We start from the raw sequence: 144,179 nt of genomic DNA, 5'->3' as shown, positions 1-144,179 counted from the left end.
TGAGTCAGAGAAGTTGATTAATTTGCTTTCATTTGTTTGTGTTTCAATCATGTTTTTTAACAGCCGGCAGAGTGATTCCTTTCAAGCAGTGTGCCCCACGTGGGCCCCATACCTCCAGAATTGCACTTGGGGCCACAGTGGGAGGAGTAAGAGGCCGGAGGGTGAGGCCAGCTGGCAGCAAGTCATCAGGACTGGGATAGCCAGCAGATTTATATCCCGAGTCTCTACTGACTGGCTGTGGGAGTCCAGCAAGTGGGTAGTGTCTCTGAGCCCCATTGTCCTCATCCGTTTACAAGGGATAACAATAGGACATCTCGTGGGGTTTCAGCGAGGATTAAGACAGAATGCACTCAATGTCTTAGCAAAGTGCCAGGTGCCTAGTGGCTCAGATCTGTCCGCTGCTGGGTCTCTGAGTCACTGAATTAAGAGCTATAAGCCTTACCTTAGCCACTAAGGACTCCTGATCCACAAAAGACTTAGGCCGCTTGTGATGATTTCTGTAGAGGCCTAATTATATACTCTAACACCACAATGGGAAAAGCCTGGGATGTCCAGGATACAAAAATGGCGACCAGCGTGATGCCTCCCTCAAGTTCAGCCCCATGATGGTGTACCCGAGCCCCAGCAGAGCGAACCCTCTGCGTCTTTTCTAGACAGTCGAGAAACTCCCGAGGGAGTAAACAGCGTGTTGTGCAAACACGGCAGAAGGATGGCCGCCTCCTCTTTCCTGATGAGAGTCTGTAACAAGATGGAGTGTGTGAAGGCCCAGGCAAGGGGTCTGGGTCACAGGCCAGCATGTCTTAGGGTCCGGGACAGGGCGGCTGTGAAAGGTCTGTGTCCAGGGCACTTGAGGCTTGCTCAGGTACAACAGCTCTGTCCCAAAGGCCTCGTGTGATGGGGATTCTCCAGAAGGTTTTATTTATACTTTTGTTTCTTTTCTTGCAAATGTTGTGAGGGGAGAGGGAGCTTAGCTTTAACATGAAAACTCGTTTTGTGAATCCATGAAGGGAAAGATTGGAAAGGGTTTGAGAACCGCCTGATAGAGAAGTATATGTTTGAGTAAGAGAAATGGAATTTGGAATTCTCCAAATTTGCCAAACACACAGAGAGGCAACCCAGCTCTCCAAAAGAATGTGCATACATATGTGCATAAGTATATTATAAATCGAACTGTTGTAAAGGATTACAGCATAGAATTTAGAAAAAACAGGGCTGCCCTGGGTGGCTCAGTCGGTTAAGCGTCCGACTTCAGCTCATGTCATGATCTCACGGTCTGTGAGTTCGAGCCCCGCGTCAGGCTCTGTGCTGACAGCTCAGAGCCTGGAACCTGCTTCAGATTCTGTGTCTCCCTCTCTCTCTGCCCCTCCCCTGCCCGTGCTCTGTCTCTCTCTCTCAAAAATAAACATTAAAAAATTTTTTTTAATTTACAAAAAACAATATTCAATAATCTTTATTGTAAATTCCTTACACCTTGAACTTCAACGTGACCTTCTATTTCTTGCAAAATCCATAGTCTTTATAATTTACTAGTCAACAGTGTCACAAAATCAGACTATGAATAAATGCTTGAAGAAAATTTGGGTCAGCAGAGTCGGTCATATCGCTGACAATGAGCCTACTTCAAATGAATGTACAAGTAACACGTGCTGCTTGGCATTTTCATAAGACAGACGTGACACAATGAAGGTGTATATTGGCACTTCACTCGTTGGTCACTCATGGGACCGACCTCTCTGCTGAATCAGATAACAGTTTTCTAATACTGCAAGAGTATTTTCTCGAGTTTTTATACTATTCGCAATGCAAGTACGATACACAACACACTTACGTTTAACTGTATCACTAACATTTTCTCAATCATGTTCTTAAATCAAGACAACAAGCAGAAGAACAGCTCACACTGATTCGTGTGGTGTAAATGCTCCTATCGTGGCCATTTCGGACTACGAAGGTGACGTCACTGAACACAGAGTTGGAAGAAGACACCCGGTCCTGCCATTACGTTGTATTTCTACCCTACAGATGCAATGGATGTAAATGTAAATCATATTAAAGAATACATTTATACATAATAAAAGCAAATATATAATAATAGATGACAAAGATGTAAAATAGCTAGGAAGTACTGCGTTTTGAGTATTTCTTACCTTTGACTACAAAAACAGAATAGAATACATTTTACGTATACCTTAATTTTTTCATGTGACCTTTAGAAAAAAATTTTTTTTAGGTTTCGTTTATTTTGAGGGAGAGACAGTGTGAGCAGGTGAGAGGGAGAGAGAGGGAGAGAAAGAGGGAGAGAGAGGGAATCCCAAGCAGGCTCTGCATTGACAGTACAGCCCGACGCGGGGCTCAAACCCATGAAACCGTGAGATCGTGACCTGAGCCGAAACCAAGAGTCAGTTGCTCAACCGATGGAGCCACCCAGGGGCCAGATCCTTGAAAACCTAGGACTAGCTAGTGGTCCAGGACGAGGGGGCCTCGGCACACACTGCCGGAGGGCGTGGGAAGGCAGGGGAGAAGCCCGAGGGAAAAGGTCCGGCTGGGCAGCTGCTCCCGGGGACAAAGCTGAGACAAAGCTGGGGGGCAGGTGCAGAGAGCGCGCTAAGTGGTGGTGACGGGGGAGGGCTTGGTGAAGGCCATCTTGACCGAGAACAGGAAAACCAAACACAGCGAGCACCAATTTGCCTCACACGGTTGGGCTCGGAGGGATTGCATCCTTGGCATTGCTAACTCCCGCCTGGATGCTTCTCCCCTCTAAGGCCCCAGCCTGAAGCCCGCGCCTCCATGGCCCTCCCCCTCCACATCACTCAGGCCCTGCGCGCGTACCTCTCTGACCCCTAGATTCCCCGGAGACTACAAGCCTCCGGAGGGCAGGCACCGTCTGCTTTCTTGCTTCATCGTTGGTGCCTACGGCACCACGTGGCACCTAGGAGGCGCCCGACCACCTCCGAGTGGAGACGTCAGGTCAAATGGCTAATTCCGGGCTGGTAATGATTCCAGGCCTCGCCTTCCTCAGCCTTATCTCTGGCCCCAGCTTCCTGTTTGGGTTCAGGTTGCAGATTAAAGGTGCAGGTGAGTGGCATGGGCTTATCAACTGGGCAAACTTAGCCGGGTCACCTTTCAGATTAAAGGAACGGCGGGAGGGGTTGTTGGGGCATGAGTCATAGAGGGAACCTCTTGGGCGGGTTTCCTTCATCTCCGAGCAGTTTTGTCCTCTCGTTTACGCATTCATTCGTTCACGCGCGCGGGTTCGTGCACCCTTCCGTCACTGAACAGGCACGCTTTTGACACCGACTCTGTGCCTGGCCCTGATACCCCCTCAGTCATTGACAGCAATATTTGTACATAAGCCTTCCGGAATCAGCCAGACGTGGCGTCCGATTCTGGGTCTTTACCGGGAGCTATGAAAACTCGGGCGTGTCCTTAACCTCCCTGAGCCTCAGCGTCCCTTCTTGGCGAGAAGCGCTAACAACCCGGTTGATCTTGCGGGGCTCTTGAGGGGTCCAAAGGTGACGACATATCTAAAACCGCCAGCTCCGAGTTGGAGGCGGGGGGGGGCAAGTGTGTCGGATCCGAGCACACTCCACACGCCCACCCACCTCCAACGTATCTCTAAATGGTTCGCACACCTCTTTTTCCAAAGCGTTTTTCTCTTCTCGAGCGTTAAGCCGTTTGGGAAGCTTGCACTGGTGTCCTTCAGAGCTTCTCCAGGGGCAGTGCCCGCATCAGCCACCCGGGGAGCCTGTTAACATGCAAATTCCTGGGCTCTGGTGTCGTTTTACAGAATCCGAACCTCCGGAGGCTCAGCAGACAGCCCCGCAAACACGTTCCTGAGGCGAGAGCACCTGCACCGGCTCCTTGCAGCCTCTGAGAAGCCTCTTGGCAGCAATGACAGATGCCCGAGATGGAGACTTGGCTTGTCGAGGAAGTAGAACCGAAAAGCCCGTGTGCTTAGCTAGGAGCCCGGAGGGGAAGGATCGAAGCTATGCAGCGATGGTGGCATGGCCGAGCCGCGGTGGTGACGGAGAGGCCAGATAGCAGTGTCCCCGCTGGGCAGAAGGGAGCAGACACCGCCAGAGTCTGCGGGTGGAAATCCGCCCCACCCTGGAGGTGCCAGTTCCTTCAGCAGTCACAGGGGAGTGTCAGGACCGGCACCGACCCTGCAGGTGGCATCCTGACAATGCCATTCTCCAGGTCTGCCCTGGTTTCGAACGCTGTGCCCTTTCCTAGATTATGTGCCTGGTGACGTGAGTCACTGGTACCACTGACGGAGCACCTCCCGTGAGGCAAAAAGCACCCCCGCCAAAGGCTTGGGGACAGGGCGGAGGCGCCCGGGGTGAGAATCGAGTTCGAGCCCCGGCTCTGGCCCTGGTGAGGAGGGTGGAGTCGGAAAAGCCCTGTGCCTCTGTTTGCTCATCTGTAAAGTGGAGCAAAGCCCACCCCTCGGGACTGCGGCGAGGAATGGGTGAAATAGGTGATGTTTCAAAAGCCTGCCGCGAAGACGGGCGCAGCATAGGCGCTCCGTGAATGTTCCTTGCTCCCCCACCCACTGTTCCAGAACAGGAGCCCAGGCAGCAGCCTGCCCCTCGCCGAGCCAAAGTCCACAGTCTGGGTCGACCCAGGCAGCTCTGGCAGCCACGCAGTCCCGAAGCCACCCACAGAGATGATTTTTTTTGTCTGGCGTTACACTTTGACTGACAGGCCTGCGCTAAACACAGAAGGTTTGCATTTTCAGTGGAATGGGAGGGAGAGACAGGGAGGGCTGAGGCGTCGGGAGGCCTCTGACCCAGAGCTGGTGGCCCACAGACAGGCCCGAGATGTTCACGCGGGGCTGGGAAGTGCCAGGGGCCATGGAGGACAAGGAGGGTTTGTTTAAGACCCAGCTCCTTGGCATTTCACTAGGAACAAATGGGCAAGGCTGCAAAGCACCGAGAGTGGCATTGGCTAAGCAGCGACGTGTGGTTCCACCCCAATCGGGTTCCGGGCAGGGGCCGCTGCTCGCGGTGGGGGGAGCTGCGCTAAAAATCCAGAGAGGGGCTGGCCCGAGGACTGTGGGCTCTCTCCTCCGAGTGGATTCGGTGACTGGGGGCAACGCCCCGGCCGGTCTCCCTCCTCCCCTTCCCCTCCTTTCCCTGGATTCTCATCCCGCTCAGTCCCTTGCGGGCAGGGCCAGGGCCCGACTTTGACTCCAGCAGCAGCAGCAGGGACCGGCACAGGGAGGACAGGAGGGCTCGGCCACCCCGATTTTGCTAAAGGCGCTGGTTCTGAAACAACTTTCAGCTTTGGGTGGCGTTTGCAGGGACTTCTGTGGCTTCACGGCCGCGGGAGCCATGGGCTATGCCGACAGCCAGCGCGGAACCACAGGAGGGGAAGTTAGCCGGGCCCCCCAAAGCCAAGAAGGGCATTTGGCGAGCCGTCCCTCACCTCTCCTCCTGCGTTGGGATTTCAGGAAGGCCTGGAAGAAACCCGTGAATTTGGAAGCAATGGAACCCCAGAGTCACAGGGTGAAACTCACTGGTGAAAATCTGGGTCCCCGATTCTTTCTAGAGTTCAAGGAGCTTAAGGGCGCCTGGGTGGCTCGGTCGGGTAGGCATCTGACTCTTGATTTTGGCTCAGGTCATGATCTCATGATCTCTGTGCTGACTGCGTGGAGACTGCTTGGGATTCTGTCTCTCCCTCTCTCGGCCCCTCCCCTGCTCACACACGTGCGCATACTCTCTTTCTCTTTCAAAATAAATAAATAAACATTAAACAAACAAAAAAAGAATTATAAGAGCTCCTGGGTGGCTCAGTTCGCTAAGCGTCTGATTTCGGCTCAGGTCATGATCCCACGGTTCACGGGTTCAAGCCCCGCGTCAGGCTCTGTGCTGACAGCAAGGAGCCTGCTTGGGATTGTCTCTCTCCCTCTCTCCGCCCCTCCCCTGCTCGCACACATGCGCATACTCTCTTTCTCTCTCAAAATAAATAAATAAACATTAAACAACAAAAAAAAGAATTATAGGGGCTCCTGGGTGGCTCAGTTGGCTAAGCGTCTGACTTCGGCTCCGGTCATGATCTCACGGTTCATGGGTTCAAGCCCCGCGTCGGGCTCTGTGCTGACAGCTCGGAGCCTGGAGCCTGCTTCCAACTCTGTGTCTCCCTCTCTCTCTGCCCCTCCCCCACTCATGCTCTCTCTCTGTCTCTCAAAAAATGAATAAACGTTAAAAATTTTTGGAACAAAAAAAAGAATTATGGGAGCTTAAAGCACACGCCTCCTTATCCTGACTGTGGACCTCCACGAGGTCCACCCAGCCCCCTGCCCTCCTAGCATTAGCCAGCCAATGAACAGGAACCCGTGCAGCCCCTCCCCCACCCACCTGACCCTCCACCCCTCCTCACCACCCACAAGCACATGCTTCCGTGTTAGGACCTATGGTCTAGACGATTCTTGCGTTTCGTCTCACTGATTAGTCATGCCTACTCTCCAAGAATGCCCTACATCAGAGACCCCACTGACCCAAGAGCTTGTCTCCAAATTTCCCCTGCTCTCGACCAGTTCAAGCTCACAGAACGTGACCGTGTCCGTGGAAGTCACCTCTCCCCAGCGCCACACTGGTTTCAGGTCCTGCTGTCCTCCTCATCCTCCGGTGGCGCGTCTGGGGATACAACGCAGAATAACTCGGCAGCCCTGCCCTCAGGGAGTGGAGTCTCGGCAGCGACCCCAAGCATGAGGAGAGGGCAAAGACCCTCTCCTTCCTAAAGCTCCCCAACTCCCCAGGCCTCGCCTCTGCCTCTTCCATTGCCAAAATACTTCACACCTCTCAGGACTCTGTGTGTGGTAGAAGCAAATCGGCAAGGCTCGGGATGTTAGATCCCCGAAGCCTTGGCCAGCTGTCGTTCCCCTGCAGTCCTGGGTTCCCCGGGGGTTGGGTGGGTGGGACCCCCGAGGAGCTAAGTCCTGAGACCCTGCATGGCCCTGAGTCCCGAGGCTCCCTTTCCTCCTGCCTCACGGTGAAGCTTTTCTTGCTCTTTTCTGGCCTTCAGGTCCAGATGGCCGGGGTCTCTATCCACAGAAATCCCAGCAAAGGGGAAAACAGCAGCCCTCAGGGGGCTAAGGCTGGTCTGAGCACACCTGTGTCTACACTACTTGACTCCCAGGCTTGCAGCCCACAGTTCCCCTCACTCTCTCAGCCTTGTTTCCCGGGCTGGGGGACTAGGGGCTCCCCCACTGCCTGGCGCTCAGAGGGTGTGGCCAACACTGTCCTCGGCACTCGTGTCCTCAACTCCCTGCCTAGATGACAAACTCAGCGCCTACCTTTGTCCCATCTCCCCGGCGACACCGAGTACGGAACGCAGTAGGTCCGTGGAATCATCCGACAGCGCCTCCGATATGACTCTGGCTTCTGGCCAGTAGTTCCCAAGCTTCCCACGGACAGGCTTTGCCCCCAGCCTTGTCGTTCAGGTACAAGAGCGTGTCTCCCCTTCTCCAGACCCAGCTCACATCTCCTCTGCTCTAGTCACGTCCCCTACCTTCCCAGGTCCCCAAGCGAAGCTGCAAGGACAGCCATGAGTTCTGATTCAGGAGGTGACCTGTCTTGAGTACTCTTTGCTCCTGGCACTTGGGTGGTGGCTTTGGTCTAATCACACACCCTTTTTAAGAAAACGGTCATTGCTCCCTGCCACAGGCCAGACACGGCTCCGAACAAGCACCCTGTGATTCTCACACTCGCCAGCCCTGTTTTCCCGATGTTACCCACGGGGTCTTTAGGACTGACTTGCCTGCGGTCTCAGGACCAGGAAGGGCGGTGCTGGGGTGTGGACTTGGCTTGCCTGGTCCCAGGGGCGTGGGCCCCCCGGGGGACCACCTGCCGCAGCCTCTCTTGGAGGACGGCCGTGCAGGTTTTGTGGGGATGGCGGGCAGGTAAGCGGGAGGCAGTGCCAGCGGCCAGCCGGCCGTGACCCTGAGAGGGGAGAGGCCGTGATCATCCGTGTTACGGTTGAAGAAACACAGCTAGGTGGGGGCGAGCCCGTCCGGCTGGGGTGTGAGGCTTCGAGGGGTATGCTGCAGACACGGCTTAGCCAGCTTTGATGAAGGTGGCACGGAGGCTAGAAAGGGGTCTACAGATCTTTCTCCAACACACACACACACACACACACACACACACTAGATGAACACATTGCTACCCAGAACCGCGGATAGTAAGAGAGATTTGGGTTGCACAGAGGGGTAAGAAGATCCAGGGAAGAATGGTCTCCTTGAGGCAGAGAAAGCCAAACCCTCCCTCATCCCCTCCTCTGCCAACAATGCCTTCGATTCCCTCTCTTTGCCCAACCTCCTATTCTGCTCAGAACTCTCCTCCTACAGGAAGTCTCCCCTGATTGCCTCCCCCTCTAGGCTGGGTTGGGCGCTGCTCTCTCACAGCGCCTGTGCCCTGCCATCAGGGGAAGGGGTGAGCAGAGCCACGAAGGAGGGAGCAGACTGGGCTTGCAGGTGGTGACAGTCTGTTTTTCTCGGAGCTAAGAGTCCCTACAGGAGCAAGTGGCAGGTGGCCCTGGAGAAGTGGGGTGGCCCCATCCTGGTCTTCTTGGCCACAGATGCTACCATCGCAGGAACTTTGGGGAAAGTGGCGTCTCCCTCATTTCTTCAAATAGCATCTGGACCCGAACGCTCCAGGCGGCTCTTGGGTGCGGAATCATACGTGCAAATTTTGCCACTTCGGGCTGATAACTCCGAGGGCTCAGGAGACAGTCCTGGCAGGGACTGTGCATAGTCAGGGAGCAAAGACAATCTGATAGTGTGGTTTGAATTCCACGTTCCTTGATCCTAAGGCCTTGAAAAAGAAAACATGTTCTGATTTGGCTTGGAGAACAGACGGAAACTTCGGTCTCATCATGGGGAAGCCGTCTCCTCAGCTGGTTCGTGCTGGTGAATCCTGGAGCTGGAACCCAGTCGTCCAAGCTTGAACAGCAGCAGCGACACTGGGGGGGGCAGAGGAAGGGCCTCCTTTCCGCGGTGGCCCGTCCCTGCTCAGAAGGCAGGGGAGAGGCCGGCATGTTCTATCCCGGCACCTGCTTATTGTTCGGCCCATCCTCTCTCCCCTGGCCTACGCAACTCCGCCCTCCTCCGCCCTCCCTCCCCCCCGCCCCCAGTGGATCTCGTGCATTTTTACAAAGCGTATTTCCTTGAGAAACGCGGGCAGAGAAGGGAATTTGTTTAAGTAAGCCATGGAAAGAGGCAGGGAGGTGGAGACATCTTAGACGTGTGGCAAATAATCCCAGTGGCTAACTTTCTTTTTTTCTTTTCTTAAAGTTTATTTATTTATTGGGGGCGGGAAGAGAGGGAGAGAGAGAATCTTAAGCAGGTTCCATGCTCAGCGTGGAGCCCGACGCGGGGCTCGATCCCAGCAACGTGAGATCCTGACCTAAGCTGAGATCAACAGTCAGATGCTTAACTGACTGAGCCAGCCAGGCGCCCCCCAGTGGCTAAACTTTCTAGAGCACTTGACTGTTTTCTGAGCATGTGCAAATGTACGAGGACATCGTGAGTCTCCAGGAGCCAAGTTTACCAAATCTTTAAATCCAACTGCTGACATTTACTAAGCGCTTGGACCTTAGCACAAACCCCGGGAGGTAGGGAAAATGCCAAAAGTTTCCCTACAGCTCAGCTAAAGAGAAGCAAAAATGAATTAGAAAAATAATAATAAAGGAAACTGTAGTTCCCCCGCAGCTCAGCGGCTACACGGGAGTTATCCTCTTAACTGCTCACTACCAGGCCGTGTCTCCCTTCTGTTACAGATGCGGAAAGTGGGCCTAAGAGGAGGGGACCCACTCAAGGCCAGGAGTGGGTCAGTGCGGGCAGGAGACAGCAGAGTTGGGGCCAGAGCAGGGGTCTGATTCTACAGCCTGTGCTTTTTCTCACACTCTCAACGGAAGGAGGCTTCCGGCGTTTGGTCCCGAGGTGGTGGATCCCACTCTGAGCCCCACGGGCTCAGGGAACTTTCTCTACCTGTCCCACGTAAAGGCCCCTTGCTCACCAGCGTTCCCATCCTGCGTGCTTGGGCTGAGATGGCTCTAGGCCGCTTGTTACGGGCTGAGTTGCGCCCCCTCAAATCCCCATGTTGAAGCCCTAACGCTCGGTACTTCAGAATGTAATGTATTTGGCGAAAAGAAGTGATTGCATTAAAATAAGGTATTTAGGGTGGGCCTTACTCCAACAGGACGGTGTCCTAAAGAGAAGAGACTTGGACACCTGGAGTGATACCAGAAATGTGCACGTGCGGAGAATCCCTTGTATGAAGATACAGTGAGAACGTGGCCATTTACAAGCCAAGAAGAAATACACTTCTTGACGCCCTGATTTCAGACTCCCAGGCCTCCAGGACTATGAGAAAATAAATCTGGTGTTTAAACCACTCAGTCTGTGGTATTTTGTTACGGCCGCCCCAGTGAACTAACACAGCTACCCAATCTTTTTTTAAAGTTTATTCGTTTTTGAGGGAGACATAGAGAGAGTGCAAGCAGGGTGGGGGGGCAGAGAGGGATAGAGAGAACCCCAAGCAGGCTCCATGATGTCAGCACAGAGCTCAATGCGGGGCTCGAACTCGTGAAATCGTGAAGTCATGACCTGAGCTGAAATCAAGAGTCAGAGGCTTAACTGACTGAGCCACCCAGGTGCCCCCAGCACCCTAATCGTAAGTTACGAGGCCATATACACCTATTAGAATGACTAAAAAGAGAAAGAAAGAAAGAAAGAAAGAAAGAAAGAAAGAAAGAAAGAAAGGGAGGGAAGGAGGAGAGAAAGAAGGCAGGCAGGCAGGAAGGAAGGGAGGAACGGAGGGAGAGAGGGAGGGAGGAAGAAAGGTAGAGAAGGGAAGGGGGAGGGAGGGAGGGAAAGAAGGAAGAAAAAGCTTCCCTTTGACTGGTGATCCCCTGAGGGAGGGACCGAATCAGGGGTGCTGGGCCCAAAGCCGTGCTCGGTGTTCATCAGGTGGGTGCAGAGTTGAACAGTGTTCATCAATTTTGGCCTTGGTGCACTTGGGCAGGAAGGAAGCCAGCTTCCAGAGCCCCCGGAGTGCTTGCTTTTGCAGGAAAGGTCTTCCCTGAAGACCCCACTCGGCCTCAGTCCAGTTCCTCTGAGCCCGGCAGTGTCACGAAAGGTGTGAGTGGCTCTGGGGCCCGAGCCTTTCCTGTGGTTTCCGTGCAAATGAACAGATGACGAGAGGTAAGCAGATTAGGACTGGCTGGTTGGAGTCATTTCAGCGGGCTCTGGGTGGCAGGGGCTGTGCTGGATGTAAGGTAGGGGCCCTGGGTGATGAGGGCGGGGGAAGGTGGCCTGGTCGAGCTCAATTAAGGAGGTGGTTGGGAGTGTGGACTTTGAAATGCGTTGCCTATGAAACACACCCTCCAGGGCCGGTTGTTGCCATCTCTAGGAATTGGTGAGCCCTGGGAGGGAGTCCTAGCCGCAGGCTGTCAAGCCATCAAAAACACAGAATAAAAAATAACGACAAGCCCCCAGGTGATAGCCAGGCGCTGGCAATCTCCCAGCCCCTCTTAGACAACACGTCATAGACCTAGCTTTTCCCCCCCACCTCACACGGGGGGCTGGCCACACAGGAGTTCGAGAGAGAGCCCTACCCGGAGGGATCAGAGTTTTCTCTGAGGAGTTGGTGAGTGTAGACAAGGTGTAGGGTTGTCCCATCCTTGCGGGGTTTTGCTGTGAGAGAGAAACCTCATCAAAACGTTCGTCAAACTTGAAAGTATTTGGGGGGCCGGGGTGGCTCAGTCGGGCAAGCATCCGACTCTTGATTTTGGCTCAGGTCATACATGAGCTCACGGTTTGTGAGATCGAGCCTCGTGTCGGGCTCTGCGCTAACAGTGTGGAGCCTGTTTGTGATTCTGTCGGCCTCTCTCCCTCTCTCTCAAAAGAAATGAAAAACATTTAAAAAATTTTTGAAAGTATTTTCACACATGCCACCTGGCAGAGTCTCACGACGGATTCATGAGGTGATATTATCATCCTCGCCTCACAGTTGAGACCGAGGCTCAGAAAGGGCTGACCGAGGTTCATGGCTCCACAGTGAACCACCCCTGGGGCACTGGGGTGTGGATGAGACAAAGATGGTCAGAGATAAGAAGCCTCTGGAAACTCTGGCTTTCTTGGGAAGATCAGCCCTGAGCATATGAAAAGGGGAATGCAGAGCAACCGGCTGGAATGAATGGGAGCTGGAAAATAGGAAGGTTCAGGGTGGTGGAAGGGGTCAAGTGCGTTGCAGTCAGGCGGGCTGAGGGAGGCTGGTGGGCATTTCAGGTGGGAACAGGCTGGCTCCCAGGAGAAGGGCTAGTGGCTGATGTCAGTGGAGGGGAGGGGGGTGTTAGAGGTGAAGGGAAGGGGAGGGAGATCCTGCTACAAAGAGGATTGGCTGAGGACAGCTTCCGACGCCCAAGGAAGGAACGAGAGCTATGTTCTGGTGCACTAGGGAGCCACTGAGGATATCTGAAGATATCCCCAACTGGCTTTAGAGCCAGTTGGATAGGGGCTTTAATACCCTGATCTATCACTAGCTGTTTTACCTTCAGCAAGGTGTTTAGCCTCTCTGGTCCTTAGTAGCTTCGTTGACAAAACAGGGATCAACACTTGGAATTAACAGTCTCAGAATTGTCTCTATCAAATGAAATATGATGTAAGACATTCACATTATCTGACACGTCACAGGTCCTCCAAATGGTAAATACTCACTGTTCATCAGAAGGGAAAGTTCATCCGGGCACCTGGGTGGCTCCGTGGGCTTCGACTCAGGTCATGATCTCGCAGTTCGTGAGTTCGAGCCCCGCATCGGGCTCTGAGCTGACAGCTCAGAGAGAGTCTGGAGCCTGCTTCCGATTCTGTCTCCCTCTCTCTCTGTCCCTCCCCCACTCACGCTCTGTCTTTCTCCCTCTCTCAAAAATAAATAAACATTAAAAAAATTTTAAAAAAAAGAAGAGAAAGTTCATCTCTCTGAGCGTCAGATGCCTCATCTCTAGAACAGGAAAAATAATGCCAGCTGTCGAATTTCTCAGAACAAACATCAGGAGACTTTATCACGGAGCACACCATCTTGACAATCCTAGTAACGTCTCCGGAAGGGGAAGCCGGGAGAATAGAGTGACAGGGTTTGAAGTCCAGGGTGATTTTAAGGCAGTTCTGGAAAGACTGGTTGGGACTGGGCAGGATTGATGACATAATAGTTCTTGACTGGGGAGCACAGTGAGGTGAGGGTCTTGGAGTGAGTATCCGTGAGGCACCTGGGTGGTTCAGTGAGTTAAGCATCCGACTTCGGCTCAGGTCACGATCTCACAGTTTGTGAGTTCGAGCCCCGCATCAAGCTCTGTGCTGGCAGTGCGGGGCCTGCTTGGGATTCTCTGCCTCTCTTTCTCTCTCCCTGCCCTTCCCCCACTTGCTCGCTCGCTCTCTCTCTCTCTCAAAAATAAACTTGAAGACAGTATCCATGAGCAAGCCTGTGGTCTGGATCAGAAAATCAGTGTGTAGCCTGCTGCCAGCAGCAAGTATTTTCTGGAACATGCAGCTAATTTAGCATAGTCCAGTTTTTTCTTAGCACAACCCCCAGAAAACATGTTTTGCCCCAGTATTAATTAGCACAGGAACAGTAAAGTATGTTGGTTTCCATAATAGTAATACTTACCTCCTAGGATCGTTTGGAGAAATCAAGGGAAATCGTGTAGAATGTGTGCTTAGCACAACCTCTCCTCAATAACATACTTGTTAATTAGGGGGAGGCGGGAAATAACCAGATTAGAATAGGATAAAGCAATTTTGCCTGGGTGACCGATCCCCGGGCTGGGGGAGGCTTCCAGGATGTGAACTGCCAGTTTTAAAACAAAAACGACTCCCCTTACCCGGCCCCTGGTAACCGCCATTTTATTTTTGTCTACCGAATTTGACTACTATTCCATACTAATGGAATTATATAGTATTTGTCTTTTGGTGACTTAGCATAATGCTTTCAAGTTTTAACAGCGTGTCATGTGCATGTGTCAGAACTTCATTCCTGAGGCGCCTGGGTGGCCCCGTCGGTTAAGCATGAGATTTGGGCTCAGGTCGTGATCTCATGGTTCATGGGCTCGAGTCCCGCATCAGGCTCTGTGCTGACAGCTCGGAGCCTGGAGCCTGCTTCGGATTCTGTGTCTCCCTCTCTCTCTGCCCCTCCCCTGCTTGCGCTCCGTCTCTCCGTCAAAAACAATACATCAACATTACAACATTAAAAAGAAAGAACATTCCTTTTGAAGGCTGGATAATACCCCCTTGGAGGGCTACACCCCTGGTCGTTTGTCCTTTCATCTGTCAGTAGACACTTGGGAGGCCTTCCACTTCTTGGTTCTTAGGAATAATGCTGCCATCAACATGCATCAACACAGGTGTAATTAAAAAAAAAAAAAAACATTTGAAGTGTTACATAATGTTTGTTCACAAGTCAAAGAGTACAACGGGAGGCCCTTAGTGAGTAGAGAGTACGGTTTCCTCAGTAGCAAAGGCTCTATCCTTCAGCAAGCCTTTGCTAGATTCTTGCTTCGGGGCCTTTGCTGAGGACACTAGGGCAGCCCTTTGGAAGCACCCCAACTCCTCTGGGAGACACTGCGTCGGAAAGAAATAAGCCCATAGAGGATCCTGCTGTGGGGAGAGCCTGAGCTCCTAAACCGAGCAGAGTCACCCTTGGCATGACAGGCGGAGCTATACCTCTTTCATTCCTCTCGTCTGTTCAAAGGGAAAACTGAATCTGAGTGAAGAAATGCCCAGAACTGGGGTGAAAAATAAAGCAACTGGTTTCTTTTCCAAAGAAGACATCCAGATGGCCAACAGACACATGAAAAGATGCTCAGCATCACTCATCATCAGGGAAATGCAAATCAAAACCACAATGGGATATTGCCACACACCTGTTAGAATGGCTAATGTCAAAAAGACAAGAAATAACAAGTGCTGGCAAGGATGAGGAGAAAAGGGAGCCCTTGTGCACTGTCGGTGGGGATGTAAATTGGTACAACTATGGAAAATAGGGTGAAGGTTCCTCAAAAAATTAAACAGAGGGCTACCATAGAATCCAGAAATTCCACTTCTGGGTATTGACCCAAAGAAAATGAAAACACTAATTCAAAAAGATATATGCACTCCTATGTTTATCGCAGCATTATTTACAATAGCCAAGATATATATGAAACAATCTAAGTGTCCATTGATGGGTGAATGGATAAAGGAGATATGATACACACACATACACACACACACGCACACACACGCACACACACACAAATAGTATTCAACCATAAAAAAGAGTGAAAATTTTGCCATTTGCAAAGACATGGATGAAACCTGGGGGCATTATGCTACCTGAAATAAGGTAAAGATATATACTGAATGATCTCACTGCACGTGGAATCTAAAAACCAAAGTTAAAAAAAAAATACAAGCTCATAGAAAAAGGGAATAGATTGGTGATTTCCAGAGGTGGGGGTTGGGGGTGGGGGAAATGGGTGAAAAGGGTTAAATGGGTGAAATGGGTGAAAGGGGCCAGTTTTAAAACTAGTAAATCATGAGGATGTGATATACAGCATGGTGACTATAGTTAATAATACAGTATTGGGGCACCTAGGTGGCTCAGTGGGTTCAGCATCCAACTCGACTTCAGCTCAGGTCATGTCTCATGGGTTCATGAAACGGAGCCCCACGTCGGGGAGCGGGGATTCTCTCTTTCCATCTCTCTGTGTCCTTCCCCCATTCTCACATGCACCCATCCGTTCTCTCTCTCAAAATAAATAAACATTAAAAAAATTACAACATTGCATATTTGAAAGTTGCTAATAGAGTAAATCTTGAACGTTTTCATCTCAAGAAAAAAAAACTCTTTATGTGTGGTGACGGATATTAACTGGATTTATTGTGATCGTTTCACAATATATAGATATATCGAATCGTTACGTTCAACCCCTGAAACTAATGTAATGTTGTATGTCAGTTGTACCTCAATTAAAAAAAAAAAAAAGCCACAGGCTTCACAGTTAGACATTTCCCCCATCCCCTTTTCCCCGGATGGAGACCCACATGGCTTACTGGATTTCTCTGCTAAATGCCTGGCTGGCACTGGTGCATGTAATTCTCACCACCGCCCTGTGATGAGTGTATTACTATCCACATTGCAGACCAGGAAATTAAGGTTGGGAGGGGTTAAGGGACTAGCAAAAGGTCCCGCAGCAGAAAGGACAGGAGAGCTGGGATTCCAATTTGGGTCTGTAGGGAGAGAACGGGGGCCTTTCTTCTCAGTCTCCTAAGTGTTGAGCCATCAACCACTGGGTGATCGGGTCTCCAAGATTAATGAGTCACCAGGACTCTTAAAGCATTATCTGAAGGTAAACAAGTCAGTATCATCTCCCGTTTAGGATCTGCGGGTCAGGTCGGTCTACGGTCTGCGAGTGACTTTTCCTCTCTTGGGAGAGAAAGGTGGAAATTCATACCTAATTGAGCCCAAGGCAGGGGCTCAGGTTTCTCCTGGGGCGGCCTTGCTTCCAACCCCCTGGGGGGTCCTGGCCCAGTGCTATTCTCAGTAGGGTCCCCCATCAGCAGGGAAACTAGAACAGATTGACGGGAACTCCAGATGGAGAGAGACGCCCTGGGGGCACTTGGCTTAAGCCAGATCTGAACTGTTTCCCTCAATCCTGCTCCCCAGGCAGGAGGCCCTCTGAAAGGCCCTAACCACACTGATCTTATCTCCTCCTGCAGAACTTTCCCACAGGGAGGTGGGAAAGGTCAGCTGTGTGTCCTGGGAGCCTTGGGGGCAGGCTCAGCCCCCTTCTGCTGCAGAGGGGCTATGACAGAGGTCCCAGAGCCTACACACCTGTACTCCGGGGGCCCCTGTGTCCTTCTAAGAGATACGAGGGAGCTCTAAGTGCGGGGCATTAACATGGTACCTGGCCTACAAGACAGCTGAAAATCATTGTTAGGTTTTGTTTTTTTATAGAATTTTTTTTTAATGTTTGAGAGGGTGGGGGGCAGAGAGAGAGGGAGACAGAGACGCTGAAGCAGGCTGCACACTGCCGGTGCAAAGCCTGACGGGGCTCAAACCCACGAACCACGAGATCATGACCTGAGCTGAAGTCAGACGCTCAACCGGCTGAGCCACCCAGGCGCCCCCATGTCAGGTTTTATCAAGCTCTCGTTTGACAAGGTTTAACATGGGCTCAAACCTGAACATGGGTGCACGACGAGAAACTCCCTCACCCTGAATCAGTAGGTCAGAAATGCCATCTCTTCAGAATTCATGCACCACAGTCACTATTTTTGCCACATCTGCCTTCCACCAAGTGCTGTTGTTTCCATTTTTAAGTCCATTATTTTATCCCTTAGTAATTTTTTTTTAAATGTTTACTTATTTTTGAGACAGAGAGAGACAGAGCATGAACGGGGGAAGGGCAGAGAGAGAGGGAGACACAGAATCGGAAGCAGGCTCCAGGCTCTGAGCCATCAGCACAGAGCCCGACGCGGGGCTCGAACTCACGGACCGCGAGATCGTGACCTGAGCCGAAGTCTGACGCTCAACCGACTGAGCCCCCCAGGCGCCCCGTTAGTAAGTTTTTTTAAAGTATCAACAGAGGTCAGTGGAAAGCCGGTACCAGTACCCATGTACTGTGCATACTCTCTCACCGTATTTTATACGTGTACATATTTTATCACCGCAAAAATCAATACGATGAATACTCGTCAGCAACGAGAATGATCAACCTACATATAAACACAGTAATGCGGATGAATTTCACAAACAGAAAGCTTCAGGAAAGAAGCTGGGCCCCGGGGGATTCCATTTGTATGAATGATGTGAAAAACAGGCAGATCTAACCTATGCTGTTAAGAGGCAGGAGAGTGGGTGGTCGCCCTTTGGGGAGGGAGATAGTGACTGGCAAGGGAGGGGAGGGGCTCCCAGGAGCCCAGAAAATTCTGTTTTGTGAATTCAGCATTATCTGACTGCTGGATTCACAGGTTGCTCATTTTGCGATAGATAATTCGCCCAGTTGCCCAGTTGCACACCACTTAGGGTGCTGAACTTAAACGTTAAAAAGAAAAAGAAAAAAAAAAGATTACAAGAAGTGGAAACACAGTGAACCAGCGAGGGTGCGTATTAACTTCTAGGCATCGGCCATGAGGGTGTAAGGGCCCTGAGCCCGAGGGCCGCGCCCCGTGGTAGGAAGAGGGCACGCGAAGGGCCCAAGAGGAGTCAAAGGCTGCTGCTTTGGTTTGCTCCGAAGGTTTGCAGGAGAACTAGAAAGGACGGGGCTTTCTCCCGGGCACTTGGGGAAAACACAGAAGGAGGCAGCCCACCCCCAGCTCCAGGTAAAAGGCTGCAATGCGGTGGGTCAGGGTGCAAAGCAGGGGCCACTGAGGGTGCGCAGCAGGAGGCGGGTGGAAAGGGGGTGGGTGGGAGGATGGGGGTGTGCGGGGGCAGCAGAAAGCAGAGCTGAAGCCCTGTGCTGAGGGCCAGCGGGGGTGGGGGGAGAGGCTGGAAAGAGCGGGGCGGGGCGGGGCGGGGCGTAGCGGGGCGGGGCGTAGCGGGGCGGGGCGTAGCGGGGCGGGGCGTAGCGGGGCGGGGCGTAGCGGGGCGGGGCGTAGCGGGGCGGGGCGTAGCGGGGCGGGGCGTAGCGGGGCGGGGCGTAGCGGGGCGGGGCGTAGCGGGGCGGGGGGCGGGGCTGCCCAAGGTTGGGGCCTCCCTGCTGCCCCTGGCCTTTCTGAGCGGCCAGCGTCTGTAGTTTTGGGCTGCTTACACACCAGATCTCAAGTGTGGCCTAAAAAGTGGGCTAATGCCTCCACCTTCCCAGGGCTGCGAGGGCCGGTGGAAGGGCCACCTAGGTGCCCCCCACTCGCCTTAGATTCGCAAATGATTGAAACCTCAATAGGCCCCAGGTGCCCACCCTTGGCGTCAGCAGGACGCCCCATTCACTCCGTGGGAGCCGCGGAAGCCACCCCCTCCCCCGCCCAAACGCTGAGCCAGGGCATCCCGGACACCCTCCGCCCCCACTTGGGTCGCCCTCCTGGGGCTGCTTTAGTATTAAGAGTTAATGATTAAATCCGGGGTTCTCCATTAACCCCGCCGCCAGCCTTTGTCCCCAGGCCGCCCAGGAGCCTCCTCCTTTGAAACGCCACATAAAAATGATAGATGCTCTCTTCCTCCCTCCCCGGATCCGCAGGCCCTCTTTCCCTTTAAAGTTTGAGTGGGGCGAGTCCAGCTTAAACACGGAAGCGCGGGGGAGGGAGGGGGACGGGGGGGGGGGGGGGGGGAACCAACGCGCACGGTGGCTGCGGGGACCGGCCTGGAGGGGCGGGGCGGACGCGGGAACCGGGCCAGCCACCAGCGCCCCCCCACCTGCGCTGCGCCAGCTCAGGGCGGGACCTGCCTCTCCGCCAAGGATCACGTTGTTGTGGGCGGTAATGGTAACCTCAACCGCTGGAACGAAGCTTGATCTGCCCACATGGCAACGCGCTGTGATGAGAATTGAATGAGAAACGTGTAGGCACGGCTGGTGAATTCCGAATTCTGCCCCTACACCACCCAGAGCGGGGTCCAGGCCTTAGTGGCACTGGCCACACCCGCGTGCTCCTGAGAAATGCGGCATCTCCGGCGCGCTGAATCGGAATCTGGGCTTCAATTAGATTGCCAAGTGACTCCCGTGCCCACTACAGTCTGCGAAGCCTTGTCCACCTACGTAACCGGTGGTTCTGGTTATAATGGCAACAAAACCGGGTAACGGGCATTGAGTGCTTGTCATGAGTCAGCATCCATCGAAGCACTTTGTGTCATTATTCTGCTTAATCTTTGCAACGGGCGGCTACACCATTTTGTGGATGCCAGAGTTGAGGTTCAGGGAGGGTTGGTGCCTTGTGAAGACACATGTGGTCACATGTGAAGCGATCCGAAGCCCAGGCCGGGACAGTCTGGCAAACAAGCACCCACACAGATACACTTCTAGGTTAGCTTCTGGGTGCATGGGCCACATCGAGTTGGGGACCGTCCTTTGGGATAACCAGAGACCAACTCCTGGTGCCTCTGGGCACACCCAGCTGACACGGGTGAGGCAAAACCACACCTGGCCCCAGAAAGACATGCCCTTTGTGGTACCCACCTGCAGCTTTTGGAGACAGACGGATGAGACATCCCGTCCCCATACTCCAGCTTTTAGGAGGAAATACCAGTGCGAGGCGTAAGCAACTGCCCCTACCCGTGTACCCCAGGTCAGCTGTGGCGCCACGAAAGGGTTAAGCTCGGACTCAGCCACTACATAAATCTGTGTTTATCTGCTGCAAAGTAAGCTATTTAGGTTTCTGATTTACAATCCTCGGTTTTCATAAAAGTCAGTCATTCCCAGTAAAAGAATGTGGGTTAGATTTATAGGATCTGCGTTAGTCTTTAAAGCCCAAAGCTGGTCTATGACTCACTCGCTTTAATGTTTTTGCTCTAGTCCGGAGTATTCATGTGCAAAGAGAAAGATTCAGAACTCTGCCCTAAAAAATAAGACTTTTGGGGGGAACTAATTATAATGGCATCGATTGTACTATGCTTGTAAACTTGCCGTCAGCAGGCCCCCCTGGAGCCTGTTTTCCAAGGGTTTTATTCCATAATAAAATGTGCTCTGGTTTGCAGCTTGGCATATGAGACCTCCAATGGTATGAGCGCATGTTTTTTTTTTCCCTGCCAAATTATTAGAAATAAACAGCCCACCGGTGGAAAGCAGAAAAATTATAAGCAAGGAAAATAAATCTTGGAATGTTTGCATTCGGTGACTTTAATAAAATCGGTCACTTAGCCCAACAGCCCAACTGGCTAAATGGAGCCGGCCTGGTATTTTTATTTTAACTTGAGTTTGTGTTTTGCCAGTGTGAAATGGGGTCAAGGCAAGGCACCATGGAAAAAGGCTTTGATGTCTCCTTGAAAAATATTTTGCACTGTGACTTTACCGTATTTCATGTCCTTCTCCCCCTCCCCCCCCCCCCCGCCCCCGCCCCCAGGCCCAGCTTGATGAACTGCATGTTTAACCCATGGCCATGACGCATGGTGAAATATGGCCATCACCAACAGTCCTCATTCCAGCTCGCTCCCCTCCCCCAATGAAGTCCGAATTCAAGGCAGAATGCTTAATGCAAAATAAAAGTGCTGATCAAAATCAGCAAATATAATTAAAGGGGATGGAGGAAAGTAGCCTTTTCAAATTTCTCCTAAGCAAAGCCAAGGTGAGGGGCCCACGTGCAAGAGGGAAGGAAGGTCCCGGGGACTGGGCAGTTGGCTAGTTCTGTTCCAACTGGGTTAGGAGGGAAGGTTTGCCAGTGCGTCGAGAAGCAGAGAACGACCGGTTAAAAAGGATGACAGAGAGCATTGAGCCCAGAATAAAAGCAAGCCCTCCTTCACCAAATGTGTGAGAGAGAAAGGTGGGCTTATGTTTACTAGAGCTTTCTGTCTCAGCGTGAGCACATTGGAGATCGCGGATGGTCAAGAGACAGACTTAGAAGTATCTGCTGTTAGTCACGGTCAGGAAAAGTTTACTGTGGGCCTGCAAAGCGCAGGCAGAGGCCCCCGGACACACGGATGCATGTTGCCCCTGACTTTTTCCCGGACCAGTGCTGGAGCAGATGATTTGGCAGAGGGTTTCCACCCAAGCAAGCAGAGCACGCAGAACAGTACAGATCGATCATGTGTGGCCCGTCCGTATTTCAGTGCAGCTGGGACAGAAATCCTATTGGGCTGCTTCCTTAATTTGTCTTGACCTTCACCTTAGCGCGGGGGATGATGGTAGGTAGGTCCTTTGGGGCTCTCAAAAGTGAACAAAATATGGTCCTGGCCTGAGTTCAATGGCACAAAGGAGTATACAGAGCACTCCACTATACCACAAAGAAATTGGTAAGGGCAGGAAAGAGAGAGAGAGAATATGTGTGACTCCAGAAACCAGGGAAGGCTTCAGGGAGCAGGTGGTGTTTCTATGGCTCTGGAAGACTCGGTAGGGACTTGATATGTAGAGGTGAGGAGGAAGGATAATCCAGGGAGAAAGAAAAATGAACAACAAAAGTATTTGGAAGTAGGTAGCTTGGCCTGCTTGGAAAGAGGCAGGAGTTCTTTGCGGATGCTTCATGGAACACATGAGGAGTCTAGAGGTTAGGAAAGGGAACCCAGGCCAGGTGTGGACAACCTTGCATGCTCACCGAGGAAACTGGACTAAGTCCTGCAAGTACTGGGGTCTATCCTGACCCGTGGAGTCTGGGGTCAGTGTCCTTATTTGTGGCCCCAGCATAGCCTCTCCCTCCCTCCCTAATACTCTTCACCCTGTAGCTCAGCTTCATATCTGTCTCCCCTCCTGGATCATGAGCCCCCAGAGTCCCGTTCACTGTTCTAATCCCAACATGTAATCGATGGGGATGCCCAACGTGTAATCGATATTTAAGAAATACCAGATGCAGACTGAATGAAATGGACTTCTCATGGTAATGAACTGAATGAAGGCTTATGGCAGGGAAAGGGTGTGGACTTCGGAAAGGCCGGGGAAAGGCCGTGGCCTTCGGCTGTAAGGTAGACTGGAGCTGGGGGAGCCAGGACGCAGAGAGGCGCTGGCATTGGCTGGCAGCTGGGGAGTGTGGTCTGCTGGAGGTAGGAAATGGAAAGGATGGGGAGGTCAGGATGCAGAGAAGTCTGGAAATGATGGAGATGAACAAAGCACAGTGGATGGATGGATGGATGGATGGATGGATGAGTGAATTCAATCAGGGATATGCTACATTTGGAACGTGTTATGCACCCGAATAGAGGATTTGCAGGCATCAGGTAGAAATTTAGCGTAGAAACGTCTGCATGGTGAGCTCCAAGAGAGATAATGCAGAGAAAAAGCCAAGATCAGAGCCCAGGAGGTTGCCTATTTTGGGGGGATGGAACATCAGACACTACATCTGAAGCTCCCTTTTCTGCGACCCCCTCTTCTCTATCTATTTTAGCTGAGATCAGTTTGGATTCACAGTGGGTCAGCCAGTTTCCCTCTGATGTTGTTTTGATCTTAACCCCCCACAAATCGGAGGTCTCTGTAGTAGGTGAAGTGTACCTCCCTCCAGCACACTGGGAAGTAGCCCGGCTGGCAGAAACCTTGAACTGTGTGTCACATTGTGATAAACAGTCCCCGACAATGAACAGCTCCCCGCCGCCCACTCCCTAGGCTCTGTGCCTCAGCTCTTTTGCAATATACCGGCATTATCGGCTGTGAGAGCATCTAAAAGCAGGTGTTTTCTGCTCCCATGGTGGAACTGGTTGAAAGGATCCATGGGTAATGAACAGAGGGGTTGGCCTCCTACCCAAGACACAAGGAAATAGAGATACAGTTGACTAAGGTCAGAAATGACAGTGAGGGAGAAAAATGGGGGCCAGGATGGGGTGAAGGGCAGGAGGTGATGTTATGAACTGAGAAAGATTGGCCTAACTTGAGCCTTGGAGGACAGAGCATATTTCTGGAGATTCTGAGTATATGAATCAGGAGAGAGAGGTGACTGAGAAGATGTTGCCCAAGGAGCCATGCCAGGCTAGAGCCCCACCTGAACAACCAGGCAGGAAGAGCCTGGTGTCCTTGAGGGGTAGAGAGAGAGAGAAGGGAAGGCTGACTGGCTAAGGAATCCCACATGACGTAGAAGACAAGAGCTTCCATTAAGCTGGCCTCTGGGCCGGTGGCGGCCCTCTAACCTTCTGCCCAGGCCACGTCTCTAGCAAAACAGTCTTTCCTCCGGGCAGATTATCTGGAAGAGTGTGAGATCATTTGGTTACTCACCCCTGACCCCAAAGGAGAATACAGAACAGGCTGTCCTCATCTCCCCAGTGGACGTGTCAGAAGTGCCCAGGGTGGCCTCAAATATGTTCCCAACATTAAGAAGTTTCTGCAATCTGTGCTCAAACCAGCTGCTCTGGTCTCCATGCCATGCTCTGGTCAGCAGAGGCTGCTGAGATGAACTGACCCTCCTCTGCAGGGGATTTATTTACATTTCCAGCAGAAGACGTGCTTTTACAGGAAGGATCTCCCAGAAGTAAACAGCAGTCGCTCCCATAATGGGTAGGACCCGCCGAGGTATAAGGTCCAGCCATAGAAGTGATGTCACCTTGGTGGGGTCTCCGGGGTCTGGGGACTTAGTCCTGGCAGGAATCGATGGTGCGTTTAAAGTAATTTTAAAAGGAATTTTTGCACACATACCATAAAACTACCATTTAAACCATTTTAAAGCTATGATTCATTGGTATTTAGTACGTTCGCAGAGTTGTGCAACCATCACCACTATCTAGTTCCAGAACATTTTCATCCCCCCAAAAGGAAATCGTGTATCCATTAAGCAATCATTCTCATTTTCATCTCTGCCCCAGCCCCTGAAAACCACTGATCTGTTTTCTGTCTTATGGATTTGCCTATTCTGGACATTTATTTAGGTGGAGTCATTCAATAACATATGGAAGCTTCTGTCTGGCTTCTTCTACTTAGTGTCCTTCTCCAGGGATCCATCTATGCCACAGCATGTATCCAGACTTCATGCCTTTTTAGTGCCCAATAATATCCCTTGTATAGATATACCTCATTTTATCCGTCCATTTATCCATGGGGGGACATTTGAGTTGCTTCTACCTTTTGGTTACTGTGGATAATGCTACCGGTGAACATTCACACAAGTTTTATTTGCATGTTTTTCATTCTTCTCGGCATAGACCTAGGAATAGAATTGCTGGGTCCTATGGCAAATCTGTGTTTAATTTTTTCAGGAACCACTAAAGCGTTCTGCACAGTGGCTCTTCCATTTGACAGCCCCACCAGCAAGGGATGAGGGTTCCACTCTCTCTCCATCCTCACCCATACTTGGTATTTTTCTTTTGTTTCCATCCTAGTGTGTGTGATGTGGTATCACACCGTGTTTTGATTCACATCAAAGGAGGCGGTAAAGGTGTGAAGCATCGTTTCACGTGCCTGCTGGCCATTTGGGTAGTTTCTTTGGAGATACGCCTACTCAGATCTTTTGCCCATTTATTAATTGGGTCCTTTGTCTTTTTATTATCGCATCCTAACAGCTCTTGGTATATTCTGGATTTTAGGCTCTTATCAGATATCTGATTTGCACACGCTGTCTCTGGCTCCCTGAGTTGTCTTTTCACTTTCCTGAGAGTGTTCTTTGATATGGACCAAAGTTTTTAATTTTGATGAAATCCAACTTATCAATTCTTTTCTTTTGTTGATTGTGCTTTTTTTTGGGGGGGGGATCATATCTAAGAATCTATTGATACATCCAAGGTCATGAAGACTTACCCTTATGTTAGGTTCTAAGAGTTTTATAATTTTAGCAGTTGTATTTATGACTGACAGGAACTTTTTCAAGAGGTGTGTGCAGAGTTAAAGGACACCAACAAGAAATGGTGCAGGACTTTGGGGCGAGGCAGGCAGGGGCGCTGTCACCATTCCTAAGCCTGGGGGCAGAAGAGAGAGAGAGGAACGGGCTGAGTGGAGTTTGCAGCTGCGTGGAGGGGGGAAGGGACTGACTAGCAGGTGCCAGCCCACCACGGGGAAAAACTGGGGGATCTCTGTTTTCTGATCTTTGCTGATGCCTCCATTCATTGATCCCACCAGAAGCGAGAGGACAAGGGGAGGACAAGGGAGTGACTAGATGCGATCCCTACGGGTCAGTCTCCCCGGGGCACTGAACAGCTTAGAGGAAGTGAGGGGTATAAATCTGGGGGTGTGGTCAGCAGGATAATAGCCCCCAAATATCTTCTGGTCCTAATCCTCAGAACCTATGAATACATTGCAGATGTGGTCAAGGATCTTGAGATGGGCAGATTATCCTGGATTATACAGGTTGGCATAATATAATCACAAAAGTCCTTATAAGGGGGAGGCAAGAAAGTCATTGTGAGAGTTTGAAGACGCTACTGCTTTTTAGATGGAGAAGAACACCATGAAACATAGAATGTGGGTGGCCTCTAGAAGCCAAAAAAGGCAAGGAAACAGATTCTCCCCGAGAGCCTCTAGGAAGAACGTGGCCCTGAGGACTCCATAATTTTAACCCGATGAGACCCACTCTGGACTTCTGACCTCTAGAACTGTAAGATAATAAATTTGTGTTGATTTAAGCCGTTTAGTTTATAGTAAGTTCTTATAGCAGTAATAACAAACCAACACAGGAAAGACAGGTGGTGTTCCCCTCTGGGGAGGACCTGAGGTAACCAGTGCTGGAAACACTGCAGGTGACACATTTAGTCTCTCTGGGAAGACCGCATTTCATGAGTCCTGGCCCCTGCTTCCTAGGGGGGGTAGGGGCACCATAAGTGCTCTTGGTGATTGTAGCTCACAGGATTTGCTCAGAAAATAGATGTCCTCTGAGGGATAGAGAATCGGGGGTTCATTATCGGAAATGGGCCTTACACAATCCTGGAAGCTGGTGGAAAATTCGCTGGAAGGCTGTTGCCTCTAGTGTTGAGTCTGACGCTGATTAGAACACCAGGCCGGCAGTGAGGAAGGAAAGCTGACGTGAAGTGCGGGACAGCAGGGGTCCCCAAACCTGTCCCCCATGCAACTTTGACAGCATGAGTCACCTACCACAGGAACTGTGCCCTGAGCCACAGAAGTCACAGGCACCTAGGCCAGGACACGGAGACAGCGAAGGAGGAGATCCAGGGGGCACTGAAGAAGCTGTCCCAGGCCAACAAAGTGCCCCGAACCGACCTTGAAGAGGATAAAATGGCCACGCACCGCTTATGCCCTCCAGATTTCCCACAGAGGTCTCCTGCGGTCAGTCTGAACCTAGGGCTGTACAGGGAAGGGAATTCTGGGAAGCACGGTTCAGCCTAGCTAGGTTAATATGTATGTCATGGACCCCATCTCCGTGACCTCATTTAGTCACCTCGTGACTGTGTCTGTTTTGCCGGCAAGGAAACCAAACCTCGGGATTACCTACCTTTCCAGATCACGCAGCTACTGCAAAGAAGACGCACAAATGGCCAACAAGTGCCTGAGAAGATGCTCAGTGTCATTGTCCTTTAGAGACAGGCAAATCGAAACCATTGAGAGGACTCTTCACACCGAGTAGGATGGTTTTAATAACAATTAAAAAAAAAAAGATGGACAAAACGTGTACTGGGAGAGATGTAGAGAAACTGCACGATTGCTGGGAATGTGAACGGGGGGCTGCCACAATCTGGCAGTTTCTCCGAATGGTGTATGTGGAGAGTTACCACACGACCCAGTGAGTCTACTCCCACGTGCGTAGCCAAGAGATACGTAAGCACGCGTCCGTGCGAAAACGTGGTGTACAAATGTCTTCAGCACCCTTATTCATAACAGCCAAAAAAATGGAAACCACCCAAATGCCCATCAACAAATAAATGGATAAATAAAAGATAGTATGTCCACATGATGGAATATTACTCGGCCATGAAAAAGAATGAGGTCCTGACACACTACAGCACAGATAAACCTTGAAAACGTTAGGCTAAGTGAAAGAACCCAGACACGAATGGCCCTCCGATAGGAAATACCTAGCACAGACAAATCCATAGAGACAGAAGGCAGATTAGCGGCTGCTTAGGGGTCGGGGGTTAAGGGTCAGGAAATGGAGAATGACTGCTAATGGACACAGGTTTGTTTTTTTTTTTTACTTGGGGTAAGAAAAATGTTCTCAGATTGATTGTTATGGTGATTGCACAACTCTGTGAATATACTGAAATCCAATGAATTGTAGGTACAAAGTATACGGGCAAATTAATTGCATGATATGCATATTATATCTCAAGAAAGCTGTTAAAAAAAAAAAATCATGCCACCGGTCAAGGGCAGAGCACAGGTCGGACTTCTGCGTCCCAGAGCTAAACGTGGGCATTAGTCAGCGACGTCTGAGCGAGTGGATGGGTAGAGGGGAAGGAGAAAGAGACACAGAAGCTCAAGGACTGGGTCACGTGTTGGAGGGAGAGGCAGTGGAAGGCACGTCAGAGATGCATCCAAGGGAGGGCACGGCAAAGGGCAAAGGGATGTCAAAGGCGTGTGGCAATTTCTCCGGAGGAGAGAGAGCACAAATACACCCTGGTCGAGTTTGCCACCTGCCTGGGGCTTCCGGGATGTGAACCCACGCGTAAACCTTGAAAGAGAATTTCAGTGAACTTGAGGTAGCCCGTTCTCTGGGCCTTCTTTTTGAAGAACTAATCTGAACAAGCTTGGAAAGCACCCAGCGGTGGTTAAATTTCAATCTTTTTTGTGCTGTCACCTCTTTGTTCCCTTTACCTTCTCCTTGAAGTGGAAATGATTGATGCTTAAGTAACTTGGGCTGTTGAGTAATGTTTATTCAGACTGACGAGGAACAAGATAGGGCTTAAAAATGAGGTGGGCATTTTTCCTTTGAATGGCACAAGTTGAGCCTTTGAAAGTCAAGTGTATTCCCCATTGCGCAGTATAATAAAGAGAGAGGGGCCAGCGGGCAAAAGGTCTCCCGCGGATGATCAACGTCCAGAAGTTAAGTGGAGCTCAAGCAGACTCGCGAAGCCGCTTGTGCCAAAGCCCCGGGTTATAAATGTTGACTGGGGCCTGGATCGTTTTGAGGACACCTTAGGCCTTGCGGTGAGTGCCTTTGACCCAGGAACTGGAGGGCTTTGTAAATAAACTTCCAAGGTTCTGAGGAAAGAAGCAAGTCTTGTTCCTGTATTTCAAACTCTCTGCAGATGATGGCGATCCTACCCCTACCCACCGCCTCAGAGGTAAACAGAGACCAGCCAGAAAACCTGCCCCCAACACCAGCGATGGTGGTGACGGCCTCCGGAAGAGCCGGAACCCCTCCATGTGTGGGCTTCTTCCTGTCCGTTGGCTCCAGTTGGCCCGTAGTAGCAGCCAACGGGGCTCAGACCATTCCAACACACATCCAAAGATTTGGCTTGGCACGCTATTATTTGATCTTAAAATCCAAAAATACACGAGCAAAAGCAGGAAAGAGAGTAATTGCTTGTTTTCGTTTTGCTAGGATAGCCTAACGATTGAATTGGGCATCTTCGGACCTACGGATGAAGACGGAGGGAGGGACCTACGTTCTCCTGGGAAGTGACGGGAAGGTAGAATTTTCTGAGCCCTGGGTGAGGGCTCCATTCATAACAAAACAGCCCTCTCCTTTTCAGGGGTGTGGCGGGCGGAAGGAAGAACTGAGGCCTCCAAGCGTTCTCCCCTGGAGCTTCCAGAAGGAGCGCCACCCTGCAACATCTTGAGTTTAGCCCGAGATGGCCGTGTTGGACTTCTCACCCACAGAACTGTAAGATGGGTTGGTGTTGGGTCAGGCCACGACATTTGTGGTGATTTGCCGCATCATGAATAGAAAACTAATACACGGGTTAAAAGATCAAGGATGTCCGAGTCCTTTGGAAAATGCTCTCTAGATGGAAATCGGAAATGCTCAGAGATCGGGAGGGGTGTGGACGGTGACCGACTTGATATCACATCCCTGCAGGGGAATCTGTCAGACCCACCCACCCGACCTATTTGGGTCCCTCTGTGGGTGGATAAAACTCTCAAAGACCTAGGTGTTCAAAATCTCCCCTCCTGTACCCACCAGGCATGTGCCATCACCCCTGGCAGAGGGGAAGGTCACGGGTCAGAAACAAGGAGCCTGTCCCCTCTCCTCCCGCTCTGGGGACCTTAGCCTCAGCCAGTGGTTCTCAACCCTGTTGCCACATGAAAATCACCTGGCGAAGCTGTAACTCAGAGCTTGGTCTGTGGTGTGGCCCGGCCATCAGCATTTTTGAAACACTCCCCCAGGAGCATCCAATCCGCAGCTAGAGCTGGGAGCGGCTGGCCAAGAGGGGCTACCTCACGGTCTGCGGGAGAGTCGTCTCTCTCATTCACAGGGACGCTGGGCTCCAATTTCTCCCAGCTTCCGCAGCCTGCTCCTCTCAGACGGGCAGGCTCAACCATAAATTTTAATTCAAAACTTTTCCTTTTTCTTATTTTCAAGTGCCCAAGGCCCTAAAAGTGGTGAGAAGCTTCTCTCGTGCTGTGACCTGCAGAAAAGCAGCGTTCCTCTGCAACAAGGTGCGTCCTGTGTCGGCAGCCCCGCCCCCTTGCACACACGCGCAAGCCCCCGTGCACACACACACTCGACTGCTTATTCTTTGCATCCGCGGATACTGTTCTATCCAGTGCGAAGTCAGTGACTTCACTCTGCTAAACTCGTTGTGTGGCGGCTCCTCCTCTGGGGCCAAATGGAAAGAAAATCCAGATAATCGTGGATAATGTGAGCGCTGACAGGTACGGGCGCATGACTCCACCTGTACAGGCCGCCTCCCCGGTGAAACGCACATAACTTGTTGCAGCACGAAGTCCTGCCGCTCTATGGCGGCATGAGCTCACCTGCATTCCCAGGGTGTCATGTGTTTTGACTGGGCGCCTGACGCCGTGTGCCTGGGAGTGACCGAGCCCCCTTTTTCCGGCTGGCCTCCTGCCTGGAGTATTGGAAAACCTAAGCTGCAGCCTCGCTTAGCACCTGGAGAGAATGCGGGGTTTGGCCCCTGCCTTGCCCTGCGTGGCCTGAGCTTGGGAGTGGGAGGGTCCGTCCTCGAGGTCACATTGCCCCCAGGCAGTGGCCACTGTTGGCCCAGAAACCCCTCGGGAAGTCACATGGCTCCGGTGAGCCAGAGAAATCCGATGCGGTGGGTGTGGGGCAGGCCCGAGGTTCTGCGTTTCTAATAAGCTCTCTGGGGATGCTGATACTGCTGACTCCTGGACCACGCCTTGGGTAGCAAGTTCTGGGGGGGCTGGGTTCCAGCTGGCTCTGGGTCTAGGTCCAAACCCAGCTAGAGCTTCTGTGGGAAGATCTCTATTTTATAGGCAGAAAGGTACAAAGAAAGGGAGCCCAAGGGCTCGGTGGAAGGATGCACAGCGGTGTGACCACTCATAGCTGTGGCCAACAGGTCGCCATGATGTTGCTGCCAAGTGGTCAGTGGAGGTGACCCTCCCTTCACCCTCCCCTCCCTTCCAGCCTCCACTCTGCAGCCTGGTCACCAAACACCGTTTCCTTGTTGGCTCCGTCTGTAGCTCCTGTGCACTAGGCGATCCCCTCCCAGTTGCTGGAGTGACATGCAGGGCCCCCCCCCCCCTGAGGTCACAGTCCACCTCTCCGGCCTCAGCCCCTGGCCTGCAGTCCACTCTCTCTCAGGCCCGAGCCCAGGGACACGCCGTCATCCTCGAGCCCCAGCGGCAGTCACCTCCCCTGTGTGGTCTCCCCGCTTTCGGCCAGAATTATTCCCACGTTCTCCAGGCTCTGGGACACTTCGTACGCCCACCCGCTCTGGAGCTTTCCTTGGGGTGCTGCAGCTGTCTCCCCTGCCAGCCTCTGAACACCTCAGAAGTAGCACCCGCCAGGCATATGGCCGGCATGCAGTCAATGCCTGTTTATAAATAGTGCATCTAGTCACTCTGGCTTCCGGCTGTGCGGAGACCTCTTTCCCTCACCAGATAGGGAAGTGCAGCCCGGCTCAGCGCTGGAGAACACACAAAGGGCATTCTCAGTTCAGGGGAGCAAGCAGGGAGGAGAATTCACTGCCCTGAGAGGAAAGGAAATGGGTATAGAGCTCTTTCGGTCACCCCAACACTCCCCCTAAGTCCTCTTTTCCTGAAAGAGAAAGTCCCAAGTCTGCGGCACAGGCCCGGCATACCTGGCAGGTGTGCGGACACCTGTGAGCTCAGAGGATCCCTTGACCATGAGGTGTATCCCCAGAAGCGAGGTCAGACCCTCACCTGTAATATCAAACAGGTTAAACACATCTCTGCCGATACTCGAACATGTATGTACATAAATACCGAAGTAGAGGGATGGTGAATTCTAGACGTGACAGGATGCTTCGTAGGCATTAAATTCAAGATGTATTCATTTCAGCTTTGTATTTCACTCCCTCTCTTTGAAGGAGGGGTGTGGCTTAAACCCTTTCAGAGGGTCTGGGTCCTAAGTCAGCCCCATGCCAAGAGAGCCTCTGCAGACACGCCCGGCTGAGAGGTCCGGGGGGGGGGGGGGGTGGTGGGCAGGGAGGCAACACTATTTTCTTCTGTCGTCTTGGACAGGCATCAGGGCCCAGCTAATGTCTTTTCTGCCTCCAAGCTGGATTCTTCCTCCAAGCTCCCTCCTCTCCGGGAGGGAAGAGAAGGTCTCTTTCGGGTAGAGTAATGTAGTTGAAGCCAGGAATTCGGTGACGGCCACCGGGGAGTCATGAGGACCAAGAAATTCAACTTACGGTGTGCACTTTGCTTTGAGAGGGGCTCTCCGGAAGTGATGGTACAGAGGCTTCTTGGTGTCGCAAAGCCCGAAGCCCTCTCCAGAGGCCTGTGCTGTCCAGGGTGCTCACGCTCAGGGGCCGCCCCTCCCCCACCTCGCCCCAAGGGTAGGAGCCCCTCTAACCCCAGGTGTCTTCGATGCCCGGCCCCTGCCAGACGCCCCAGGAAACACACCTGCAGCCTGCAGCCTCCTGACCTGGGCTGGGCCGGGCAGGTGCATGTTCCTGCAGCCTGCGCCGCTCCACATTCCGCGGTGCCTCACCTCCGGGCTGGCTCAGACAAGCCGCTCCCCCCACCCCCAGCTCCGGATGCCCAGACAGAGGCCTCTCCCTCTCCTCTAGGCTGGGCCTAATTGCAACCTGGATGTGAGCGTCAGGAGGGACCGGGGAGAGCGTGTTAACCAGCCAGGAGGCTCCTGCTCTGAATTCTTTGGCAGTTGGGACTCCTGCACCAAGCGTGAGGCCGAGAATCAGAGACGGTGCAGGGACGGGAGCTAATTAAGCTGTAAACCATCCCCAGAGCCCCAGTGCATTTGTAATTATGCTCTCTGATCTCAGAAGCGCCTCGGGAGCTCTGGGAGAGCTGTGGGGGTGGGGGGGGGGGAACGGGGAGCAGATGATTGAGAAGTTCATCGGGGCTTTTAGAATGGATTTTCACGAAACTGACATTTACACCGTTCTTGGAGAATCTGCTCCCTGAAAAGAACCATAAACCGTGCCTAATTCTGCCACGTGATCTGAGGAGCTCCAACCGGCTGGCCCCAGGGGGTACTGACTTGTTTTATGTAGGTCGGGGGACCCCTGTGTCATATGATTTCGGAAGCCCCCCTCCCTTGCTCCTGCCTGCGGAAATACCCCAGCTAAATGCACTGGTGCTGAAAATCGCGTAGCTCTTTAATTCTGGTGCTTTCAACATGGCCCAAAAAAAAAAAAAAAAAAAAAAAAAAATCCAAACATTGTGCTTGCCTTATTGGAGGCTGTACCTCAGTAGGAAGGGAAGACGGGATCTCATCGCTATATCCCCAACCTATACTTTTTTAAAACAGTCGACAGACCAAAACATGACCTAATATTTAGATCTAATTTTTCAAGTGGGCAAACTGAGGGCCAGAAAGAACCGGGGACTTCACTGTAGGTCACAAAGGCAGAATGTGGCAGAGTAGGACTTGCATCTAAGTCGCTTCGGATCTAACAGACGCTGCAGTTCATAAGAAATGGAGGAAAAAGAAAAAAAAGCTGAGGACTTGTCAAGCGTCCTATTCCAGAGGCCGGTACTGAGCAGGGGTGCCACGCACAAAACTGGAGCCCGAACTGGGTTCGCATTATCACCTTTGGTCATTTCTTGATTTGTCGACTGTTAGAAAAATCCAGGTTGGGGACTGTAGCCTCCCTCCAAAGGATAAATTACAAGCAGAAATGCTCACGCCCGCGAGCTTGCATCTGTTAAGCACATCCCCGTGGGTCGATGGGCCCGGCTGACAATGGACTTGGGTCTGGGCTGAGCACACCCTCTCCCAGAAACCTCGTTCCCCAGACAGTCCCACATAACTAACTAGCGGCAGCTCGTCCGTGCTCAGCCTTTGAAGAAAACCAGATAATACTGGGCTCAACCCAGTTTAGGCCGTGGCCATTTCTTTTAAAAACAGAGGGAGACAGGCAAAATTCCTGCTTGAATCCGTTCACCCTGCCCCTGCGGCCAAGCCCCAGGAATTCTGCCCTGGCCGGGAAGACTCAGGCCTCAGCACTTTTCCGAGCAGTGGGGACTTGGCCCAGAGTCTCCTCCCATGATTCTGGTTCCCAGAGTGGCAGCAAGGCATATCAGCGGGAGCCGGGCCTCCAGAGCCTTCCAAATGTGTGGAACGAAGCTAGGGAATCTTGAGACTTTTTTTCTATTTTTATTACAAATCATAAAATACAAACAACTGCTTTCTTCATAAAATTTTAATAAAAATTTAAGAGTTGAGGAACTCAGCCCGGTGCCTGGCATAGAGTAAGCACCCCCAAAATAGTCATTATAAAAATAATACCTTTCTGGTTATAAGGGTAGCTCTGAATTAGCAAATAAACAAATTTGTAAAACGCCGAGAAGAACAAAGAACATAATTAAATGCATCTATAACCCAAACTCTCAGACATGGCACCTGGTGGATATATATCTATATCCTTCCAGAATTTTTTCTACCCATAAACTCAGTATGTCTATAATATAAACTGGTTATGTCGATCTCACACATCATAAATGGGATATATCTATTCACACAAGTGGGGCCGTGGCCTATGTGTTGTTTGACTGTGTTTTCACTTTACAGCATTTCATGAACTTCTTTTCATGGTAACAGTAGTCGCCTAATTCATTATTCTTCACATCTGCAGGGTATCCTGTTACACCATAACAGCTCTCCGATAAGCATCCTTGCATCCTTCCCCCACCTGCCTGATGATTTTCTCTAGATAATTCCCAGAAGATGAACTCTCAGAGTTAGATTTTAGGGACACGTGGGCCTCCCCTCCAGAATGAGACCCCAGTTTTCTTCCTAACATCTTTTCAGGCGTCACCAATACATCGACACGCGTCCATCCTCGCTATTCATGGATTCCATGTTTGCGACTTCACAAGAATTGTTCCAGAAAGTCTCTACAGAAAATACAATTCAATTGTTTTTTATCTTTTAACTTGCAATACATCTCGTACATTGCAAACACTCTCTAAAGACAGTGCGTGTTGAATGAGTGGGAAAAAAGTCAGAGGTTGTTATACAATTTGGACCCCAGGTCAGGATACTGTATTTTCTTCTTTCTTTCTTTCTTTCTTTCTTTCTTTCTTTCTTTCTTTCTTTCTTTCTTTCTCTCTTCTTTCTTTCTTCTTTCTTTCCTTCTTTCTTTCTTTCTTTCTTCTTTCTTTCTTTCTTCTTTCTTCTCTTTTAACATTTATTTATTTTTGAGAGATAGAGGGACAGAGTGTGAGTAGGGTAGGGGCAGAGAGAGGGAGACACAGAGTCTGAAGCAGGCTCTAGGCTCTGAGCTGTCAGCACAGAGCTTGACGTAGGGCTCGAACTCACAAACTGTGAGATCATGACCGAAGCCAAAGTTGGACGCTTAACTGAGTCATCCAGGTGCCCCAGGACACTGTATTTTCTATTTCTTCTTTTTTTAGCCAGTATCTCTCCCTGTCCTGCCTTTAGCTGGTTCTTAACAGGCACTTCTCTGAGGCACAAGCATCCCTCACAAAAAAGCAAACTCCAGATCTCACCCTTGATCTTTCACCACTCATTAAATCTGAAGGCCACCAATGGCCTTGAAAAAAGTGGTGATGTAGCACGGATAATCATATTTTCCCAACGAAAGAGTGGGAAACAAGGGTGTTTTCTGATTTATAAATCTATTTATGTGGAAGAAGGAAAACATTTGCAGAAGAATAATATTTTGTGACACATGAAGATTATACAGAGTTCAAATTTCAGTGTCCATAAATAATTTTATTGGAACGTAGCCACGCCCATTTGTTACCCATCATCTATGGCAGATTCTGGTATATTACGGCGGAGTGGAGTAGTTGCTACAGAGAAGGGGCAGCTCACAAAGCCTAAAATATTTACTCTCTGGCCCTTACAGGAAAGTTTTCCAACTTCTGGCCTGCAGGTAGGAAAGGATATTTGGTCACAACGTACTTTGAAGTCTATATGTGTGTGCACACAGTCACCAGTGGTGCAAAAACTCTTTGGTTGATTTGCTCTCCAATTACTTGGCCTCAGAACCCTTTTTAATCTTGAAAATCACTGAAGACCTAAAAGAAGTTTGGATTAATGTGGGTTGTATGTGTTAATATTTGCCATATTTGAAAGTAAACCTATGAAACATTAAAAAAATTCATGAACTCACAATAACACCATAACCCCATTACATATTAACATGCCTAACATTTTTATGAACAAACAACTATGTTTTTCAAAACAAAAATGTCTGCTGAGAAGAGTGGCAGAGTTTTTACGTATTGGCAAATCTCTTTAAAATCTGGGTTAAGAGAAGACAGGTAGAGTCTCATCATTGCTTCTGTGTTCACTCCACTGCAATATTACACATAGCCTCTGGAAAACTCCACCGTGAGGGCGAAAAAGACAAATAACATCTTAGCATTACTATGAAAATAGTTTTGACATAGTGGATCCTCGGAATGTTTCCTGGGGAACCCCAGGGGTTCCCAGGCCACACTTTGAGAACTGCTGGTTTAGAAACACAAGGGCATATATATGATAATAGTCGCAGGGTGAAGCCTCTAGGAGAGGACTGACTGACATGGAGCAAAGAGGACCCCTTTGCCCCCGCTTCCAGATAGATAACCAGAGTCTCAGACACGGAAAAGGTTAGGACAACCCATCCTCTTTCCATCCTGCAAAGCTGGGAGACGACCAGCCGCTTACTTGCAGTCCAGCAGCCAAAGCCATGGGAGAAGGAGGGGTGGCTTCAGAGATGGCAGTTCCTCCTCCCCTGGCCCCTCCCTTCCACGAGCCCCCTCTGTCTTCCTTCCCATTCCCTCTCCTTCCTCTACCCTCTCCAGGAGCTGCGGGAAGAGAAGTGAGGTGCAGTGTCACCCTGGGTGGCATTGGGAAGGACCGGGGCAGTTCTCATTTGCATTTCCCACAGACATGTCTGTCCGAGACCCTTCTGTTAGCTGGAGGAATCACTTCCCTGGAGCCTGCACCTCAAATCACTTCCCAGGGCACCCACACCACCCACTGTGCCAGCGCCTTCGACACCCTTTGGGTGCAGCTATTTCCTCTCACGAGGAACACGAGATTCGGTCTCTTCCCGTGCTTGCTTTTGCTTTTCTCCCTTTTAAACTGTTGTCACTCCTCTGTGAAAACAGAATAGTCCCTATACTGAACCTGAGCACAAAAGGGTTCCGAGCACGAAGGTGCGATCTATCACGTGCTTGAAGCATGACCAGCTTCTTCCAATATGGCGGCACTCTGGTAAGAGTATTAGTCTGCATTTCCCGCCCGCTCACGAAGCACCATGGAACTGGTTGGAGCCCTGGAGACACTCGAGACCGCAGGCTGTACACCTTGACACTGCTCTTCCCCTTTCCTTTAATTCTAGAAGCCATGGTTTTAAGTGAGGCACAAGGCTTCCCAGTTTAGAGACAACATCTGCAAGCCTCCCTTGCATCCGGGTGTGGCCACAGGACTAAGTTTTGGTTCATGAGATGCACAGAGTGTGCCCTTTGCCTCTCTTCCTCCTTCCTGCTAGCTGCAGTGAGGCTCTGAAGCAACAGTGGACCATCTCGGGTCGTGGAGTGGAAGCCGCTTTTTGAAGACGGTAGAGCGACAAGTTAGAAGGACCTGTGTCCCTGACACTGGGCAATATGCCAGCCTGGTCTGCCTCACTTCCCAGGGCGCCCATGCCGCCCCCTGCGCCAGCCCCTATGGAAGGAAATAACGATCTTTCTTTTGTTTTAAGCCACCATTTTCTGTGACAGTTCAACACAATCCTAATACAGACATCTAAGAGCCATTACTTGTAATCCTTATGACAACAGTACGACATCACCATTTTCCAACTGAGGCAGATAGAGATTGTATAACTAACCCCAGGCCATATGCTGGATGAGGGAGGAAATGAAAGCCCAGGCAGTCAGAGTTCCAATCTGGTGCTTTAGCAACTCTACTTGGCTCCCCAGTAGTTCACTCAATGACTGGCCTTCTTCCTTTTGGGGTTGGTTTTCCGACTTCCTTCATTTAGTGTTTACAAATATCTGTTACTGTTTGATACTAGCTTCTGGAGTAGAGCCACTGGGTTGCCAGCTACAACATGAAGAAATGATACCTCTAACGATTATATGCTCCACTCTCCTGTGAACTTACAGGTGTATAGGCACATGTGCACACACACACACACACACACATCCAAGCACTACTGAGGATACATACCCATTGCGGGGCAAAAAGCCAGGTGTCCACCTAGCTCATCAGACATTGGCTTTTAGACTCTCTACACACTTATCATGATCCTGAGCCCAGAAATATATCCTGGTCAAGTATAAACTATATTTGCTGTACTTCTATTGTGTCCAAAGGAAACATCCTTTAGAGGCCACTGGCAGTCCCATGCTGATTTTCCCTAAATCAAAAGTTAGGTGGCATTCTTCCCACCAGCAGAGCAGTCTTGTACCCCTGTCCCCATGCCATGCGGTGCTCTGCTTAGAAAGGACCACTCAGCTAACCTTTCATGAGAACGTGGCTAGCTCCCAGTCCTATTCGTTAGGTTAGGCTGTACTACGACAATTAGTTAACCCTAAAAGTTGAACGCCTTAACGTAACAAAGGTTTAGTCTGTTCCCAGTGCGGGGTGGCCAGAGACCAGGAAATATTCAAGGGTGGTGGTACTCCACATAGTCATGTAAAGACCCAGGCTAATGGTGGCCCCCTGCATCCTACAGCTATACTCTCTGGAACATCTGACCTCCACGATTACCATGGAAGGGGAAGAGACCACTTGCATATCCGGCCCCCTCAATTTCATGCTCCAACCCAGAAGTAACAGGCCACTTCCTCTCACAACCCATTGGGCAGAACTAGTCACGTGACCTGACCTCTGTACAACGGGGCTGGAGGAGGGAACACGATAGATACATGAGGCGCTGGAAAGGTCTCTGCCATCCCATGTAAGCATCAACATGTCCACAATCCTGAGTCCTACTAAAAACATATTCTGGGTTCTTTCCTTAGTCTTTGGGGGGCACAGGTGAAACAGGCTAAGCTCCAAATAATGAGACAACGCAGATGCGTAAGGACTTCCATGGGCTTCTCTGCCTTAGTGACAGAACACGTTAGGATTTTACTATCTGATGGTTAAAGAGCAATTGACAAGTGGCGTCTGAGAATTAAAACAGGATACTTCGTGGCCCGAGGAGAGATAAGTCAACTGGTCCATCTGGCTCTGTCTTACAGGCCATGAGGAAGCCTGGAGCACTACCTGTGGTGCTCACCCACTCTTCTACCCACTACGGTCCTCCAGTAAGGATGGGAAGAAATACAGACACAGATTTATGGACTTCGGAAAGAGATAAATCAAGAATATGAAGCAAGAGAAACGTACGTTATTATTTATATCCTGAGTCCTCCAGGACTAAACACATTAGATGTTTTTTTAAGTTTTATTTATTTATTTATTAAAAATTTTTTTTAACGTTTTATTTATTTTTGAGACAGAGAGAGACAGAGCATGAATGGGGGAGGGGCAGAGAGAGAGAGGGAGACACAGAATCGGAAGCAGGCCCCAGGCTCCGAGCCGTCAGTCCAGAGCCCGACGCGGGGCTCGAACTCACGGACCGCGAGATCGTGACCTGAGCCAAAGTCGGCCGCCCAACCGACTGAGCCACCCAGGCGCCCCAAGTTTTATTTATTTTTGAGAGAGAGAGAGAGAGAGACAGAGCGCGAGCAGGGGAGGGGCAGAGAGGGAGACACAGAATCCAAAGCAGGTTCCAGGCTCTGAGCTTTCAGCACAGAACCCGACGCGGGGCTCGAACCCATGAATCAGGAGGTCATGGCATGAGCCAAAGTCAGATGCTTCACTGACTGAGCCACCTAGGCGCCCCAAACACATTAAAGGATATTTAGAGGTCTGAAGAGGAATGGTCAGCTTCTCTTTTTTACGGTTGGCTCACTACCGCTGGTACCTAAGGCCCTAGCTGAACCAGGGGCGGGCTTGTTTTGGCTCTGGATCATGAATCAACCAGATATTTACTTTGACCCTACCATGGGTCTGGTACAATGCCTACTAATATTTTGATGGTTGCAAAAAGAAAGGAGAGTGTGCTACAAGGAATAAGACGGGTTTTGCAGTAAAACATGCCACTTTTGTAATGTGTACAAATAGCCCAGAAGAACTCGCCCTTCACACGAGTCCTTTTAGAAGTTTGCACGCCTACGACTGAGAGCAGGTCATGGTGTCCTCTTTCGGAGCTGTCTTCAGGCCCCGGGGAAGGACGCATATGAAAGCTGACCCCATTACCACTGTAACGTCTCCTTTTCTGGTACTATTGTTATCCAGCAGAGTTATCTACTAGGTAGTTTACTAGAGTCGGCTTTCAATACCTTTTGTGTATCCTCAGAAATCAAATATGTGGCTCAACAGAGGAAGGGTAACCGTGCCAATAGAATATCTAGAAAAATGTGCTGTAGCCTCTGCAGGCAAATCCCTAATCACATTTTAAAACTCCATGGCAGGGGCGCCTGGGTGGCTCAGTCAGTTAAGCATCCGACTCCGGCTCAGGTCACGATCTCACAGTTCGTGAGTTCGAGCCCCACGTCGGGCTCTGTGCTGACGGCTCAGAGCCCGGAGCCTGCTTTGGATTCTGTGTCTCCCTCTCTCTCTGCCCCTCCCCTGCTCATGCTTGCTCGCTCTCGCGCTCTCTCTCTCCCTCTCTCTCAAAAATAAATAAACATTAAAAAATTAATGTTTTAAAACTCTATGGCGAGTTACATTTTCCCAAAAGCAGTATCTCTCATCCCATTTCTCATTCTGTATACCTTTCAAGAGATTTACTCACCCACCAGGAGGTGGAGTCTACTCTCTGTCCCCCTAAAAACCAGATGAGTTTTTGACTCACTTGTAACCAACAGAATGCAGAGACGTGATACTCTCTGACGTCAACGTGAGGCCATAGAAGGCACTTCGGCTCTGCCACGTTGAGTCGAACACCCTCGCGGGAGCCCGGAATCGCCATGTAAGCGCTCGACCATTTCTGTGGTGTCAATAGTCCCAGAATGGCCAACCTCAAGCTACCAAAGTGGTGAATACAGAGTTGAAAAGAGATGCCCACCGCGGGCGTGCTGGCCGTAGAGCTGGAGCAGACCCTGAATCAGGTCAGCTCTGCAGGGCCAACAGGTGCTGCTGAATGGGTTTCATTTTTATTGATTTTTAAAATTTTTTCAAAGTGTATTTATTTCGAGAGAGAGTGCGAGAGAGGGGCAGAGAGAAAGGAAGAGAGAGAGAGAGAGAGAGAGAGAGAGAGAGAATCCCAAGCAGGCTCCATGTTTTCAGTGCAGAGCCAGACGCGGGCTCGAACCCACAAACCGTGAGATCATGACCTGAGCGGAAATCAAGAGTCAGACGCTTACCGGACTGAGCCACGCAGACGCCCCAAACGAGTTTAAAGTTCCTTCCCGTTTATGGGATGGGAGCCAGAACCAGGAAGACTGACATTTGTGGAGCTTTGTTTGCGCTTGCCTCTGGCCAAGATAGAGAATGAGAGTCTCTGGGTTCACGGTGGACAAACAGAACAGAAACCTCTGAGCAGCCCAAATGGACCCCTAAGTGACAGTATCTTTCCCCTGAGACAGAAGAATGTGGTGCCGATCAGATCCCAGGGTAGATATGCAGATGCCGGTGGGGAGTTAGGCCACCCCCTGTTTGGGGTTTTGAAGGCCCTGCCCCCCCTAAGGGGGCTGGGAAAATCCACCCTGAAGGATGTGGCTAGCGAGGAACAAGCTGTGAGGGGGCTGGGCCTGCTTTGTGAGAACACGGCCCCCCACCCCTACCTGGGAAAATACCCACCCCCCCCCGGCCAACACCAGAGTCTGCATGAGGGGGTCAGACGCGGAAGGTCTTGCTATTTTCAACAACTTGTTTTCGATCTTAAATTAATCTCTTGTAGTTTGGGGGAAAAAACACATGAAAGGAGAACATTAACATGGTGCCCGGTCCCCCACTCTCCCCGCTGAACACGCGGCATTGTTTGCATGAATTTGCATTATTGGCTTCGTTTCCATTTTTGATGACCGCTGGGAGACACTTGGCATGATTGTCGACCGTGTGTATTTTTGCCGTTTACGGGTGTTCTTTTTCCTCTTAACACTTGGGTCATGTTTTGCAATAGCCTTTCACGTAAAAGTACAATCCTGTGTGATATTTAGCACACACCTCTGCACTGGGTTAACTGACAGCCACATGAGTTCGTGTTTCTGTGGTCAAACACAATCACCTCCTACTTTTTAACTTCCATCTCAGCTTTTGTATCTCCAAAGTCCCTCCCTCAAGATCCAAAGTGTACCTACGTCTTCCAGGCTTACGTTGTCCTTGCATATAACTCTTGAATGCATGTGGACTTTATTTTGAAATATTGGGAGAGGAGCGCCTGAGTGGCTCAGTCGGTTGGGCGTCCGACTTCGGCTCAGGTCATGATCTCACGGTTCGTGGGTTCGAGCCCCGCATCAGGCTCCGTGCTGAAAACTGGGAGCCCAGAGCCTGCTTTGCATTCTGTGTCTCCCTCTCTCTCTGCCCCTCCCCTGCTCATGCTGTCTCTCTGTCTCTCAAAAACAAACATGAAAAGATTACTCTAATGAAATATGGGGAGAGCTAGGGATCATCTCTCATTTTTTCCACATGGTTGGTCCGAACATCATTTGTGGCGAACCTCCCTTTCCCCACGGATCTTAACTATGTGCTGATTTTTTATCTACAAGTGTCTCTATTCGGGTCTGCGTGTGAGACGCTCTGTTATCCCCATCATCTGCCGATGGTTTGATTCGGCCATTGAAGCTTTAGAATATCTTTGGTTTTCTTCTTTCCCCTCAACAATATAAAACTTTGAAGCATGGGTTCCACCTGCATGTCTATCAGTAAATTATCTTGGGCACGCCGCTGCCACGCTCTGGAATTCTGCCACACCATCTGTAACACGAGGGTTCCAAACTGGACTCCCTTCCAGCTCTAACGCGGTGCAACCGGTTGGAGGCGACTGCATCCAAACCTCGCCGCCTTTGTTTCCCTGAAGCCGGCATCCGTCAGAACGTTCCGCAAGCTCTGAGTTCGGGCATCTTCACATTTTTCCTGAGCCTTCTGACTTTGTGAACAGGCCCTTTCAAGACCCAAGGAGTAAAAGCGCCCCCAAAGCGGGAAGCAGATAAAAAGCAACAGCTATGCCGGAGAAGAAGAAAGTTGCGTGTATGTTTTCTCCCTCTCGCTCGCTCTCATTAGGGTAACTTCTGACCGACTCAAACATTTGTTACACTTTTCCTGGAAACGTACAAGTTTAATTTGGAATACAGTCATGGAGAGAAAATTCTGCTCAGTGCAGAATGTAAAAATATGGTGGCTAATGAGTGGCACTGATTTCACAGGAAATAAGGAAGCAAAATACAGATTTTGGAAGAAAATAAGCAATTTCAAAATGTTTCCATTTGCTCCGAATCCAGCTTCATTGCTTCAAGGGGTAGTTTGGAAATTCTTCGCATGAAAGTGCAGTAAATATTACTGCAGACCGTCCTATTTACTGGCCCGGAAGAAAGGGGTAGAAATGACAGATTTCCTAGAACAACTTCTGGGAAATTTGTGTTGATGGTACTTCTGATTTAAAAAACTTTTTTTAACGTTTATTTATTTTTTCGAGACAAGAGACAGACAGACGCGAACGGGGGAGGGCCAGAGAGGGAGGGAGACACAGAATCCGAAACAGGCTCCGAGCTGTCGGCACAGAGCCGAACGCAGGGCTCGAACTCGCAGACCGTGAGCTCGTGACCTGAGCCGAAGTCGACGCTTCACCGCCTAAGCCACCCAGGCGCCCCCGCCGGTACTTCTGATCTTAAAATGCTTCGCTCTTTCCTCCAGCGAGACTACCCCAAATCCTGCGACAACATGCGACAGACTGGCAAATGCCCGCTTCTTCAGTTACACAAAAAAAGGAAGCTTTTTGTTCTTTGTGTCCGTACTGCTTGGGTGTGAGTGGCTGAGTGTGTGTTGTGTGTGACATAGATTTTGAGATCGTTTCGGGAGATATCACGAAAGAATCTCCTTCCTCCCTGTTAGAAATTCCGATTCTACGCCATTAATTGGCATTTTCAAAACACCAAGCACCAGGTTTGAAGTCTACAAATAAAATACAAGCCCAGATGCTGTGTTTACGCTTGCATGCATTAACACTTCATAAGCAGTTCATTAAACTGATAACACTTTAAACAGTAACACTGGCTCTTTCAGACCCTCTCAGCCTGTAATTGTCCTGAGGCACCAAATGAACCCTTTCGAGGCTGGGAACCACAGGAATTTACATTCTTGACGTGTGTCTCTTAATTATGGACACCCTGGGCCCTGGCTGACTCAGAGAGGGCCGGGCTCAAGCCTGCACGCCCCAGTGACTACACACACAGGGACAGACCCAGAGGACTTGTGTGCCGGGGACACGGCCCAGGGAAACGGGCCTCAGGACCGGTCCCGGCCGCAGGGGCAAGGCTGTCTCACTACTTTCCTGAAACACCTCGGGTTTGCGCTGAGCCTCTCACTAGAAACCAGTTTTCCAAGAACAAATCTCCCTGTTGATAAAGATCTGGGGAATGAACGGTCACCACCCTCTTGAGTTTTCCTTTCCCACTGCCCCAGCACTCACTAGAAGTCAGAGAGCCTGGTGCAGTCTGGGACCCATCCCCCTGGCATAGACTTCTAAGCCCCTGGGGACTGTGTCATCAGAGGGGACATCTTGGCCGCCTTGACGTCCGCGTATCCATGCACGGTACTCTTTCTTGAACAGCGTAAGGGTTAACTGTCCTATTACCACTGTGTGAGCTCTCCGCACGCATTTCACTCAGTTCGACAACCCAGGGAGGCTCTACCTCTTTGGAATGATGACACCGAGGCCACAAAGGGATGATGGTATCAGTCCCCCTTGTACTCAAGCACAGGGCACTCTGCCCAGTAAGCCTTTCCTAGCATTGCCTCCCACATCCTGCCAACTGGTGGGGACCTTATTACCCTCACTTTGCAAAAGAGAAAGGGGAGACAAAGGGGAGGGGGGACTGAACTGGAACTCAAGTCCACCCGGCTCCCACGACCAGGCCAAGGCCTCTACGAGACGGTCCTCTCTGAGGACCTGGGGTGTGCACGGCAACTTAGAGGCTCTCTAAGCCCAGCTCCTGGGGCTTCACCCCCGAGGGCAGTGAGAACCAGGCCCCTCTCGCCCCTCCTGCCAGGCCAGTGCCTGCTGCCCTGAGTTCCCACGCCTCCTACCCCGGGGATGACCTCCAGCCCCACGGAACTGATGGTAACTGATCTGATGAGCAACTGATGGGTAACTGATGCATAACTGACCGGCTGCTGATTAACCTCAGCAGGGGTTTCGGCGAGCACCCTTTCCAGACCCGGAGGTCTACGGGCTTGGCTGCTCAGAGGCGGACACCTAACCGTGAGGCCCTACCCTGGAATCCTTGGTCGGAGTCCGCAGCAAGCACGGGGACCTTGAAGCAAGATGTTCCGCGGCCGGGCGCACAGCGCCATCGCGTGGCCAGAGTGGGTAGCGCAGCTAGAACCTCCCGCTCAAACCTCCAGGACCAGGATGAGTTAGTCGGGCGATTCAGGATAGGGAAGGACCACTTCATCCTTTTGGGAACCTCCCCTAGTCTGCAGCTGTGGGCTCTGGCGGCTTGTGTGGCTGTAACAGCAGGGGGAACGGCCCGGTGGGGTCTTGCTCAGCGGAGACGCTGTGGTCGGTCCCAAAGCCTTCAGTGGGGGGAGCAAGGCACCCCCACCTCTCCTAGTGGGGCAATGGATTTCTTCCTTCTGAAAAAAAGGAGCATGGATAGCAACGGCTCCTGAGAACCTTCTGCTCTTTCAAGGATATGTGGCTCTTCGAAACGGGCAAGGTCGTATTAAGGCCCACACCACTATTCATTCATTCGTTTTACGGTTCATTACGTCAGCCAGCAAAAATGTCGTGAGCACTTCCCATGTGCCAGGACCCAAGGTGCATGCCGATGGTACAAAAGAGGACCCCAGGGTTGGCTTACAATGTGGCGGGCCCTTTACCGGTCAGCGGAGGCCCCTGGGCTCCTTCTCAAAACATTTGAGAACACATAAGGAAAGATACACAGAATCACAAAGCAACCAATTATCCTAAAACACAGTCACCAAAGTATTTTTTTTAATTGTGAAATAGTCGTGTTCTTTGTCAATAGATGATGTAACAAGGTCTACAGACCAGAGTGCTAACGGCCGTCATTTCATATAGTGAAGAGCACAAGTGACATTTCAAGTCAATTGCACCAACTGTAACGTGATGGGAAAATAGCTGTGATTCCCGTTAGTGACAAAGTCACCAGCACTGCTAATACGCTGGGACATGTTGCCTGTATTCATAATTGAAGAAATGTTAAGTTGAAAACAGAGATGTAAATGCTTCCTCATCCGAGTTCCCGGAGCCCCTGGATTTTACCCATGTGCGGCTTTTGGTTAAGAAGCTGGCAGGTGAGCAGATAATAGGTAAACAGGGTGAGTGTGGATGGTGCTGAACGCTTTGCAGGAAATCAAGAGGGGGATTCTGGCCACAAAACTGAGGTGGGGGAGTGGGTGCATGTCACATGCAATGGTCCCGGAAGCCCGGGAGAAGACATCTGTGAAGAGGCTCTTATAGAGACAGGAGATGGCCACCAGGGGGCGCACTTTAACCCATAACCCGCGCATTCTGCAAACTTGACTCTTGCCTGCAGGGCTCGTCTCCAACCTTTGCCCACAGTGCACTGCACCCCCGCCCCCCCAGTTCCTAAAGCCTGGTCATACTCGCACCCCTGCCTGGGCCCTGAAGGCACTTGATTTTGCAACTTTGCCCCCCGGGGCAACCCAGCCGTGAGACAACAGTGATCTGCCCTGTGGAATTGAACCCCTCAGAACTGAACCTTGAAGAAAAAGCTCAGGATCTGAGTTGTATTTGGGAACCAGGCTCCTTAAGGCCTGGAGGTCCCCCGAGCCTTCCGGGTTTGTGATTCCTAAACCCCCTCAGCTCGCGGGTACGGAACCTCTGTTCTCATCCTCGGGGTCCAGGCCAGACGGTGTCTTGGGGAGTGGTTGGTGAGCTTGGGGCCGGGTCAGAGGCGGCCTTTGTAGTTGGTTACGAACCAGTGTGGCAGGCTTGCGGGGTGATGTCAGGGGCTGGCACCAGCAAAGAACAACTTTGTTGACAAGAAGATTAATTAGACAAATGTAGCGCCCATCAGTTACTGCCGCCCCCTCCTCAGGGGTCAACTCTAGTCAAGCCTTTGCTGGAGGTTTTTTCTTCTCTCTCTCTCTCTCTTGTTTTCCGTCTTTTTAAAAGAAAGCTTAATCTTCTAACAAGGCAGCCAAAAAATAATTCAAGGCGTGCCAGAGGAGCAAGTACATACAGGCAGGCTCTGAAGGGAAGGTTCCTGCCAGGCCTTGGGCTGGCCCAGCCTGGGAGCCGACTGGGGCCTCTTCCTCCTACCTGTACAGACCCGACCCCAGGAAGCGTGTTGAGCCCTGAATCCTTCCTCACGAGGGGGGACGCCCTGTTTGTGAGCTCTCTCGGCCTCTCCTCCTCTCTGCCTTTCATGACCGCGTGTCCCCAGAGAGCGGCTCTGGCAGCCAGCCATGCTGGGTCTTGAGGACGCGAGGCTTCTGCCATCTCCACCTCTCCTCGTTTCAAATGCCGTCTTTCTCCAGCGGGCACCCGTCCCATTGTCTCATTACGGGAAGCGACAATGAATCACCGAGTCGTGGTGGCCTCATTCATCATTCCACAAATATTCATCGAACCCGTTAAATGCCAGCATCGCTGGGGAGAGAGGGGTGATCTTGATACATCAGGCCCTCGCCTTGGGGGTGGGGGCCTTATATTCCTGAGAGGGAGATACAGCAATGAGTAAAATACACAAATGAGCTAGTTGCTGCCTGTGGTAAAGGCCAAGAAGGAGCTAAATGACGGGATGCGGTGGAGAGGGCTTGGAGGTGGCAGCCATTTTGGGAAGGGCGCCCTTGAGGAGGTGAAATTGCAGTGGAGGCTCCAGGAGGGAGGGAATCTGGCTGGGGAGAGCTGGTTGTTTTTCAGCCACAGGAGACAAGAGTCTCCTATTTACGCTTTGTCAATCAATACCTGACGGTTGGATGAATGATAAAATATTTCCAAGTTGTGCTTCTCACACTTTTAGCGTACATTTGAATCTTCTGGAAGACTTGTTAAAATTCAGATTTCCAGCCCCACCAATTCAGAAACGGTGGTGTGGGGCCCAGGAAGCTGCACCTCAACGGCCCTCCCCTCCTGTGCACCCCGGCCAGGGAGATGGATGAAGGCTGCCGCAGGTCCCGGCCTGCCCAGAGGCTCTGCTCCCTGCCCAGCCGGTGGCCATGGCACAGCCCACGCCTTCGGCCTGAGCTGCAGTCCCTCCTCGGCCCCCTCCCCTGCTCAGCCCTGGATTGTTGCCATCTCCGTCCCGTCAGGCTCCCTGAGATTCGAGAAAGCCCTTGCACAGCTGTGGGTGCCCCCAAACCAACCAGTGTAGCTTCAGCAGGCCTGTCCCGGGAGCTTTTGATAACCCAGGGCCTTCACTTCCCACCCTGCCCACAGCACCCAGGCCCGGCCCGGGGTGAGGCCCGTGTCCCACTGTTAGCGAGGCCAAGACCCCTGAGCACACCCAAGGCTCATAGCAGATCTGGCCTCTTTAAGGGGCCTCTGAAAGCCTCCTAGGGTGGGGGGCAGAGCTGGATGGACACTCAATTGTCCTGCCCAACTGTCACTGCTCCTAGAGACGCCCTAAAGCCCCCAGAGGGTCCCCAGAGCCTCCTGGGCCCCACATCCATTTTTTTCTCAGAAAGAGCTGAGGATCCCACCTGTGGGAATGAGCTTCGGTAGCAGACGGGAGCCCAGGGCCTGATGAGGACACAGCCACGCTGAGGGGCCCCTGGGAGTGCAGGAGAGAGGCCGGGCCTTTGAGGAGTGGGGCGTGATCACCGCTGAGCACTGGGTCATCCAGGGAGGAGGAGCCCGCATTGCCACCCCTGAGGCTGTCTTGGCCTGAGGCCCCGGGGGGGGGGGGGGGGGTTGCGGCTGGGACCTGCTCTGGAGCCAGGCCCCTGTCTACTGGACAAGGAGCCCCAGGGCCAAGATGGGACCTTCGTCCTGACCTTCCAGAGTTCATCTTGGGTACCTGGCGCCCTGAGCCAACCCCAGGTCTGTGTGGCCCTCTCTCCCTGGGTTCATTCTCCCGTGGGTAACAGAGCCAGGATGTGTGGGTGGTGGGGATGTGGGCACAGACAGGGCTTGGACATGTGGGACGTGCATCTCACACGCGAGACAAAGAGCTGGGGTTGGGCTGAAGCCCAGCTCTCTGCCCTGCATGTTCTGATAGGCAACTCTTGAGAATTCTCTTTTTTTTAATTTTTTAAATGTTTATTCTTTTAAAAAATTTTTTTTTCACATTTATTTATTTTTGACAGAGAGATACAGAGCATGAGTGGGGGAGGGGCAGAGAGAGGGAGAATCCGAAGCAGGCTCCAGGCTCTGAGCTGTCAGCACAGAGCCCGAAGTGGGGCTTGAACTCACGAACCACGAGACCATGACCTGAGCCGAAGTTGGAAGCTTAACCGACTGAGCCACCTGGGGGCCCTTAGATTCCTAAAGTCAAACCTGGCCTTCCAGATGAGGAAGAAGATTCATTTATCAAGGTAGAAGAATAACACATGTCTTACCTAACAGCTTATTTTGACTAATAACCTGTCAGTAATAGGCACAGGGCACTGGGCCTCCACTTTTGCTCTTGTCCTGGGCATCTCAAACGTCAGGGAGCTCAGAGACAGTTGGAGGAAGTTGCCAGAACCAAGGAATGCTCCTCATGGAGGCTGGGTTATTCTGAGAACAGAGACAGGAAACTACCAGTGTTGGTCAGGCCTCTTTTCTTCTCTGCACCCTGGTTTCACCGCAGCGATTCTCCCGGTGTGGCTGGGGAAGACCAGCCTGAGTCTCGTGGGGGCCTGTTTAACACGCAGATTCCAGGGCCACCTGCCCCCCGCCCCCGCCCCCCCCCCCCCCCCCCCACGCCCAGACCTGATGAATGAATGGGGTCTGGTGACTCAAAGTCTCTGGGGATGGGAGAGCCACCGCCCCTCATGGGCCCACACTGGCAGATGCACACTTGGAAAAGGAGCATGGGGCTCTCTGAAGACCAGCCGGAGGGGTCTGATCCCAGACTGGGATCATCTGCTGTCTCGAATAGATGTTTGGGCACCCCCCAGAGACCCGTGACAGGAAGCCGGCCCTCAGGCCACCTGGCCTGGTTCTTTTCTAGGAGGGAATGTAAAACTCACAATGGGATGGAGTGATAGGCCTGTGCGTTATCCTGAGCCTGCCACAACGTGTGGCCCTTTCTCCCTCTCCAGGCCTCAGTTTCCCTGCGTGCAGGACTATAAAGGCAGTTTGATATCATCTGACTTGAATAAATAAACTGCCATGTAAGGCATCAATTTACTGGTCCTAGTCACGAAAGCGAGCACACATAGATTGGGACATTTTTGGTTTCTTTGGCCAATGGCTTTTGGAGGGCTGAGGGGCCAGACAGATCTGATCAAACAGAAGGCACTTCAGAGTTCCGTGGAGGGGATGAGCCGCCCAAATAACGCCATTTCCGGATCTCTGCCGCCCTCTGCTGTCCAGCGCTGGCTAGGACATGCTGACAAGGCAGCCTGGAGCCACATTCCAAGGGGTTCTTGGAAGGGACAGCGGTGTCCTCCAGGGCTGCTGCCTCCCCATCAGCTGGGCAGAGTCCTCTGGCTCACGGAGGCTTCGCAGGTGGTGCCGGGACCAGCAGTGGCTGCAGCACCACCTGGGCACTGGCTAGAAACGCTTTTCAGGGGTCCCCCGAGACCCTGTGTATCAGAAAGTGTGGACGGGACTCAACACTCAGCATTCTGGTAAATTCCTCTGGGTGATTCTGATGTACACGCTAAAGGAGAAGCTTCGCTTCTCTTTGGAAACAGAAGCCCAAAGGAGAAATGGGTGTATATGTATATGTGAATTTATTTATATTTACATGTATTTTGTACCCATATCGTGCATCTTCAAAATTAAAATGAGACATGAAAATGTAGCTTGACTAGTTTGTTTTTATTTCGTATTTGGGTAGCTCAGTGCTGTGAGAACATTAGGATCCCATCACACAGGCGGGCTCAGTCTGAGCTTTTGCAGAGAATGAGACTCCTGGGGGACAAGCATGTAGGAAGTTTTCTCTAATCTGGGTGATGCATGTGCCACTGCAGTGAGTGACGGAGAGCCTCTGCTGCCCAGCAGGATTTCTGGGTCTCAGCAAGACCCATCTGATGGCCGACATCATCAGCGACAGGGATATGGACTTTCAGAGACAGTCCTGATTTGAATGCATTCATTCCCTCGTTTAGTGACTGTTTATTGAGCACTAACCATGGATTCTAAAGACCGAGCCAGCCGTGTGGCATTGATTCCTGCCCTTGTTGACGCAGTCCCATGGGGAAGACCAGAACTAGCGCATAAGAATGAAGTCGCTGAGGGGCGCCTGGGTGGCGCAGTCGGTTGAGCGTCCGACTTCAGCCAGGTCACGATCTCTCGGTCCGTGAGTTCGAGCCCCGCGTCAGGCTCTGGGCTAATGGCTCGGAGCCTGGAGCCTGTTTCCGATTCTGTGTCTCCCTCTCTCTCTGCCCCTCCCCCGTTCATGCTCTGTCTCTCTCTGTCCCAAAAATAAATAAAAAACGTTGAAAAAAAAAAATTTAAAAAAAAAAAAAAAAAAGAATGAAGTCGCTGAAATTAATTGGTCACAGCTATAAGCACTGTGATGGAGACAGTCCGAGGGCGCCGCCTAGTGACAGGGAGAATTATAAGGCAGTGGGATTTTCAGAGGGAGGTGGCCCCAGCGCTGTGAGGGAACCTAGGACACCTCAGCCTCCACCTTTCCCTCTGTGGGCTGCAGGGGGTGCCCCGAGAAAAGACGTCGCAGAGGCTGGGGGTTGGAGGCCTGAATCTTTCTACCCCATCAGAATTAATTATTAGTCATTATGGGACAATTTGTATTGTTTAAAAACTTTAGAAAACGTGGATCATACAGAGAAGGTGAACATTTTATTTATTTTTTTCAATGTTTATTTTTGAGACAGAGACAGAGCATGAACGGGGGAGGGTCAGAGAGGGGGAGACACAGAATCCAAATCAGGCTCCAGGCTCTGAGCTGTCAGCACAGAGCCCGACGTGGGGCCCAAACTCATGACCGTGAGATCATGACCTGAGCCAAAGTCGGTCGCTCAATGGACTGAGCCACCAGGCGCCCTGAGAAGGTGAACATTTTAAACCACCAATGATCCCACCACGCAGACATAACCACTGATAAGAGTTTGTTGTAGAGGCTTTTTTTTAAGTTTATTTATTTATTTTGAGAGAGAGAGTGAGAGAGAGAGAGAGCCAGTGGAGGAGAGCCAGAAAGACAAGAGAATCCTAAGCAGGTTCCACACTGTCAGTGGAGAGCCCACTGCGGGGCTCGATCCCACAAACTGGAATCGTGACCTGAGTCGGATGCTTAACCCACTGAGCCACCCATGTGCCCCAGCTTGACTTTATGTAAACATATGTGATATTACACTGCATTATATTAATTATACTAGCCATCATGCTGTATATTGTTTGGTACTTCACTTTTTTTCTTTTTTTTTTGAGGGAGGAGGAAAGTGTGAGGGGGGAGGGGCAGCGAGAGAGAGGGAGAGAGAGAAAACCCCAAGCAGGCTCCGCACTGTTAGCTCAGAGCCCAACTTGGGGCTCGAACCCCACGAACCGTGAGATCATGACCTGGGCCGAAGTCGGACGCGTAACCAGCTGAGCCACCCAGGCGCCCCAGTAATTCGCTTTTCAAATGGCCAGTGTGGCCTGGCGTTCTTCCTTTCTGCCCTCCGTCCACCTGTGACTACCACGCTGTAGCACGTGGCCAGGCAAGGTGCCTCCAAGGCTCATTTCACTGTGACACCTGTCAGGTCGTCCTCCCACGGCTCCCAAGCATACCCTGAACTGAAGGGGCTTTTCTTACTGAAAAGTCACTTTAAGAAGACGGTGGCCCTGTTCTGGGGCTTTTGTGTGAACGTGATCCTTAACTTTGAGAGGTAACTTTCAGAGATAACGATGCCCCGAGGGCCAGGAGAGCGCAGACTTGGGACCTAGGAGGGCAGAGACCAGGCGAGGAGGGACAGGGAGACGGGGTCACACTGGGAGAACCAGAGCTGCCTGGAGCCTGGGAGGGGAGCCGAGAGGTGGTTTCGGCGTTCAAGGCCCAGTCGCCTCCATGAGGGGCATTTAAGGCGTCATTGGTAATAAGGACGAAAACCTCCTTTCTGCAGGCTGTGCCCGTCATCAGTGAAGCCACGTGCCAGCCCTGCGCCCTGGCCCAGACACGGCCTCCCCCCAAGGCTCTGGTGACAGCAGGGCAGGAGCGAGGAAGGGCCTGCTGGAAGCCACGCGGGAGCATTTGCTGGGGAGCCAGAGCGAGGAAACACAGAAAGGTCTGGGGGCAGGAGGAAACTCAGAAAGCCCGCCTGGGGGTGTGCACCTCACTCCGCGGCCTACCAGCTGCTTGTGGAAATTTGCATGTCGCCAGCAGCAGCCTCCCCGGCCTGGTGAATGCGGGGAGATGCAGATCTCGGGGCAAATTGCTGGATCCGGGCAACGCGGGGCAAGAAGGACACCGCTCGGGGCACCTGATGCCACATCTCATGCTCTTGCCCTGTCCCTGTGATGGGTCTGGAGAACGGGCCGAGAAGGCCGTGGAGGGACGGATGCACCCCTACGGTGGCAAGATGGCCCGTTCTCGGCCATCAGGGCCGCTGGGGTACGGAGGGGCCGTCACAGGCGCATCGGCTCTCAGCCACCGTCACTCCAACGGAGGGATAGGAGACGGATAAGGAAAGTAAGCTCGATCCCGACCGCACAGGGAAATGGCTTGGGGCTCTGGGCACAGCTCACGTGCTCAGGCACCCCCTCGGTCCTCCGGCTGCACGACGCTGTGTGTTCGTGCCTAGTTTTCAATTTGCTCATACACTTCAGGCGACCAGGAAAGAGGCAGAAACACCTCGGGCGCATGCTGGCGGCCCACGTGTGCCCAGGTGGGGCCACAGGTCGTGCAGTGAGACCAAGGTGGTTCTAAGAGTTGAGCGTCTTTGCTTACGAACATAGCGAAACTACAAAATAAAGCACGGTGCTGGTTCTTTCTTGGTTTTATGATTACAAAAGTCAAAAACTGTCGGCACAAGAGTTGATTTTGGCCCGGGGTCGTATTTTGTCTGGCTTGGATTTTTTTTTTTTTTTTTTTTTTAATCAAGCCAACACTTAAAAATTTGGATATTCTATGAAGTGTTTGGCCTTTCAGCTTCTTCTGAAAGATCGGATCTGACGCTCAGGGCTGGGGTTCTTCTGCACCAACAGTCAGCTGGCGTCAGCGGCTGCTACTGATTTTCTTTCCGGAGCCTGCGGCCCCGGCACCCCCCGCACACAGGGTGGGCTTGAGCGCTGCACCCCGTCTGTCTCCCTCGCACTCATGACCGCCCTGCCTGGGCAGCGTTTGACTTTCTGACTTGTTCTAGAGCCTGTGGGTCCCCATCACCCATAAAATAAAAATGTTTTGGTGCCTCTGGACTTCCTCCGTATTAAAATCAAGCAACATAAATCAAGTTGTTCAGGGGCTCTTTGTGCATCTGATTCTAGCCCCTGAGTCAGTGACGCTATACGTTTTCATCTTGCAAATACGACAACCACAAGCAACTCTAGGGAAAAAGTTGTGGATCACAACACTATTGGTCATTTCTGAGCTCCCTGTTAGACACCGTACCTGTCCCTTTGCTCAGGAGCGGAAGGTGAGCATTGACGGAACGGAGGGGAGATCTGACCAGGACGTGGCTTCTTTGCTGAATGAGGAGGAAGGCGCCTTATCTGGCAGTTACGCCCGAGCTCGTGGTGGCCTGCAGCCCAGTCTGTGGAGGCACCAGGGCCACTGGAGTCTTACCGTCTTTTCCAAGAAGTGGCCAAAATGGATTTTTTTCTGTGTTTAAAAGGGGCGACAGAGAGGCTGTGAACCCAAGTGGAGGTTTCAGTGGACAGAGTGGGGGTCCTGAAAGGCTCACTACACTCTAAAAATAAGAGTCAACCAGAAGTAGACTTGCCCCCCCAAGGTTCAAAGCCCAGTTTGGGGTCACCTCATTTCCCAACTGGATTAAGTTCAGGTAATCTGGCTGGCGTGTCTCACCTGACTGCCTGCAAAAAGCAAAAAGTAACCAACCCCCAGAGGAAGACAGCCCCATCCACAGCTCCAAGTTATACCGAAGTTTTTTTATATACAATGTCTGACAATCAAAAATTATCAGGCAGGGGCGCCTGGATGGCCCAGTGGGTTAAGCGTCCAACTCTTGATTTTGGCTCACGTCATGATCTCACGGTTCGTGAGTTTGAGCCCTGTGTCAGGTTCTGCGCTGTCATTGCAGAGCCTGGTTGGGATTCTCTCTCTCTCTCTCTCTGCCCCTCCCCTGCGCTCTCTCTCTCTCTCTCTCTCTCTCTCTCTCCCCCTCCCCTGCTCTCTCTCTCTCTCTCTCAAAATAAGTAAATAAACTTTAAAAAAAACTATCCAAAAATGATCAGGCATATTCAAAGGCGCATCAGTAAGACTGACGACTGGTTCCTCTGTAGAAATAGTGGATGCCGGAAGACGATGGAGTATGTTCAAAGTGTTGACAGAAAATCATCGCCAGGCTAGCCTCCGCGGTAAAAATATCCTTAAAATGATGGAGCTGAGCAATGATTGTTTAAGCTGGGTTATGGGTACACAGAGGTTTATTTCATTGTTTTCTCTACTTCTGGAGGCTTGACATTCTCCAGAAAAGAAATGGAAGCAAAATGAAAGACAATGAAGATAAACAAAAGCTGAGAGACTGCCTTACCATTAGACACATACTAAAGATAATAGTGGAAAGTGTTCTTCAGGCAGAGGGAGAAGGATCCCAGATGGCAGCTGGCAATACAGAAGGAGCGAGAACGATGTGGGCAAGTCTGAATGGATATTGACCACATAAAATAATAATTATGTCGTGAGGAGGTTTGAAATATACATAGAATTAAACTACATGCCAACAATAGCTCACGAGCCGGAAGAGGGATAAACGGAATTAGAATGTTCTAAGGTCCTTTTCACTGTCCGGAAGGTGGTAAAAGCATTAATTTATGTTAGACTTTAATAATGAGTCACGATGAATGCTGTAATCCCCCGGATAATAATGAAATGAGAAGAAGAGAATATATAAGTAACGAGTGGGGAAATGGAATATTAAAGAAATACTAATCCGAAAGAGCAGGGAGGAGGGGGAAATGATATAAAACAAGTAGGGGAAAGGAGAAAACAAAGAGTCAAGATAACAGATTTAAACTGCATTGCATTAAGGAACGGGTGATATGTAAGTGGTCTAACACTCCAACTGAAAGAGTAAATAAAAACCAAAGCCCAGGGCGCCTGGGTGGCTCCGTTAGTTAAGCATTGACTTCGGCTCAGGTCATGATCTCGCAGTTCGTGAGTTCAAGCCCCGCGTCGGGCTCTGTGCTGACAGCTCGGAGCCTGGAGCCTGCTTCGGATTCTGTGTCTCCCTCTCTCTCTGCCCCTCCTCTGCTCATATGCACACGCACGCTCTCTCTCTCTCTCTCATTCTCTCTCTCAAGAATAAATAAATATTTAAAAAAAGAAAAAACCCAACTCCATGGTACTTAGAAGGGATGCCCGGTGTATGTAGAGGCACAGAAGGCTAAACATCAAACAGTACAGGCCCAGGGAAGGAAAAACAACGTAGTTGTGCCAACAGCAAGCCCGGAGGACCGTGAGGCAAGAAGCGGTGAGCGAAGACCCAGTGGCTATGCACCCGACAGCCTGTCATGGCGGTAACCTCACCCTCTAGTGAAACGTGGTTTGTGCCTGTCCCAGACCCTGACTCATCATGAAGAAGCAGGCGTATGGAAACCTGGACATGCCTGGTGCTGAAGAAAATGCCGGAGACGCTGGAGTGGGTGAGACCCGCCCCGCCTTCCCAGGGCCTACGGCCCAGTGGAGGAGACAGACTGAGGAATGGGGTGATACGGGGGAGAGTGGCAGGCCTTGTGGTGAGCTCAGAGGTGTGAGATGGGGCGGGGGGCCCTCGGCTGTCAGGACAGGTAGACGGGCGAGGCAGGAAAGGCGTGTGAGACAGCAAGAGTGACGCCATGATGGCGTCGCACGGTCAGAGGCCACCAGTACGTCAGGCTGGTTGAATGTGTCATCGGGTGCAGGTGGCAGGTGCCGAGTGGCCCTGCCCTGGAGAGGAGAGGTGGCCTGGGCCTGGGTTAGGGAGGACCTTTCATGTCATCTGAAAGTGACCAGTCTGTGGAGAGAGACCTGGTGAAGGGTTCTGGGCTGGAAATCAGCATAGTACACTGATTTACGGGGAAGACGAGAGGGGCAGAGTGTTTTTTTTTTTAAACTCGGAAGAGAAAGCCCTGGCAGGAAAGAAGGAAGGGAGGGACGTCCTCACTGCTGAAATGCAGGAGAGCACAATCAGCTAGCAGCAGGCAGAACACGGAAAGAACCTGTGATCAAATAGGATTCGGAATCCCAAAGTCCATATCCTTTGCCTAGAGGAGCACAACTTGTAGCTGGCATATTGAAGATCCTGAGAAGGTCTGCAATAAAAAGAACTTATTTAACCATATTCATTTTGGCATCTCCCAAACTTATTTCATTCTGATGCTTTTAAAAATGTTTATTAATATTTTGCAGGACATCACAGTTCCAAAAAAACACAGACTGGGACATATTGACCAAAAAAAAAAAAAAAAAAAAAAATCTTGACTCCAGAAGCCTGGAAAGCTAAAACCACAGAGATTCCTACCTCTGGAATCTTCCCTAAGCCACAATCGCGGGTCTGGATGGCTTTGACTGCCAAGCAGACTTTCCCGGGCTGTGGGTTTTGGAATCGCTGGTGCCCGAATCCTTGTGATCAGCAGCGGGCAGCAGAAAAAGCCAGCAACATGTGGCGGGAGCTGCTGTAGACAAGGGGGCGGACGCAGAAGGCAGAGAGCCTGGCCGTGCAGATCTGGTTGAAAACAAAATTTCTAGGTCCAGAGGTGCAACTGAAAGCCATTGCTTTTCTTTTTAGAAAGCAGACGCCGAGAGAAACACGCAAGCTCCAGGCCCTCCGCCAGGAGACTCGAGTCAGAATTCCTACTTTTCTAGGGAGGAGGGTGTGCCGGCCCTGTGACGTGAAGTCCCTGAGGAATTCTGGGTCCTCGGTCTTGGTCGAAGGCAGTGTAGTCGTGTCCTAGGGCCACCGTGACAAGTCACCACACGCTTGGTGGCTGAAAGCAGCAGAATTGTGTTTTCTCACAGTTCTGGAGGCTCCCTGGCTTCTGGTGGCTTCTGGCACTCCCTGGTGTCCCTCCACTGGCAGCTGCGTCTGTCCAGTCTCTTCCCAGGGCCATCGTCTCTGTCTCTCTCTGTGTTTCTGTGTCCTCTCCTCCCCGCCCCTCCCCTCCCAGAGACACCAGTCATGGAGTGATGATCTAATCACCAAGGACTACAAAGACCCTGTTCCCAAAAAAGGATACATTCTGAGGTTCCAGGTAGGCATGAATTTTGGGAGACACCATTGAGCCTCTGCAGGAGGGCTGGCGGTCCCACCAGCAGGCTGTGTGTGTGGCTCGGGCGTGGGAGGATGGCCGCAGGCTCTCTCTCTGCTGGGATCCATTGGGTTCAATCAGTCTGAAGGTCTGGGAGTCCAGGGGCCGGCTGCCCATGCTCCAGGCATGGCAACTACTTTGCAAAGAGCCACGGGCCGCTCACCTCCCAAACGTGGCCCCTCCATTTCCCTCCATCCCAACCGCTCTATTACAATCGAGTTAGCACAGGGGGGCCTGGGGGGCTCAGTCGGTTAAGCGTCTGACTCTTGGTTTCGGCTCAGGTCATATCTTACAGATCGTGTGATCGAGTCCCGTGTGGGGCTCCGTGCTAACGGTGTGGGGACTGCTTGGGATTCTCTCTCCCTCCCTCTGTCTCTCTGCGCCTCCCTGGCTCGCACTGTCTCTGCCGGGTTTGCTAACTGAACCCAGCCTGACCCCGGATGAGGAGTGCGTACAGGATTCCAGCTCAGCTGCGGATGGAACCCTCTAAGATCCCCTCATTCACTCGGCTGGCCCAGTGCACGCAGTGCAGCCTGAGGCAGCAGGCAGCAGACAGGCCTGTGTCTTACATCCCAGCTCTGTCGCTCACTAGTCGGTCACCAAACTGTCCCATTCTGCACCATGCTGGCTTTAGCATCCAAAATCCAGTGTCTCAGAAAATTCCCCACTGGGGAACAGTCCAAGACAGAGGGCCACCCCAGTTGTCCTCAACATCTCTGATTCGTAGTTTGCCCTTCCGTGAAATGGGACGAGACTGTCTACCGTGAAGCCGTAGACTCGGACAGAGCATGGCTTGGCTCGCACGTGCAGGTGGGAACTTGGCTTCCGGAAGCTGAGAGGCAGGGGCTCCCGGGAAGGCGTTCATTCTCCAAAGCCGACCCACCAGGGCTGCCCAGACATTTACCATCCCTGACCCACGTGACCCAATAACGAGACCCAACATTTGCCGTGCCGAGCTCTGTGCCAACAAGGGAAGTGCTGTCACGGTGCTCACTGCGCTGATGATGAAACTGAGGCACGGGAAAGCTAGATTAACGTGTTTAGGGGTCACATGACTGGCTAATGGCAGAGCTGGGATTCAGAGCTGGGGTGGGCTTGGGGGCGAGTGGGGCGGGTGCTGCCGAGAGGGGGCAGGGCAGACCCAGGTGGCGGGTGACAGAGTTCAGGCCGTCCCCCCATTCCCGTAGAAACTGAAATATTGGCTTTTCAGGACAGAGGTGGCCTCTTGGTACCTACAGATTTCAGAAAATACAAAACAATGACACATCATTTTCCTTTCTCGAAAGCGCTTCTGTTTTGTATTCATTGACCAGAGGATGTCGTCAGACTAAACACTCCAGTTAGTCAGTTTTCAGGGAATTGCATTTAATTAAAACACCATGTGCATTTGCTAAAGGACATGAAATGTGATGAGAAAAAGGAGCCCTGCTGCATGTGCCGGGAAACACGGAAAGTTCCGGAATGTGATTACTCCACACCTGCCGGTAACCCTTCTAGAACACTCTGCAGAGTCTAGGGGGCTGCCCGAGGACACGGTCAGGTGGGGAGGCTCTGGAAGGCTGCCCTGAGCCCTCCTGGGGCCCACGGCTCCACAGCTGGGTAGGGCTGCGTCCTCCCTGGGCCAGACCCTTCCTTGGGGACCTAAGTGTGTGTCTGTCCCCCCATCACATGGGCTGTCTCCGCCTGGCACCAGCTTGGACTTCCATGCAGTCCCCTCTCTGGCTTTTCCCAAAAAGCCAATCACATGGAGCATCCAGTGGATTTCCTAATTTTAGATTCGTGAGGTCATGGGGTCAGGGCCGATTGCACAGGCTGTGGCATTTCTGAGAAAAAGCTGTTTCATGTGTCTTCTCCCAGGGCAGCTGGATGACGTCACAGGCAGGGTGACGTGGGCCTGTGGTCACTAGACAAAGGCAGGGTGAGTGGGCCTGCGGTGCCCAGCAGCACGTGAGAGTGATATGGAGTGACGTCTGTCAGCAGCCCACGGCTTGGCCCTGCCCCGAGGCAGGGACTGCTGGAAATGAGCCCTCCAGACCAACTTCCTGTTGCTGCCGTGATGGAAGAGCAGCTCCTGGGCTCATCCCCTCAGGCGTTCGGAACTTCCTGTCCCCCTTGCGGGCTCGCTGGGCACTTGGGCCAGGAAGCCTCTGCATCTGTCCTCTCTGGGATGACGGGTGTGGGGCCCCAGCATACTGTCATGCTCATTAAAGGCTCACTCACCTGAGAAAGAGTGTCGGAGTGAGCGCTTGGAGAAGGGGCAGAATCCCGACAAGGGGTGGCAGTCCCCCGCTCCTGGGCCCTGCTCCTCTGCCTGGTTTCGTCTGGAGCAGGACAGGGCAGGCCAGTCCCGGTCCTGAGTGCCTCGTGCCCAGGAAGGGGGGCAGGGCTCCTACTCAGATGGGCGGAGGCAGATCGCAGACCTCACATGGCCCCTCCTGGTCTGAGGCCCTACGACCCCGGCATGCGGTGCCACTAAGCACAGGATCCTGAGTAGGGGACACAGGGCCGGCACCCAAAGAGCACCGTAGACAGGGAGGAGAAGACACACGCTGTCAGCTCCTGCTAGGACGAAGGAGCACCTCCTTTTCCTCTACCTCCCTGCCAGGCCCCCTGTATTATGCATCCATTCATTCAACATTTATTTATCAATGGTTCTCTATGTGCTAGACCCTCTTCTGGGATCTAGGGACTCAGGAAAGAACAAGAGTAACCCAGCCTTGCCCTCATTGAGCCTGCAATCCAGTGAGCAAGCCGGGTCAAACGCACACAACGCTGGGGTTTCTGGAGATAAATGAAGCAGGTCAGGGAATAGAGAGAGATGGGGTGCTAGTTACAGGACCTGGCTCAGGGTCGGCCTTTCTCATAATGAGGTGATTTGAGTAGAGAGAGGAAGGAGGAGACAGAGAGCCATGCAAATGCCTGGGGAAGACGGCTCTGGGCCAAGGGCACAGCAACCACAAAGGCACAAAAGTGATGAGGTGGGGCCATGATTCCCGACTGGCACGGTCAAGGTCAGAGATGTGGACAGAGAGGTAGGAAGCCAGGGGCTAGATCAGGCAGCGCCTTTTAGAGTCAGGCCCTGGTAAGGACTTTGGATTTCACCCCAAGGGTAGCGGAAGCCCCTGGAGAGATGTGGCCAGGGCTGTAAATGCTGAGAATACGTGTCCAGAGGGTCACTAGCTGCTTTGTGAACAGAAAGCGGGGCTACCGGTGAAGCAGGGAGCCGGCAAGGCTGCTGAGTCCCCCGCCTCCACACCTGAACTTCCTTCTCACGTGCAGTTGGCTGGGTCCCACTACCGCGGTCTGAGGACCCCAGCAGGCTCAGGAGGTCCTGCCCCTTCCTCCTGGCCCGTCTTTCCCTCTGTCCCTGGCTAGTGATGCCCGCAGCGCTCCCTGGGCCCCGACTCCGCCCATCCAGCCTGGGGGACCCGTTCCAGCACTCCTGAAAAATGGAACCAGCTGCTTGTGCTGGTTCCAGGGCCATTTTCACGACCACACCTTTTCCTGTGCTGTTTTACGTGCCTGGGCACTCCCGGCTCGTGCTTGCTGGTCCTAATTCTGCCCACCGTTCAGGGCCGTGCTGATACCACCTCATGGGAGCTTCCAGGGAGTCGGCCTGCTCCCCGTCACCCCTGGGTCCTCTGCACCCGCAGCGCACCGCCCCTGCTCTGTCTTCCGTTGCGGCATCGTGCCCTTTCATGGTCACTCCCCGTGGATTCTGTCCAGCCCCTCCCTGGTGAGGGTGAACTTGCCCTGCTGCCCAGTGCTGCCCTTCACCTCTCTGCCCCCTCCAGCCCAGCCTACCTAGTTTTCCAGAAGTATCCGGTGGTGGCTGTGCCAGTACTCAGAGGGTGGCGGTTCCCATGGGGAGGGACAGGGCAGGGGCAGCAACAGAGGATGGGGACGTAGGAAGAGGCTTTGGAGTCTCAGGCAGACCTGTTGCGTGTGGATTTTCACAACTGCTAGAAGCTGGCAGAGGTTTCTAGAGACGCCTCAAGAGACAGAAGGCAACCCAGCAGGTGCCACATGAAGTTCTTTCCACGAGTTTTCCACAACGCCAGAGTGGGTAAAGGCAGAGCTAAGTCAGGAATCCAGCCTTCCTTCTTTCCGTCTGAATCCCAGCTCCCGCCCAGGCAGCGGGGCTCCGGACGGTGAGGGAAAGCGAGCCACGCCATCCATCCTCAGCGAGGTCAGGCAGCTACACGGCAGAACACGCTGTCCCAAGCTCCACTCCCCCCGTTGCCCCCACATTCAGGTGCTGGGCACGATCACCGAGTGGGTTCAGAGGCAAAGAGGTTCGGCGGAGTTCCTCTGCCGGCCAGAGTGTGGCTCCAGCAGGCCCTCTGAAACGTGTCGGCATTTCTCAAAGCACAAACTTAGATTCTTACCATCACCTGAACTAACCTACTTTGGAGTCTTGCTAGGACATTACCCTCTGGGACGGCTTCCTAGCTGCTTGACAGGACACAGTCCATTGTCCTTGACCTGCTCTTGGCAAAGACCGGCCACTTAAGACGAGAAAGGGCCTGTTGTTCGATTAAATTCCCCACTGACACGCACGCTGGAAGACCGCTAGGAAGCAAACGATCTGTAGAACTGAATGTTGTTGTTGGACAGGTAGTTACCAAGAAAGCTCCCCGTCATTCCCCACAAATCAGCCTGAGAAATCTCATTTCTTGGGCCTCCCTCCCTTCCATAACGTGTCTGTGCAAATTCCGATTTGCCGATTCCCTCCTGAGCTTTTCCACTTGATTATATCGCAGACTCGTCCATTTTCCACTTCTGGTTACTGTCCCACTTCCCGGTTCGTCCACGTGGATGGCAAGCCCTAGCCATCAGTCACTGCGACTCCCCTGACCCAGGACTCTCTCCCCAGGACGATCTTCATAAATGTGTGCACCCTATGAATTCACATCAGCAACAGCAGTACCCACCACTGGCTTAGGACAGAGTATGTTTCATCTTCTACCCTGCCTCAAGTATTCTGGCTAAAAAATGATGGTGAATGTCAAAAGACTAGAGTGAAGTGAGGGTCTTCCTAGGGAAGGACACGTTGGGAGGTATCTGGAGTAAAACTGCGATTTGCTTTGAAATGCTGATAGGTCAGGGCGCCTGGGTGGCTCAGTCAGTTAAGCGGCCTACTTCGGCTCAGGTCATGATCTCGCAGTCCGTAAGTTCGAGCCCTGCATTGGGCTCTGTGCTGATAGCTCGGAGCCTGGAGCCTGTTTCAGATTCTGTGTCTCCTTCTCTCTGACCCTCCCCCATTCATGCTCTCTGTCTCAAAAATAAATAAACGTTAAAAAAAATTTTAAAAATAAAAATAAAAAAAAAATAAAATGCTGATAGGAAACAGCTCTTGGATTTAAACTTTTATATCTACATACGCCTTTAGTCTCAGAATTGTCAGGAGTAAAACTAAGGTCACCCCAGGTGGTACATGTCATATGTAGTTTCCCAGATCCACCACCATGGAGATCTGGGCCCGTAGAGTAGCCAGATGGGAGGGAGCCCAAACAGCTTTCTGTAAAGAGGTTGGTTCTCGTGCACCCGGTCACAGAAAAATCGCAAAGGGCTTCATACTGATCCGTGCCCAACAAGGCAGTAGGACACCTGAAATTTCATCACAAGGAAGCACTTGGGTCCTTGAGTAGGCATGGGCAAACTTTTGCCCATGAAGTGCCAGATATTTAAATATTTTAGGCTTTTCAGGCCATATGGTCTCTGTAGCATCTACCCAACTCCACTGAATGAAAACAGCCACAGACAACAGATGGGCAGGACTGTGTTCCGATAAAACTTTATTTACAAAGCAGGCAGTGAGCAGGCTGGTCTGCAGACCCCTAACCTAGAGGAACAGTTCCAGGGAGAGGCCCTTTCCGGATGACCCTGCCTCCTCCCCCAGCCTCCACCATCAGCCCACTTTCCTGCAGGGTTAAGAATACCGTTAACTGCAAAGAGAAAACTGACCTGAGCTACATTTTGAAGGTAGTGACTGAGGAAGGTCTTTTTGTCCGATCTTAATTCTCCACTATCAGTTGAAGCCCGTCTTTCTGAAGCAGTACATCACAGGGTTTTGAAGAGCCCTCTTCCCTAACTGCACTTGGCTGTGCTAAATATAAATATGGAAGCCAGGAAAGCTAAAAATCAACCCAAATTACCTGAAAAATGCAGAATGTCTTTCCTTCCCTGACATTTAGAACTGTTATCTTATCTGTCTGACTAGGTCTTTATTTCTCAATATCCCTTAAAAAAAAGAAGGGGGCTGCGATGGTGTTTATTTGGCCTTTTCAGGCGAGAGAGCCAAATGCTGAAGGTAAATGCTTCAAAGTGCCAGAAGGGACTCCTGTGAGAGCTTCAGAACCACTGGAAATCCTGAGTGAGACAAAAGTCAGGCTTTCATGGGGTTATTTTCAGTGGGTCCTGCATGGCTGAAAAGCAAACAAACCGAAGGACCCTCTAAGGACAGGAAAGACAGCGGACAATCTGCTCCCCAACGTGTCCTCCAGACCTGCCTGGCTACTTAGCTGCCAGCAGCTCTCAGAAGCGCGTTCCCAAGACTCAGCTTCTTCGCTCCCCTTCTTTTAAAACAGCAACACCTCGGGGACATCCGGGTGGCTCAGTCAGTTAAGCGGCCGACTTCAGCTCAGGTCATGATCTCACGGCTCGTGAGTTCGAGCCCCGCGTCAGGCTCTGTGTTGACAGGTCAGAGCCTGGAGCCTGCTTTGTTCGGATTCTGTGTCTCCCTCTCTCTCTGCCTCTCCTCCGTTCACGTTCTGTCTCTGTCTCTCTCTCAAAAGTAAACATTAAAACAAACAAACAGTAACACCTTCAAGGGTCCTCAATCTCAAGTGCCGTTTCATTTCACTGAGTTCTTTCACTCACAAACCGTCTGGAGTCCACCAAATCAGTTACAAGAATGTGACCCAGAGTCCTGCTGGCTGGAGGCCTCTCCCGGCCGTGCCTCTGCCCTGCAGGACCCCTTCTGCTGCACGGTGACAAGTTCGCGCCTCAGCCTGACGTGGGTCACGTACCGCCACTGAGGAGAACGAGCTATCATGGATGACCACAGAGCCCAGGAGTCCCCGAAACAGGACACCGTCCTCACGAGAGGTGGCGTTTCCGGGCAGTAACCAGCCGGGAGGGGAACTGGTTTCATACCAGCGTCTGTTCTGTGGATTTCTGACCAGGAACGGCAGTGAGGGACGGGAGGCTCGTACAGATGCCACTCCGGTGTCGATTTCAGAAGAGCAAAATGTCCTGCTACCACTTGCAAAGCAATGGACGTACCTGCAGCAAGGCTGCGGGGAGGCCTACAGCATGCCACGGGCGGCAGAACATCAGCCACGGAGCAGGAAGAAGGGTGAGCGGCAGGCAAGGGCTCTGCAGGGGCCAGCCGGGAGGCAGGGGTCACCCAGGGGCCTTCCTCCCGCCTCCGCCAGCCTGGCGGCCGAGGGAAGGGCCAAGGCCCAGACGGTGCTCCTGTGGGCACGGGAAAGGGAGGCGCCTGCAGCCCCGAAGCCACTGTTGCTCTCGTCCCAATTCCGGCTGCGGGTTTCATCCTGGGAAGCCTCCCTCGTAAGGCCCTAGTAACGCCATGCTCCTGAAGATCCTTCGTGAAAAGATAAGCAGAAGTGCAGGCTGCCTATGAAGGTGATTCCTCCTCATCAGCTCTTGACCCTGAACGCGCAGCAGAGGTGAGTGTAGCTAAGGGCCAGCTTCCAGCCCACAGGGTCACCAGGGAAAGGGGAGCCCAGGTTCTGTCTGGAATGGGACTTTCAGGTGGATCTTGACAGACCTGGTCTCCGTCTTGTGAGGAGTAACGACTGCCATTCTACCCAGCTCGACTGTGACAGACCTCGGGCCCTCGCCGTCCCTGATTAACGGGTTCTCCCCGCGCTGCTGTGCCTGGCCGTCCTCTCCTCCATCCCCACAGGCCGGCAGCGCCCCATTACTTAGTCACTGGCCTCGAATCCAAAGCATATTTAATTTTCTTTTTTTTTTTTTTTTTTTTAAATTTTTTTTTTTTTCCAACATTTTTTTTTATTTATTTTTGGGACAGAGAGAGACAGAGCATGAACGGGGGAGGGGCAGAGAGAGAGGGAGACACAGAATCGGAAACAGGCTCCAGGCTCCGAGCCATCAGCCCAGAGCCTGACGCGGGGCTCGAACTCACGGACCGCGAGATCGTGACCTGGCTGAAGTCGGACGCTTAACCGACTGCGCCACCCAGGCGCCCCAAAAGCATATTTAATTTTCAAAATGCCCCACTCTGGAGTACGACTTCTTATTTTTCCTCTTGGCTTAGTAAGGCCAGCATTCTTTTTCCCTTTAGCTAGCTGATGGCCGAATAAACACAATATATGGGGGCAATCATTTAACTAATAATATACAGAGAGTGGTGTTTGCCCATGGCCTTTAGGTATTCAGATGTAACCTGCCTACAGGACAAATGGATGGATCCTGTATTTCCTCTAGAACTTTCAGCCAAACTGCCAGTCTCAGAACAAGCATTCCTTTTGACAGGCCCGTCCTCCCCATGGATTCCAGTTCCTTGTCAGAGGGGCTCAGATTGACCTCTAAGGGCAGAGGCCATGATTCTATCTAAAAACCATATGCGGACATCCAGGAGGGATGACAGGAATGCCACCCCCTCTCCTCACCTCACCGAGAGCTGCACGCCGAGCCCTGCTCCCTCCGGAAATCAGAGCAGATCTGCCCAGGGGGCAAGGGCTTGGTCCAACCCTGCACCACACTCCCAGATTTCCTACTCCAGTTTCTCTGGACTCGGCCCGCAGCCTGGACTCTACAGGGTAAGCATCTGGACTGACGCCCGAGAACCCAGCACAGCCCCTGGCCTCGTGCACCGCAGCTTAGGGAACACAAACGCCTGGCTGTAATCTCTTTTTTATTTATCATTTCTGTAAGTCACAGACAGCAATAATTTACAATTGTCACATCTCACGTATGTCAGTTATTGGACAAACACAAAGACAGAAAATTCAAGCACAGATACTTCAAAAAGGAGGTTAGTGTCATGCATCAGAGAAGGAGTTAAAATTCAAAATACCCAAGATTCCACATCCTAGAATAAAACATAAAGCTTAAAATTTCCCTGTGAGCCTATTAGCCTAAAATTACAAAATTTAGCAACTGCCTAAAGCAGAGAATCAACCGTTCTATGTTCTCAAGGTAAGAAACAAGGAATGCTTTGGTAAAGTCATCTTTACTGTTTAAATATTTCCGCTCTGTCCCTTGAATGACTGTGTATAAACACAGGCACAGCACATATTTGAGAATTAAGTCTCACAAACTTCTCTCACTATTAGATTTTCCAAACATCTTTACATTTAGTCAATGAGAAAAGCAATTCAGTCACTTGAATTTTAAGTTTAAAAAAATTAAAAGTATTTCCAGGGACTCTTAAGGCTGTCTCCAAAAGTATAAAATGTTATATACCCTTTCAAAATCTGAAGCGTTCGCATCTTTTTCTGAGATCAACACGGGACGTGGACGTGGCCCCTGACAACACACATGCTCATTTGCTGCTGTGCACGTGAGCAGCTCCCGGGGACCCTGGCAGGGACGGGGTCCTCCGCAGTCTGGATCGTGACCATGAGCACGGCCAGACCAACCTCCTGCCCCGCCCTGCTTACGAGGTCAGGTTCCCCAGCACACATGGACTTGTCACTCTTCAGTCCGTTCTAGCTTGGGGGATTCCAGCTCCTTCAGTAAATCGCTGCCAGCCGCTCCAGCTTTTGAAGCAAAAAGAACCGCTCCCTGTTTGAAACCGAGGTTCTTCAAACTTCGGGCATAATCTGCATATATAGCAGAGATGAGTTTCTGTAAACCACAGTTAAGGAAAAGAAGGGCAGAAAAGGCTGTGATTATATTCCACCAAGCTCCCATGGGCAGGAAAGAAAGACCAGCTCCGTGGGGGGCTGCTCAGAAGGGACGAGGGTGCCCTCGGGAGGGCGCAGGTGCAGACACCTGCCTGGGGGAGGCGAGGTCTGAGTACAAAGCTATTCCTTCTAAGGAAGATCCAGCTAAATCCTCCTAGACTCCCTCAAAGCCTAACGCAGCCAAAGACTAGAAAAAGAAAGGGAAGATGTAAGTGTACACCCTGTGGCATCTGAAAGGCCCAGAGGTGGGTGGTTTGGGGGCAGATCCAGCTTAGGAGAGAGGTTCTGATGATAAAGCCCGCCCTGAGGCAGGAGCTCTGGCTACCTGGGGCGGGGGGTGGGCGGGAGGAAGGGGGGCGTTCAGACAGCCCTGTTTCATTGCGCTCTGACATTCCAAATGGCCCCTTCCAACTAGAGCCAAGTTCACCAGTGCCTGGAGATAGGATAGTGAATAAGTTCAAGATCAGTTTCATTGTCTGTAAAAAAAAACATACGCTATATATACACAGAAGACCAAGTATCTGGCAGAAATGAGGCCACAATGTAGTAACTCAAGAGGAGGTGTGATGAGAGCAAGCAGGGCTCAGCCAACACGAGCTCAAGCCCAATCTTTTCAAAGAAAAACAAGTGACTCATGTGAGGTGAGAAGTCAAAGTTCCTGCTAATACGTGGGCCACCGTGACTTGCCTGCATGACGCACATCTCTGAAGTGCCATCATGGTATCATGGTTTCCCGTTAGACTGTCGCTTTGGGTAACAGTATCTTTTTTACCTATTCCAGAATATATATTCCCAGGTAAATATACACGTTTTATTCCACGGTGCACTCTTTCCAACAGCACTACTTTAAAGTAGCGCCACGGCTCCTGGACTTGTCCTCAAGTATTTCCTTTAAGTTCAAACAAGCCTTCACAGAATGCGGAGTCCCGTCCCTTTCCAGTCCTTCCTGCCTCCCCGTCCATCTGACAGCTGATGCCAGCGACGCAGCCACCTTCTTCCTGACCCTGCCCTCCCATCCTCCCTCCTTCCTGACTTCGGTGGATCTGAGTACGGACCTTCGAGAAGCCCACTCAGCCACTTGCCTCCCCTCGGCATAATCCACCCAGTGAAGGATATCCGTGTCCTCGGTGACTTGGATCACACCATACTTGAGACAGGCTTCCACAAACAGGGCAGCTCTATCGAAGTATCTCATGCTGCTCAAGAGACCAAAGTGAGTTCAAGCTTTGGGATTTACGGCAGTTGGGGGCAGACCCACCCAAGGGTGTATTTCCGTACAAAGACTTGTTGTGCCCGTTCTCCCTGGAAACCTAAGTGCCAGTAGGTTATACGAGCACCTTCCAATCTCTGGCTCATAGAGGAAAGCAGGGGACAATACTCGTGTCCCCACCCCCAGGCTCTTTTTAATTAACATTTACAAAAACTGTGAGATAGTTGAAATACACACGAATCTACAGAGATAAGACAAGCATCCACATATCCACTGACCAGATTTAACAAGGAATTTTTGGCCATATTTGCCTCAGCCTCCCTTAATTTTAAATGTCCTGGAAGGGATACATATTATTTTCGGATATTATTTTGGGACATCTCCCACCCACAACGCTGACACCCTTCCTGCTGCTCTCTGGCCTTCATTTTAGTTACACTATTCAAAGCTGAATTCTCTGAAGACTTCTTTTGTATTGTTTTACTTTTTTTTTTTCGTTTTATTTATTTATTTTGAGAGAGAAAGCGCATGCATGAGTGGGTGGCGGCAGAGAGAAAGGAGAGACTGAATCCCAAGCAGGCTCCGCTCTGTCAGCACAAAGCCCGACTTGGGACTCGAACCCACGAATCGTGAGATCATGACCTGAGCTGAAATCAGGAGTTGGACGCTTAACGGACTGAGCCACCCAGGCGCCCCTTTTATGTTGTTTTTAAATACACGGTACCTGTTAGGTCTGGCTACTATACTGGCGGGAGCCCAGAGCTCCCAGGCCCACTGAAGACGGGTAAGCATGGACCGTTCCATTCCTGCAGGGGTTCATAAACCTAACCCGTAAGCTTCTCCTTTCACCCCGCACGGCGAGTGCTCCACCCACACCACAGAGCCTCAAAAGAGCACGAAGCAATCAGTCACCCCGACTCGCCACGAAGCACTCTGGGTGTACCTGTGAAGGGTCTCGGCCACGCTGGAGAAGCAGCCCAGGGAGAGGAGGACCAGGAGGGCCTTTGACTTCTGGTTGACTTGTGGAGAGCAAAGGTGGTCCACCCACCTCTTTAAAACATCGGCACACTCTTCGGAATTTAAACGGACCTGAGAAAGAGGCCCACGTGAAAAACAAAGACATCCTGCGCTACGTAGAGAAAACTGTCACGTGATCAAAAGGGGATCTGTTCCTAGGAAGCAAACGCGAGGCCCGGCTCTGCCAGCACGCTGCCCTGACGCTGCCGCTCGCCATCGACAGCGGTGGGAAGCCCAGCCTGAGGAGCGGAGGGCCCAGCAAGGCCCCGGGGCTGGGGGCTGGGCTCGCACCCCGGCGGGGAAAGGGGCCAGCTGCTTTCGCTTAACTGCTACCACAGCGATCCATTTTTCATTAAGAAGCCACGGAATTCATCCTCCTAAATAGGAGCACGGGAGTTGCAAGAAAACATTCGCACGGCAGCTCTGCAGCCAAAAACCACTTCTAAATGACAAGGCCGAACTTTCTATCCCAAACGCTCAACGCACCTCCTGGGGTGACCTACTTTTGCAAGCCAGGCGGCCCGGTTCCACTCGCCGTAAGTCTGCAGGTAGCGGCAGGCGTCCGCGGCCTTGTCGATCAGGCAGAGCAGCTGCACGCCCTCTGGAAGACAGAACGGCAGCCGCCCCGGTGAGCCGGCAGCCCGTCCCCGACAAGCCACCACTGGACCTCATCTGGTCTCACGCATTTTATACCCACTGCAGACGTTCTTCACTCACATTTCAACGCAAAATGCTAACGGAGAGTTTTACAACGTTACCATGCGAGGATGGGGGGGCGGCCAGCGCCAACACAGTGCAGGAAGCAAACGGGGAGAGCGCGGGGCTCCCGCCCTCGCCTCCCCTGTGGCGGCTGGCCCGCTGTCCCGGGAAGCGTTAGCGGTGCCCCTTTCCCACCTAAGACGTGTTCCGGTTCAGATGATCACGAGACACGGTCATCGTATAAAGAGCTAGCGATCACTGCCTATTTTTCTCCAGCATATATCAAAAAGCAAGAACTGCCTTCAGAATCCAATGCTCTGCTGGAAACAGGCCGGATTTTCGGGAACTGACCACCACACCCCCACGGTGTGCCTTACCTGCCAACTTGCCGTTGGCAATCATGTTGGTCGCCACCAGCTTAATGGTGCTCTGGGAGGGGCCTGACGAGGTGACAGTTGTGACCAAGCAGGCTTTCAGTGAGTCACAGTAATAGTGCTGGTTGTCCGCACTTGTCTCCAATAGCAACTGCACAGCTCTGTCTGTCTAATGAGAGAAACCGTTCGTGTAACTATGAGACTGTTTTCTTCCAACAGCATCTTCCCGAATTTATAATCTGGAACACTAAAGTTTACAGCTTAAAGAAGACTTTTATTTTCAAAACTGGCTGGTCAATGCTGTGTTTATGCACAAAAACAACAAAGTCTCCCACTGCTTCTTTGAAATAAAGGCAAAACCACAGTCTGGCTTATGCAAATGCTCAAGAAACTGCTTACTTTAGCTTTGCATCTGTCAATTCTGAGACCCAAAACCAGACCACACCCAAACAGTTAGGTCTCATCGGACATTTATAGAAGTCAACATTCCAAGCTGGTCAACTACAGATTTTTGCTTTCTCACAGGTTTTGTTGGTCTTATTTTGAAAGACAGCCTAAATTTACACGTATACTTTCAGAGGAATACTCTGATCTATCTACCCATTTGTGTGTGTGCGTGTGATCTAACGTAATACTCTGAAATACTAATCAAAGAGCAGCTCCTTGAAACACGAAAGAGTTATAAAAGTTGACGTACCTGACCCAAGAGAAGTAGCTGGTCTGTACATTTCCTTGTATGATCATAAGTTGACCGCTTTACTTCCTGGAGATTAACCCTTTCCAGCTGAAATTTCTAGAGTAGAAAAAAAAAAGAAAGAAAATTGAGCCTGGATTATAAGACTTGAATTAAATTTTACCATACTTAAAAAAGTCATTTTATAAACCCTATTTTGACTTCTGACGTTATTAGATAGTCAACTTCATAGAAATCCAACCATTTAATAAGAATTTGATTAGGAAAATTGTTGACATGAATTCTCATTTGTGTGCAAGTTTGCCCATTTACAGAAACCGGGCGTCAGGTGCAGCTGGGTGAAAGCCCTCTGAAGTACCGAGTACCGAAGTACTCTACTGCAGTGAAAACATTATGAAACCACCTTTTTATACACAACACGGCAAATTCAAGTCAAGTGAAAGAAATATTTGTTATTTATAGAAAATAAAATGAGAGGAATTAAAAAGAGTCTTCTAAGTGAACAATTTTAAGAAAACAAAGGCTTAATAATAAAATTCTAATGTGTACTTAAAGACTCAGTAAGCGTCTACGAGCTTTTCCAGGCCGGAGTCAGGCCTTTTTTAGGCAGGGGTGCCAACGGACACATTTCTGTTACACGATTTCAACTTAGCTGGCACGTTCCTCGAGTTCAAGATAGTCGCAAAGACTAAGTGGTCAAGATGAGGGCGTCACAGAGTTTCACATACGAAACGGAATACCTGGAAATAGGCATTTTCGCAGAGGATGTCATAACATATATCCAGCGGGTTGTTCACTCTGTCCCGAGGGGCGGCCTCTCCAACGGCCGGGCCGCGCGGGGACGAGCTGTGCAGGTAGTGTGCGGCGACGGTCCAGAAGTGCAGCTCCGACTCGTCGCCGTACAGCCTGACAAGGGGGACACCGAAGCCGCGCTGAGCCCACACGGCAGACACGGGTGCGGCCAGGGGCTCCCCCAGTAGCCTGAGGAGCCAGGAGCCTGGCGCCGTCACGTGACAAGCCATCCGGGACACCGGCCTGGGCCGGGCAGGGAGAAAGAGGAAGCAGCGCCGTGTCCAGCCCCGTCACTGGGCCTCCCACAATGCAGGTGCCGGAGCACCCGGCCCCTCCGTGCCCCAACCTCCCGCTGTGCCGCGGGAAGATCGGCGCCGTGGTTCCGAAGCCTGGGCAATGGTTCACCCGGTTTGCCATTAGCACACGTTTTAATCTGGACCGGAGCTTCACATTAAAGAAATTCCTCTGGGAAAACTGGCTAAATAAGGTATGGAAATAGTTGCAATTTATTCTCTGGGGAGTGGACGGAAGGGTATTTTTGTGCAAGTGACAACTCTGTTGTACAGTGAGGAAGTTACAGGTTACTGCTTCTAAATACAATTTTTCAGCGTATTTGAGGACATACCCTTTGTGCCTGATACTTTAAAACATGTATTTTTTAAAAATTTTTTAATGTTTTTTATTTATTTTTGAGAAAGAGAGACAGAGCGCGAGCAGGGGAGGGGCAGAGAGAGAGGGAGACACAGAATCTGAAAGCAGGCTCCAGGCTCCGAGCTGTCAGCACAGAGCCGGACACGGGGCTTGAACTCGTGAACCACGAGATCATGACCTGAGCCAAAGCCGGACGCTTAACCGAGTGAGCCACCCAGGTGCCCCTAAAACATGTATTTTAAAAAGCTGTCCACAGGAGGCAATCTTTTCAGTAGAGAAGGCCTAGATCTCATGTTAAAAATGTAATTGTTTTTCCTATTTGTATTACTTGTTTCAAAGTTAATTGTAAATCAAATCTAAAGGATGAACTGATATGCCGTTTTAAAGTCTGAAAAGGTTTGGTCTTAAATAAAAACCCTTCATAAGACAAATGAGTTAATCTGAAATACTCTTGTCTCTTACACAGAGCGTTTCAGTGTTACCTTGAAACAAGCAGGCATCTCTGCAATAGAGTGAATTCCGGATCGAGCAAGAGTTTCTTTATGTCACTGCAAACAAAAATCCAGACAAAGGCAAGGCAAAATTTTTGAATCAAACAATAAAGGAGATAAATCACTATACTCTTGAAAGGGGAAATACACTCAGTATTGTTAATCTACTTAAAGTTTTGTTATTCCTTAAATTTTTTGTTCTTTTTGAACTAGGTAGTATGCCTAGAAGGAAGTTGCTTTGCCATGACACTGAAGTTACAAATGCTTTAGAAGGCACAGAGTGTGTCTAGGCTTAGAGAACTAGAACCTGTCAACCACCACAAGGGCGTGATCTCTGACTCTGGCTTACACCCTGGCAACAGGTCAACTCATGGTTTTGAAAACAAGAACAGATGTCTAACAATAGGAACAAGGTCACTGTTGATAAAATGATTTGCTAATCATCAGAAACAATATACACTTTAGGAAAGATACATTCAGAAACTGTTCCCAAAAAATACATAAGGAAAAAAAGCCAGGTTTTTGTAAGTTGGTTTTTCTAAAATAGCCATATATAGAATATTCATAAATCAGGGGAGGAGAAGAGGTTCTTTAAATCTTTTCGTGTCCATTGAAACACAAATGTTAACTTTTGGATGCAGAAAACAGTAATTACTTTGAATCTGGCGTCAATAAAACATGGTAAATTTATTACATGTGATAGATTCTAAGATTGCAAAAATGCATCATGTTTTACCAAGAACTCCTGGTGGACCCATACTTTTCCACTTCCTTTGCAATGTTATTCCCAATGCCAATTAGCGGGTACTTCTAAATGCCCTCCCTCCAGGGAGCACATTAGCTTCTCAGAGTTGTACACGCGCAGCACTGGACACAGAGAACTTATTTTAGAAAAGGCAGCTGCCACACAAGAACCACCCTGTGCGTGGCCTCTAGCACGAGGCTTCGCAGGGCACTGCAGGTGGAGGTGGGCGGAGCCACAGAGGTGCTCAAGCCACAGCCTCCACCCTGCCCTGACCTGAGACCACAGCAACCTGATGCTTATAGACTTGGCGAAGGTAGATGTCGTCCTTGTAACTATTGACTAACTATGTTTCTGCAAAACAAAGATCCTCAAGGGAGATAAACCTCTGTGAACAGAACGGTCTCGCCTTGGGGCTACTAATATTTTCTAAACACAACTTACTTTAACTTCAAAAAGCCTAAATTATAATATTTTCCTTCTCCTAGTCTTATCTTTTCAAAAACGTAGCCGGAGTGCTTACTTTGACAATGAATTCAGCTGTTCTTGAAGGAGATTCTTTATTTCTTCATTTTCTGGATAATCACTGTACAGAAAAGATTGTGAGTCAGCTCATGCTCTTACACATGTAATACAACCATGTATTTCTTCACCAGAAAAAAAGTTGTGCCAATAAATACCCTTTGCAATAGCTGGTTTAAAAAGCTGGTTACAGACCAAACAGCAACTACTCAAGAACCTATCAACCACCTTTCGTGACTGCTTTTAGTTTTAGTTAAAACAAACAAACAAAAATGAGTAAAGAAAGTCTCATTGGCTTTCAAGAAACCAGAAAATTTATCAGTTGGCTCTAAAAACAATCATTTTAGATTCACGTTAATAAGGAACCTAGCAATGACTAAAGGAATTTGTTCTTTCTGCTCTGCAAAATGGACATTCATTTCTCCAAGGAGATACTTCTTGGAGAATAGATACCCATCACACTATTTTTTTTTTTTTTTTTATTCCCCTAACCCCTGCCTACCTGTGCACTCGACATGGCAGAAGTCCAATAACACTCGCAGATTTAACTAATAACCATACTACTAGTCACCGTATGTTTTTGCAGTGAGGCAGGCGGGGACATTCATAAAACATACAATACCTCTGCAGTAAGCCCATTCTTGCTGCTTTTAAAATGGATTTGAAGCCTGGCTTCAAATTCCTCTTGGCCTAATTGGCCATCTTCACACTCATCATACATACCACATTCCACATTTGGACCACAACCAGAGAGCTGCTCGTGTACCCAGCCCCCCACACGCCCCCGGAGGGTGGGGACGAGAGGCACATCAGGGATTGTTTCAATGTGTCTGCCTCAGCTTGTCTTTACAGGCTCCCGCTGTACTGATTTTCAGGGTGCCCTTCAACCCCAAGGAAATTAAGAAAGGAAAACAGCAAGTGGTAAAAACTTACACATGAGAAATGTCCAGAGAATACTGTCCGTTCCACGGCTGGTGTAATAAGAAAGCTTTCAAGGCAAGAGAGGCCCTTGGAATAAGGAGATAGGGGCACCACACAGGCTCTAGACAAAAAAATAATAATAATAAAAATTAAAAATAAATAATAATTAATAAATAAAATAATAAAATTTCTTTCAATAAAATTTTGCAGTCCTGCGACGAAGCTTCAGCTACAGCAGTTTACAGAGAAGTCAACAGAGAACAAAGTAGAAATGTGGCAACTGAGAGAGTGTACTCAGTGTAATCACTGCTTAAAGACAAGCAGGCTAGGAGTGGGGAGATTCTCTTCATTCAAATGATTAATATCTCTTTTTCCCCTTTTTAAAAGGTAACTGTCCTTGTATGGTATGAAAACACTGATCTTAAGTGAATAAAAGATTCAATGTAACAAAACTCAACCGACATTAAGAAAGCTCATTATTTTGAAATACTAAAAACAGTACTTACCGGTGTCATCTGATACCATTTGCCATCTTTGCTCTTCTGAGACTATTAGACAACATGGCCCATCAACCTTGAGCCTGTCACTAAAAGCCACCTCTGATCAAAGGCATTTTCAGGTCTCACTTGTAAGAGCAGCCCTTGAACAGAAGGATCATCTTCCTAGACCACGGGCCCTAGCATCCCCTACGGGCAACAGTGGCTTACTTAGCACACAACAGAGATTTGCCTGTTGTTCAGCACGTTCTAGCCTAAAGAAGCAGAAGCCCCAGGGCCCGGTGTCTACACAGCTGTGCGGCAGCTAACTTACACAGCCTGCTGGGTCGGACACTCGAGCGAATACAGTTCTTCGGAACTTCATTTCAACTTTAATGAATTAACCTTAATTAATTTCAACTAACTTAAATTTAAAAACTAATACTTGATTCAGTCATTGGATAACTTTTAAATCTATTAGGAAGAAGATGAATAGCTTCGTGGCCACTTTTTCAGTTGTAAGTTTTATAGAATCTAAAAACAGCTTAAGTATTTCTGCTGAAAATTTGTGCTCTGAATTAAGATAAGTTCTAATGTAAAATACACACTGGATTTTGAAAACTGAGCACTCAAAAATGTGAAATATCTCATCAGTAATTTTTTTTTAAATTTTTTTAACATTTATTTATTTATTTTTTTAATTTTTTTTAATGTTTATTTATTTTTGAGACAGAGAGAAAACAGAGCATGAACAGGGGAGGGGCAGAGAGAGAGGGAGACACAGAATCTGAAACAGGCTCCAGGCTCTGAGCTGTCAGCACAGAGCCTGACGCGGGGCTCGAACCCACAGACCGTGAGATCATGACCTGAGCCGAAGTCAGATGCTCAACCGACGAAGCCACCCAGGTGCCCCTAACATTTATTTATTTTTGAGACAGAGAGAGACAGAGCATGAACAGGGGAGGGGCAGAGAGAGAGGGAGACACAGAATCTGAAACAGGCTCCAGGCTCTGAGCGGTCAGTACAGAGCCCGACGCGGGGCTAGAACTCACGGACCGCGAGATCATGACCTGAGCCGAAGTCCGACGCTTAACCGACCGAGCCACCCAGGCGCCCCCATCAGTAATTTTTAATACTGACTATATGCTGAAAAAATTTTGGATATGCTAGGTTAAATAAAATTTTTATTAAAATTAATTTTATCTGTTTCTTTTTACTTTTGTTAAAGTGGGTACCAGAAAATGTAAACTAACATATGGGGCTCACATTACATTTCTACTAGTACTGCTTTAGAAAACTTCATTCTATGTTGTTAGCTAAGAATTAAATCATAGATATAATATCTTGTGTGGACTTTTCAAAGTCAGAACATGGTCAGAAATATTTCTTTATAAAAATTTTTTAAGTTTATTTTTATTTATTTTGAGAGAGAGATAAAGAGCAAACGGGAGAGGGGCAGCGGGAGAGGGAGACAGAATCCCAAGCAGGCTCCATGCTGTTAGCGTAGAGCCCCACGCGGGGCTCAGATTCACAACTGTGAGATCACAACCTGAGCTGAAGTCAAGAGTCGGACACTTAACCAACTGAGCCACCCAGGAGCCTCTGGTCAGAAATATTTGTAATACTACTTTTTTTCAAACCCAAGAGTTTTAATATTGACTCATTAAAATCACTTAAACTGCAGTCCATATTCAGAGGACCTCTGTTACTTCCTTATCCTGACAGGTATATTCCTTGTCGGAAGCCCAGCATCCATCCAAGGCTCCTGCCTGCACTGGCTTCTCATGTCTCCTGAGTCTCCCCTAATCTAGAACAGTCTTCTCACCTTTTTGTTTTTGGTCTTACACAATGTTTTCATTTTGGAAAAGTCCTGGCCCATTCATTGTCTTAGGAACTGGTCTCCATTGTGATTTGTGTGTTTTCTGAGCCTCAAACTCTGGTCAAACATTTTCGGCAAGAAAAGGATACAAGGGATGTTGCATACTTCCCACCACATTCCATTGGAGGGAGCATGTCAGCTGGCCTCCTGTTAACAATGAATCTGATCATCTAGTTAAGGGGAACTCATGGGCTCTGTCGTAGTCAAGGCACAGTTTCCTCTTTACAATTAGTAGGTAACATGGCGGGTGGGGTGCAGCATGAGGAGATACTGTGAGACCGAATTTCCCATTCCCTTCCACCCAGTGGTCTGACACCCACTGATGACCCTGGCTTGAGCCAACTATACATTAGGAAGGGGAATTGGTGATTTTCTAGTTCCATCATTCTGTTTCCATTTATCAACCAGCATTCTTCTACAAATAGAAGCCTTCTCTTCTTGCCCACACCCGTTCCTCTTTTTCTTTGAATATTACTAGGAAATAACGGATTAAAAAAAAAAATCAATACAGCTGTTATTCTTTGCAATGTTCAGACGGCCCCAGATTTGGTAGCGGAAGCCCCTAAATGCTAGTTTTTACATCTTTATGACAGGTTCTCATTAGTCTTTCAATTCCTTCCTTAGTTTCTGGCAACACACAATGTCCCAGACTCATCTTGTAACTTTCTTGCCTCTGTCCTGGAATAAACTGTCCAAGGAGCCCTGGTTCTTTTTAGTTGGGAAATGGAATTTATAAACCAAATCTGGGTGCAAGGAACGCTCATTGCCATCTAAATGTCATTGCTTCTAGGTGTGAGATCAGTATACAGAACCAGGATATGAGGAAATAAGGAAATAACATTAAAATTAAGGAAATCACATTAAAAAAAGAAAAAAGTCACGAATTTATACTGGTATCTCCAATGCAGATCCACTCCTGGAGGGTTCTTCCTCCGCACCCCCCATTCCGTGTCTGTATCTCCCTTTTCCCTCAATAGGAACCCTGGTTCCCCTAAACTGCATTTACTGGTCTGTTCCAGCTGATAATATACACAAAACAGTTTCAGAATGACTAGTGCCACTGTCAACGAGTGGACTGGTGCCACCACCCAGGGCAAATTCTTTTGCGGCTCTTTGTCCCCAGTATGAACCACTACGGTGCACCGGGAGACTTCTGGCTTTCAGTTATTTGAACTATTCTTACCAATTTGTCATATGGTTTGGTTGAATGGTTTGTGTTCAATTCTAGAGTTTGCTTTTTCTTTCACCCTTGTTTTCATTTTATGGTTGACCTCTGAACAGCATGGGTTTGAACCACACGGGTCCACTTACAGGTGAATTTTTTTCAATAAATACAGCACCATACTGCAAATGTATTTTCTCTCATGAGTTGACAAAATTATGATTTCATGAAAATCTCCTGTGATTTTCTTAATAACATTTTCCTTTCTCTAGCTTACTTTATTATAAGAATACACATATAATACATATAACATACAAAGTATGTGTTAATCGACTGTTTAGGTCATTGGTAAGGATTCTGGCAACAGCAGGCTATCAGGAAAGTTTCTGGGGAGTGAAAAATTATACTTGGATTTTCAACTGCACGAGGGGCTGACAGCCCTAAGCCCCATGCTATTCAAGGGTCACTTGTATTTTCTGAGTACGCACAACATTTACGTGATTCCGAACTTGAAACTATATGATATTAGTCTACTCACTGAAGTCTCACCCATCCCGATTCTCTCCATCTTTCCATCTACCTCCTATGACTCCTTTTACTAATCGTGTTCTTTAGATCTTGGATTATTCTGCGTTGCTGTTATTTCTGTAAAATAAGCAAGTGCAGAAGCAGACCGCACACACCGTTACCCTGGCACTGCTCACCTACCCATCCCCTATCACTCCACATCAGTTCACAGAGACAGCCCTCATTCTAGTTTACTGCTAGACTATCCCATTGTGCACATATTCCCAAATTTATTCTCTCCAGAATTTTGCTACGGTCACATGTATGGATGGACATGTCCGGGTAAATCGTTAGTAGTGGAACCGCTGAGTAAAAAGGTAAATATACGTGCGCTTTTGTGAACTACTGCCCAATCCCCCCCTCCGGGGAGTGCTCCGTGAGTACTGCACGAGTTACTGGTTTCCTCAGATCTGCAAGGGCATGTTTTCAAGCTCTCAATTTTTATTGATCTGACAGTTGAGAAGCAGATTCTTAGTGTAATTTTAATCTGTATGTTTCTTATTAGGAATAAAGTTGAGCATCTTTTCATATATTTAAGGGCCATTGGTATATATATATTTTCTTCTCTGTGGGTAGTCTATTAAGGACTTGGAAATAACTTCTAGAAATACCTTCTCCCAGGTTATCATTTGTATTTTGCTTTGCTGATAGTTTCTGTTGCTATGAAGTTTTTAAAATTTTTCCATTCGGTAAAATCTATCTTGTACACCCAGGTTATTAAGAGAGGAATGTACCTGGTAAGAGTGAGACTCACCTACATACCTACAGAACCATTAAAACCAGCACCGGAAGAGACGAGCGTGGGTTAACTTATTAGCACACTCTCTCTCTACTCACCCTTACTAGACAACCACGTAATCCTCCAGCTCTCAAGTCGGCCCCTGCCACTTTCAGACGGTAGTGGCTGCTGGCAGTAGGTTACAAAATGTTTGGAAATAGTCCATGTGAGGACACAAAGACTTAACGGTACAAATTAAGCTTGGAAACAGAGGAAGTTTCCAGGTTAAGTGGTAGTTTCTTAATCAATGGACAATGAAAAGACACAAGAGAATATTCTTAAAAAGCAGCACTCCACAGTTTTTACATAATGTGAGCAAGACAACCTTTACCAAGCCAGGGCAAACGGAGGGAAACGTCTGATTTTTAAAAACAAATGTGTCATTTCTCCGAAACGAAACATTGCTGATGGCATCCCAATGGGGGTGAAAAAATTGCAAGTGAACTCCATTCCCTCCTACCTTTCTTCTCAAGGGCAAAGATCAGCCATGAGAACACAACAGGTGACCATCTCGCAGCTAGAGAAAGTCAGCTACAAGAGCTCGTTCACGTCTAGAAATGACAGTGTAGAATGAAAAGGCGGCTCGCGGCACAGATACTCTCCCTCACACGTTCTGCTTGGTCTGGGCTACAGCTATCGGGGTGTCAAACAGAACCACGCCCAGACTCTTGGCTGCCTGTGTGACAGCGGTGCAGAAAACACTGAAGAGCTGAGAAGAAAAGCAGGAGGAAGATCGCTCCCCCGCCAAGCGGAGGTGGCAAATGGCAAGGCGCGCAGGCGGTCTGGGAAGGAGAGGACGCTGCCCTGGTGACTTTTTCACTATGACGCAATGAGGGGGGGAAGAAGGGACACAAGAAACACTACTGACATTTTGGGCGGGACCATTCTTCATCGTCCAGACTGTTCCATGCACTGCATGCTGTTCAGTAACCCCAGACCTCCCCCCTGCCCCCGCAAGTCGTGACACATTTCCAAATACCCCAAAAGAAAACCACTGGAAATGACTGGAAAGCAGAGGCAGACGAAGAGGCAGGGTTTGGGCATAAATCTGACTGCAGAAAGCCTCCTTCTGTGTGCTCCCTCGGGGAAAAGCGTGTCGTCCAGCAGTGGCCCGAGCAGCCGGGAGGAACTGGACTATGGTCTCTAACACCACGCCGACGCCTTTCAGGGTGTGTGGAAACTGCATCCAACTGGAATGTCATTAAACAAGTCCCACACTCTTGGATTCCTTCTTGACGCCGCTAAAAAAAAGTCTTATGATTTTTTTTTTTTTTTAATGCCATTTTATGACCCTGATAAATAAGGCAGCAAAGGTTCTCCAACTCAAAAACAGGGCCCCTCGTCTTCTATGTTTGTCAGACCTTCTCGCTTATTGAGGCGGGGAGGGCTGAGACAAATGTAAACGGGGGGAGAGGGGGAGAGGACTTTCTAAGCTGTTCTAAGAAAACCGACAAACCTGAACCAGTAGGATATTCTCTACTTGTTATTAAGGAGAATTAAAGAAAATTTATTAAGTATATCACTGCATATGACCTAAAATGATTTTTCATCCCATATTAAGAAGCCCAAACTGTCTAATTCCCCAGAATAAGAATATATTAAACATAATTTTCCCAGACCATATCAGCATGTATCTGGAGGTAAACACAGAGACCTCTTCTTGCTAACTCCATATTTACACTGCCACCAGTTTTGATTCTTTAATGGGTATCGAATGTTGTCTAAAGGTCAATATTGACCTTTCCCCATTAGTATTTTAAAGACTTTCCCTTTCTGGCTGAGGGTACATCACTAGAGATTGGATAGGAATGATTTAACGATGGGCTCCGATTCTGTAGTCACTTTAATTTAAGAAAGAGCTACCTTGGCTCTGGTAGACTCGAATTTTAAATTAATTGTGACTGAAAAGTTTTCAAACATTTGGATTATACTAGCGCACCTCTTTAACCTACAACTAGTAACTAAATTAGAAAGAAAACCATCTTGAAGTTCCCTCGATTTCCGCAAGAACTTGAGGTGTGTTACGGAAGGAAGGAGGGGATGGCCGCCCCTCTGCGGAGCTGGCAAACGTCTCAAGGACAGATGCGGGCATGCAATCCTCAACCCCTGGCTTCAGCAGGTGGCCATCACAGTCACACAGGAGGAAGCGACGGTACCAAATCCACTGGCAGGGGTGGGGAAGCGACAAAAACAAAGCACACCTAACAGAACTTCGAGGGAGCCCGGCCAGCATCCGCAGCACGCTGGGAGCACCTCAAGCAGGAACGCAAGGTCCAAGGGCAGGTTTCAAAACACTGTCTCTGAATGTGCCAAAGACTGACCTTCCAGAGGTACAGACAGTTCCCAGAGCTGCCAGTTCTAGGCTGAAACTCAGCAAGTGACCAAACAAGTCTCTTAGGAAATGTTCTACAGATCAGCAGCCTGGAGTGCACACCGCAGGGATGCCTGGAGAATACTTAATGCAGGAAGTTTCCTGCTTCGCTCCAATTAGGATCAGAAGGTCTGTCTCCCTCCAAAAGCACATTCCAAGGATGAACGCTGTATTTCATTGGACACAAGCTGCCTTTCAAACCGACAATCCCACTCTTTTTTCAAAGTCACAGAGGTTATAGTTACTAAAATATTCTTCATTCTGATAAAAACAATCTAAAAATAGGTATGATAGAGCAATCATCTAATTTTATTTTGACTGGCCATTTAACCTATCTTAAGATAGGTATCAAAATTCATGACAGAACACTGTCTGTCCTTACCAAAGTACCTTTTCTATGATACATGCTCGCCCCTTTCTTTTCTAACATGGTTTGTTTTCTCCCTTCCTTTCTTTCTTTCTTCCTTCCTTCCTTCCTTCTTTCTCCCTTCCCTCCTCCCTCCCTCCCATCTATCTATCTATCTATCTATCTATCTTTCTTTCTTTCTTTCTCTCTCTCTCTCTCTCTCTCTCTCCCTCCCTCCCTCCCTCTCTCTGTCTCTCTCTGCCCAACATGGGCTCCAACTTGTGAGATTAAGAGTCACATGTTCTACCTACTGAGCCAGCCAGGCGACCCCAGTAATATATGCTTGCAAAAGAGATCAAGCTCATTAGGAAAAAGCCAGCAGCACCTAACCACTAGATTCACCTCCTCTGATGAGTTCTCCTGAATTCTAAGTGTATCATTTTTACGTAGACATCTTTGATCTTTTGACAAAGCACTCTGCAAAGGGTCAAAGAAGGGGCACTTGCCAAACCAGAGGCGGAGAATGACTGGCATCTGCAGTTACAGAGTCCAGCGCACTCAAGCTTGAAGTTAATATATTTCCTTAAACTCAGATGGTTAGAAAGCAAGACCGAAATGAAACACAGGCAGCTCTGTGTTTGGAAGAGAGCAGCCTGGACAAAATAAAGACAGGTGTCACACACACACTTTCACTGGCGTCCCATACCGGTTAACTCTTGTTCATCCATTCTGAAACACGTGGACTTCATAGACATCTCCAGGACTCGGATACACCCGTCATCTGATGCCAAGATCACTTTATCTGAAGTACACCAGTCCACATCCAATATCCGAAAGGTCACGTTTCTTCCGCTTCTTAAACTGCTCACCATCTGAACCTACAAGAGTGAATTTGGTTGTCATTTTCAGAAAGAAAAGGAAGATGTTCATCACAGACGGTGCCTGTGGCAAAGACCAGCGCGAGTTAAAACCGAACAGTCTTTGGCAATCTCCTTTCCACATGCAGGTTGCATTTTAAAGATTCCAAAGACAGTGATACCATTAAAAGCGAGAAAATGGTTTTGAGAAGCTTGCTCGACCCATTACACAGGCTTCATTTCTACATCAGAAGGAGGGAGAAGAATACAGCTCCTGTACACAGCTTGGTTGGAGGGCCCCTCCCGGGGCTGAGCCCACCTCTTTTGTGTCCCACACTTCCGCACCGTCGCTGTACATTGCTATTAGTTTTTGGTTTCCTTTACCAGGGGCAAAACGAATCTTCCTCACCCAGCTGCGGTGTGTAGGTATTCCTCTGAGGACACACAAAAACAAAATGCCAGTATGAAGCAGGGTAAGATCTCGTCACCAGAAACTATGTCCAATGACTCTTTCTAGGTCTGTTTTTGACAAGGTCTGGTGACGCGAGAACCACTTTGCTTTCTGGGACAGGGGTCCCATCCGACGGAAAGGGTCTGCCTTTTCACAACAACTGGAATAATGTCTCAGCAAGCACTTCTGCCTGCACACTAAATGTCTCCGACGAATGACCCAGAGCTTGGCTCAAGGCCCTTCCTCCCAAGTTCAGTGACAAGAGACCCAAGGGTGCAAGCGACACCGGGTCATGTTTAAGGATCCTACTTACCATGTCACAAGCCTCCGAAGGAAATGTAACAAGAAGCTACTTTTTTTTTTTTAATCAAGTAATATTGCATTCTTAAATCATACCTGGATACTCTGCCTTTCAAGTCCCAAAAATTTAAATTTCCATCCATATCTCCAAGAACTAATGTGTCACCTTTCCAAGCGATGCAGGTAATACTACCCATACTTCCCTAGAAAACAACAGCAACAAATACACATGGTTTTCACTACTTAAGAGCCATCAAAACAGAGAAATGTTTTTACCTAATGTGATAAAATAATACAGGTATTTTAATTAAAACTTCACTATAAACGGTTTTGCTTTAGTATGAATGCCATCAAATACTAACAGACTTCGGACACTAAAAGTGCCACCCACCTAGTTCATCAATTTCAACGATGAAGAAACAGGAGATTTCAATTTGACAGACATTAAGTTATCCGAACTAAATTTATAGAGAAAAGATATCTTTTAAGGAAGAAATACCTCATAGAAAGCAAATTAAAAGAAATAAAGAGAAGGAAGAAAACCTTTTCCAGAGAGCTCTTGTCTCCAACTTATCATTCACTGCAAAAGGATAAACCAATCTATTCCACAGGAAACTACTCAAAGCTGTTTCAGAACGGATTGTGCAGTTTTTCTACTGAAAAGGGGACCCAGAGTTTCACGGTTACCTTCAGGAATAATGAAGGTAAAAAGACACTGTAGATTACAGGCGTCTGCACAATCTGAATTCACAGAAAGCTTTGCAAAGAAGGTACACATGGAAACTCAAATATAAGAAGGTAACACTATTGTAGTAACTCCCAGGCGGGGGAGAAAGGAGCCTACTGCTCTAACAGACGCACAGAGGCAGTGTGACAGAGACCCTAGGAGTCCTAGCTGCCTGGGCTTGGATCTGAGCTTTATCACTCAAATCTGTTGTGTGCTTTGGGGCGCATTCACTTAATCTTCCTGCCTCTTGGATTTATTATGGATCAAGTAGGTTAAGCTCATGCAACTTGAGGAGTTCCTATTACTATTAATGAATTTCTACAGGAAAGGGCTCAAAACAATGACCGCTACACAGCAGTCAATACATGCTACTATTAAACCATATTATTGCTTATTTATTTCTCCACTTATTAAATCTGCTTTTACAGCTATAAAACAAAATAAAAATAAAAATCCACATGCTTAGTTCTCATGCTATCCATAGTAGGAAGTAGAAAGCTCAAGGTTTGCCAAATTGACTATTAATAGACTGGCCCACACGTCAAATACTGCATAAATCCTAGTGGTAGTCAAGAAATAAAAGAAAAAGACTGGATTAAAAATGAATTATTTTAGGGGCGCCTGGGTGAATCAGTCGGTTAGGCATCCAGCTCTTGATCTCAGCTCAGGTCTTGATCTCAGGGTCGTGAGTTCAAGCCCTGCATTAGACTCCATACTGGGCATGGAGCGTACTTTAAAAAAAAAAAAGTATTTCAAAGAATTCAATAATAAAAAACTTAGAAAGGTATGTTAAATAAACAGAATTCTATATAGTATGAAGCAACACTCCAAGGTCTTATTAAACAATTTTTAATTAAGAATTTGCCTTTAGGGGCACCTGGGTATCTTAGTTGATTAAGTGTCTAACTCCTGATTTCAGCTTCAGGTCGTGATCTCACGGTTCATGAATTTGAACCCCACATCGGGCTCCACGGTAGCAGTGTAGAGCCTGCTTGGGATTCTCTCTCTCTCCCTCTCTCTCTCTCTCTCTCTGCCTCTCCCCCATGCTGTCTCTCAAAAATAAATAACTTAAAAAAAAAAAAAGAATTTGCCTTTACTCTTTAGTTTTAAAAACTTTCACATTTTATAACTTTACTTCCTAAACTCTAAAAATTAAAACGTAAAAGTTTAAAATTTAAGCTCTGAAATCAAATTAGAATTATAAGTGAAGATATTAATACAACCATATAATTAAACAATCCAGATCTTTCTACCTAAGAGTTTGTTGGTGGGATACGAGCCACATGGAATACCAAGGTGCTTTCAGAGGATGCGGCATAAAGCTGCTTTGTGGCTCCAAATAATCCTGAGAGAACTAAATGTAAGATTAAAACTCAACAGAGTATTATTAGTTGACACTGTTATGTTCCTGTATATAAAATATGATGTTCCAAAGATCAGAAGTAAGGCTGGCCACAAAGCAGGGACACTCATTCTCTCCCACTGTTCCAGTTTTGTGAATAAAGGCAATCAACTACAGACACTCCAGAATTTAAAATACGCCAAACTTTCCTTTTCTTTTTACCGTCTGTATATACACTATAGTTCTGGGGCCAACTCAAAGCAAATGTTTAATACTTCACATTTGGGAGGAAGGTAATAAATATTGGATTAAGACAAGCAAACAAAACCCTGCCTAAATTCTATATTAGTCCCTAGAAAATATTTAAATTCCAGAGAATAAAAATGATGAGCCAATTCCTCGTGTATTATTGAGAAGATGCTCAAATCCCTTTCCCTAACTGCTCTAACCTGCTCTAAACTACATACTCATTTCACCGGAGGCTGGTCATTCCATGAGAAAGTGGCAGATGGAGACTCGCTATAGCCTTACTTTAGACCTCCACAAAAGGAGACAGAATCTTACAAGTCCTGAGGCACAATTATCATGCTGAAAGGAATACTTTTAAGAGGGAAACTTGGGTCTAATGTCCAAAAGTTTTCAACTTTTTCTGGGGTAAGGAGGAACTGGCATCTCAATTACTGGATCGTTTCTATATCCTCATCGCAAGCGTGGAGCAGATTAGCAGCAGACGGAACTGCCTGCGAGTGGCTCTAGAAGCGCTGAGATGGGGCTTCTCTGGGCTTCCGGAGGAGGAACCTTCTATTTTCTAAGACAGCAGACAGATTCCACGGGACGGCCACAGGGCACTGCAAGTCTTCCGTCTGCACCCCTTAGTGGTCTTTCATTCTATACGCTTAAAGTAAGTTACCTTTCTGTTAGGACTACCAAATATCAATCTTTCACACTCTCATTACCACCTCCATCCTTTCAAACTAGTGACAATTGGAAAAAGGTCAAAATAGGCATTACTAAGTCTCAGGTATGACCTGTTCTATAGAACAGTAAAAATGAAACTGGTTTGAAAAGTACTTTCACATGTTAGTTTCCATTTCTAGGAGAGAAGGTTGTTTGGCCTCAACTCTTCTGTTGTTTACAAGGAAGATGTGGCAGCAGCCTCTAAGAGGTCCCACTAACCCGGCCTTGAGGACTCATGTCCCTTGGCAGTCACCTCCCACGAGGAACAGGACTGCCCCGTGAACCAACAGCACACTGAGGAAATGATGGAGTGTGATCGCCCAAGGTCCTAAACACTGCAGCTTTCTCCGTGTTCTCTCTTGGATCACTCGCTCTGGAGGAAGGCACTCGACCCTCTGGAGAGGGCCACGTGAGGAGGAACAGAGGCCACTCGTCAACAGCCTGCATTATTTTGCAATGGCCCTGCGAGTTAGCCATCTGGAAATGGACCTTGCACCCTGGCCGCCATCCTGACTACAACCCATGAGACTCCGAGTCACCTGCAAAATACGAGGGCTGGCATTCAACTAAAACATTACATTGTTAGACAACAATTTTAAATGAATAGATGTATTTTATGCCATCGTCTCATCCCTCCACTTAAGCATTATAATAGTATTAGTTAACAAAAACATCTTCTTAATCTCTTCATTAAGAACAACCTCTGAGATGCACGCGGACATGAACTGTGAACTACAGAACCTCTGGGGATCTCACAAGGTCATAGAAGGATACACATAACTTAGTGAATATTAATACCATTGCACTTACAACCTGATTACTATTACCCCAAAATAATGCTAGACTGTAAGTCAAATCCTTCAGGGTAATGCCTGAAATGGAAAGAGGAGAGACACTGGAGTCAGACGACAGACCTGAGTTTAGAACTGCCATGTTGCTAAGCTGGGTAATGTTGGGAAGGTCACTTGTTCTCCCTCAGTTTTGTCACAGATAAAATGGAAATGATTCCTCATGGATTATTAAAGAGATAAAAAGTAAGTAACACGTAGTAAGTATTTACGCTAAGTAGTTACAATGTTATTCTCTAGCAGTATGGGACAAGTTTATTATCAATGATAGTATCTCCTTAAATAGTGAAGTTTATTATTTACATTAAACTTTCTGAAATAGTTTCACAACTTAACTATGGCTTCCCTGGATATGGAATCAACAGAATCTTTGATCAGAACTCTCAATGAAGATTTAACCAGGAGTTGGACTCACATCCGGTGGAATCCGAGCACTGTCTTTCACGGAGTTTCCTTCAACCGTGAGATGATAGACTTGGCCGTCATTATCAGTAAACACAAAATGTTCTCGGGCAGAGATGTTCTGGCTGAGTTCAGATTTACTTTCTGCCTCCTGCAACAAGCTTTGGAATAGACAGAAGATAAAGGTATTTCTTTTCCCTAGAGTGACAGTTAATTAACTTGCCCAAAATATAGATGCATTAACAAGAGGTCCAAAACGATCTCAAAGAAACAAACAAATCACAAGAAACAAAAAAACAAAACAAAAGGCTGAAACGGATCTTTGCCCAGCTACTAATATAGAAAACACAAATTAGGGGCGCCTGGGTAGCTCCTGATTTCAGCTCAGGTCATGATCCCAGGGTTGTGGGACTGAGCCCTGCTTTGGGCTCTCTGCTTAAGCTTCTCTCTCTCCCTCTCCCTCTACCCCTCCCCCACACTCACAGGCTTACTCTCTCTTAAAAAAAAAAAAAAAACCCAGAACAACAACAAAACACAAATGACTCCCAACTGGTCACACTATGAGAGAACACTTACCCCCCCCCAGAGGCATGCGGTCATCTAGACCTCACACAAGGAACTTCTTCACCATTTCTGCTGCAGAACACTCCTCAGCAGAAGAGAGGCCTTACCTCGACCCATCATTCTTTCTGAAGTTTTTTATTTGTAAAATTGATGGGAATGGGGATGGGGACAGTCCATAAATCTAGAATTCTCTCTGTATTTTCTTTGGTGTACATAAAATGAAAATATGATGTATCTAGATGTTCATGCTACACTCATTTGAATTTCAGCAGCTGAAGTTTATGGAACACATTCGCTAATGGATGCCGACATGTGGATATTACTGGGTACGTTATTGACCGCACTAAGAAATGAAATAATAGAATTCACTTCAGTCTTCCAGGTATGCACCGAAGCACAACAAAGTATGTTCAAAAGCAGACTGCACCTTGCTGCTAGAGATGCCTTTGGGTGACACTTGTCAAGTTCCCGAGCATGACACTGGTATCCCAAATGACCAAGGCAGGAAACAGCACACCGCACCTGATCACGGACGATTCGACGACACTCAGCTCTGTATCTGAGACCACAGTCTGGCGGGCCATGGCCTCTCGGGTGGCCAACTGTTTCTTTCTCAGGCTCTTCAAGTTGTGAGATGGTGACCACTCCTGGGAAGCAAAGACAGGCACACCTGGAAATGCTGAGTTTACTTCAGTCAAAGAATCCTTCCAGAACAGCTGGGCATGCTCGCCACTGCCTGGCATCACTTCTTATTACTGCACATGAATTCACAATTTGTTCTGAGGTTTTATCTGTTTACACAAAGGTTGAATGAATGCATTTTAATTAGTGCTTAAGGCAGATTTTAATAGTCTACCTCTTACCTCCTTCTCCCTCTAATCTTTAATGACAGCTTAAGGTAGAAGAGTTTAATGGCAAACTTCCAAAAGGTCTAACTTTTTGGTGCTTTCTTTTTCTTACAAAATGAAAATAATAAATATAATTATGAGATTTCCTCTTCCCTACTTCTACCTCTCCCCTGCAGGTGCACAGGGTGAGATTCGTGTTCCTCCAATCATGGCCCACTGTCATCCACAGATCCACCTCAAAGCTCTGATTTTATTTACTTATTCTTTTGCATTCCCACCTATTCTAATGCATTCAATCTAATATCCTTTCATGTGCACAGATTCTTCATGGGTAGTCATTTTCCATGCATGTATTCGTACCTTAGATAAATAGGACCGCGTCCTATCCTGCCCTGTTCCTAACTCTTCTCATTTAGCACAATCTAAGTCCCACCTCTGTGTCTTCTGCATGCTACACAATACTCCACGAGTGCATCCGCCGATTTTTAGTCTCTCTGTTCTCTCAGCAAAGGATACCCAGACTGCCTCCAAACTCTCACGACAAATAACGCTGCAGTCAGTACCCTCACAGAAGCTCCTTTGTGATCAGGGGCTGAAGAGCTGGCACACAGGGGATGTCTGTCTGCCCAGGCGCAGTCAGTCTGCTCTGCAGAGCGCCTCACTGATCTGCTTTCCCACCAATAGTTGCATAAGGATTCCTGTGTCCCATACCACACCCGCATCTGGTTTCCCAGTTTTTGCTAGTCTAAGAGTTATACCATGGTTATCTTATTTTGCCCATCTTTAAAAACAGATGAGTTTGAATCTTTCTTCATATGCTTCTTGGCCTTTTAGGTTTCTCCACCAACCGCTCCCGTCCTGTGGCCATCTTTCCACGGGGGTTCCTGTCCTGTCACTGTATAAGTGCAGGACTTCCCACGATCCCAACCCCCTACAGGGATTAGCTGGTCCTTTGTTGGTTGCAGACACCGGTAAATTTCTTTTTCCAACTGGTCTTCTATATTTAACTTTGACGTTAGTGTCCTTCATTGAATAGAAAGCATCAATCTTGACATAATTAAATGCATGAATTTTTCTTTTTTTGCCTTTTGGTTTGAGCTTCTATTGCCCTTTCCTGCTTCCAGGACACAAAAGTATTCTTTTTTGTTTGACTATATCAATCTTACAGCTTTACATTTTTACATTTAGGTCTTTAATCCTGGAGAGCCCACTTCTGAATAGAGTATTAGGTAGAGATCCAGTATTTTTCTCCATAAAGTGAGACCACTTTCCCAATACTGTCCTCCACGTTTTTCAAGGCTGAGTTAGCTGTTATGATTTTTATCCTTTCATAAATCTTTTGGAGTATGTTTATCATGTTCCTCAAAACATCTAAGTAAAATTGTAATTGGAATTCCACCAACGGTATTATCTTAACCAAACCAAGAAAATAAGAGTTATCTCCAGGTATTTAGATCATCTTCTCTTGAACACACATTTTTAACAAGAAAATACATGGCAGTAATGACTTCAATTCGAGCTAAAGAAAAATACCCACCACACACACACGCCTATGTCCTTCACGCATGAAGAACATTTAGTTCTTCAGCTGGAACTTACCAAAGCAGTCACCGCAGGGAAGTTTTTGGACATCTCTCTCAGAATGGTACAAGTCCTAACATCCCATAACTCCAGGGGTTTATCTTTGAATACAACTGCCAAATACTGCCTAAAATAAACAAAATTACTAAATAAGCCCCTTATTGCAAGATTTTCACCATAATACATATAAAAAGTTGAGTAAATCAGAAAACTCACATGACACATTCTAAATACAGACGATATAAATTAACATTTAGTTCTCATGGCTAATAGTTTTAAGAAGGTAAAACCCTAAGATGACCTTTGAGAGCCATACAGCCAAACTTACGTAAGGAGCCCAGCTCAGAAGACAGAATAAAAAAAGGCACAAGTTCATATCCTGGTGAAACAGTTTATGGTAATATGGTAACCCTCCCAAGATTTAATTTTCTGGCACGTGACATGAGAATACCCCTACCTAACCCAATGAATTGGTATGAGGATTATGGTAAAAATTAAATGAAAAAGTAAAGGTTTTCATAAAGTTTCTATCATGCTGACACTGAGGAAATGTGAGAGTAGAAAGATCCCTACATTCAGTGCATCCAAAGACTTATGTTCTCTTGCTCAGGACAAGATAATTTGTGCCACTTGATAATTATGTGGCCTCAGACAAACCAGGTAATCTTTTGGAGTTTTAGTCTACTTATCTTTGTAATGGTGTTAATAACACCTGTCTTACCTCCCTCACTGAATGCTCTAAGAATAAAAAGGGGGAGGGGAGGGGAGAGCGCACATGAATTAATTTTATAAACCACGATGGACTATACAAATGAAATATGTTACACTTTTTACTATGTCTAACATAAAGGCATCTAGTGGCTTGTATGTAAATAACTAATATAAGACAAAATCTGGTGAATGCTATAAAGATTCACTACGAAAGAAGAGATTTATTTTGACAATCGGGCAATGGCATTCCAGGCAGAGTTACAAATGTGACAAATGGCCAAGACAAGAAAGGACACAGAGCGGGGGAACACGCTACCTGATGCAGAACGTGCGACAGCAATCATGGTGAGAAAGACTAAAGTGTGAATTTTGGATCACATCACAAAAGACTTAGAACACTTGAACATGTCAGACTAGGTTATAAAGAGATTTATCTTGCAGAGAATAGTGGATCACTGAAGGCTTTCGGATAGGAGGGATACAGTGATCAGTTGTTTTAGGTGTATTAACTTAGCAGGTGTATATAGAGTCAAGACTGGCTGGAAACAGGAGAGACCGGAGTCCAAATAGTTTAACTGAACAATTCTGAAAACTTTCAGTCTCAGGACTCCTTTACATTTTTAAAAGTTATTGAGGACCTCCCGCAAAGAACTTTTATGTGGTTTATAACAATTGACATTTTGCATATTAGAAATGAAATCTAAGAAATTAAAAACTATCCTTATTAACTCATTTTAAAGTAAAAAAAATAGAAAATAGCAAAGTGGTAGATTTCAACATAAGTCACATTGATGATTACATTAAATAGGAATAATTTAAACACTGTCCTTTGAAACACAAATTACCAAATAGAATAACAAGCCCGGACTACATGCTTTCTAGAAGAAATCAACTTTAAATGTAAAGACATAGGTAAGACACAAGTAAAAGGAAGAAAAAGATACACCATGCAAACTTTAGTCAAAAGAGAGCAGGAGTGGCTATACTAATCAGACAAATCCGACCTACTTCTGAATAAAGAATAGGACCAAAATAAAGAGGATATTTCATAATGATAAAGAAGTCAATTAATCAAAAGGACATAATAGTAATACCAAATATGCATGTACCCAAGAGAAGAGCTTTAAAATATCTAAAGCAAGAACTCAAGTTCTTCAAAAGAAGAATACATCCAGAACAAAGTTCATTTCAACACTCATCTCTCAGTAATAGAGAGAAAGGCTGGCAGAAAATCTGTATGAATGTGAGATTTGAATAACTACAAACCAATCTTTTCAAGAGCATATGGAACATTCACTAAGACAGACCACATTCTGGGCCACATAATAATCACATGAAATTTATAAGGACTAAAATAATATAAAATATGCTGACTCTAATCAAAATCATAAATTAACAGAAAGATATCTGGCAAACCCCTAAATATTTTGAAATTAAACAATGTATCTCTAAATACCCACAGAAATGTTAAAGTATAAGGGCGCCTGGGTGGCTCAGTTGGTTAAGCGTCCAACTTCAGCTCAGGTCATGATCTCGCAGTTTGTGAGTTGCAGCCCTGCATCGGGCTCTGTGCTGACATGACAGCTCAGGGCTTGCTTCAGAATCTGTGTCTCTTTCTCTCTCTGCCCCTCCCCCCGCTCAATCTGTCTCTCAAAAATAGACATTAAAAAAATTATTATACAGTGAATTAAAAGAAAACTCATCACATCAAAAGGTGTTAAGGTACAGAAAAAGTAGTGCTTATGTAACATTAAATGCTTATATTAAATTTTAAAGAAAAACCTTAATTCAATCATCTACAGTTCTATCTTAAAAGGGCGAAAGATTTATACGATCTGAAGAGAAACCAGAGTATACAGTTCTATCTTAAGAAACTAGAGAAAGAACATATTAAGCCCAAAGTAAGCAGGCAAAAAAAAAAGATACCTATGGCATTCGATGAAACAAAAACTAGAAAACCATAGAGAAAAATTAAAGAAACTGAACAAGGTTTTTTGAAAATATCAACAAAACTGATCACTGTAATTCAGTAATATCAGAAATGAAAGAGCCATCATTCAGGTGAAACAGACATTAAAATAAAATCATGAACAAGTTTTAATCAATAAATTCAACAATTTCATTGAAATGGACAGATTTCTTGAAAGCCACTACCAGAGTTCATTGGGGAAAAACAAAAAAAACAAACCCTAAATAGTTATATATTTATGAAAGAACTGAATATGTATTTAAAAGCTTTTCCACAAAGAAAGCTCTAGGCCCAGGTGGGTTCCCTGGTGAAATCTTCCTATTTAAGTAAGGAATAATACCAATTCTACACAAATTCATCCAGAAAAAAGAAGAGGAGGAAATATTTCACAACTTGTTTTACAAGGTCAACATTACCCTGATTCTAAAACCAGACAAGGATAGTACATGAAAACTAGGTCAGTATCTTTCATGAGCACAGATGCAAAAAATCCTTAATAAAACATTAGCAAATCAAACCCAGGAATATACCAGAATATTAGCAAATCAAATGCAATAATATATCATGACCAAGAAAAATTTATCCTAGGGATGTAAAGTTGGTTTAACATGAAATAGAGGTCCATGTAATTCACCATATTAGCTGACCTAAAACAAAAACCACCATCATGGTGACGTCCATAAATGCAGAAAAAGCATCTGACCAAATCCATCACCTTCTCAATACAAAGTTTCAGCAGACTAGGAACAGAAAACTTCCTCAATCTAACAAAGGGCACCTACAAAACATCTACAACTAACATTTTGCTTAGTGTTGAAAGACTGAACGCTTTCTCCGTAAAATCCAGAAACAGAACAAAGATGTCAGTTCTCATCATTTCTATTCAACATTGTACTGGAGGTCCTACTCAGTACAGCAAAGCAAGGGGGGGAAAAAGGCCCATACTCCAGAAAATAGAGATATAGAAGTGTCTTTACTGGCAAACGACAGTGAAGTATGTCTATATAGAAAATAGTACGGAATCAACAAAAATGCTACTAGAAATATTACTGAAAGATATTAAAGCTGTAAATAAGTGGAGAGAGACACCATGTTCATGAATCCCAAAACCTGTTAAGATGTCGATTCTTCCCCACATTGATCTATGGATTCAATGCAATCCCAATCAAAATCCCAGGAAGCTTTTTTGGGTAAAATTGATAAGCTAATTCTAAAATTTATATGGAAATGCAAAGATCCTCATAAAGCTAAAGCAATTTTGTTTTTTTTTTATTTTTTATTTTTTTTTATTTTTATTTTTTAACGTTTATTTATTTTTGAGACAGAGAGAGACAGAGCATGAACGGCGGAGGAGCAGAGAGAGAAGGAGACACAGGATTGGGAGCAGGCTCCAGGCTCTGAGCCATCAGCCCAGAGCCCGACGCGGGGCTTGAACTCACGGACCGTGAGATCGTGACCTGAGCTGAAGTCAGACACCCAACCAACTGAGCCACCCAGGCACCCCAAGCTAAAGCAATTTTGAAAACTATTGTGGACAGCTTACTCTTTCTTTTTTGTTCTTCTGATTGGTTTTCATTCAGTCTCTATGTTTAATAATCTTGCTTTACATGTATTTTCTCTTGGAATGAAAAAGTCAAAACTTACTAAAATTAAAATTATAAGGAAAGAACATCAGTTCTTTCACTCAACAAACCCATGCTGAGATAGAAATGCATAAGAATTTCATTAGGTAACAAATAACATTTTCTTAGTGGGTGATAGGTATTTACAATAGAGCTATAGCAGAACAAACAGATTACTGGTTTTACCAATCTAATGAAATGTTATCTCATCTTTTTAAGTAGAAATTAAAAGCAATAGGGGTGCCTGAGTGGCTCAGTTGGTTGAGTGTCCAACTCTTGATTTCAGCACAGGTCATGATCTCACACAGTTCATGGGACAGAGACACGCATCAGGCTCTACATTGACAGCACAGAGCCTGCTTAGGATTCTCTATCAGTCTCTCAAAATAAATAGGTAAACATTAAAAAAAAAAAAAAAAAGAAATTAAAAGAAATAGGAATTTAATTTTGTGATCAAAATATTTTCTTGGATAGAGCTGCATAGCACCATTTATTATCATTAAGAAATTCTATACGTACACTTTCTTCAAGATTAAAACAAATTTTTAAGATTCCATTGTGATAACACTAGATTTTTTTTGGTTCATACTTACTTCAAATGAGATACTTTAATCATTTCGATGGGTGACTCATCATTGCCTCGTTCACCGCGAAAAGCAATGCTCCTACCTTTATTGCAAATATTAAAGAAAATGTAAAAAACCAGATAAAACATGTAAGACACAAGAACTTATCCACACCAATGGAATCTGATCTGGGCTGCCTCTACTCTCCCATTCGTTCTTCCACTTGCTTCTAAGTTATTTCAATTACTCTAAATTTAAAACATATTCTTAGAAGTATTACAAGTTAAAGACAAATTAATATATTACTTGTATTCAAATATCTATTTTATACAAATATATTTTCCTTTGTTGTAGAGTTTTTTGAATACCTTCGGTGGTTTCTTACAGTTATATTTTAGAAATTAAGAAATCAATTTCTAAAGTTTCAACACATTTATGGTAAAGGAATTGTCTACTATAAAAACTACTGGTATATTTAAAGTAATATAAATATTTGCATGCTCACGAAACTAACTAGTGGGGAAAACACTTTCTAAATTGGTACTTAAGATTTCTTGTCCCATGAACAAAGCTCAACTGAAAGACTTTGACATGTTCCTATCAAAAGCTCTCTACACATTGAAATTGGGGAATGATAAGAATTAGTTAACTGCCAAAGAAGCTAAGTGGCTTTCTGTAATTAAAAAATGCAAATTCTACTTCATGTGGGAACAAATATATTTTAATAACTTTCTCACATTTGTATTTACATTAAACAAAAGAGAGAAAGTAATCAAAGACAAGTGAACGCCTGCATGCCTCCCTCCTCCCCAGTGCCATCAAATGAGATCTCCCTCTTCTTACTTGCCAAACACCCACATCCTTTCCTGACTCCGCTGGTCTGCTGCCCTCCTTTAGAAGACAAGACTAAAAAAGTCAATCATCTATGAAGTCAAATATCCCACTTAAGCAAGTCAGTAACTATGACTTAGAAATTTGTTCATGAAAAATAAATACGTGAAAGAAAGATTTTAAGTTAACTAACAGTCTTGAACTTGAGCTGACCGGGGGGAAAAAATGGGAAAAAATGAATGACACTAGAAAACAGCATTTCACCCCCAGGCTACCATGTAATTAGAGAAACCCCAATCTGGGGGCAGGGTTTACTAGGCAGGCCACTTCCACTGAGACCAGAACACTGAACTGATTCCAGTGGGGCTAATTCCCTGAGGTTTAGTAACATACTCTGATAAGTAAGAACAACCATACCCTGGAGATACATACGGAGAATACAAGGAAACAACCATATACTTGATTTACCGCACACACACGTACACACATACATATCTTAGGGTTAAACCAGCTACATATATATTCTCGTTGCCACACCATTTTAGAGAAACTCAGGACTATTTTGTTAAGAATTCTATTTGAAATCATGCATGTGCCATAAAATAATTTGAAACTCTCACCTTATTCTTTCTTCAAGTTCTTCATTTTGAGATTCACTGGGTTGTAGGTTTTTAAACAATTCTGAACAAGTTACTTTACTGGAATGTTTCCTATTGTAGTCTTTAAACTCCCAAATTTCCCTATTCAGTCAGCCAGAGACTACCAAAAGTTTTAAATATGAGCACTTAACAAGAATCCTTACCTACAAATTTATAAAGGTTTTCCTACAAAGGCCAAAAGTTATAAAAGAGAATCTAATAAAGCCTAATACAAAGATTTATTTTAAAACTGTACTTCTGGGGGCGCCTGGGTGGCTCAGTCGGTTGAGCATCCGACTTTGGCTCAGGTCACGATCTTGCAGTCTGTGAGTTCAAGCCCCGCGTCGGGCTCTGTGCTGACAGCTCAGAGCCTGGAGCCTGCTTCAGATTCTGTCTGTCTGTCTGTCTCTGTCTCTGTCTCTCTGTCTCTCTCTCTCTGCCCCTCCCCCACTCATATTCTGTCTCTCCTTCAAAAATAAATAAAACATTAAAAAAAATTAAAAAAAAATAAAACTGTACTTCTGGTTATCTATAACAATGTACTTAAAGTAGAACTGATACCGTATTTAATTATGAATTTGTCTGTTCAGGCTAATGGTATGCCATTTACCATGCATTTATGTTAACAGAATTTGCATACAAACAAGTCTTTCTAGAGCAATTACTACAGACAAAACAACAACAAAATGAATATACAAATACAGAATACAAGAAAAAAACTCCAAGTTGAAAGAAACTTTTTTGGAACATGTTTTATAAATAGCAACATCTTTGATCAGTATGACAAACCATTTTCAATCTTTTAATAGACTAAATACACAAACCTGTTGGAAGATCAACCAGCTGAAGTTCATTTCTCACTAATCCCATATTGTTCGGTGTTGAAGTAGCAAAGGAAAGAAAACCAGTCAAACTTGTCCATTCGATACCCCTAAAGTAAGAAATTAAATAAAGTTTAGTGAAATAAACTGGGTGGGTCACTTGGTTCATCTCAGGTCAGTTGGTTCACCTCACGGTTTGTGAGCCTGAGCCCCAGGTCAGGCTCTGTCTGTGCTAACAGCTCAGAGCCTGGAGCCTGCTTCGGATTTTGTGTCTCCCTCTCTCTCTGCCTGTTCCCCCAGCCCCCCACCCTGCTTTTGCTCTCTCTCTCAAAAATAAATACACATTAAAAAATAAAAAAGAATAATATTAACAAGACCTTTCATTTGAGCCTAATTACCATACATTTCCAATATATGTGAAATTATTTCCAATTAAAACTTTATCTCCAAATGAAATGATAAGATAGTTCAGTTACCAGGATTCATAGCAGCATTAAAATGACTATTAAAATGTGGCAAAGGAGAGAGTCACTTATCACAGTAATTTGCAAGAATTCCACTGCTTAAGAAAGAGTGGTATGGAAATATTCTGAGCAATCCCTATCAAAGTAACACCCACATTCTTTTACAGGGCTAGAACAAACAATCCTAAAATTTGTATGGAATCAGAAAGACCCCAAATAGCCAAAGCAATCCTGAAAAAGAAAACCAAAGCCTAAGGCATCACAACTTCGGACTTCAAGCTGTATTACAACACTGTAATCATCAAGACAGCATGGTACCGGTACAAAAACAGACACATAGATCAATGGAACAGAACAGAGAACCCAGAAATGGATCCACAAACATATGGCCAACTAATCTCTGACAAAGCAGGGAAGAATATCCAATGGAAAAAAGGACAGTGTCTTCAGTAAATGGTGTTGCGAAAACTGGACAGCGACATGCAGAAGAATGAAACTGGACCACTTTTTCACACCATACACAAAAATAAACTCAAAATGGATGAAAGACCTAAACATAAGACAAGAAGCCATCAACATCCTAGAGGAGAAAACAGGCAACAATCTCTCTGACCTCGGCTGCAGCAATTTCTTACTTGACATGTCTCCAGAGGTAAGAGAAATAAAAGCAAAAATGAACTACTGGGACCCCAAGATAAAAAGCTTCTGCACAGCAAGGGAAACAATCAGTGAAGCTAAGAGGCAATTGACAGAAGGGGAGAATATATTTGCAAATGGGTTAGTATCTAAAAATCTATAAAGAACTTACCAAGTCAATACCTAAAAAACAAATAATCCAGTGAAGAAATGGGCAAAACACATGAATAGACAGTTTTCCAAAGAAGACATCCAGATGGCTAACAGACACATGAAAAAATGCTCAACATCACTCACCATCAGGGAAATACAAATCAAAACCACTATGAGATACCACCTCACACCCGTCATAATGGCTAAAATTAACAATTCAGGAAAAAACAGGTGTTGGCAAGGATGCAGAGAAAAAGGAACCCTTTTGCACTACTGGTGGGAATGCAAACTGGTGCAGCCACTCTGGAAAACAGTATGGAGGTTCCTCAAAAAATTAAAAATAGAACTACCCTATGACCCAGCAATTGCACTACTAGGTATTTATCCAAAGGATACAGGTGTGCTGATTCAAAGGGGCACATGCACCCCCATGTTTATAGCAGCACTATCGACAATAGCCAAAGTATGGAAAGAGCCCAAATGTCCATCAACTGATGAATGGATAAAGAAGATGTGGTATATACACACAATGGAATATTACTCGGTGATCAAAGAGAATGAAACCTTGCCATTTGCAACTATGTGGATGGAACAGAGTGTATTATGCTAAATAAAATAAGACAATAAAATAAAATAAAATAAAATAAAATAAAATAAAATAAAATAAAATAAGAAATAAAAAGATCGTTATGATTTCACTCATATGTGGAGTTTAAGATAAAAAAGAGATGAACATAAGGAAAGGAAAGCAAAAATAACATAAAAACAGAGAGGGAGACAAACCATAAGAGACTCTTAAATACAGAGAACAAACTGAAGGTTGCTGGCGGGGTGATGGGTGGGGGGATGGGTTAAATGGGCAGGGGGCATTAAGGAGGACACTTGTTGGGACAAGCACTGGGTGTTATATGTAAGTGATGAATCACTAAATTCTATTCCTAAAATCATTACGACACTATATGTCAACTAACTTGGATTTAAATTTTAAAAAATTTTAAAAAATTGTAAAAAAAACAAATATTCTGAGCCAGACTGCTTTTAAAGTTGGGTACACTGAAGAATTTCATCAAATTTCCTAGTTGGCTATGAGGCAGAAATTCCTGAAGCAAACAATTTGAACTTAGCTGTTAGATTTGGAAGCGGCTTACAGTTCCAAATGGTTTATTAATTAGAGAAAAGCACAAAAGAAAAATCTCAAAGAAACGAGAAGACAGCAACCTGTCAACCAGAGGCCTGGGAGTCTCCTTTATGGGGACTGACAGGAGGTGAATCCACAGTGTCTCCCACTGACATCACCTGCAGAGTGCTACCACCATGGCTTATAGAGAATGGAGGTGGGGGCAGGTGGGGAGCCACAGGACAAGTGCACGGTCAGAATCATAAGAAGGAGAAGGAGAAATTTTGCACTACTGCCCTACCTTGGTTACAAGGTCATAGAGGCTGGCTGGGAGGGACGTCTAACCTTTGTCCTATATGCAACTGCTCATCAGCATTTATGGGACAATTGTTGTTTAACAACATATCTATGACTGCTTTCCTGATATAATGACAGAATTGACTAGCTGTGATAGAAACTTTATGGCCTGCAAAGCCTAAAATCTTTACTATCTGGTCCTTTAGAAAAAATGCATGCTAACCCCGATCAAGTTTATCCATATCTACTCCAATTCGAAAGCTATTGTTAGATTTAGCATTACATGCTGTTTCGAACAGGTCTCGCATTTGCGCTTGAAGATATGATGGCTTCCTGCATCATATCCAAACTCCTATGTAACTTCCGAGGCCATCCAGCCATTTGCTCATCCTACCAAATTTATCTCTCAATCCTCTGAATCTTGTCTGCTACTTTAACTACAGTAACTTTCCTCACTGACCCCTGTGTATCCACCGATTTGCCCTCCTCAGAGGGGCAAAGATGGTCCCAAAGGAGCTGAAAATAATATTTGTTAAACCAAGGAACTGCCATAGTTATCAAGGATTTTAACTCTTTAAGTGTACAATTGTGCTGAAACACTCAAATCAGGTGCTTAAAACTGAGTGCCCTTAAGAACTTCCGTGCCTTGAGGGCGCCTGGGTGGCTCAGTCGGTTAAAAGTCCAACTTCGGCTCAGGTCATGATTTCAATGATTTCTGAGTTCGAGCCCCAGTCAGGCTGTCAGCACAAAGTCTGCTTTGGATCCTCTGTCCCCTTCTCTCTCTGCTCCTCCCCCTCTCATGCACACACTTCTCCCTCTCTCTCAAAAATAAACATTAAAAAAAAAAATGGGGCACCTGGGTGGCTCAGTTGGTGAAGCGTCCGATTTCGGCTCAGGTCATGATCTCACGGTTCGTGAATTCGAGCCCTACATCGGGCTCTGTGCTGACAGCTCGGAGACTGGAGCCTGCTTTGGATTCTGTGTCTTCCTCTCTCTGACCCTTCCCCATTCATGCTCTGTCCCTCTCTTATTTCTGTCTCTCAAAAATAAGTAAATGTTAAAAAAAATTAAAATTAAAATTAAAAAAATGTCCACGCTTGGCCTGAAAAGACCTCTCTCCTTCCCTCTTCAAATACTACTTGAGTTCAAATCCTGGCTTCAGCACTTCCAGCTCTGTGCTCCCTCTACACCTTACCTGTTATTACTGCAGGAATAATAACACTGCGTACATAAAGAATGCCTGGCACACAGTAAGCGCTGCATGTATTAGCAATTACCATTATTATCATTACTATTCTTATTTCCAGATCTAAAGTCAAGCCCTATTTTCTTCATGAATCCTCCTCATTTACTAAACTCAAAGCACACCTATACTGAATACAATATAAACTTGGTTAATCATTCACTGAAAAGCCTCATTGTCTCATGCTTCTCTTTGCCTTCTCTAACACGTCACAGTACTCATTAAGTTTCTACTTAGAGTGAACAAAAGAAGTGAGAAATCATCTTGGATTTACGGTGCTTTGTAAGTCTGGCAGCTTTGAGCAGATCTGTTCACCGACAAACCTAAGACACACTCTCCAAGGCTCGTTGCTGGCTATCTGAACACCTATGCTCCAGTAGTGATGCCACGACCTCTGGATACCAAGAATCCCGGTCCCCCTTCTTCACTCATTATTTTTACAGAGGTACCTGTGAAGTACCCAGTGCGTACCCGTGACTGTGCTAGGTGCTGAGAGTACCGCTGTGACATGAGTCGGGCCTTCTGGAACTTACGATCTAGCGGGAAAAAAGACATTACATAAGTGTGTTCTTGATTCCTTATTACAAAAGACAGTGGGACGGAGTTCCACAGAAGCTTGTAAGAATCACACAGGATCTGGTCTCTGGGGCCTGCCGAGACCCAGAGGGCAAACAGGGTGCTGCCTGAAAGTCGAAACAACTTGAGGAAATAGTGCCACTGGCTGAGAGACACTGCCCCGGATCGTACTCTTTGAAGGGAGGCACCACACCATGCCTCTCCATGTGACAGGCACTCAGTACGTTCTGGCGGATTAAATGAAGGATATCCGAGGAAAGCCAGCGTTCCTCCTTGTGACTGTACCACACGCATTCGGCCTGTTTTCCCCGCTGTTTACAAGACATCCCAGTGCTGAGCGTAGAAGAGAACACGGAGTGGCTGCTTGCTTGTAATCAAGCACTGTGAGCTTGTTGCCTTTGAGCAGAGTCCGGCAGCAGCTTTTCTATCTGATTCCTACTGATCAACTGAAGAAAATAAAAATCAAGTTGGACTTCAAAGAAAACTAGATAAGGGTGGGATTATTTCTCAATGGAAAAGAATGAAAACTCTTGTCAAACAATAGCGAGCACCGCACTGCTCTCAGGATCAGAAAGTTGCTGTCTGGGTTTAATTACACACTGAGCTCTATTAAAAACTCCTAAGAAGAGCAGTTCACTTTCTGACTCAATCCAGGATGGTTCTGCTGGGATTAACCAGAGAACAACTGTAACCGCAGACTCTGTCACTAGGTATCTGCGGTTCTCCCGGGCCTGCCGCAGAGGCTACTTCTTGACACTTAGGTGACTGGCGGTCATGGGGGGTGGGGGACACCCACCTCGGGAAGGCCTTGAACTTCTACAATGCCAAGAAACTAACTTGGGCCAAATTACAGACAAAACAGAGATTATTTTATTTTCCAAAAACCACTCAATTTGCTCAAAGTAATAGTCAACGTTCTGAAAGTCATATAAACTGCTACTGTAGTAAGTTTTGACACTGAAAATGGTATTGTGCTTTATTATCATAAATGTAGCCTACTGGACAAAGGCACAAACCAATAATAAACTTAAAAAAAATGGAGCACATTTGTGTGATCATTCACAAATCAGCCTGAGTAGCACACCCATTATTTGGTATTGCAAGTAACACTTTATAATTCAGCATCACTCAATAACAAACATTATCACAGCATGTGTAAGTCATGTACTTAGTGACATATACCACATGACTAATCCAGGATAACAAATCTCATTTAAAACTAATAGCTTGATCCCTCCGACGGGTCTGCCTCCCGCCTGGTGCCGCAGGGCCCCTCCCGCAGCGGACCAGCAAAGGCAAAGCGAGCCGAGCCTGCCCCTCCTGCCCCTGTGCACCTTGCAGATCCACCCCGGCTAATATGCCAGATCCCATCCAAGCAGCACCACAAGCCTGGCAGGGTGCAAGTAGCCCAGACAGGGGCCACGCCACTCCACAGTGAGTCCTGTCTCCGGGAGAGGGGAAGCTAAGGTACACACCAGTCGGACTGTGGCCCCAGCGGTGGGCTGGGGGCAGACATCAGGTCTGACTGCGGCCCCGCCCACCAACGCAAGTAACTCCAGACAGCATAGAGGAAGAGCCCTGCAGTTCCGCACCACTCCAGGGACTATCCAAAATGACGAAACAGAAGAATTCTCCTCAAAAGAAACTCCAGGAAGTAGCGACAGCTAACGAACTGATCAAAAACGATTTAAGCAATGTAACAGAAAATGAATTTAAAATAATAGTCATAAAATTAATCACTGGGCTTGAAAAAAGTATAGAGGACAGCAGAGAATCTATTGCTACAGAGATCAAGGGACTAAGAAACAGAAAGGAGGAGCTAAAAACGCTATAAATGAGCTGCAAAATAAAATGGAGGCGACCACAGCTCGGATTGAAGAGGCAGAGGAGAGAATAGGTGAATTAGAAGATAAAATTATGGAAAAAGAGGAAGGTGAGAAAAAGAGAGATAAAAAAATCCAGGAGTATGAGGGGAGAATTAGAGAACCAAATGATGTGATAAAACGCAATAATATACGCATAATTGGGATTCCAGAGGAGGAAGAGAGAGAGAAAGGTGAAGGTGTACTTGAAGAAATCATAGCTGAGAACTTCCCTAATCTGGGAAGGAAAAAGGCACTGAAATTCAAGAGGCACAGAGAACTCCCTTCAGATGTGACTTGAATCGATCTTCTGCACGACATATCATAGTGAAAATGGCAAAATACAAGGATAAAGAGAAAATTCTGAAAGCAGCTAGGGATAAACATGCTCTAACATATAAAGGGAGACCAATGAGACTAGTGATGGATCTATCTACTGAAACTTGGCATGCCAGAAAGGAATGGCAAGAAATCTTCAATGTGATGAACAGAAAAAATATGCAGCCAAGAATCCTTTATCCAGCAAGTCTGCCATTTAGAATAGAAGGAGAGATAAAGGTCTTCCCAAACAAACAAAAACTGAAGGAATTCATCACCACTAAACCAGCCCTATAAGAGATCCTAAGGGGGATCCTGTGAGACAAAGTACCAGAGACATCACTACAAGCATGAAACCTACAGACATCACAATGACTCTAAATCCGTATCTTTCTATAATGACACTGAATGTAAATGGACTAAATGCTCCAACCAAAAGACATAGGGTATCAGAATGGATAAAAAAACAAGACCCATCTATTTGCTGTCTACAAGAGACTCATTTTAGACCTGAGGGCACCTTAAGATTGAGAGTGAGGGGATGGAGAACTATCATGCTACTGGAAGTCAAAAGAAAGCTGGAGGAGCTTATATCAGATACTTATATCAGACAAAATAGACTTTCAATTAAAGGCTGTAACAAGAGATGAAGAAGGGCATTATATAATAATTACAGGGTCTATCCATCAGGAAGAGCTAACAATTACAAATGTCTATGCGCCGAATACGGGAGCCCCAAATATATAAAACAGTTAATCACAAACATAAGCAACCCTACTGATAAGAATGTGGTAATTGCAGGGGACTTTAATACTCCACTTACAACAATAAATAGATCATCTAGACACAATATCAATAAAGAAACAAGGGCCCTGAATGATACATTGGATCAGATGGACTTGACAGATTATTTAGAACTCTGCATCCCAAAGCAACAGAATATACTTTCTTCTCGAGTGCACATGGAACATTCTCCAAGATACATCACATACTGGGTCACAAAACAGCCCTTCATAAGTATACAAGAATTGAGATCATACCATGCATACTTTCAGACCACAATGCTATGAAGCTTGAAATCAACCACAGGAAAAAGTCTGGAAAACCTCCAAAAGCATGGAGGTTAAAGAACACCCTACTAAAAAATGAATGGGTCAACCAGGCAATTAGAGGAGAAATTAAAAAATATATGGAGACAAATGAAAATGAAAATACAACAATCCAAACGCTTTGGGAGGCAGCAAAGGCAGTCCTGAGAGGAAAATACATTGCAATCCAGGCCTATCTCAAGAAACAAGAAAAATCCCAAATACAAAATCTAACAGCACACCTAAAGGAAATAGAAGCAGAACAGCAGAGACACCCCAAACCCAGCAGAAGAAGAGAAATAATAAAGATCAGAGCAGAAATAAACAATATAGAATCTAAAAAAACTGTAGAACAGATCAATGAAACCAAGAGTTGGTTTTTTGAAAAAATAAATACAATTGATAAACCTCTAGCCAAGCTTCTGACAAAGAAACGGGAGATGACCCAAAAAGATAAAATCATGAATGAAAATGGAATTATTACAACCAATCCCTCAGAAATACAAGCAATTATCTGGGAATACTATGAAAAACTATATGCCAACAAACTTGACAACCTGGAAGAAATGGACAAATTCATAAACACCCACACACTTCCAAAACTCACACAGGAAGAAATAGAAAGCTTAAACAGACCCATAACCAGCAAAGAAATTGAATCAGTTATCAAAAATCTCCCAACAAGTAAGAGTCCAGGACCAGATGGCTTTCCAGGGGAATTCTACCAGACATTTAAAGCAGAGATAATACCTATCCTTCTCAAGCTGTTCCAAAAAAATAGAAAGGGAAGGAAAACTTCCAGACTCATTCTATGAAGCCAGTATTACTGTAATTCCTAAACCAGACAGAGACCCAGCAAAAAAAAGAGAATTACAGGCCGATATCCCTGATGAATACGGATGCAAAAATTCTCAAGATACTAGCAAATCAAATTCAACAGCATATAAAAAGAATTATTCACCATGATGAAGTGGGACTCATTCCTGCGCTGCAGGGCTGGTTCAACATTCACAAATCAATCAGTGTGATACATCACATTAATAAAAGAAAAGATAAGAACCATATGATCCTGTCAATCGATGCAGAAAAAGCATTTGACAAGATTCAGCATCCTTTCTTAATAAAAACCCTCCAGAAAGTCGGGGTAGAAGGAACATACTTAAACATCATAAAAGTCATTTAAGAAAAGCCCACAGCTAATAACATCCTCAACAGGGAAAAACTGAGAGCTTTCTCCCTGAGATCAGGAACACGACAGGGATGTCCACTCTCACTGCTGTTGTTTAACATAGTGTTGGAAGTTCTAACATCAGCAATCAGACAACAAAAGGAAATCAAAGGCATCAAAATTGGCAAAGATGAAGTTAAGCTGTCACTTTTTGCAGATGACATGATACTATACATGGAAAATCCGATAGACTCCACCAAAAGTCTGCTAGAACTGATACATGAATTCAGCAAAGTCGCAGGATACAAAATCAATGTAAAGAAATCAGTTGCATTCTCATACACTAATAATGAAGCAACAGAAAGACAAATAAAGAAACTGATCCCATTCACAACTGCACCAAAAAGCATAAGATACCTAGGAATAAACCTAACCAAAGATGTAAAAGATCTGTATGCTGAAAACTATAGAAAGCTCATGAAGGAAATTGAAGAAGATATAAAAAAATGGAAAAACATTCCGTGCTCATTGATTGGAAGAATAAATATTGCTAACATGTCAATACTACCCAAAGCTATCTACACATTCGATGCAATCCCAATCAAACTTGCACCAGCATTTTTCTCCAAGCTAGAACAAGCAATCCTAAAATTTGTATGGAACCACAAAAGGCCCCGAATAGCCAAAGTAATTTTGAAGAAGACCAAAGCAGGAGGCATCACAATCCCAGACTTTAGCCTCTTCTACAAAGCTGTAATCATCAAGACAGCATGGTATTAGCACAAAAAACAGACACATAGACCAATGGAATAGAATAGAAACCCCAGAACTAGACCCACAAAAGTATGGCCAACTAATCTTTGACAAAGCAGGAAAGAATATCCAATGGAAAAAAAGATAGTGTCTTTAATAAATTGTGCTGGGAGAAATGGACAGCAACATGCAGAAGGATGAAACGAGACCACTTTCTTACACCATTCACAAAACAAACTCAAAATGGATAAAGGACCTGACTGTGAGACAGGAAACCATCAAAACCCTAGAGGAGAAAGCAGGAAAAAACCTCTCTGACCTCAGCCACAGCAATTTCTTACTTGACACATCCCCAAAAGCAAGGGAATTAAAAGCAAAAATGAACTATTGGGACCTCATGAAGATAAAAAGCTTCTGCACAGCAAAGGAAACAATCAACAAAACTAAAAGGCAGACAGTGGAATGGGAAAAGATATTTGCAAATGAGTTATTGGACAAAGGGCTAGTATCCAAAATCTACAAAGAGCCCACCAAACTCCACACCCGAAAAACAAATAACCCAGTGAAGAAATGGGCAGAAAACATGAATAGACACTTCTCTAAAGAAGACATCCGGATGGCCAACAGGCACATGAAAAGATGCTCAACATCGCTCCTCATCAGGGAAATATGAATCAAAACCACACTGAAATACCACCTCACGCCGGTCAGAGTGGCTAAAATGAACAAATCAGGAGACTATAGATGCTGGAAGGATGTGGAGAAACGGGAACCCTCTTGCACTGTTGGTGGGAATGCAAACTGGCGTAGCCACTCTGGAAAACAGTGTGGAGGTTCCTCAAAAAATTAAAAATAGACCTACTCTATGACCCAGCAGTAGCACTGCTAGGAATTTACCCAAGGGATACAGGAGTGCTGATGCATAGGGGCACTTGTACCCCAATGTTTATAGCAGCACTCTCAACAACAGCCAAAGTATGGAAAGAGCCTAAATGTCCATCAACGGATGAATGGATAAAGAAATTGTGGTTTATATACACAATGGAATACTACGTAGCAATGAGAAAGAATGAAATATGGCCTTTTGTAGCAACGTGGATGGAACTGGAGAGTGTTATGCTCAGTGAAATAAGTCATACAGAGAAAGACAGATACCATATGTTTTCACTCTCATGTGGATCCTGAGAAACTTAACAGAAGACCATGGGGGCGGGGAAGGGAAAATAATGTTAGAGAGGGAGGGAGCCAAACCATAAGAGACTCTTAAAAACTGAGAATGAACTGAGGGTTGATGGGGGGTGGGAGGGAGGGGAGGGTGGGTGATGGTTATTGAGGAGGGCACCTGTTGGGATGAGCACTGGGTGTTGTATGGAAACCAATTTGACAATAAATTTCATATTAAAAAAAATTAATAAACATTTAAATAAATAAATAAATAAATAAATAATAAATAAATAAATAAATAAATAAATAAATAAAATGAGATAAAATTAGTTTGCCATGGCTTTATAAAAAAAAAAAAAAAAAAAAAAAAAAACTCGGGGCGCCTGGGTGGCGCAGTCGGTTAAGCGTCCGACTTCAGCCAGGTCACGATCTCGCGGTCCGTGAGTTCGAGCCCCGCGTCAGGCTCTGGGCTGATGGCTCGGAGCCTGGAGCCTGTTTCTGATTCTGTGTCTCCCTCTCTCTCTGCCCCTCCCCCGTTCATGCTCTGTCTCTCTCTGTCCCAAAAATAAATAAAAAACGTTGAAAAAAAAAAAAATTAAAAAAAACAAAAAAACAAAAAAAAACTAATAGCTTGCTGATAAACTAGCTATTGAGTCTTTATTAAAGATTTCAGTGTTCAGAAAAAAATGAAAATGACCTGATTTTCCAGAAGCAGGTATATGAATCCCAGCTCAGTCAACATTTTTATCTTGTTGCCAAAATGTGTGCTACATGCATTTTTTTAGCTGGAGATGTAGCCCATGTACTATAAATAAAGGTCAGTTCTGAAGCTTGAAACGCCCAGGTTAAATTCCATCTACTGTTTCACACATTACAATACTGAGTTTTTTCTGTAAAATGGGAATAAAAATAGTGCCTACCACATAAAGTTGTAGTGGGGATACAATGAAATGGTCATGCAAAATATCAGCACTTAACACAATCCTCAGAACACATTGTGATTACATGGAGAGTCTGACTGGCTGGTGTCACCCACAGAAGGAAACACTACACAAAGGCAAGGGTGAAAGGGAATGTCAAGAGAAGAAATGCAGACAAGAAAGGGAGAGAGCAGGTATTAGCAGTGGCAGAAAGGTCTACCGGAAGAAAAGACGAACAAGAGCCTGAAATGGGCCAAACTCAGACCTGTGTCACTGCACCCGACACCCTAGTGATTTCTAAAGACATTACGACTCCACGGAAAGGTATTTAAGGGGCTGCTGGAGGGCACAGCATAAGGTGGCAACCAACAGTCATTTGGGCTGCACCACAAACAACACTTGAAGGCAATGTAAGCTTTTCTGGAACTTCCATCACAATCAGAAGTTGTGATACTTAAAGGGTTAACCCTTCCCCATTCGGAAAACACAATTAGTCAGAATAACGTGTTCACTAAGGGATCATACGAATTTTAACATATGCGTGAGACCTATAATTATATAAAGTACAAAGGACAGAAAATAGCCTTTCTTATGTTTGTTAAAAGATCAAAAATGGTAGAAATGTGATAAATTTATATTATACATGCATAACTTCACAATCCATCTTTGCTGGGGCAAAGAAAAGCAGTCATGCCATCAACAAAAGAAGCTATCTGGGCACCTGGGTGGCTCAGTCGGTTGAGTGACCGACTTTGGCTCAGGTCACTATCTTACGGTTCGTGAGTTCGAGCCCTGCATCGGGGTCTGTGCTGACAGCTCAGAGCCCGAAGCCTGCTTCAGATTCTGTGTCTTCCTCTCTCTCTGCCCCTCCCCCACTCATGCTCTGTCTGTCTCTGTCTCAGAAATAAATAAACATTTCCAAAAATATTTTAAAAAAAAGTTACAGAGCAGATAATGCGCGCACATTAAAACAGGAAGCAACCTTCTTCCCTCAGACATCTCTGAATGCACAGAACTCATAAAACACATCACCTCTCAAAATGAAAGAAGAAATGCCATACAGTTTGGTCCTTTCCTCATGGTGTTGAAACAAAAAACAAATCAGATTTGTTAATAATTAAAACACCTTGATTCAAATTTTTCAGGAACAGTCTTACTGATGGATCTCTATAGACATGAAAAACAAATCATAGAAATATGAACAAGGAAACGCAGTGATATCTAGTGAGAAAATATCCTAGACTGTAGAAATAAGATGCAGCCATAAAAGGTAGAAAGAAAATTTCCCACTGCCTAACACCCTTTCACAAAGCAAACAATTAGTGCTCAGCCTTGATTAACATAACCATTACTCTAAACCTGAATAATCACTGTTCCAAGTTTCCAGGCAAAAAATCACCTCTGCAGAGGATTCAATATAGAAAATTCTACCAGCACTTTTTTCCAGTATTCTTGTATTTGTGATGTCAATGTCACAACGACATACTCACTTGACTTCACATGAGTGGACGCTTAACTCTTTGTGCAGCAGCCCACTGGTGAGATGGTACACCAGGACAGAACCATTACTTGTACCTATCGAAATGATGTAAAAGAAGGGTATTAATCTAATGGGAGTTCCAGATCTTTCCAACAAGTCTTTTCTCAAGATTTTCATCATTTTACAAATTTACCTTTTCTAAAAGGAACCCAAGCTATGAGTGAAGAAAGAGTTAATTTCTCTGTCTTCTCTCTTCTCAAAAAATCTTACGTGGTCTGAATCTTACCTAAATCCAGGGATAGGTTTTTACAGAAAGACTTCAAAACTCTAACTCAATACACACAGGATTTGAAGAAGCATTTTGCTGAGCTTTTTTATACATGAGAACTCATACTTTCTGAGATTTGGAGTGTTTACTATATAGCTGGTCCTCAAAAAGGCAACCTAGCAGAACTCATCAAGCAGGACTTTTGCATTCTTCTTTACAAAGATTTTTTTGTTTTGTCTTTTACATTACATAAATCATAGAGATGGTCAAGTATGGCGGTTCACTGTGGATTACAAGCCTGAGGTCAAGCTCTGGCTCTGTCTTACAGTCTTACAAATCACCTACCTATACTAATCGGTGTTCTTAATCCCATAGAAAATCTATGTGTTGGAGAGTAAATTAGAAGACATATTTTAAACACTTAGTATAGTACCTTAGTATAGTACTTAGTATAGTACACTACTAAGTACTATTTCTGTTATCAGTGTGATTTTGGTTTATAGTTATTATTATGCCTAATGCTTTTCATGGTCTCAGGTAGTGTGTGTGTCTAAAATTTAATTTGAAGGGACATGGCCATACTTAAAAAAGTAAAGTTTCAGTCCTTAAAATGTTTTTATAAATGAAGCCAGAAAAGTGAACAGTATAACTTGTTGGCCAATCACTTTCTCGCCGCGCATGACTTAAAAAAATGAATGGATTCATGCAAAGTAATCGAATGTAGAAATAATAGAATAATAATAATAGAAGAAGTAAAAATGCTAGGTAAGCTCCAATTTTAGCTCACCTGCTGAATAAAGCTTCATTAAATATTTTATAAAACTATTTTAGGAAAACACACTATCATACTTGGGTGCACTTATCATCTATTCCACAATAATTAGTCACTTCTAGCGCTGAGACAATATCTAAAAAATTACTAAAATCTTTCAATTAACAGATCTTCATAATAATCAAATGATTTCTATATTCTGCAAGTTTTGATGATGCTGAACCTATGATCTAATCTTCTAGGGGTGCTATAGGAGGAAGAATTCCACAGTGGAAGTCTGCCTCTTTTCCCCTAGTGACTCTACAAAAGCTTAGGCACTTGTTTATGTTTTTTCCTTTTACTTTGTGATTGTATTAAACTCAATAAATGACTTGACTGTCACGACATACCAGTACAATAGAGCTTCTTCTACAATAGAAACCTCAGATCCTGGGGCACCTGGGTGTCTCAGTCGGTTAAGCATCCAAATCTTGATTTCAGCCCAGGTCATGATCTCACGGGTTCGTGAGTTCGAGCCCCACATCAGGCTCTGTGGTGACAGTGTAGCGTCTGCTTGAGATTCTGTCTCCCTCTCTCTCTGCCCTCGCCCTCTCCCCCCCACCCCCTTGCTCACTCGCTCTCCCAAAATAAATAAAAATAAACTTTTTTTTGTTGTAAAAAAGTTGTAAAAAAAATTTTTTAAAAAGAGAGAAATCTCAGATCCTGACTCAGCTCTTATTATTTAGCTGTGCCAAGAATTTTCTCCAAGAAATTGACCAAATCCTATTTCACAAATTAGGTATACTGACACTGTACATGCACGTCCATATAATGTACACTGACAAATTCCAATTAAAATTTCTATAAGAGGCTTAATAGTTTCTGAAGCAAAAACTAAATATTTGATTTACATAAATGTGGACACATGTACACACAGACTCCCAAACCTTAAAACGCAAACCACTTTTGGAAGACAGTGACAGGAAAAATGGGAAAATCCTAACACTGACAAATAGAATTACTCCAGTGAGCCTTCAGTACTCACAAGTCAACTGTTAGCTGAGACGCTGAGACATCCTAGCAACAAAATAACTGTGGGTCAGGTTTTCGTTTTAGGATAAAAAAAAAAAAAAAAATCACAAATCGTGTTAGAGGCCCAGAGTGAAAGCCAGAAGCCAACCAACAGCCTCTTAAGAAAAAATGTTGACAATTTCAAATGAATATACTTTTTGAAATTATAGAGAAATGGACTTTAACCTTATATACTTAATAGCAAATTAAAATTTGCTTTCCTCTATAAAGGAAGTTAGGTTACTCACATTACTATAAGTTAATGTGACAGCAAGTTGAAACCCAGACCCATTTTCTATCTATAATACAAAACTTTGCAATTTCAACCCAAAAGGCAAATCTTATTTTAGAGAGACCACAGTCACTTTAAACAACATTTCATACATAATTCATACCAGATGAAGAGCACTGCTATCATTAAAATGCTAGCTATGATTATGTTATTCATTAACAAAAACCCAAAACAAAACGACATGCACAGAATAAGCCTTGGGTAGTCCAAATGAAGACAAGGAATCTGGATTCAGCATCACACAGGGATTATCCTCTTAACATTTCAGAAAGATACCCATTGTGTCAGGGGCTCTATCACCCAGGGTCAGGTGGAGGAATGAACACTGCGATCAAAATGAATGAATAGGGGCTCCTGATGGCTTGGTAGGTTCTTGGTTTGGGCTCAGGTCATGATCTCACAATTCATGAGTTCTAGCCCTACTTTGGGCTCCACACTAACAGCGCAGGGCCTTCTCGGGATTCTCTCTCTCTCTGCCCCTACCCTGTGCTCACACTCTCTCTCTCAAAATAAATAAACTTAAAAAATTTTGAAATTAAATTAAATGACTAAAAAGGGTGGCTTAAAAGGACAGAAAAAAGAAAAAAAATGTTAAGTTTATTTTTATTTTGAGAAGAGATAGAGAGCAAGCAGGGGAGGGGCACAGAGGGAGGGAGACAGAATCCCAAGCAGACCCCACGCTGTCAGCAGAGCCTGATGCGGGGCTCAGACTCACACAGTGAGAGATCATGACCTGAGTCGAAGTCAAGAGTTGGACTCTTAACTGACCGAGCCACCCAGGCGCCCCAAGAAGCAAAGTATTTTAAGATGTGTATATACGTGATTCACTGGGCCTCTTCCTCCTTATCCTCAAAGAAAGGATTTTCCAGTAACCAGCAAACTTAAATGTCTTACAAACGAAAGGAGGCATGAAGGACTAAAAAAAGAACAGGTCCAATACGCACCAACAGCAAGCAGTGGCTGATACACCTTGATGTTTTTTGTGGTCAGCGGCGGGCACATGCGGATGGCGAACTGAGGTGAGGGCAGCCCTGAAAGCAGTCCCGTCAGCAGGAACCTGAGGTGCACTTCCTGCAGAACGGGGCCTTTAGGATGCTCCTCCCCGGCGATGGCGCTTTGTCCTGATCGGTAATCAAAAATACAAACATATTCATTATAACGTAAGCTGAAAGGTAAAGAAACTTTTCATTGGAAATGCTCTTCAGACCTACAGGGTATCACGCAGCACCCGAGGGGCTACAGCTGAACAGTGGCTCTGTACTTGGCTATGGGACTTAAACCGCACCGTCTACCATCTCAGAGGACAGACCACTCTGGAGCACTGCTGTCCGGACTTCAGGGACCTGTCATCTAAGAAGCATGATTTCAGCCTGAGTTCCGGGTACGAGGACACCAAACAAAGCCAATGAGGGGACCTGGGTTCGAGAGCAGCTTCTACGGAGTGGGATATTGCAGTACATTCCCACCTTACCGCCTGCCTTTTTAAAATTTTTTTTTAATGTTTATTTATTTTTTGAGAGAGACAGAGACAGAGCAGGAGCAGGGGAGGGGCACAGAGAGGGGGAGACAGAATCCGAAACAGGCTCCAGGCTCCGAGCTATCAGCACAGAGCCCGACGCGGGGCTCGAACCCACAAACCATGAGATCATGACCTGAGCCGAAGTCGGACGCCCAACCGACTGAGCCACCCAGGCGCCCCCCGCCTGCCTTTTTAAAGGGTTGCTTTTCAAACTGATGCACTTGCTCAAGTATACATAAAATAGTAATCGCCAACTGCAGGTTCAAAGAACCCATCTAGATTTCTAATGGGAAATCTCAGTGTGTCAATGTAATTATAAAATTTAAGCCTTATAATTAAATACTTCATATATAAACATAAAATAACATATATAAATAAGTTATATATGTTACATACAAACATGAGAATATATGTTAATATATGGTATAAATAATGTGTAAACCGTCATGGTTGACAGTTAGATGGGCATTATTTTCAGATATAGCATTTATACTTAGGTTATTAAGTCTCAAACTAAAAAGATTCGGTAAAACCATTTTAACAAAACGTGAATATGAAGAGTACAACAAAATCAAGACCACTCACTAAAAAGAGTATAATATACAAATTTTCTTCCTATAAACCACTACTGAATATCGGGACATAGTCGTCAAGAACACATAGTAAAGGATACATGAGTGTGGGTGTGTGTAGACACATACATATACATACGTATGCACACACCACACATGCACTGTGAAAGGGGAAAATGTAAATAATTACTGTAAGTGGATGATGGGACTCTGAATGTTGACTATAACTTTCTGAAGCTATAAAGTCGTTTTAATAAAGCGACACTTTAAAATTCGTAAGACGTACAGGAAAAATGGCCATCAATTTAATCCAAATAAAATGATCCCTTAAGATCAGTGATACAATTGGTATCAGCCTTTGGTAACAAAAAACAGAGTCTAAAGGAATGTGAAGTTCAACATATAGGTACCATGTTTACCAACCCTCTGTAGCTTGGAGTTGACTTCTGAGAATGGCCATATTTTTCTTCAAACTTCTCCCATAGAGGCAATTCACAAGGTAGGGCAGATTAGGTCTTAAAAAGCAGCAGGCTTTACCCAATGAATATAAATCAGGCCTCTGTATTTAAATGAATTGCTTTCAATTATCACTAAGGACATAGTGAATTTCAAATTAAAAGTTTAATTAAAAGTTTTAATTAAAATGTTTTCAAGTAACAAAGCTTTATTTATTTAATGCTTTTAAATCAACTACATTGTCAGGAATTGTATACAATCCGTATCCTTTTGTCTCTTAAAAAAATGTAATTTATATCACTTAGATACCTAAACAGCATGAAATTTCAGCCTCCTGTGGGCTTCATATTCCTGATTAGTTCTATGCATGAGTGTTTATAATTCTTCTCACTTTAATATTTTATATTAAGTGAAGACAAGGTCAATTAACTCAGCAAACTGTGTTACTGACAAAATGAATTCTGCAAAACAAGTATGTGTCTAAACTTCCTCATATGGATTATGTTTGGAAGATGAGGAGAAAGAATTTTAAATATACACGTTAGTGCCATTGAGCAAAAGGATTTTGCAAGTGGGAAGAATCGTGAGAAAAGCAAGGCCTGGAGAAGTCAGGTCTTGCCTAAGATCACAGTAGAGCAGCCAGGACTGGAGGTCACGGCCAAGGAGCAGATTCCAGACTGGGTGACTGGGCTCACATGGGGGCTTTTCCACTTACTGGCTGTGTGGTTTGGGACAAGTTTTTTAAATTTCTCTGGGTCTCAGTTCCCACTTACATAAAATAGAAATAATAATAGTATTACCCACCTTGCAGGGTTATTAAGGTAACATGCAGGGCATTTAGCACAGCACCAATAAATGTTATCTCTGATTTAAAAAGAAAAATTTTTTTTAAACTTTTATTCATTTTTGAGAGACAGAGCACAAGTGGGGGAGGGGCAGAGAGAGAGTGAGACACAAAATCCGAAGCAGGCTCCAGGCTCCCAGCTGTCAGCACAGAGCCCAACGTGGGGCTCGAACCCACAGACCGCGAGATCATGACCTGAGCTGGGTGTCAGATGCTTAACCAACTGAGCCACTCAGGTGCCCCAAATGTCATCTCTAATTAAAAAGATTAATAAAGGAGGAGGGCCTGGGTAGCTCAGTTGGTTAAGCATCTGACACCCAGCTCAGGTCATGATCTGATGGTCCGTGGGTTCCGCTGCTCGTGCTCTGTCCCTCTCTCTCTCAAAAATAAATAAATGTTGAAAAAAAATTTTTTTTGAAGATTAATATGGTAATGTTCTTTCTAGCATAATCATCATCAGCATTAAAAAAAAAAACCTACTAAACAATATCAACTTTATGAATAACGGTACAGAAAATCCTTTATGAGCCAGAGCCATAATTTTCAAAGAATTAGACATCAAAACTCTTTGGCATATTTACAATTTCTAGTTGTACAATATTTGAAATCATAAATCGTCATTCTGCCTTTAGTATATACTGACCCTATAATACTTAAATAACTCTGAAACAATATGTTATCTGTAATTAAATATTTGTTGAAAGAATCCCCAACATGAAAATTTTAAAATGTACATCAAAATGTTTGAAATAACCTTTTTCTAAAACTGCTCACTTTGTTCCTTCAACAAATGTATACTGCACATCTTGAATGTACAAGGCTCTTTGCTGAATGCTCGAGATACAAAGTGGAATCAAACACTGACCCAAACTTACAGAGTTTATAATTTACTGGAGGAAACAAAATCACTACAGTCAACTGACCACTGTTAGGGACCACAAATGAAGACCATTTAGGTCAGGCTAGGGAGACTAAAGAAAGCAACACTCGAGCTGAATCTTGAATCAGGAGTAGCAGAAAGGGAGAGAAGGAAAGTATGTGTTCAGAGTGAAGGGACGAGCCAGCATGAAGGCCCTGGGGAGGTAGGGCAGGACTCAGCACAGACTACATCTGGTATTCGGAGGCCTAATGTCATCCCCTTCATTTAAATCAGAATCTCTCATGAATGAACATTTTCTAATTCTAATAACTGTAATGCTCATCTAGGCTTTTATGCTTAAATATTTCATACTCTCGGATTTATTGAGGGAAGAATGATTCCACATTTTAGTTTTCTCAAGTATTAACTTTGACTTTATAATAATTGCAAACCAGAGACTATTAATTTTGCCCTTCAAGAAGAATACCTAACCTAAACGTTAGAGGAAAGAAAATAGCTTACCAATCATGTTGTCTAAGGAGAGGTCTGGGAGTTTATTCTGTAGCACTCCTACAGGAATTCCACAGAAAGACACTGGTGAATATAAAGGTGACACACCAGAACTACTGCAAAGACATAACAATTACATGATTTCACATATTTAAAACCGACGTCACATTTCAGTAACTCAAATTACCAATTTCGGATCATGGCATTCTACCCACTTTTACGGTACCTATTCATCTTACCCACAGGCAAATTTCCCTGGCAGATTTACACAATTCCCTGATAATCTAAAGTCTGAATTCTCACTTTAAAAATATTTTCTGAAGGAAAAAAAGTCCCTGCTATTTTCATATGATTCTGGTAATCTTTTAAAAAGAGGAAACAAACCAGAAAATGATCCCGTTGATTCATTTACCTGTTCCGTGAGCTTCGGTTACAAACAGCAGACTTCAGCTCCCATATCATGACCCTGCCGTCACTCACAACGAGGGCAGCTGCATTCTCATTGACAGGACAACACACCATACTGAAGGGACGCACGGTTTTTGTCACCCTGATGGCATCGCATTGGCTTCGTAGATCATAGGTAAGTTCCTGGACAGGATCTGGATCTTAACACAGTATTGTTTTCTTTTAAATGGCAGAAAACAACCGCAGCAGTATCACTACTATTTAGTTCAAATCAAACCTCAACTAAAAAGAACATCATTCCTTCACTAGGGCAGAGTCTGTCACACATGCCTTCTCCCTTTACAATTACTACTAATTTCAGAATACAAATATTAATTCATTTAATGATGGTCTACACCAAGTTTAATTTCCAAAATAAAAACTATAATCAGTATGGCTTGTTTTTTAATATTTTTAAAAACGAAAATAACTTTGAAAAAGGATCAACAGTGATATGATTAAGTAATGTACAGTACACTATAGAGCATCATAATTTACAGTGGTCTATATAATGAGCCTGAAAATAATGGCTCTCTACAAAAGATGTGAAAGTCACCTTTGCCTTTATGTAGTACATCACTTTACAAAACACCGCTTTCATTCTCCAGGAGAAGACTGAAAATGACAACTGAGTACCCTGGTGACTTATTAACCTATGTCATTTTACAATGGAAATTCCTAAAGCAGAGGTGAAGTCAGGGAGTATAATAACAAAGGTATTTTACTGGGTCTACTTGTGCTGAAGAAAAATTCACAAAGATAATACCTACTTGGCTCATGGATACAATTGAGAAGGAATTACAAATCATTACTTTCTTTGCTGTGTAGGACGAACACTATTGTAACACCAAGAGATGAATCTTGGGCTTGTGCTTTTTTATGCCTCATATTATGACCATATTCTATTTTTTTTTTTAAGTTTAAGTTTATTTATTTCGAGAGAGACAGAGACAGCATGAATGGGAGAGGGGCACAGAGAGAGAGAGAGAGAGAGAGAGAGAGAGAGAGAGACAGACAGACAGAGAGACAGACAGAGAATCCCAAGCAGGTTCTGTGTTGTCAGTGTGGAGCCCGATCCAGGGCACAACCATATTCTACTTCTCAAGGCCAGGATTACCATTAACTCTATGCCTTGGCTGGTATCTGCCACATGAAGGTTTATGAAATTCTAAAGAAAAATACATTAATATTATTCTGAGATATAAACTCACCTGGCTCCTCATTTGAAGTGGTAAAAATGCTGTTATAAGATCTTCGAACACGTAAAGTTATGCAACCATTTTCATGTAGGCAAAATAAACCATCTCGTTGAAAGCAGGGTATTACCTTTAAATAGATAATATAATCATTTTTAAAAACACAATAAAGAGTATATACTGGGAAGCTCAGAACTCATATTTAGAGAATATGGGCAAAAAAAAAATAAAAGGAAAACAAAAATACACACATAATCTCCAAGCCTTAAACTAAATGAACATTCAAAAACTCCACTTATATACATAAAAAATTTGTCTTTGTCTAGGTAACTTAAATAGTTCAATACTTAGCTCCAGACCAGTCAGAAGAATTTCTAGGGTAAATCAAACCAACTGAAAGTGTAGAAAAATCGGAATATACGACAACATTGTTAATTTCTAAATAAACAGAAAAGAAAAGGTGGAACTAAGGACATTTCTACGATTATGTTTTTTCTTTCTATAACATTCATTATCAACTTTTGGGGATGTAATTTATAAATCACAGATACCTGCAGAAATGGAACTCCCGTTCGTTCTATTGCAATCACACCCACTGTTTGATTCACCTCAAGGTCAAGGATTAAAATCTCTCGAGGATAGAGTAACAACATGTGATTTCTTTTGGAAGGCAGATATGCCAACTGAAGGCAGTCATTGAGAGTTATAAATTCAGCACTGAAAAAAGTAAATGTATTTTAGGCATCAAGAAATGAGTCAAAGACTTTATTCATATCAAAAAAGCTAATAAAATACTGAATTTTGTCCTTTCCACAGAACTGTCAATGTGAATGTACAACTGTTTCCTGAAATGACCAACAGGGACTAGCATCTAAAATTATTTCTCTACTACGTGCCAAAATCCAAATTTATGACAACAATATTGCATAGATTAGAGACATTTCTAAATTTCTGAGAAATTTAAAGTACGACGTCTGTAAGACGGTAGGTGACAAAACTGTACTGGCATTCATAAGAGAGTTTTATTCACTTATTTAAAAGTTTTAAATTTTGTTTACTTTAGAGAGAAAGAGAGCATGAGTGAGGGGAGAGGGGCAGAGAAGGGGAAGAGAATCCCAAGCAGGCTCCATGCTCAGTGTGGAGCACAACGCAGGGCTCGATCCCACGACTCTGGGATCACAACCTGAGCCGAAATTGAGTCAGATGCTCAACCGACTGAGCCACCCAGCCGCCCCAGTAGTTTTATTTTTATTTTGCAATTAGAAGTACCAAACAGGGGCACCTGGGTGGCTCAGTCAGTTAAGCATCCGACTCTTTGGCTCAGATCATGATCTCACGGTCCATGGGCTAGGGCCCCACGTCGGGCCCCGCGCTGAGAGTGAAGCCCGCTTGGGATTCTCTCCTCTCTCCCCAGCTCGTGTGCTCTCTCTCAAATATTTAAAAAAAAAAAAAAAAAAAAAAAAAAAAAAAAAGGTACCAGACAGACTGCTGAAATCAAGACTCAGCATCAAAACAAAAATAATTCGGCCAATTAGGGCCCCTGGATCAGGAGTCAATGAACTATCTGTACGGCCTTGGGCAAGTCACTTCCCCTCTGCCTTCATTCACTTTTAAGTGGTCTTAAATCTGTTTTGAAACAAAGTAGGGCATCATATTCACTTATCACAGCATTTTCTTCTGTGTAAATAAAATTAATAAAACTATATAACGATTGCAGAAGACTGTTCAAGAGACTCAAGAATCATTTTAGTCGTGACTTGCATATATTTAATCACAACTTTTCATATTAAACATATTTAAATAGGAATAAACATATAATTATGTGCTATTTTCCTTTTCTATAATGATTAAAATGTTTCAAATTAAAATAAAGTTAGACTAGAGGACTAGAAGAGGGACAGAGCTTGCATTAAAATCCTGGCTCTGCCATTTCCTAGTTGGGCAAGCTTGAGGAACATATTTCAAACAATGTGGAACTCAATTTCCTCACTTATAAAATAGGCACCGTAATGCTGCCCAGAACTGTAGTTGGATATGTAATGATGGATGTGAATGCACCTGGAGTGGTTCTATTCGAAGGGACTAGGAATCCATTTCCCCAAATCATAACATAAAACAATTCAGACTTCAAAAGATGTATTTACAACACAGAATCAAAAAAAAAAAAAAAATAGAAAATTCTCTTAAGGCATTTAAGGAACAATCTTAAATTATTTCAGCACAGGGTGGGGGATAAATTAGTGAACGTAATCAGCCTATGGCTGAATACATAAAAATGATACTTATATATAAATTCAGAATATATTTGTAGAGCTATTTGTATTTTACCACATATTTTTTCAGGTAATTAACCATAAAATCTAGAGAGAATAATTTTAGCACATTAAAAATAAGAGCCTTGTTAAAATGAATGCCAAAAAACTGCCAAAGCAATAAAAATATAAGAACAATCATAGCTCTCTAGGGAAAAAAAGGACTAAAATCTATTTCTAATGCATAAAATTAGCTACTTAAAATAAAATTTTATTCCGTTCCAATTTCTGAGATAAACAACAGGTAGCATTTACCAAATAAATGCTTGCTAAGTATCAGCCACTACATTAAGTACTTAAGTTACTGTATCTATTAATCCTTACAACGACCATCTAAAATCCTTTAGAACACTGTTTTAGAGATTGGGAGACTGAAATCTGAGCAACATTAAAGAATTTTCTGAGTCACTGTTCCCTAGAATCCTGGCCCTTTACCAGTATAGGAAACATCTTCACATGTGTAAGAGAAACACACGTATTTTAATGTTTATTTATTTTTGAGACAGAGAGAGACAGAGCATGAATGGGGGAGGGGCAGAGAGAGAGGGAGACACAGAATTGGAAGCAGGCTCCAGGCTCTGAGCCATCAGCCCAGAGCCTGACGCGGGGCTCGAACTCACGAACCGTGAGATCGTGACCTGAGCTGAAGTCGGACGCTCAACCGACTGAGCCACCCAGGCGCCCCAAGAAACACACGTATTTTAGCAGCTAATGAGACTGCACGGCATTTAAGTCAGGAAAATATATTTAAAATGGAAATCCAGCTTTTTCCCCCAAATTTTTAATGTACTCAACAGCCAACTTTAAAATCTTCATCTTATACTTTCAGAGATAAAAAAAACTGAAGTCAAAAACTGTGATCTGTAAAAATTAGCGGGGGAGAGGTTAGCACAATGAATAGAAGTGAAGGAACCGTGTTTAATGCAGAATCTCCTCTTTGGGGAAGAGACAGAACATTCTCCTCCTGTAAATTCAAAACCAGAAATAAGAAAGGGGGAGGTAAAGGAGAAAACCAGTATAAGCACATCTTCAAAAATGATGCTGCATGAATGGATGGCAGATAAACGGTGAATAGATGAAGGTTATTAGTTTTACACTTGTAACTTACCTAGGTTTCTCTTGAGTAATTAAGATTTTTACTTTATTAAGAGCCTTCTTGGCCCCTGTGGCTGCAGCCAGCTTGTTATGAGCTGGACTGGAGTGTGGGCTGGATATGTAAACTTTTTTCCCAGGGCCCGAGGGAGGCTTGGCTGGAGAGAAGTCTGAGATGAATACAATACCCTCGCTGGTGAGTACTATATTGAGAGAAGCAAAACTCTGATTAAAGTTTAATCAAGTTTAGCGCAGAGTTTTATTCCAATACAAGTCTGAAAGCAAGGTAATGGTAATTTTAGTAATATAGAACTGGCAGTGTAATGTAGTCATAACATAACTGGAATGTTCTCCAAGTTGAAGTCAAACAGGTGGTCCATTACAATTCATCGGAGGCCTCCAAGCTCAGTGTTTTAAATTAATGTTTTATATTAAAATGATACCAGACGGTTGCCGGCAGAAAGAACAAATGTTTGTTCTTCCAAATAAATTCAGTGCACGGACTTTCATTAAAAACCTTTCTTCATTATATCCGTTAACTTCAAAATCCAAAGACTTTTCAGAATATAAAATTCACAGACGAAAAAAAAATCCCATATATAGGAGACTCTACATATCACACGTAGCTAAGTTCAAATATTTGATGTGTTATTAATTTTTTATGATTATCATGAGCTACTCAATCTAAATATATTTCCTTTTTCTTCTGGAGCATCGGACTGAACCTCAGGAAATATGAAAGAGTATTCTTTTTCTCTTTATGTCTAGAGTAAAAATAGAGTGCCAACAATGGCTTACTAAATGAATGTACAGGAAACAGAAGTATTCAAGAAGGCAGCACCACATTTACCAACACAAATTATGCCTTTTTATGACTGAAAAATAATCTCCCTCCAAAACTGGGGCCGTTACAAGGATATCTGAACAGAGAAATGTTGTCTACCCTGGCTTCCTGCAGACAGTGAGGCTGCCTTAAGCACAGAGAGCAAAGAAGTATTCAAGAGTTATGACAGCCTTAGCACATTCAATAGGAGTAAATCAAAGATGTTGGGTGAACTGAAGCTTTGAAATATACAGTGCTTTTATCAACCAAATTACAGAGATGCAGTAAGTTAGCCTGAGGCCTTATCTCCTTTTCAGATGACAGAACTCACTTTCCAAGGTCTCATTCATTCCCCATTTTTATGATGCCCTCCCTCCCCGAGTCGACCAGCTAACGCAGCCCACCCCTGCGTCCCCACGGCACCACACAAACCAGGCAGAGAGTTCGTGTAGGCACAAGATCGTATACACAGATAGACACACGCAAAGCCTAACCACACACTACTGGAGCTCCACGGCCACACTGCCCATTTTGGTTTCTGTTTGTACACCCTTCTCTTCCTTCTCCAACACACAAATATACACTCAGTAAGAACACACGCCGGTAGATAAAAGTCACAACTCCGAGTCATTCAAATTCAGGGAAAACATTCTTTACCGCAGCTAATTCCCTTACCTCTCCAGTTTTTGATCAAATATCAAAATGAAGTCTATTCTGACCACTTTGTCTAATCTGACAACCTGCCCATCCCACCCCCGCTTCCCCTTCATTTCCTTTACGCCTGGCATGTAGTGATAGCTCAAGAAATACCCGTCAGATACTGAATAAGGAATCTCTCCTAAATCATTTCGTTACAAAAATACATGTCTGACAACAACTCTAGTTTTTAGATCAGCAGCTCAGTGCATTATCAAAAGCGCACTGGCAAAAACAACCTCTGCAAGAAAAAATCCCCTTGGGCTTATTCTGTTCCTCACACGCGTCTGTTTATGGCACTCAAGACACACGGCATGAATTTAAACGGTTTTTTTAAAAGAGGAACTGAATTTGGCCACATACTAAATGAAACTCTTGACTCAGGCTCTTTAAATGTTCCTAGAAAAACAAATTTAATTAAGCCTGAATTAGCATAGCCCAGCAACTCCCTCTCCCTGGCTAATCTAATTCTATTTACGAATTCAACACAGTGAAGGTACAGCTTGCTGATTTAAATTTCTAACCATCAAAATACTTGCAAATGATACGGGATTATGATTTAGTGTCTGTATTAGGAGCTGCAGATATATGGACTTCTCCGCTTGGCTCAGTTGTTTTCACTTTATAGATGTACGATGCGGGTTGTGCATATTTTATGTATATAGTATTAACTATATTATGAAGAACTCATTTTCCACCAGAGACTATTACTCACAAGTTAAATGTGAGGGATCAAAAGGGTCAAAAGAAAAAGAAAGAATGTTATCTGCATAGCTCTTCTTCCACAGTTTGGTGCCGGTATCTGCGTTCCAAAGCACAATATAATTTGGTGGATGGATAGCAAGTAGTAAGTCTCGGGAAGCATCTTGATTCCACAACCACTGAACATCTGTAAAGACCAGATAAAGGCAAAATTCAGAAATCACTTCAGAACTCTTGGCTAATGTATTCTTGACATTTACTTTGTTTTGTTTTGTTTTTCATAATCCTTAAAATCCCAACTTCCCTTCTCCCTATGTTGCATATATGGGTATTTATGTGAAGAATGAACAGAAAAAGTGCAATTTTATATAAAAATGAGCTGTCTGGACAGTAGAACCTCAAGGTCAACATTTTCAAATTACTTCAAAGAAAATACAAGACAGTTTTCACTAGTCATTACTTAAAACTTTGTGTCTTAGACTGTGCTGGCCATGATCAAGGTCATATTCTCCTAACATTTTTGTGGAATTACTTAACAGAACTTTGCAGAGTTTCAGGTTTATTCTCACAATAATAAACAATAAACATCTAGTTCAGCACCTAGTACAAAACACTCGACAAAACATTTTTAAATGAATTTTTAAAAAATTCATTCAGTCAGGAAAGCCACTCAGTCAAAGCCTGGAATCTAAAGAATACCATATTGGTTTTAAGTCAGTAACATAAACAAACAAATGATCTATAGGCAAATGAAAATAAAATGTGGATCATCTCTATTAATAGAAAGTAAGCACTGAGGGCTAATTCAAAACAGCAGTTCAGCCAAGTTTACGTCTGTTATAGCTTAGATTATAATATTGTTTATAGCAGCTTCATTTTTCTCATCATGCTTGACTGAAGTCAATGTTAAAACCAGCACAATTTACAGAAGCACAGATCAGCTGAGATTTGAGGAAACGTACAGAAATACACTGATAAGGAAAAGAAAGCTAGATTCAGGTCAATAGAACAGGCTAAACACAATCAAGCGTTAACTGGGAAGTGATGAAATTAAAGGGGGAAAAACCATTCTAAGAGTAAGTGTATTAACACAAACACTTAGCGGAGCACAGACTTTCCTCACCCTGAATAGGTTTGGCATGCTCTTGGATCTCACACTGAGCTACTCCCGCTGCTACATCCCAAACGATGATCTTTCCATTGACATCAGCAGAAGCTAAGCGCAAGGAATATGGTGAGCCAATGTTATGGTGATAATTTTCCCTGGCCCATTTAACCTAGTATCAAGAAGAAATCAAATCAAGTAAATACTTGTATGGATGAAACTAAACACAATTTTCATAGAACATCAACCAGAACCCCAACTACAGTCTGCACTTATGTTACAAAAATATTTAGAAAGCATAAACAGGAAACTGGTTTCTGTCTCAAAAATCAGACTTATTATTTGTGATGCTTTTTAAGTTGCATTACAATCATAAGATCTAATCATGACAAGACATCTGAAATCCTAAACTGCTAAGTAGAATGGTTTTCCATATTCTCCTCTCCTAATTAAAAGGAGACAACTTAGAAAGACCAAAGCCTTGCAGAGGAAAAAATAGGAAAAAATAAAAGCAAGCAAAAAACCTCTGTCTTTTTCCTAAAATTGGGGAAAAAAATGTTAATTTTTCCTCTTTGAAAAAAAAAAAAAAAAGGAATGCTTCATACCTCAAGCAACATCGTAAGAGAAGAATTTTTAAAATAAAAACCACAAGAATTCTGGCACAAATCAGGTTAATCCTGAGCATTAAATACCGATGGTTAGAGACAGGAATAAAACATATGGTCTTCATTTTGCCCGAAGCCATGGCCTTCCAAGGCCACAATCTCTCCACTGTCCTAGCTCAGCATCCAGCTTGTTTTCTTCAAAGGATTTTCCAAACAACAATTGGTAATTGCTTTATTTACCCTGTTCTGACCTATATCACCAACCCATGAATTGTAAGCTCCACTGGGCAGGATCACACAGGGCTCAGTCATATTGCTATCTTAACACAGGGCCAGACCTTAACACACGGCCAAAGTTAGTGCTCAGCGAGTTATGTGTTTAATAAATGAACCCAAATGCCACAGAATCTTCCAATATATACATACATAAACATATGCATATAGATACTTGTGCGTATATATACGTAAACACACGTTTATGCCTAATGCTAAGGCAGGGAAGTATGAAACCAATTCCTACAGCATTCATGAAAAAGATGGCAACAAAACATTTCCTGAACTTTAGTGTTGAGAAGGCTTAAAATTCTATTGTAATACATCTTTTCCTCAGACCAGAATTTTTTTTAATAAAACGTATGTGTATAAATGTGTAAAAGCATACATGTTTGAATGTGCATTTATGTGTATATTTTTGTGTGTATACAGTCAGGACTCATTATTTGCAGATGCTGTGTGAGTTTGCCTCCTCACTGAAATTGATGCTTTTATTTAAAAAAATCAGTATTTGCAGGGCTTTCACTGTCATTCACAGACACATGCACAGGGGTGAAAATTCCCACATAAAACAAAATGTGCTTGTTTCAGCTCTCATAACGCAAACAAGCGGTTTTTTTTTTTAAACTTATTTACTTTTTAATTTACATCCAAGTTAGTTAGCATATGTGATATAATGATTTCAGGAGTAGATTCCAGGGATTCATCCCCTCTGTATAACACCCAGTGCTCATCCCAGCAAGTGTCTTCCCTAATGCCCCTTACCCATTTAGCCCACCCCCCCTCCCACCACCCCTCCTTCAACCCTCTGTTTGTTCTCTATAGTTAAGAGTCTTTTACGTTTTGTGCTTTTTCTTGAGGATTTCACTGTTCAAATTCAAAATGGTCCCCAAGCACAGTGCCCAAGTGCTATCTAGTGGTCCCAAGCCCAAGAAGTTGTGATGTGCCTTCTGGAAAAAACACGAGATAAGCTCTGTTCAGGCATGAGCTTTAGTGCTGCTGGCTGTGCGCTCAATGTTAATGAATCAACAAAAACACATATGAAACAAGGTTATATACTGATCAGTAGATGAAAATGTTATGACAGGAGGCTCACAGGAACCTAACCTGTATTTCCTCTAGAAGTAATCAACATTTCAGTATTCACCAATGTCAGCGTTTGCATCAACTTTACAGAATAAAACTATCATAGATAAGAATTGACCGTATGCATGTATTTAAGTGCTTGAATTCCATTTATGTAAATGCCAAGCAGTGTGTGTGTGTGTGTGTGTGTGTGTGTGTGTGTGTGTTTAAAATCACCTAGATATATCCTAATCTAACTGCTAAAACTAAGGATAAGGAGAAAATCTTGAAGGCAGCCAAATGAGAAAACATACATTGCATGTAGAGAAATAAAGATAAGAGTTTCTCTCAGAAGTTATGCAATGCTGTGTGTTTGAGTTTGCACATACAGTGGAATATCTTTAAAGCATCATAAGAGAAAAAAACTGATGAAATACCTTTATAGACAAATAAAAGCCAAGAGAATCATCCTATATTAGACATATACCTCAAGAACTTGAAGGAATTTCTTCAAGCAAAGGGAGTATAATACCAGACTGAAACATGGATCCACACAAAGAAGTGAAAACTCCAGAAATGCCAAAAAGATTGGGGAGTAGGTAAGACAGAGAACCTATTTTTCTCAAAATAAAACCCTGTACCTAACCTCAGACTTAACGGTGAAAGACTGAATGCTCTCCCCCTGGGCTCAGGAACAAGAGTATTTTCTCACCATTCCTATTCATTATAGTAGAGGTCCTAGCCAATGCAATATGAATACGACAAGAAAAAAATAGAAGACATAATAGATTATCAATGAAAAAACTAAACTGTTATCTGCAGATAACATGACTATGTAAAAAGTGTCCCCAGAGCTACTAGGTCTAAAGAGTTTAATAACAAGATCGCACGATACAAGGCATCTGAATTTTTCCCTACTTCACATTATATATAAAAACTAATTCAAAATGGATTATGAATCTATATCTAAGAGCTAAAACTTTAGAATTTCTTAGAGGAAAACAAAGGTGTAAATTTTAACAACAGAAAAAACAAGAAAAAATGGACATATTGGACATCAAAATTAAAAACTTTCATGTTTGGGGCGCCTGGGTGGCTCAATCGGTTGAGTGTCCAACTTCGGTTCAGGTCATGATCCAGTTTGTTCGTGAGTTCAAGCCCTGCACTGGGCTCTGTGCTGACAGCTTAGAGCCTGGAGCCTGCTTCAGATTCTGTGTCTCCCTCTCTTTGCCCCTTCCCTGCTCATTCTCCGTCTCTCAAAAAATGAATAAACGTTAAAAAAATAATAATAAAAAAAAACTTTCATGTTTTATGGGACACTATCAAGAAAGTGAAAGACAACTTACAGAACGAGAGAAAATATTTACTAACCATATATCTCCTAAGAGACTTCTATGTAGAATATATAAAGAATTCTAATAACTCCATAAGAAGATAATACAGTTTTAAAATGGGCACAGGACTAAAATAGACACTTCTCAAAGAAGATATACAAATGGCCAATTAACACACGAAAAGATGAAAAGATGTCCAACATCATTAGTCACTAGGGAGATGCACACCAAAACCACAATGAGAACCACTTCATACCCAGGAGGATGGCTACAATCAAAAGGACAGAGAAAAACCAACATCGCTGAGGATGTAGAGAAATTGGAATCCTCATATACTGCTAATAGGAATGTAAAATGGTGCAGCCTCTTTAGAAATAGTCTGGAAGTTCCTAAACAAGTTAAACACAGAGCTACCATATGAGTCAGCAATTCCACTCCCCAGTATGCACCCAAGAGAAATGAAAACACATGTTTGCATGAAAACTTGTACATACAGGTTCATAGCAGCATTATTCCTAATACCTAAAAAGTGGGAAATACCCATATGTCCATCAATACATGTGGTATACTCAGACTGGAATATTCTTCAGCAATAAAAAGGAACGGAGCACTGAAACGTGCTAAAACATGGATGAACCTTGAGTGAGAGGTGAAAGAAGCTAGGCACAAAAGTCCACATATTGTTATTCCTTCATTTATATGAAATGTCTAGAATAGGCAAATCTACAGAAACTATTTTACTGGATGCCTAGGCATGAGGAAACGAAAGATCAGAGGCAGCCACTAATAGGTACTGGGTTTCTATTCAGTGATGAAACTGCAGCGATGGCTACACAATTCTATGAACATATTAAAGACCATGGATATTGTACACCATAAATGGGTGAATTTTATGGTAGGAGTATCTCAATAAAGCTATTACCAAACAAACCCAAACCCCCAAACCTCTAGCTCTAATCCTCTCCCTCAAAATTTCAGGTCACTAGAATTCAAAAGTCAAGTGCACCAGGCATCTGAGACTTTGCATGCTGAAAATTTAACTCACTGATTTCATACCTACTCACCTGGTCATAGCAACATCATTCCCTTATTCAGAGAGAACTTGGAATCATTCTATAGCTTCGACTCTCCTTAAACTGACTACTATAAAGGCTATCAAGTTTTTTGTTGTTTTTTTTTTTGAGGAAGAAAATCCCAAGCAGGCTCCACGTTCATGTAGAGTCCCACGCGGGGCTCAATCCCACGACCCTGAGATCATAACCTGAGCTGAAATCAAGAGTCAGACTCTTAAACCGACTGAGCCACCCAGGCACCCCTATCAAGTTTACTTCTTAAGCGGCTCCTGAATAGGACTCCTTCATGCCTTGGCTTAATCTTAGGCCCTTCGAATTTCCTGCTAAAATTATGGCAAAACTCTCCTAAACGATCTCCCTGCCCCATCTTGCCTTTTCTCCAAGAAATCCTGCACTGCTGCCAGAGTAAGTTTTCCCAAGATGCCAATAGGACCTTATCAACTGACTACTTAAAAATCCTAATTCCGTGAGAACCTTGAAACACTTGCGGGACGGATGAATTTCTCTGGCTGCCTCCTCTTCGATCACCCCTTTAAGCGTATCCCCACTTTTAGCCATCTTTACACACCTACTTACCTTTGTGCCTATCCTTCCTTTTTCCTGGGGTGCCTCTTCCCCAATTCCTCACTTGCTAATGACGGCTGACCAGTCCCTAAACTGGAAAGACTTGTGACTCTCCCCAGATCCCAAAACTAGGTGATAGGTAGCTCCTTTGTCTTTCCACAGAGTTCACTTATCAAACTGTATTTGTGTTTTCATTGTTCCTCATTAGACAATGAATTGCTTGAGGGCTTTCATCTGTAAATGCTTAGCATATGCTAAGTGCTCAAATCTTGGCATATACTAAGTATTCTGGTAAATGGTACAATTGGTGTTGACTGTTAGCTTCAAAATCACCTAAGAGCTAGTATCTAAAAGCTCATCTAGGATTGCCATTAATATCCCGATAAATTATCATATTTAAAAGCTATTCAACATTTATACTGTTATACATACAACATTTATATATGACGATGAGAATCTAGTGGTATTTAAAACTTCTGAATAGACAATACGTTATAGGGTGAAAGTGGAATTTGACTTACCTTGACCACATCAGCTTTATGTTTTTCTAAAACTTGAAGAGTTTGAGCAGTATTGGAATCGATCACTACTACAAGCGAGTGACATCCATAAGCAATTAAACCTTGCCAGCCCCTAACAAAACAGTGACATGAAAACTTAAGTACAAAACAAAGACTTAAGTTCTCTCTTGCCAAGAGACATGCTAAAATAAATCGCAAATCTAATATATACTACCATTAACAAAATTATTATTTAAGCATAAAGGTCAGTATTTTACCTTATCTCATTTAAATAAAACGTCTAGCTAGCTTGAAAATGTTGACATTTGTTTTGCACTTGGATAAAAAAAAGTTTCTAAGAGACATGCGTATACAGCCGTAAGCATGTATAAGGCAACACTGGACAGACAGGAGGTTTCAGTCCTCTGGCTAACGTGCCGTACAGAATTTTGCTTTATGCCTCAGGGTTCACGGTCGGAGTTGCGGTGCTGGTTTACAGTGGAAAGGTAAAGGTGAGATGACAGGTAAGGAAACAGGCGCCTCGTCTGGCAAAGCTGTTGAATAGCTACAGGTAAGAAACAGGTATAAGACACAGAAGGAAGACACAAATTGGGGAAGAGAAAGTGGGCAGGGGAATTGATGGCGGAGGGAGACCAGATGGAGGTCGGCGGCGAGGGAAAGAAACGAGAAGGGGATGGGGGCGAAGGTGCGGGGCGAAAGAGCAAAAAGCAAGAATTTGGGAGAAACGGGGCAACTCTGTTTGCACAGGGAGGGCTCGCCCGTGGGGCATTTACTCCTTTTATAGGAACAACAAAAACCCAGCATGAAAAGAAAGTCTCTAGCGTGAAGGCAGCCCCCCCGGCTTGGCGAGGCCAAATTAACCAGGGGGGTGAAATCTCTCGTTCTTTCCCCTTCCCCTACACACTCCTGGCCGAGCCCGGCCGCCTCGGAGCGCGGCGCCCTCACCAGTCCACCGCCGCCTTGTTGTGAGCATTGAGGGCCCCGGTGAGGGTGCGCGCAGACACCTTGAAGTTCACCGTGAAGGGCAACATCGCCTCGGCGCAACCCCGGCCCTCGGCGCCCACCGGCAACCCGGAAGCGGCGGCCGCTGCGCTTCCGTTCCAAGCAGAGTCCGGGTGGCTCCTTGAGCGCCGCCGTTTGGTTCCGTCGGATGCAAGGTCCCACCACCTTGGATTCCGCGGTTCAGCCTCCTTCAGGGTCCGGCCGCCCAGGTCCGGGCTGCCTGTCCCTGTGGGGGCGGGGCTGCTTTCCATGACGTCTGTTTGCTTTGCCGTGGGGGCAGCATTGGCCTCTGTGCCCTGCTGGAAATCGTGAAAAGCAAGGGCTGAAAGCCCCACTTAGCCTTTCTGACTTTGATCTGTTGATTTAGGACAGCTACCAAATGCCAAGCCCTGTCCTAGGCATCTGCAGTGTAGCCAAGAAGAAACCGTCCCCGCTCTCAAGAAGTTTATAGGACAAACATAGGAATAGGACTGGGATATAGGAATACAAAATGGATACAATGGATGAGATGAGGGGCGCCTGGGTGGCTCAATCGGCTCAGGTCATGATCTCGCGGTTTGTGAGTTCAAGCCTCGCGTGGGGCTCTGTGTTGACAGCTCAGAACCTGGGGCCTGCTTCGGATTTTCTGTGTCTTCTCTCTCTGCCCCTTCCCTAGTCATGCTCTGTCTCTCTCTGTCTCTCAAAAATGAATAAACGTTAAAAAAAAATTTTTTTAATAAAAATAAAAAAAGAATGGATGAGATGAATGGCTCTGATATACACAATTTCTAAATATGGAGAACACTGCGTGTCTGGTCTTGAAAATATTTGAAACAATACATTACCCCTGAGGCCACCTGTCAATTTGCGGGCTTGTTGGGGTGGCTTTCATTGTGCAGTTTTTCCTCTGCGGCTCTCCTTTAAATCAAACTCCATCTCTCTCTCTCTCTCTCTCTCTCTCTCTCTCTCTCTCTCTCTCTCTCTCCTCTGTGCTCAGCACATCATCTGCACTGTTGATCAGTAAGAAGAGGTTTGTAAAGCAACTAAAGCATTTATTTGGGGTTTTAGGGATTGTAATCCATGGGACATAGGATCCACTCAAATCAAAAATATGCTCTAAATTGCCAGGGAGCCGGAGTGCACTCTTATAAAGGGGAAAACAGCAAGGTTCCATAGCTTGTTTTGAAAGAATTAAAATTGGTGCTGGCAGAGTTTACACTGATCATCTGATACACGATCGGCTATGTAGCTAACAAGTGTTGCATTCTTTTTATTTTGGCTCAAAATAGAAGGATGTATTCCCGGAGGTGGTGAAGTTGCAACTGACAAAAGTCAAAAGTTCCTGGTATTCTGAGGATTCAAACAGGAGAGGTGCCCAGGTCTTACCACTTCCATTCCACGACCTTTGCCACTCTGTTCAGAGCGACTCTCTTAACAGCCCTGACTTTATTTTGAGTCTTTGCCATGCCCTTTACTGTAAGATTCAACATGATTTCTTTCCAGGAATAATTTTTGTCGATGTCTCTTTTTTCCCCAATGCATTCAACACAAGGTACAAAACAATTGGTAATTTTTGTGTCCATCTTATTGCTCTTAGAAAACAATGTTCTCAAAGATCACCTCCAATACCATCTCAGCTGTTAAAGCCAATGAACTCCTTTTTCCTTCTAGTTGCTCTCTGGCAAGTGTTGCTGCTTCCCTTCCTGCCCCACATCCTTCCCTACTGATGCTTTGGGGGGCATCCAGAGGTGCCAATACCCATAGGTCTACATTTATCACCCCCTTATTGCACATCTTTGATGTTTCCTATGACAGAGATTGCTACTTGGCTCCCAAAATTCATTCTCCTGTTCTTTCATAGAAACAGAACCACAATTTGCATCTGAGCACATTTTCACGCCATTCAATGAATATATATCCCAGCTTCCCTGACAACTAGATCCAGCCATGAGGCTAAATTCCGGCCAATGTGATGTAAGTCAACGTATTGTGTAGTGACCTCTGAGAAACCACTCTTCTGTGTTATTTCAATATATATACTCCACGTGATTTTCATCCCTGTACGCTTCTGTCTAACAGGGAAAGTAACACGTTTTTAGGCAACTGTAATACAGGGGAATAAATTCGTCCTCGTAGACTTAGAACTCCTTTGAGAAAGGGACCAAATTCCAATCTTTCTTTCTCTCCGATGCCAAACACTTCTCAGGCATGCAGTTGGTCCTCAATAAATGACTAAGGGAGCAGGAGCTTTAAGTGGCCATAAGCATAAGGCCAATCAGGTTTCAGGTGACAATGAGGAGTCAGTGATGGCACTCACAGACAGAGAGGTGCAGCAAGTGACCCTCTTGGAGGAAGAGGGATTCACTAGTTTAAATCTGTAAGCTACCTTGAGGACATGAATGTTAAATATTCAGGGCAAGGATGGATGACCAGCCGGGGCTGGGATAGCAATACGTCTCCCATGGTACAAAGTGTGAATTAAATATGTTAATGGGTTTCTATGGCCTTCTCTGAAGCATCTGTCTTGGCCAGTGTGGCGACAGAATATTGGACACACTGGACTATTGATCTCTTCAATAGGACAGAACCTGTGCTCCTCTCCCATGCCTGAAAAAACTAATTTCACCCCATGCCCATGCCAGAAGACATCAGCTCCAAAGCGTGGTAATAGGGCCCAGAGCACCCTTCCACTGCTATATCATTTGCATCCCTGAACTAGAACAATTTTTCTCTCTTTCTTTTAAAGCTGGTGGAGATAAGAGTACAGATGACCCTTGAACAACACAAGTTTGATGCAGATTTTTTTTTTCCAGTAGATATAGTACTATAAATGTATTTTCTCTTCCTCATGATTTTCTTAATATTTTCTTTTCTTGGGGCACCTGAGTGGTTCAGTCGGTTGAGTGTCCTACTCTTGATTTCAGCTCAGGTCATGATCCGAGGGTCCTGGGATCGAGCCCCATGTCAGGCTCCAGGCTGAGCATGGAGCCTGCTTAAGATTGTCTTTCTCAGGGCACCTAAGTGGCTCAGTCGGTTAAGGGTCTGACTTCGGCTCAGGTCATGATCTCATGGTTCATGGGTTCGAGCCCTGCATCGGGCTCTGTGCTGACCGCTCAGAGCCTGGAGCCTGCTTCGGATTCTGTGTCTCCCTCTTTTTCTGCCCCTCCTCCACTTGTGCTCTGTGTGTGTCTCTCTCTCTCTCAAAAATACATGAAATGTCAAAAAAAAATTTAAAAAAAGATGGTCTCTCTCTCCCTCTGCCCCTCTCCCCTGCTCATGCTCTCTTGCTCTCAAAATAATAATAACAACAACAACAATAATAATAATAAACTAATTATTATTTTTTAAATTATTTTCTTTTCTCTGGCTTACTTTATTGTAAGAATACAGTATAGAATTCATACAAATACACACATTTGTATTAATCAACTGTTTATGTTATTGGTAAGGCTTCTGGTCAACAGTGGGCAATTAGCAGTGAAGTTTGGGGGATCCAAAACTTATATGCAGCTTTTCAACTGCACAGGGGGTTGGCCCCCAAGCCCCTCATTGTTCAAGGGTCAAGTGTATATTGCTGATATCTCTGATAGCTATTCCCCTCCGGTCAGGGGAAGCAGAGAAAAGTGATGAAGATGGAAATCATAGATAACTGAACACTTACCTCATGAACTTTCCAAAGTCACATCAGAAAGAGCACTGCGGTGGCACCCGGGTGCCTCAGTCAGGTAAGCATCCAACTTGTGACTTCGGCTCAGGTCATGATCTCACAGTTCGCGAGTTCAAGCCCCGCATCGGGCTCCGCGCTAACAGCGAGGGGCCTGCTTGGGATTCTCTCTCTCTCTCTCTCTCTCTCTCTCTCTCTCCTCCCTCTGCCCCCCTTTCAAAATAAATAAATAAACTTTTAAAGTAACTTTTTTGAAAGAAAGAAAAAGAAAAAGAAAGAGCACTGAGTAAATAGATCTGAGCATGGATGGAGATGTTGACGATGAAGCCAATACCTTACTGCTGACATTCATAACGTGTCAGATACGATGATCTACCTTTTACCTGTATAATCTCACTTAATCATCTCAAAGTCACAAGATTATGATCACCAGCATCCTATGGATGACAAAATTAAGACTCACAGAGTGATTTGAAGTTACACGGCCAACAGAAAGCAGAGCCAGCATTGGAGCCCAGGTGAGTCTGATTCCAAAACTCAAGCTTCTGACTACTGGCGGTACCATGCTGCCCCCCACCCCACCCCCCCATGCCACAACCCACTCCACAGCCCAGGTGCAACGAATTCTAGCTGCCTGGGAAGCACCGGATTAAGCAACAACAACACAGATTTATACAGATAGAATGCATATACCCTAGAATTCATTTCTTTAACTTGCACAATTTGCCGATGTTCCCAGAGCTTTGCAACCATCACCACAATTAGTTTCAGGATGTTTTCATCGCCTCATAAAGGAAACTTGTACCCGCTAACAGTCACTCCCCATATTTCCCCAACCTGCCTGCCCCCCTTCCCATCCCTAGGCCACCACATGTCTCCATAAGCATGTCTCTTCTGGACATTTCATATAAATGGGATCATATACCACGTGGCCATTTGTACCTGACTTCTTCCTCTTGGCATCATGTTTCCAGGATTTGTTTAGGTTGAAGCATGTGTCAGTACTTTATTCCTTTGCATTCTCGAAAAACATTTCATAGTTCCAATGTACCACTTTTTATTTATCCATTCATCTGTTGATGACCAGTTGTGTTGTTTCCACTTTCCAGCTGCTATGAACATTCCTGCACGCTTTTTTGTGTGAACGTGTCTTCATTTCTCTCGTGTGTATACTGAGGAGTGGAGTTGCTGACTCATGTCGTAACTCTATGTTTAACTTCTTGAGGAACCGAATGACTGTTTCCCAAAGAGGAAACATTCTCATCAGCAGTATAAAAATTCCAATTTCTCATCATCTCTACCAACATTAGTTATCTCTGTCTTTTTTTTTAAATTATTATAGTCATTCTAGTAGATGTGAGGTGGTTTTGATTGGTATTTCCCTAATGGTTAACGCTGTTGAGCGCCTTTTTATGTGCTTATTGGCTGTTTATGCATGGTCTTTGGAGAAATGTCTTTTCCCATCCTTTGCTCAGTTTTAAATTTGGTTATTTGTCTTTTTACTACTGAGTTATAAAAGTTCTTATATACACTAGACACAGTCTCTTATTAGACTTGAAAAAAAAATTCTCCTGTTCTATGTCCTGTAGGTGACAACATAGACTCTGAGCCACTTGGTTGAGCAAATATTGCCAATAAGTTTAAGGACTGTCGCCAAGATCTTATTTCCAAAACTAAGAAAGATAGTGGTGGCCTGGTTCTGGCGTAATTGTGGAAAAAGGGAAAGGAACATAATTCTGGTTGCTAAAACAATGTGTGTAAGAACACGATACACTTCCAGGAATAATGAAATTAACTGAAGGGAAAATTTGTGGATCATTTTTTATTTCCTTTTTTTCTCCTTTTATATTTCACCATTTGTGCAGCTGTAACTTGCGTTTTTGTTTTCACTCATCCCACTCAAAATGGCAGGATAATGAACAACTTCAGGAACACTGTTGGCGGTCCTGCTCAATTCCTGACCTTCACACTTGGCCAAATGCCTTCTAGCACTTCTGTGTCCACAAGTCTGTGGAAACCATGCCCCGAATGTAATCCTTTGCAGATCTTTTTTAATGCCTTTCCAGTACGAATACCGGGTCCCATTTGTTGAGGTTTGAACCACGTGTTAGACAGTGAGCTGAGGACTTTCCATGTTAGCTAAGCCTTTTCCGTTCTTTAATTCTCATGCTGGATTTTCTTCTCCTGGCCCTCCTCTCCTGGGAGAGTCCTGGACAGTTATCATCAGTAATAGAAGGGCCTTTGCTGTGACCCTGGACAGATTACTTGACCTCATTAAGCTTCCTTTTTTTTCCTTCTATTATTTACAGGGAGAGGAGTAACTGTTCTTAGATGATTAAAAGCATTACCTTAGACGACATATTTTAAAAGCCCAACATAACACTTAGATTCCTAAGCACCTCACAGAGTTTGGGGAATAAATCTAGGCCTCCTGTTTTCATTGACGGCACTGGCCCATCGAAGCTGTAACACCTTGCATTTGAAGAAAGCTCTTCCCTCTTTAAGGTGCACCTGGCAAGAGAAGTAGCGATAAGAATTTGGATGAAAGTGGAGTTGAATTTGCTGTCAGTCATCAGGACACCAAAACCACAGTGGCCAGCTTTAAACAAAGCCTTACCGGGTCCCCACAGTGAACACATCAGACAGTGTTTGGAAATCACAGCTCTGGACAGACCATGCTGACGTTGGCTACAGGGGCCAAATCAACACTTTCTAAAAGGTGAGGGTGTCCTGACACAGCCAAAGACACAGGCTGTTTGAGCTGTCAGGCAAGCCCTGACCTGTGCTCCCCACCAGGAGCCATAGGTAGGGACAGCAGTCCTGTAAACCACATCCTGCCTACTGCACCAAATACTGCTTGGGTCTCACCTCTGGTGGTCACAGGTATTGGCTTTATTTATTTTTTCTTAACATCTATTTACTTATTTTGAGAGAGAGAGAGCGAGAGAGAGCGAGCAGGGGAGGGGCAGAGAGAGAGGGAGACAGAATCCCAAGCAGGCTCTGAGCTGTCAGTGCAGAGCCTGATGCAGGACTTGGATCCATGAACTGTGAGATCATGACCTGAGCCAAAATCAAGAGTCAGACACTTAGCCCACTGAACCACCCAGCCCCCCGCCCCACCAGGGATTGGCTTCTAAATGAGGGGGGTCTACAGCCTGAATGCCTTTCAGAATGATGTTACCTAGTGTCTCTTCCAGGCCTAGATCCCTTAAGTGCCGTTCTCAGGCTGTGTCCTCACTCAAAACCTTCTCTGGACATTGGTTGCTCAGCCCCCCACCAACTATGGCACCAATATGTGCCAAGACTTTTACTGCACTTGTTTTGTTATTTTCCTTATAACATTGGTATTTTAAAGTTTATTTATTTTGAGAGACAGAGAGTTGGGGGAGGGGCAGAGAGCAAGAGTGAGAGAGAAAGCGAGAGAGAGCAAGAGAGAGAGAGAGAGAGAGAGAGAGAATTCCAAGCATGTTCCACACTGTCAACACGAAGCTCGATGTGGGGCTCAAACTCATGAACCATGAGATCATTACCTGAGCCAAAGTTGGATGCTTAACCAACAGAGGCACCCAGGTGCCTCTAGAACATTGATATTCTAACTTGATCATTTCTTTATTATTTAAACAAAAGCACTTGAATTCCAAACTAAACCTGTTTTGTTAGCGGTGGGTATCACCAACCCCATGTTCTAGATGAAGGAACTTGGCCTCAAACAGGATCAGTGACTTACCCAAGATCACACTTCCGGCCAGTGGCATAGGGGAACCTCCACCAGGTCTTCTCACTCCAAACCCTGGCATCTTCCAGGATTCAGAGCTGCTCCACATCAAATGTAGGGATGGTTGTGAAATTCTCCAGGGGATGGAATGAGGCCTTAGCACAGTCAAAACATTTGAAAAGAAAGGCACCCAGTTATGTGGGCAAAGTCAGAAGGGGAGTGGGTGACTGGCCAAATGGGAGGGAATTCCGGGCTGATAGCCTAGACTTGGTATCTATTCAACTTTCCTCGGATTTTTCCTTAAACACCTTCTGCCCACCCCTTACTTTGTTGAGAAGGATCATCAATCTGATTATTTGGCTACTGTCCTTACTGATCTCCTTTCATGTATACATACTACAGGTACGGGGAGCTTGGGTGGCTCAGTTGGTTAAGCTTCTGACTCTTGGTTTCAGCTCAGGTCATGATCTCATGGTTCCTGAGTTCAAGCCCCATGCCGGGCTCCACGCTGACAGTTTATTTGAGGTTTACTTGACTAAAGGATGTTTCTGAGAAGCGCAGTCCTGATGAAATGGATTTCTTCCAGGTAGGTCATGTGAGGGATGTGCTTCTCTTACACGGTCAGCACAGGAGGGGTGGTTGGATGCTCAGATCAGGAGTGCTTTACAGTTAGACAGTCAGGCAGGCGAGAGTTCTGGTCTGGCCCTGCCACCCTGAGCCCTGTGACTGTGGGTGATTTTAGGGCATAAAAATACTGCATGTAAGATTCTCCAATGTAATAATGGCTGTCCTGGCTATTAAGGATGAGGACCCTTGTCGCCCTTTGCCTCTCAGTGGCCCATTCTGGCCCTTTATCTCTTTCCAGCTGGTCTCCGTAATTGACCTGCCAGCATATCTCATTCTGAGGCCGCGTGGGTTCTGTCAGTGTGTGTTCATCCAGTTATTGGCTGTTTTTTGAAAGGAAGAATAAACTAGAAAGGGCTTTCTTATTTGATTTCTTCATCAATTTTATCAGTCCAAGTAAACAGTGCCTTTAACAATGTGGTCATAGAACAGCATTCATAAACTAGATTAACCTAACAAGATTGTATCTGGTATATGACCATGATTTCTGGGGCGGGGGGGGGGGGAAATGATTCTATTGATTTCTTCTCTTAACGAGCTTGAACTTTGGTGGAAGTGGAGTGTGAGATGCTCTGACAGGTTTAAGGTCTTTTTGATGTCGTCTGGTCTTTCACAGA

General features: G+C 45.9%; 1 protein-coding gene and 1 long non-coding RNA gene across 4 annotated transcripts; one reads left to right on the top strand and one right to left on the bottom strand.

The window, feature by feature from the left end:
- The first annotated feature begins 60,275 nt into the window (after positions 1–60,275).
- On the top strand, positions 60,276–60,987 carry LOC122202490. The gene is made up of 2 exons (XR_006194693.1): positions 60,276–60,362; positions 60,621–60,987. It is a non-coding gene; the product is annotated as an uncharacterized LOC122202490 (long non-coding RNA).
- A 6,668-nt stretch (positions 60,988–67,655) lies between these two features.
- On the bottom strand, positions 67,656–135,671 carry WDR11 (WD repeat domain 11). Of its 3 annotated transcripts, XM_042907862.1 has the most exons (29): positions 135,524–135,668; positions 134,579–134,690; positions 129,162–129,315; positions 128,052–128,225; positions 125,834–126,020; positions 122,965–123,130; positions 122,429–122,543; positions 121,183–121,378; positions 120,783–120,886; positions 116,955–117,131; positions 113,639–113,723; positions 100,393–100,499; positions 98,127–98,202; positions 93,250–93,358; positions 91,325–91,449; positions 90,252–90,399; positions 86,059–86,165; positions 85,531–85,645; positions 85,061–85,232; positions 76,788–76,896; positions 75,856–75,918; positions 74,582–74,647; positions 73,397–73,562; positions 72,660–72,755; positions 71,966–72,131; positions 71,393–71,490; positions 70,816–70,961; positions 69,779–69,858; positions 67,656–68,605 (listed from the first exon to the last, which is right to left on the bottom strand). In XM_042907862.1, exons 1-29 carry the CDS (start codon positions 135,607–135,609, stop codon positions 68,448–68,450), a joined length of 3,663 nt encoding a protein of 1,220 aa, XP_042763796.1. In that variant the 5' UTR covers positions 135,610–135,668; the 3' UTR covers positions 67,656–68,447. The 3 variants fall into 3 exon arrangements, with proteins under 3 accessions (XP_042763796.1, XP_042763797.1, XP_042763798.1); XM_042907863.1 differs by lacking the exon at positions 69,779–69,858 and having other exon boundaries at positions 68,477–68,603; positions 135,524–135,669; XM_042907864.1 differs by lacking the exons at positions 67,656–68,605; positions 69,779–69,858; positions 70,816–70,961; positions 71,393–71,490 and having other exon boundaries at positions 71,972–72,127; positions 135,524–135,671.
- Between the last annotated feature and the right edge of the window lie 8,508 nt (positions 135,672–144,179).

This window comes from Panthera leo, chromosome D2 (genome assembly GCF_018350215.1).
Source record: "Panthera leo isolate Ple1 chromosome D2, P.leo_Ple1_pat1.1, whole genome shotgun sequence".
Classification (NCBI taxonomy): Eukaryota; Metazoa; Chordata; class Mammalia; order Carnivora; family Felidae; genus Panthera; species Panthera leo.
The sequence above is the reverse complement of the archived record's forward strand: the minus strand, read 5'-3'. Positions and strand labels throughout refer to the sequence as shown.

Bases quoted from the DNA above. Each gene is read 5' to 3' on its own strand.
- WDR11 (XM_042907862.1), bottom strand. From the start codon at position 135,609: ATGTTGCCCTTCACGGTGAACTTCAAGGTGTCTGCGCGCACCCTCACC. The intron at 90,400-91,324 runs GTGCGGTGTGCT...TCTATTCCAAAG, and splicing joins GTCGAATCGTCCGTGATCAG to CTTGTTGCAGGAGGCAGAAA. The intron at 71,491-71,965 runs GTAAGGCACACC...TCTGTCTTCCAG, and splicing joins TGCCAACGGCAAGTTGGCAG to AGGGCGTGCAGCTGCTCTGC.